This window comes from Nelumbo nucifera, chromosome 2 (genome assembly GCF_055504915.1).
Source record: "Nelumbo nucifera cultivar China Antique chromosome 2, China Antique-T2T, whole genome shotgun sequence".
NCBI classification, from domain to species: domain Eukaryota; kingdom Viridiplantae; phylum Streptophyta; class Magnoliopsida; order Proteales; family Nelumbonaceae; genus Nelumbo; species Nelumbo nucifera.
This window is the reverse complement of record NC_142650.1, coordinates 37,678,281-37,806,610: the sequence shown is the minus strand read 5'-3', so window position 1 is coordinate 37,806,610 and position 128,330 is coordinate 37,678,281. Positions and strand designations below refer to the sequence as shown.

Below are 128,330 nucleotides of genomic sequence, written 5' to 3'. Positions count from 1 at the left end.
ATCATCGTAGCATTGATATTGGTCGTCAGATATTAATCTAGTGAAATAAATAAATAAATAATTAAAATGCATCATAAAACATAAAAAACATAACGAAGCATTAATAGATCCTATATAATTGAAAAAATTTAGCATTAACAGGTTCTAAGAAAATATGCAATAAGACAATAAAACTAGGATATTAAAATAACAAGCAGATCTTGCACCAATATGGCATCTCCATAATCTCCAACCAAAACATCTCATGGAAAACTGGTACGTTATTTTGTAGTTCTACTGATTAGTATGCCAATAAGGATTTTTTTTTTCTCTGATGAACATGAACAAAAAATTGATTTCCGTAAACCTTTCTACTTCTGTGTTTTTATTTATTTAGCTATTGTTTTTGTTGTGGCTTTTTTTAGGTATAAATAACATTGGGTTAATTGCTGAAACCTACCCTGAAGTTTTTGACCTTTTCTTAAACCTCTACTGAAGTTTGGTCATTGCAATCACTTCCCCTGAACTCTGTCATACAGTTGCAAGTAGATCCCCTCTTATGAAAATGTTCAAAATATGCATACAATTACTATTTAGGTTGGTTTCTACAGAAAAAACAATCTAAACTTTATAAACAACAACAAAAGAAAGAGAATTTAAAGTTGAAACTTTAGCTTTGAGCAATTAATATGGAGGGCAATAACATTTCAATTTGATATTTGAATTAAATTTGTTATTTATGTAGGTATGCATATTATTTGGGCTTTCTAATTAAGCTAAGCTCAATAAAATAGCCCAAATTTATTAGAAATCAAACCAAATCGTTATATTATGATTTGGTCTGGTTTGGTTTGATAACTTCTCAAATCGTAATTTACTAGTTTGGTCTGAGATTTTCTCCAAACTGGGACACCTATCTATATCTATACCAAGGATAAAAATATTGATATGGTATGCCTAATACCGCCAAGCTAATTCTACTTTCATGTCAATATATGTAATAAATAACACTTTATTAACATAAATGTTTACATTCAAACTACAAGTTAAAAAGAATAATATTAAAAATTAGCATTTTATAAATCAAAAGAATAAATAATTTATAAATTTACATATATATCAAAAAAATAATTTTAATTTAAAAAATTTTCACAAATTTTTATAAATTATTAATTAATATTTTAATTTGCATTTAATATCAATGTATTTACTATTTATAAAAATAAAAATATTTTTGAAAATATAATATAAGTTGAATCTATCAAATCCAATAATCTACATTTATATAAAAAAATAATTTTTTAAAATTTAGAAAATTTATAAATAAAAATATTAATAATGGAATAATTACTTTAGTAATTAAAATTTATGAATTTTCATATGATATGCATCTTCAAAAATTTACTAGATTTCATATATTTTAAGTTAAGTTTATATATTTTTATAAATTATTAATTGATATTTTAATTTACACTATAATAACATACTTATTATTTATAAAAATAAAAATATTGTTTACCAAACATTTGAGAATTAATTTTTTAGTTGAATTTTTTTTATTAATGTTAAAAAATAAAATAATAAAATAGAAAAAAATAATATAATAATTCAAATATAATATTTTTATATGTATTATGCCTTACACTTTAATGGATAATAAAATAATAATGACTTTTTGCATGTATTAATTAATATGTGCCTTGGACTCTTGCTTGATGCATTATTAATAAAATTTTATAATATCTGTGTATCCTACAATACTAATTATAATATATTTCTTCATATATGTACCATCTAAATATACAATTCCTATGAATTTGTATGCATTTCTTAGCATATTTGAGTGTTTCCATATTTTTCGTTCGTATCCATGCATTTCCCATGCGTATCAGTATCCCAATTATTTGATACAATACCCGATACTGATACTTGAATCATTGATCTATATTGGAAAGAGAAAAGAGGGGAGGTGAAGGGTTATCTTATCACAAAGCTCACACAGACCTCCTCCTCTCTTTTCTTACACATGCGGTTAATTTTTTAAATTAAGTTACTAAGAAGTCAAAATTAAAACACTCCTAGGTCTTAATTGTCCCTATTAATCCATCATTACTCAAATAAAGACCCTTTTAGGTTTTAATTGCTTTTAATAAAATCCATTATTTCTCTCCAATAAGATCAATCTCTCTCTCTCCCCCCCCCCCAAATAGTCAATATTTGTAACCTCTTCCCTCATTAAATCCTCAAATTACTCTTAAATCTCCTTGGTTCTCTTAACCCTTTCTGGCTCTCTCTAAGGGGATGAGGCGAGTAAGAAAACCCTTTTGGTATGGCTTGGAATAGAAGCAATGAGGATAAGTTTATTAAAGATTTTGAGGATGGTTATAATTTTGAAGGTTTGTTTGGGAGAAGAAAGTTGAGAAACCTGGTTGACTTCTCTGTAGATAATGCGTACAGGTGGAAGGGAAGGTGTTAAAAGTATCAAAGGTAGAGGTAGAGGGAGTAAGAGGAGGATTGGAGGAACCTGGTTCGAGTTGGTATTGGACTCTGAGTTTCCTTGGTTGTTTTCTCTAAGCCCTTGCAAAATCAATGGGTTGGGCTGATTCCGGATCTAAGTGTTTGTTGGGTTGATTCTGGGGCAACTTCTTTTTTGGTGTTTTGATGGGCTATTTTTTGGGGTTGGGGCTCCAAGTTTTTTGTGGTGCCTCTTGTAGTTGTAGTACCTTTTTCCATCTCCTCCTTTTCTTTTAATGAATTTTTATCTATTACCAAAAAAATAACAACCATAAGCCATCATAGTGGCCATTAGAAGAAACCCCAAAACTATCTCCAACCCAAGTTTTAAAGAATAGCTTGAATTTTCAATCGCAACATTGGAGTTGTTATTAGTAATGACAACTCTACTAGGTTTTGGCTAGATAATTGGAAGGCCCTTATCAATTCAGTTGATGAAAACTTAGTCTCAAATATTGATCTAAAAGTGAGTGAGGTGATTGACAAAGAATGACTCACTTGGGATGCACCAAAAATTAGAAACATTGTTCCCTCTTCAGTATGAAACAAGATCAAGCCCATCTTTATCCCTTCGGGTGATGTGGAAGATAAATGAATCTGGAGGCCCAATCTGAGTGGGGAATTCTCCATTAAATCTGCATATAATGAGGCATGTTTAATGCATGGTCATGACTTGAGATCTATGGATGAAATAAATAAAATATGGGGCATGAAAACCCCTCCAAAATACAAGTATTTCCTTTACCTGCTTCTCAATAACGAACTTCCCACTAAGAAATTGCTAATCACAAGAGGGATGGATATTGATGGATCTTGTGAGATTTGTGGGGAAGAAGAAGACATGGACCATATCTTTATAAACTACCCGATTGCCAAACAAGTTTGGTTGGGTACTAGAGACTCTGTTAAAGTTCCTAGCGACCTAAATGGTTCTGTCCTCAATTAGTGGAACCTCGTTTCTAATAATGAAGGTGGGGGTTCAATTAGTTGCCCGTATAGAAAGAAAAAACTTATGTTGCTTCTCTGGCAACTTTGGAAAAACCGTAATGATAGGGTTTTTAATAAAAGAAATGTGGCTCCTCTCATTATTATTATGAGAGCACGAAATTCTTGGGCTGAGATCCAAGTTAGTGAGGAAAGGGATGTGATTAATTAGAGGAGAAGAGAAATTGTTCCTATTAGATGGTCAAGTCCTGGATTAGAGGTCATTAAAGTCAATTTTGATGCCTCTTGTATTAATGGTAGCTTTTCGATAGCTTGTATAGTTAGTGACCATATGGGCCGAATATTGGACTTCAAGGCTTGTAAGTTAGGCATTTCTATTGTCAATGTGGTAGAGGCATGGGCTTCGTGGGAAGCCCACAATGTTGCTCTTAATTTTCCTAATAGGTTCATTATCATTGAGGGCGATTCTAAGCTGGTGATCGGCTATCTGAAGAGTGCTACCAACCCCCCATGGAGAGTGAAGCCGATTATTGAAGGTTGCAAAGTGTTGTTTGAGAGACTTGGTGGATGGTGGATTACCGTCATGTCTTCAGAGAGGAGAATATGGTTGCAAATTGGCTTGCTAATAATGCACATTCTAATGAAGTTTGCAATAGTTCCACTCCTAAGGATTTAATTGTTATTTGTTGTGTTAATTTTTTGGGACGTGCTACCCCCGTTCTATGTAGCCCCATCTGGTTCTATCTAAAGAAAAAAAGATAACATCTGCAATCTGAAAATTGTGGCAAGGAATTAGCTGATCCTGTGTGGCTAATGAAAAATGATAGTTGAACAAAGATTGTGGTGTTGTTACCTTCACACCAATTGAGGTAAGGTCATCCACTTCAGAATTTCCTTCCTTCTCTACTTTGAATAGAAATTTGTTTAGGTTTGGACTGGAAAATTTGGATTTTGACATTAGTTTGTGTCTAGACCAGTGCCCATGTTTTAGGGTTGGGCTTAGAATAGCTTTTAACTTGACCCACCCCATCTAATTGATAACCCTTCTTTATTAGAGAGGGTAAAAAAAGGGTTGAAAGTGATCTAAGAGGAAATAGAGGATTTAGGGCATGTTTTATTGGTTCACGGGAATTGGAGTTTAGAATCGGAATTGGAATGGGTCATTCTGATTCCAACTATTTGGTTGAGCAAAATCATAATCAAATTCCCATTCCTGCTATAATGGCATTCCCCCTGTTTGAGGGAATGGCCATTCCCTCCACTTCCCTTGAGAATAAAATCCCATTCTAGTTTATTCCAATTCTGGTTCCAATTCTTATGCGGAACTATAGACTATGGGGTTTTGGTTCTAATTTTGACTCGCGATTGGAGAGAGAGATTTAAGAATGATTTTATTAAATAGAGTAATTAGTGGTAGATTTTATTAAAGAAAATTTAGACTTATGATGGGAGTTTTTGTTGTGACTTTTTGTATTTTCAATAATTAAATATAAAAATAATAAGATTGGAGTTTTGGGAATCATTAGTTGTATCATTAGAATCCTTTAGTAATTGCATGTCATTGATGACCAGACCAAGGGGGTTTCTCATATTCCATTGGTACATCAATATCTTTACCGACTAGGCCAACTGCTTTTAGTAGCATCATCCTATTTGGAGTTTATTGATTGCAATAGTTATTCTAATTAAGATCACGCGTACAAAGGTTTAATCCATGAGAAACTGAAAAACCAAAAAATGAACCGAACCAAGAAAACCGAACTAATCGGTATATACATTTATATGTATAGTTTATATATATTTTAAATATATGTCACATATTTTCTATATATTATATATAAATATATACATATATTATATTTATAAATATATTATATATTTTTATAATATTATAATATATTATATATCATTTATTATTTATAATATAATATTATATATATTTATATAATATATTATAAATAAATATAAAAATAAAAAAACCGAAGAACCGAATAGGTCAAAAACCAAAACCGATGGATTGGTTAAACAGTGGTACCGGTTTAGTTTCGGTTTGGAGAAATTGAAAAACTAATAGGACTAGTTCAGTTTGAAAAAATTGACTGAACTGTCTAGCTAGTTAAAGGATGTGGAGAGAGAATGAGCAGACTTTTTTAAGCGCCAACCAAAGTGGTCATCTAAAAGATTTTGTAATCCTTTCTTTATTTAAAAGGATAAATTGCTGAAACTTCCCATGAAGTTTCTGACTGTTGCTGAAACCTCCCCTAAAGTCTGGTAATTACAATCACCTCCCCCTCAACTTTATGACATAGTTGCAAATAGACCCCTTTTGTTAAAATCCTTTAATAAGAGGCATGAAAATGTCCACAATACCCATACAGTTACTATTGAGGCTGATTTCTATAGAAAAATAATACAAACTTTACTAGCAACAAAAAAGAGAGTTTAAAGTTGTATGAAGGATTGATATGAAAGGCAATTTTGAAAAATAAATCAATTTTGGAAAAATAAGATTGGAGAGGTTTCGGGTGGCGGTTAATATGAAGAAAAAATTGAAAAATAAATATTTTGGGCAAAAGCAACGGCATGAGTATTTTGGGCATTTTTGTGCCCTCTTGTTAGAGGATTCTAATGGAAATACACACTCAGTTTGATCTGCAGAAACTATTGAGAACTAAATATGAGATTATTGCTCTCAGAAAATGGCATTTAACTATTTATCAAACACATTGTTCCTTCGTTCCCCTTACATTGACTAAACCTCTGTATGCATGATCTTAATTAGAATAACTACTGCAATTTTTTGTTTCGAATATTTGCTAACATATGAAAGCTTTCATTAATCCAAAGTAATAAAATACAATTAAATCACAAACGTCTAATTTTGATGACAAATTGTCTTTCAAAGTTATCAAGAGTTCAACTCAATACATGAACATATTTAAAAATCATCTGTAAGCCATCATGGTATAACCTATTGGAATATGATAATTGTTACCCATTTATATCCCAATAAAGAAGGAATTAATTAAAAAAGTAGAATATATATGTCCATAGCCATAATAACTCGTGACGTTAGATCATAGTTCCAATTAAGTATAGAGAAGCAGTTTGTAAGTCATGGGTATATATGTTTTCAAAGTCCAACCCTAGCTAGCAACCCTCAGACCCCAACTAGACCATATTCGAGTTCTCTTGAAATCCTTAATTTTTTATACTCAAAGTCAACTCAATTTAGCCTCAACAACCTGAAATGAAGAATTAACAATAAATAACATATGGTTCCTTGGTGTTAATCAAACATGTGTCCCCATTGATCCTCAGCCAATAACATCTTCCATGGATGGGTCTGTAACCCCTATTATTATTTGGGATATGGGAACATAAAAGTTTAGGTATCTCCTGCTCCATCCACTTAGTTTATATGAAACAAAACATTTCAGCTTTGCACTCTCTTCTTGGCTCATTATGTAAGTGTTATTCCTTTACCTTTTAGTTTGTTGTTATGCAAACAAGCATCTCTCTCTCTCTAAATCTATATATATATATATATACCCATTATACCTACCCTTAATTGTGACATACCCTTGTAATGGTACATCTGTTTAATTGCTTGCAATTGGTTGATTTTATGCCTATTTGCTTTGAAATCTTTGATTCATTTAAGGCTCAGTTTGGAAGGAGTACAAATATAAATATATACAGTGCAAATGCATACAAAATAATATAAAATATAAGGTTTTGCACTCTACATATTTGTATTTATACTCCTTCCAAACTGAGCTTAAATGTTGGGCTCAATTTGAGAAGAGTGCAAATACAAATACAAATTAATATGTATAATGCAAAACGTTATATACGGTATTTACTAAACTTTGTATTTAATTTGCACTCATCCCAAACTAAGGTTTAAAGTATTATAGATCAATTGTACGCTTAACTTCTCACTAGAAAATTGGAGCATTTGGAGAAAGAACAAACTAACATAGCATATACACCGACCACACACAATTACTAAGCATGCAGTCAGCAGTAGTAGTTGTTGCTGATGTAAATCACAGAAGTCAAAAATTATACTATCTCCAATTATGCGATGATGTACGAGTAACAGAATTGTCTCTTGGGAATTTGGGATGGTCAAACAATATCCGCGCGTACAAAATTGGATGATGAACTCAAGTACTTCCATTCCATGTCCCCCAACCCCAGCAAGAAAACCTCATTTTCCTGCAAATAAAAATGAACCAATATGAAGCATTCCTAGCTAGAGATTTGTCGGTTCAGTATGCGTTAAACTTGAAGCTAAACCAATTAACTTATTGATTCTGACCTAATCCTTTCAGTGGTCACAGATGTGCAATCAATGATTTGACAAAATCAAAATATAAGGTAGCTACAAATTAATTAAATCATGGTCCCATGGTTATGAGCACATTAACAACTAAAACAAATTATCTAGACTTGAAATCTATATAAACAGGTATTGTTTGCTCTAATCTGAACCTTTGAATCATGCAATCAATCCACAAAATTCCTAGGGTGGTTAAGGAAAACCTAAAAGAAGATTTATTGAAGAGGCCCCTGTCCAGTGGTTGCAATATATATAATTAAGTTTTTCTTTCAATCTATTGTATGGATCTCCAAATACTGAAAGAAGTGTAAGCAGTTGATCTGGATTTATGGAGAGCTTAACTCTCATCTTTAATTTGGTTGAAGTGACAAACTATAATTATTAAGGGAATACCCTCTTCATCATAGCAATGAAAGTGCCCACTCTGAAAAAATAGTTAGACAAAAAATCAGATTTATTTCCTTTGAAAGTTATATCCTAACAGTGAATAAATGGCAGAAATGGCAGAGTTAGACAAAACATCAGATTTCCAAAAAATAATGGCAGAAATGGGAGGGCACCTTATTCCAGAGTTGCACTTACGTGAGGGTGCCCTCATTCTAGCCTGGATCTTTAATTAATTACATATTGATGACAACTTGTTATTTCTGAAGTTGTATATATTGTAGATATTTTATTCACATCTGGCTAGAAAGGTCTGAGATTCTTTCTACTTAATATTTGTTCCATTAACAAATTCAAAGTTCACCTGCTTAAAAGCAAAAAGTTATGTGGGCAATATCTAATATTGTGTATAGCTAGCCAAGTCAAAGTTTAGGATGCAGATAATCTGCCAAAGAAACTCGGAAAAGTTGCAGAAAAAGAGAATGTAGACCTATTAGAACCTATGTACTCTATCCTGGTTGGAAAGATAGGCAATAACAGAGGAAGTCTACTTAAAAAATCCCTACATAAAAATTCTTTGATTGCTTGATCACTAAGGCTATGTTTGGTTTGAAGGAAAAAGTAAGGAAAGGAAGGAAAAAGTAGGAAAACCTGTACAAAGTTTGTAAAGCTTTCTTTACCTTTCCCTATTCTTTCCTTCAAACCAAACACAGCCTAAAAGTCCATAATGTTCAATCACTTGTTACCAACAAATTAATTTTAACCCCATGTTGTTAATGTAGGGTAGTTGATAAAATTAACCCACCCCATCCAAAACTATGAAAGGTTTGGTGAAGAATTGACAGTCCCTATTTGTCCCATGTTTTTCCATCCTCTTTCACATTTAAAGGATCAATATATACCATTGTGGATAAAATTCTATTTATGTTGAGCCTAAGGGCTACCGAAAAAATAAATAAAATTCAATTTATGTTGAACCTAAGGCTGTGTTTGGTTGAAATGCAATTTTATTTGCACTAGTATACAAATGCATGGGAGTGCAAATGTAAAAAATGCAAATTCTTGTTTAATTTTGTTTTGGATTTACATTATTCTCCTTCATGTATTAAGTTACTTCATTTGTACTGTAATCAAATAAAATAATTTAAAATTTGAAACAAAAATAGGTCAGAATTTACACTCAAATCATTTGCACTGCCATGGTTTTGCATCAATGCAAATTTATTTGCAGACAAAATGATCAATTTGATCATATGTACCACATAATCATATTGTACGACCACTCAATTTCTTTCCAAGTTTTATTTAACTTTTGTTTCCAGTTAGCAATTCCTCGAGACAAGTCAACAAGTTTTGTGATTGCAGATTTACTCTGGAAATCGCATGTTGTTGAAACAGCTTTTGCTTATTCAGAAAAAAAAATTCTGATCTCAGAAATTCACTGAAAAATGCATATACTCATGTTGGCAAGCACCCCTTAATAAGCTAGCCTAATTTCTAGAAATTCAATTTTAAGATTGGGCACACAACTGACAATTTATGCCCATATATCCAAATATTTAATTAATTACCTTAGACAAAGAGAACCAAGAAACATATTAATTATGTCCTGATTTATCAAGGGTAGTTTTGTCCATCCAAATTACTAATATAATAATTCATCTTCTTCAATACTTCTGCTCTCTAGTAAATATTACATTTAACAGAAGAAAAGAAAAAGTAAATACTACATTCTTTATTTGTATACTAGTTAACTATCCTCATATAATCATATTGTTTTGAAAGCCTATTATATATCCTCATATTTTATAATTTTTCCCTTATAATATATATTACATTGCATGCTATTATTTATGGGGAATTTTCTTTCTTTTCTTAAAATTCTGAACTCACCCTTTCGAGCAGATAATCGACTATATTTGGCAGCCAAAACTTTCTGAAAAAAACAAAAAGATGTTTGAGGTTCTCCAAGACATAATAAGGGGCTTAACTAGTATTAGTTAAGTAAACTATCCAGATTTGCAATTGTGCTAAGTTAATTTCAAGGGTGGCTTTTGATCCTTTAGTATTCTAGCAAGTTAAGTTCCGTACACCGCTCTCTCTCTCTCAAATTTCTTCTTCTAAATCTCTAATCAATCCAATGTTCATATTAATAATAAATCAACTTTTACTTAAAGTCAATATATATGTACTCACATGAAACTTAACTCCAGCCTTTTCAGATCTTGACAGAGCATAAATCCGATTGAGATAAATCATTATAGTGAACCGTGTCTATCTCAATCGCACCAAATGAAGGAAAGAAAGCGATTGGTAGGTAGTTGGCACCGGTGGATGGCATTGTCGAAGACTCTAAGTAACAATACTAACTGCTATTTTTAACTTCATTTCAAGAGTCAATATTTTGTCCAAACGCTGCCCACTTAAGAATTAGACCTCAAAAGTCATACCCTTTTTCTCTTGTCTTGCTCCAAATTAAAATTATGAGCGTGTATAATCAATTGTAACAGGGGTAGATCTATGATGAGAGGATTGTTTGCTCGTTCAAACATTGGTTGAGTTATTCCCTTCCCATGAATTTAAACGTCCTATATATGTTTAAAAATTTTATCAATTATCAGTTACTTTTCTTTTCTTTTTTGGGCTAGTTGCATGTATTGTTTTAAATTTCATTGTTATTTGTAAAATTTCAATATGGGTAAGCCACAACACATTAAAACAAACATTTCACTCAAATTTGTGTGGGGTAAAGTTTTGGAAACTTTCTGTGAGGCCCGTAGGCACGGCCCAAGTCCGTGGTAGGTGGTACTATGCATGGTTTTTAAAACCGAACCAGTGACTGAACCGGTCAATGCACCATTTTCTGGTTCGACAGTTCAACCGTTCAGGTCGAGTGGTTCGACCCATGACATCATAAATAAATAAAAAACAAATAATGTTTATATATAATAAAAAATACCATAGAAATTTAAATAAAATACAAAAAATACACAGAAAAATATAAGAAAAAGAACAATATATGAAAAAAATAAAAATAATAAAATACAAAAAAAATATAGAAAATTTTCCAAAAATAAGGATTAATCAAGGCACAGTGAAGGGGCAGCTCTTAATCAGTTAATTGATTGATTCAGTTGAATCAAGAGCTCCCTCATCAATCAGTAAAAATAAGGATTATGGAATTAAGTGACCCCTTTAGAGTCATTTTCTTTCAATCTCAAGTTGTCTCTAGAAATCATACCAAAGAAAAAAATCTCTAGAAAAATTAATTCATGCTTACTAAACAAGCATATATATATATAGGGTTAATGACAACAAATTCCTTGACGACAACAAATTATACCATTCTAGCAGGTCCAAAGAATTTAAAAAATCAATTAAATAAAAAAAATTATACCTTCAAGGATTCGCCGCCGGTGGGCTCAAGCAGTCCGCCATTGCAAGTCAACGCTGCAAGTCGCTCGCCATCCACCGTTGCAAGTGCTTGGGTGACTTTTCGCCGCTACAAGTTCGCCAGTCGCCATCAGATGCCGGAGTTGATGGCTGCCATAGCTGGTAGGGTGTGAAGGTTGAAACTTGAGAGTTGAGAGGACTGAGGAGTGACTGGGTGAGGAGGGAACTCAGGATTCGGGAACCCTAAAGGCTAAATCGAATAAGGGATTGTGATTGGGATTCGAAAATCGTGGGATATAACTGGCATATTATTTTTTTTGTTTTTTTATTTAAAACATTAAAAATAAAAATATTAACACACGAACCACTGCCCGAGTTGAACGGTTTAGCAGTCCGACTGTCCGGATCAACGGTTTTTTTGACTTTTCAACATTTTTTTCAATTTTTTGATTTCTAGTAAAACCGGACCTAGATGGCTGAGCAGTTACCGGTTTTTCCGGTCTGGTCCGGTTTAAAAACCATGGTACTGTGTCCTAGAACGAACCTGAGAGTTTTCGGTGATAAAAACCGGTTTGATCATTGAACCAACCAGCTTGATTAATCTGTGCATGAAGTACCGCTAAACATGGATGAAAGTTATTGAGAACCTCGGGCCAGCCTTGATGGTTTTCTCCCTACAGGATTAGGATTAGGATGCAGGAAACCATTTATATATATATATATATAGGTATGCCTTCCTCGAAAAAAGGTATGTGTAATACAATCCTCTTCCTCTTTTACCTTCTTGCTTTCTTGCGTTCCAACCTCCTCTGCTTAGCCTAGCAACCCATTACCTACCTACTAATTTAAACATTAGAGAGCTCACCCTAGAGACATACCTTAGGACTCTACTTTCTTGTAAGTCTTCAGAAGCAATTCGGTTCATCCACTCACCTCAGTTCATTCTCATCCCTCCTATTTATCTATTCCTTGAATTCAAAATAGAACAGATTGGCATCATTTGTAGGAGCTATGAAAAAAAAAGCCACAGCATCATCCTTTCGAAGACAAGCATCAACACCAACAAGGATTCCTGGAACTAGTCCCTTTGTTAGCAGGTCTCCACAGCCGAAAAGGAACAACATCATAACTTAACACCACAAAATCCCCAACAACCAGCTCAAGAGGTTTGATCCATCACACAGGAACAATTAGAAAACTTCCAACGTCAAGTTGACGACCTCCTTGCCCTTTTGACTTGCAACCATAAAGCACCTCAGCAACAAGGTTGGAACCCTAACCCCCAATAACCTTACAATTAAGTAGAATAGCCGCTCCAAAATAACCATAACCATTGGGCCTCTGGTGATTGAGTCTATCGTTTAGAATCCCAACACGATTAGTAGCAGCACTAACAACCTTTGGACGATGCTTGGAACCCACCAAGGGGGCACCATCCAATCCGAACCCCCTCTAATAGTTAATAGGACCAGATAAAATCAGTTATGGATACGTATATTCAGTCCCCAAAATCGGGATGGATGTCAAACCTCGACGAGGAGCTGAAAGACATGCAACCTTGGCTCCTAGAGATTGACGAAGGAAGAAAATCACGACTCAACCTCGAGCAATAGTTATCCAAGGATCCACCTTTTATAGTGTACATCCCTAATGAATCACTCCCAACAAACTTCAAGAAGCCAAAAAGGTATATAACTGACCCCCTATCATATTATATACATGTTGGAGTAATAAGGCTAATTTTATGTTATGACTGTGAATTTTTCAAGGACTGGTGAAGGCAAATCTACTGCCTCATCTAGAGCACAAGAAGTGTGCAAGGCATGTCTTTGCAAACTAGAAGAGGAAATGTAAAATTAGGGAGTTGCAAAGACAATTTTGGATGTGTGCTAAGACCACTACACTTGTTGTCTTTCAATTAAAATGGAGAAGTTAGGGATGTTGAAGCCTAGTGCTAAAGAAGATTTGTTGAAAGTAGATCCTATGGGTTGGTCAAAGACTTATTTTTAGACATTATCGAAGTGTGACCATGTTGATAAAAATATGTCTAAGGCATTCAATGGAGGCATCATTGAGTTTAGATATAAGGTAATTATTTCAATATTGGAGAATATCAGAGTGAAGATAATGTGAAGGATAGTGGAGAGAAAAAGCTTTGCCTCCAGGTTCAAAGGATGGTTTGGAACCAATATATGGGAAATGATAGAGGAATACAAGGAAGAAAGTGCCCAAACTAAGATTGGTTTGGAATGGGGGGTCAGGGTATGAAGTCCAAGTAGGTGTAGACAAATATATTGTTTGCATGGTAAAGTAGACCTGCACCTGCGGAAGGTGGGACTTGACTAGCATACCTTGTCCTCATGCCATATGTGCCATATTACATAGAAAGAAAAACATAGAGAATTACGTGGCACATTATTATAGTAACGATGCTTTCATGAAGACACATTAGTATGCCATACAACCAATGACAAGGATGAAGTTTTACGCCAAGTCCACTATCGAAGCACCTGAGCCACCAACACATAGGAAGAAGAGGGGAAGGCTTAAGAAAAAGAGGATTCCAAAGGAATGGGAGGCTCCTTAAGGTATAAGGCTTGGTGGGAGAGGCAAGATAATGACATGTCAATATTGCCACAAACATGGACATAATCAGAGAACATGTCATGTTAAGTAGAGTGAGAAGCTGAAGGTATATTATTTAATTATATGGTTATTTTAATTTTGTTTATTTCTTACCATGATTAATCCTCTATTCTGATATAAGTTGTTTCAGGGTCAAGTTCAGGGGTAGGCTAGGTTTTGGTTCAAGCTAGGTCTGGGTTAGGTTCTGGTTCGAATTGGGTTCAGGTCCAGGAAGGGTCAATGGTAGGATGGATTCTAGTTCAAGTTGGGTCAGGGTTATTTTCAGGGGTAGGCTATGTTTAGGTCCATGTAGGGGTCAAGGTCAGGTAGGTGTCAGGGTCAAGGATAGGGTGGGTTCTGGTTCAAGTTGGGTTAGGGTCAGGTTTAGGGGTAGACTGTGTTCAGGTCCAGGTAGGGGTCAAAATTAGGGATAGGGTGGCTTCCGGTTCATGTTGGGTTCAAGGTCAGGTTTGGGGATGGGGTAGGTTCAAGTCCAGGAAAGATTAGGGGTAGGCTAGGTTCTGGTTCAAGTTGGGTTAGGGTCAGGTTCAGGGGTAGTCTAGGTTCAAGTCCATGTAGAGGTAAAGGTTAGGGTGGGTTCTAGTTCAAGCTGGGTCATGGTTAGGTTTAGGGATAGGCTGGGTTTAGGTCCAGGCATGGGTCAAGCTCAGGGGTAGGTTGGGTTCAGGTTCAAGTTGGGTTAGGGTCAAGGGTAGGCTGAGTTTAGGTTTAGGCAAGGGTTAGGGTCAAGGGTAGACTGGGTTCAGGTTCAAGTTGGGTCAGGGTCAGGTTTAGGGGTAGGTTGGGTTCAGGTCTAGGTAAGGATAGGCTGGGTTTTGGTTCAAGTTGGGTCAAGGTCAAGTTCAGGGGTAGGCTGGGTTGTGTGTATGGGTTTGATAAATTATTTATTCCATTGGTTTATAAAATACTAATTTTGAATATTATTCTTTTTAATTTATAGTTGGAGTTGTTGAACATATGTGTATATTGTTTGTTTAGATTGCAAGTAAATATTAATATTAAAAAAATTAATTTATTTCATTTATTTTCATCAAATAGAAGTGGCTTTGGGGTTAAGATGCCTGCACTCTTAGGCACTAGACGACCTGGGCTTTTGAGATTAAATCATGCCAGGTCCCCTTTTTATAGTGAAGCACTCAATCACATTTGTTGTCAAACTTAGGTTCAATATGCTGTTGTGTCAGACTGTATTGGCTGATATGATGGTATATCGGATTGATACGTACAATTGGCACAAAACAATGCCAACCATAATGTATCTCATATCAACCCCTACGGATAGCGATACAATATGCCTCATATTGAACATATCGTATCAATATTTTAATCATTGTCTAATATCTAATCTGATACCTTGTAGTCCCATATTTATTCAATTAAGGTCATAAATGATAGAAATGACTTCAATTGTATTGTTTTTTTGCAACCAATGACTATGACATTAAGGCTTTGTTTGGTTTATTCACAAAAATTCTTAAGAACTTTCTTGAACTTTGGTTTCTTATTTTCTATAATCCAAACATAGCCTAAAGTTTAAAATCTGACAAAAAGTAATAAAAGTAAATAATATCATGAATTAACATGGTTCAGTATGAAATAGTATTTCATAAGAGAAAAAGGGTTTCCCACAAACTCTTAATTGACAAGATGGGGTGTTCTGAGGGAAAATAGTATGAAAATGAAATAGTATTTCATAAGACAACTGGCGTTTAATTTGGCTACCTGGCAGTGTGCCTGCACTAGGAGGCTCATGCTTTCTTCCAAGTGAGAGATATTGGCTTTGTTGGCTTTGTTGCAATAACAAGGTAAACTGCCTTAACTATGTCGGAAGGTTAGCTTGTTTGAAGGAGCGCCCGTCCCGCATTGTCTAAGTCTGATGAGGGTATGAGACCACACTCGGAGGTATATGGTATCATTCTGAGATCAAATTCTCTGACTTGTCGGAGTAGAGATCTGGGATCAAATCCCGCTGCCACCAGGGGTTGGGGAGTTAAGGGAAAGGGGATGGGCTACTTCCTGTTATGTAGTCCCATAAAGCGAAAAAAATAAATAATAAATAAATAAACACCCTATATGCACGTGCATTGAGAACATTTTTCAAAATTATCAGTAGGAGATGTTCCAAATACACAATTAGGATATACTGTGAGGTATTTGTGGGGCGCTGATGTAAACCCCATGCTACGTGTTGACTTCTGATTGACGGTTAACTTTGGTTGTATAAAAAAAAATATGACAGATGTTATGAATGAAGGAAACTTCTGAAACTAAAAATTGCATTCGGAGGTAAAAGTGCAAATAACAACACTAGAAGAAACAAAATGAAGATGGGGAGAAAAGAAAGAAGAAAGAAAATTTCTAGAAATATATATACTAGGAAAGAGTAGATTTGTTATATGGTAGTTAATAAGAAAATTTCTTGGTAGATGAAAACTATATGAGGATTAGATTGATCGGTAGCTATTTTTTGTGCATCCAGGGATTATGTTACATAAGGCTTCTTGGATGCCGTGGAGAATGGTAAAAAGAAGAAGAAACGGTTGACATTGTGGATTACTTAGTGGAGGGATTAGGGTTTTATGATATCACCAACTGCACCTTTTAGTAGAGTCCCTATTGGATATTATTTGTTTAAGGTGAAAAAACAGGATAATTGGTTTGAATATTACTAATATAATATGACCACTTCATTAAAATAATGAATAAACTCTACAAGCGTCTCATCAAGGAATTTTCATATCTTTTTACTTAAGCCTTGAGGTAATAAAATATCACTTATTGGGACTACTTTTGCGCATCTTTGTCAACCATCCTGATGAGGGTGTGTACTGTAGTTTCTCTGTTTCAAAAAATTAAATCAAAGAAATGTAGAGGGGTCACATAGATGGACCAGATTTGTAATTTATACGTAATTAACCTTATGCAATTGATTTACAGCCATTACTGAAACATTAATTTTACTATCAAAAGGATTCTGGATGGCCTGTGCACTTCTCTCTTTCTGTGTTTAATTTGCTACCAAAAAAAATGCAATAGTTGACCTGAAGGAGTTTTAATTAAGAGACCAGCCTTAACCCAGATATGGAATTGATTAATTTACAGCCATTACTGAATCATTAATTTTAGTCTGATTAGTTTTTAATTAGTTGAAGCATGGCTATCTTATCTTCTTATCAAAACCACATTCACTAGCTCTCTTTACAGGCATAAGTTTGGTCTTTCTGATGATGAAATGCAGCATGAAAGGAGAGATTCTAGGGGTTAGAGAAAGACAAGCAGAAGCAGGTTGTCTTTTAATTCCTCCGAAAGATATGAGTCTACTTGCCAATTAAGATATTAGTATTTGTGCAAGTGAGGTCTCTTGATATTTATATTGTTTGTGGGTGCGGGCATGGTCCTCCGTCTTCCTTCCCCCTTGAATTTGAAAATGATTTGATGTTATATTAAGAATCCGAGGTCAATGTGTGGTTCCCTCCTTTCAAAAAGCTTTGAAATCTTTATCTCTTCCTCTTGGTTTTTCTTCCTTATTCATTAAATATAGTTTCAACTTTTTATTTCTTTAATAGAAAAAACCTAGCCAACTTGTAACAACAGGATTGCAGTATCCCGTTGTTGTTTGGACCAAATATTTTTTCCTTTTCCAATTTAATGACTATATTACCCTTTTTATAAACCATTTTCATACTGGAAATCTTGTGTACCCATATATATATGTTCCATATACCATATATAAAATGGTCTATAAATGGGTTCATGCATGCATGGGTTGGCACCAACCGTTCAACTGGTCCAACCAGCTGAGAGGATTTCTCTTCTAAGGCTCAGTTTGGAAGAAGTACAAATGTAAATATGTAGAGTGCAAAACCTTATATTTTGTATTATTTGTATGTATTTGTACTGTACATATTTACATTTGTACTCCTTCCAAACCAAACTGAACCCAAGTAACAAACCCGATGCACATTCTTTAATATGGGTTATGGGTACGTAATCACTAATACATTGTTTTCTGGTATTAGTAATCAATGGTACATTTTTTGTGGGTTCCCTTAGTCAAAAATTTGAGAAAATTAATGGATTTGTATGTCGGTAAGAATGTGAAAGGTAGAGGAAGAGAGGGAGTGAACAAGGAGACACTGTTCGATGAGGATCTTTAACCAGTCAGGGCAATGTTTTTGGGATTTAGGTTTTTTGTTGGCCTTCGGCTCGGTTGATTTTCTGGTCCCTAGGGTTGTGGTTCTGATCTGGGAATGGTTAATAATGCCTTCAGTTTTCTTTTTTCTTTTTTTTTTTTTGGATTGAACTATGATATATATTGAAAAGACACGATACCGGAAAAAATTCTAACCAATCAATCAGCATTACAAAAGTAGAAACCAATCAGGTGGATTTTCACCAAAATTCATGGAGAGTTGTAATTTGTTAAAGTCTTTTTGATATGTATTTTTCTGGCACCATAGATTTTTCTTTTTTGTTTTTTTGTTTTTTTTTCTTTTGAGTGTGTTGCTTGAGCCAAGTTCTTTGTGTGTATTCACTCTAGGAGAGTCACAACTCTGTCATGTAATTTTGTTGATTGGAATGAATTTTGTCTTCGGTCTTTATTTTTTACTACAAAAATATAGTACATGGATACCTATGACGATCATCAAGATGTTGGTCTCCTCGGTGCTCCAAAGATGTAGAACTGTTCCATTTATAGACTGCTTCTATGGTTTAGGAGAATAGGGTACATTCTAGGAAGGTTCAGAGCAAGTCAAAAGAAACTGCAGGTTTTTTTATTCATTATCTTGTAGCATAGCGCAGCTGAATTGCTAAATAGATCCGGGCTGTATTTGCTTGCACAAAAAAGTAAATAGTAAAGGACCATGATTAGTTTCTTTGGAAAATTACATTCGACAGGAAAACAACTTATCCACATTTCTACTTCTAGTGTTTATCTTTGGCTGCTTTTGGTTAATCCAAAAATTTCTTAAAATTTTTTCCTTTCTGACTTATTTCCTTAAGGCTTGGAAGGAGTACAAATGTATATATGTAGAGTGCAAAACCTTATGTTTTGTATTATTTGTACTCTTTCCAAGCTGAGCTTTAGGAAACAAAAGCAACTTTAACTTAGAAAATAAACCTGAATGGTTGAAAACAAATGAATAATTTGAATGGAGATGATCAACCTCCATTGATAAAATAACAAACAGAAAATTGTAAGTAATGGTATTTCCCTACAATTCATACTCACTTTTTGAAAATGGTGGGGTTTTCCACAGCCATGCATTTTGTATTTAATTCAACACTATAAAATAATAATTTTCGGGAATTATTGGTTTCCTTCAGTGTACATGCAACAAAATTAACCAAATTAAAGGGAGCCTCGATGAAAAATCAAAAGCATATATAAAGAAAGCAATTCTAGAGAGAGAGAGAAGACCTTTAGATAATAGGCTTGCAAAAACCCTAAAAAGAAGCAGTAGCGTTGAATAGTAAGACAGGAGAAGGTGAGGTGTGAGACTTTTGTCCCCCTAAGCATCACATCATCCCTCACGTCCTATAAAGCTTGGTCTCCCTTCCCTCTTTCCCTCCAACCATCCTAGGGCACCTCTTCATATCTAACCAGACGATTGCACACAGACAGAGGGTTGGAGAGAAAAGGGAAGAAAGAGAGATGGGTAGAGCTCCTTGCTGCGACAAAGCTAACGTGAAAAAGGGACCTTGGTCTCCCGAAGAAGACGCGATGCTTAAGGCCTATATCGAAAAGTATGGAACCGGAGGCAATTGGATTGCTCTTCCTCAGAAGATCGGTATGCCTTCTTCTTCTTCTTCTTCTCTCGCTCGCTCTTGCTTTCTCTTTCTCACACACTTGTACACATATTCTCCTGTTTGTAATCTTGCTCGTGTTTGTATCCTCTAATTAAATAAAGAAACGTTCAGTTGATCAGCAGTGTTTTCTTTATTCATAAATTCTGCAGGTCTTAAGAGGTGTGGGAAGAGTTGTAGACTGAGATGGTTGAATTATTTGAGACCCAACATTAAACATGGTGGATTTTCCGAAGAAGAAGATAACATCATCTGCAGCCTCTATATTAGTATTGGAAGCAGGTACAATCTCTCTGTGTGTGTGTGTTTGTGTAGATCATGATTTCGTTAGGGTAGCATTTTTCTACAGTAAGAAATGAAAAAGAAAGAGAAGATAGGGGACAAAACTCAAGTTATAGAAATCTAATCTCTCTCTCTCTCTGTTTGTGTGGATCATGATTTCCTTAGGGTAGCATTTTCTACAGTAAGAAATGAAAAAGAAAGAGAAGATAGGGGAGAGAAGAACGAAATTAAAGAAAACTCAAGTTATAGAAATTCAATCTCTCTCTCTCTCTCTGTTTGTGTGGATCATGATTTCGTTAGGGTAGAATTTTCTAACAGTCAGAAATGAAAAAGATAGAGAAGATAGGGGAGAGAAGAACGAAGTTAAAAAAAACTCAAGCTATAGAAATCCAATCTCTCTCTCTCTCTCTCTCTCATGATCGAGTCTAAACGTTTGTTAAAATTTCTTCTGTTTTAGGTGGTCAATAATTGCAGCCCAATTACCTGGCAGAACTGATAATGACATCAAAAACTACTGGAATACCAGACTGAAGAAAAAGCTGCTAGGAAGGCGTAAAGAGACTCAGACTCGCCGTCTATCTTCTGCACTAAATCTAGATCCCAAAGTCACAAACGGAATGGAAGATAATCCAGCCCTAAGCAACTCCGCGCTCGAAAGATTGCAACTGCACATGCAGCTCCAAAGTCTCCAAAGCCCATTCTCTTTCTATAACAATGCTGCACTGTGGCCCAAACTGCATCCCTTTGGAGGTAGGATCTTCCCAAACAACCACGTCGCGAACGATGATCCCACCTCTCTGATGCAAGAAGGGGCTACTACTCAAGCTGGAACCAGTCAGAAGGTTGCCTTGGATGAGCTACCCACAGCTCCAATTGGTGTTCAACAAGACAATTTGGCGAGTAGTCTCAGTAAACAAGCCAAACTGGAGAACTCTTTGAATGGGTTCTCATCGTCAGAGAGCTCCATTGCTTTTAGCAATGGTTCTGTTCCAATTGACACAACTATCATGTCACAACTAAACAGCGTCGACAAATCTAACAGAAACCTCCAATCCGTATCTGCAGGTCTATATGCTGAATTAAATGAGTTACTTTATGGCAAAAACTGTGGGTACGTACCAAATGAAGATCAGATTACTGAATTCGATGGTTTCAAAGAAACGGAAGCGGTCAAGGACAGCATGCCATGGTGGGCTAATGATTTTGATACAAAGTCATCTTCATCAAATTCTTGGGACTCAGCTTCTGTTCTTCAGCCTGATGGTTTGTTTCCAGATTATGTATTAGGATATGACCTATAATAAGTTAATACATATGTACGTAGTAATTAAAGAATTTTTAAGTATAATTACAGACTCAACGGGAGAGGGATTAGGGAATAGACATATGGAGTCTGATGTCTAATGGTGTAAATCGTGTGAATAATACTGTTGCTTTGCCATGTCTCTTTATATCTATTTTTAATGCTTTGCCTTGTTTATTTCCTATTTTTATGTGAATTGAACCACCATGAGTATCGCATACATTGATGATAAAATTAATAGAATTAATAATCTTTTTTGAATAATTTGAAAATAAATCTGATCCCGGGGAGATGCCGTGAAATTCAAAGGCCTATCAGCTTCACAACCAGGTGTTAAGAATTTCAGATCGATGGTTCATCAATATTACCTACCACTTTGTTTCTTCTCCATTCCTTCCACCCCTCCACATGGAAAAAGAAGAAACTAAATAAAAGCAGAAGTCTTTAATATAGGCATTTAAACAGTAGGAAGCAGGTTTGAGAGTTTAAAATCTCAGGAACTGTTCTAGTGTGACTGTTTCTGTATTTATATATGTTAAGGCCATTTTAATTATCAAACAAATTAGCAAAGCTGACAAATTACAGGAAGGCAAGCCAAGCTCCTCAATAGGAGATTGCAGTACTAGATCATGAAATCACCATGAATTTGTTTATTTGCAGACCATGAGACAAGATCGGTTAAATGAGTTTCCATTGTCAACAGACTTGGCCACCCAATCCGCATTGGTATAGAGATGTAGTTGAGGAGATGAGACATGAGAAAATGAAGGCTATGATTAATAATGATATACTACAGGTATTGAAGCATAAGTTTAGCTATGCTCCAATATGTTTAAGGAATGTGCATGCATGAATTTCATAGTGAATGTAACATTCAGGCATTGTGACATTACAAAAAAGGCATTTAGGCATGTGAGGGTTTAGGTGTAAGGGCACCAATAGTGCTCCAATATTTGGTGGGATTAGAGAAGGTTCCATATCTGATAAGCATATGCCATGGGATGTTCCTGAAGGCTGAACGGTTTACCTCCAGGTCGTGGGTCACTGGTTCGACCATCTGGGTCGAATGGGTCAGTCCATGCCAAAATTGCAATATCAGTGTGTGTATAGGAATGTATAAACATGCATTGAGATATAATATATGTATAATACAAATATTATTTTATGTTTAACTTATATTTTTTAATTTATTTTTTATTTTTTATTTTTTATTTATAAAAATGCTAAAATTGCAATTTCAGACCCAAAAGAGGTTTTTTTGGCAAAAATAGTTGGGCAAGGTGTCTTTGGCACGTTGAGACATGTAGATCTTGAAAAGTTAGTCAAAATAAAAATAATAATAAAAAAAAGACCATCCCAATTGGACAACGAAGTGCAAAGTTATGGCCTTCAAAAGTGTGCACATACATTGAGTGTACAACTCACAATCTGGTGACCGGGTCAAATGCGTCAACTGTTGAACTGCCCGAGTCAAATGATTTTTGACTAATTCTACATTTTTTGACAATGTAATGAGTTTCAAAAGAACCAGACCCAAAATCAATGCCAAATACAATTCAAATGATTCAACCAACCAACTGGATCAACGACAAGTTGAAAACATTATTACAATCATGCATGGTGTTATGTAGAGTGGTAGTTTTTCAACCCAATCCACGAACTCGCCCAACCCAACCATTAATTGACGGGTTGGGTTGTAACCATTTAATCTCGGGTCACTATGGATTGGATAACCGAATAATGGGATATTTAATGGGTTGGGTGGGTTGGGTCATGGTTATCCAACGGGTAACCCAATAGTTTTTGATATTTAGACTTCCCTTTTTGAATAATCCTAATTCGAACCCTAAACAACCAAATTCAGCAGCAGAGAGTACTGAAGCTTTTGGTGAAGGGATCAGATGAAGAACTCTGCAACTCCTAATAATATTATAAGGTGGGTGTTTTTGAAAAAGATCCTTCGATGTTTTCACTACTTCTCGACATTCATGGTCTCTGCTCTTTTCTCTCACTCACATTCTCTTAGGTGGCAACGCCACCGAATTTGCCCAGGGATTAGAGCTTTCATTGCCTATTTCATCAATGTTGTAGTAGAAGCAATATCCAGAGTTTCCACTCCTTGAAGCTAAATCATGTCATCTTTGCCATATTGTGTTGGTTGGGCTCCCTTCCCACGTGGAGGGCCCACAAAAAAAAGACATTAATGAGCAACAAAACAAACTCAGCAAGTTGAGTGAATACGAATGGTTCGGTGAAGCCTTCCACCGAAGATTGTTTTAGAGAGAAAAACAGAGAGAGAGAGAAGGGAAAGGAGAAGAGAGTTTTTGTGGGTTTTCATGGGCGAAGAACACAAAACTTGCGTGGCATCCCTTTCTACGATCACCTTGAGATTTTAGTATGCAGTTGATGGCGCCTCAAGCTGCATATCTACTGGTTTGATTTTCTATTCCTCTTCTCTATTATCATTTTGGTGAGATTTATTTTTTGTCTCTGAGTTATTTGGTGATATGTGATGAAATCCACCTTTGGGTGAGTAGTTGATACTGATAGCCTCTAGATTTACTGCTAGAGAAGAACTTTGTTGTATCCCATTGATTTATTAGTGAAAGTTTTTAAGTGGCTAGTTGCCCGTGGTTTTTCCCTTCACTTTGGAGGGTTTTCCATGTTAAAATCTTGTGTCTTCTACTTGTGGATTGTGTTCTTATTATTGCATATAATTTCTCTACTTTGTTGATATTGTTTGGCTTGCATGCCCATTTAAATTGCACAAAGAGGAAAACAAAATTATTTTGTTTTCTTTCAAACATATATATTTTTTGCTATTTGGCTATTATGAGATAGCGGGTTTTTCTCAACAAGTGGTATCAGAGCTACGGTTATTTTGAGGAATTTCTTGTGCTAATTAAATGGAGGACTCGACCAGTAACAACAGTGGCATTATGATTAGGCTCACTGATTCAAACTATTCAATATGGAAGTCTAGAATGATGGATTTGCTCTGTTGTTATGACTATGAAGACACCATATTGGGTGATGAAGGCAAGCCATAAGGTATGTCCGGTAAAGACTGGGAGAAACTAAATAGAAAGGCAGTTGGAAAGATCAGACAATTGGTGGATAATACAGTGTATCAACATGTTGCCAATGAGACTAACGCCCATAAGGTGTAGACTATTCTGTAGGAGTTATATGAGAAAAGAAATTATCAGAATTAAGTTTTTCTTTTCAAGAAGCTTATGTGTTTGTGATATCAGGATGGAACTTCTGTTTCTGAGCACTTGAATGTCCTTCAAGGTATATTGAACCAGTTGGCTGCTATGGAGGTAAAGTTAGATGAAGAGATTCATGCTATGTGTTTGATTAGCTCTTTGCCTGAGATGTATGCCTGAACACAAATTGTCTGAACACAAATACTACTTGCAAAATTATCGGTATAGGAGATGTATGCCTGAACACTAATACTGCTTGCAAATTGCTCTTGAATAATGCGAGGCATGTTCCTGAGATTCGCCTTAATTTGATTTCCACTGGGATGCTTGATGATGATGGCTATCAAAAGTACTTTGGTGAAGGAAAATGGAAGCTCACTAAAGGGTCTTTGGTGGTAGCTCGGGGAAACAAGTGCAGTTCTCTCTATGTGACAGAGGCTAAATCTTGTGGGGGAGAGGTAAATGCAGTTGAAGACTCTTCCATTGAACTTTGGCATACACGGTTGGGTCACTTGAGTCAGAATGGTTTGCGGGTTCTTTCAAAGAAGCATAATGTTCTAGGTTTGAATTTTTCTGACTTGAAAACATGCTCTCACTGCTTGGTAGGTAAACAGCACAAAGTTGCATTTAAAATTTTCTCTCATTCTAGAAGAGCAAATGTTCTAGATTTGGTCCATACTGATGTTTGCTCTATGGACTTTTTGAGTCTTGGTGGTGCTCACTATTATATTACCTTTATTGATGATCATTCCAAAAAGGTCTGGGCTTATTGTTTGAAAACTAAAGATCAAGCTTTAGAGGTTTTCAAGTATTTTCATGCTATAGTTAAGAGGGAAACTGGAAGGAAGTTGAAATGTGTTCGTGCAGATAATGGTGATGAATATAGAGGGCCATTTACAGAGTATTGCAGAACTCATGGGATCAAGTTTGAGAAGACAGTGCCAAAAACACCTCAACACAACGGTGTTGCAGAGAGAATGAACCGTACCATTAATGACAGAATTAGATGTATGCTCTCTCGTGCAAAGCTGCCTAAGTCCTTTCGGGGGGAGGCAATGAGAACAACAGTTGACTTGATATATCTTTCTCCTTCGGTTCCTTTGGATGGTGATGTTCCTGAGAAGGTTTGGAAAGGAAGAGATGTATCTTATGATTATTTGAAAGTTTTTTGTTGCAGGGCATTTGTGCATGTTCCTAGAGATGAGAGATCCAAACTTGACAGTAGAACGAAGCAATGTATCTTTCTTGGGTATGGTCATGAGGAATTTGGGTACAGGTTTTGGGATCCAATTAACAAGAAACTCATTAGAAGCAGAGATGCAATGTTCCTCGAGGATTAGACTATTACAGACTTTGAAAAGCCAGATAAGCCAAAGTCTACAGATCATGAATCAGTTGACCCAAATATGATTGGTCCACCAACTACAAATACTGGAAATATAAGAGATGTACAAAAAGATCAAGACGAAAATACCCCTCCAGTTGATAATGAGCCAGTAAATGAAGAAGACCAAGCAGATGAACAGAATAATTTAGAGCCACCAGAAGAGCTTTAGTTGAGAAGATCCACTAGAGTGCGTCAACCTTCTGTAAGATACTCCCCTACTGAGTATGTAATGATTACTGATGGGGGAGAACCAGAGAATTATCAGGAGGTTTTGTCTCATGAGAAGAAACAAGAATGGTTAAAAGCCATGAGAACCATACTATGATCTGGTAAAGCTACCAAAGGGTAAGAGGGCCTTGAAGAATAAATGGGTTTTCAGATTGATGAGTGAAGAAAATTGCTCACAACCACGGTACAAGGCAAGATTGGTTGTGATGGGATTTAATCAGAAAAAAGGGTGTTGACTTTGAAGAAATTTTCTCACCTGTTGTGAAGATGTCGTCTATCAGAGTTGTTTTGGGATTGGCTGCCAGCTTAAACTTGGAAATTGAACAACTTGATGTGAAGACCGCTTTTCTCCATGGTAACTTAGAGGAGGAGATTTACATGGAGCAACCTAAAGGCTTTGTGAGACAAGGTAAAGAAGATCTTGTTTGTAGGTTGAGAAAGAGCTTATATGGGCTCAAACAGGCACCCAGATAGTGGTACAAAAAGTTTGATTCCGTTATGGAAGCTAATGAGTATAGTAAGACTACTTCTGATCACTGTGTGTTTGTAAAGAAATTCTCTAATGGTGATTTTGTTATTCTCCTGCTTTATGTGGATGATATGTTGATTGTTGGTCATGATGCTGTTAAAATCAACAAGTTGAAGAAAGAACTCAGTAAAGTTTTTGCTATGAAGGATTTGGGTCCAGCTTAACAGATCATTGGCATGAAAATCATCCGTGACAGGAAGAACAAGAAGCTTTGGTTATCCCAAGAAAAATACATTGAGAAGGTTTTAGAGAGATTCAATATGAGCAAAGCAAAACCGGTTGTATCTCCACTTGCAGGTCATTTCAAGCTTAGCTCAAAGCAATTTCCTACAAGTGAGAAAGAGAAGGAAGAAATGAAGAATGTGCATTATGCATCTGTAGTTGGTAGTTTGATGTATGCTATGGTATGTACAAGGCCAGATATAGCTCATGTTGTTGGTGTTGTTAGTCGCTTTCTCTCTAATCCAAGAAAAGAACATTGGGCAGCTGTGAAATGGATTCTCAAATATCCCAGAGGTACCTCAAGAGTTTGTTTGTGCTTTGGAAGTAACAAACCAATGCTAGATGGTTATACAGATGCAGACATGGCTGGTGACATTGACTCTAGAAAGTCTACATCAGGGTTCTTGATTACATTTGCAGGGGGAGCTGTTTTGTGGCAATCAAAACTGCAAAAGTGTGTTGCTTTGTCTACTACTAAGGCTGAGTATATTGCTATTACTGAGGGCTGCAAAGAAGTCTTCTGGATGAAGAAGTTCCTACAAGAGTTGGGTCATAAGCAAGAAAAGTTTGCTCTATACTGTGACAACCAGAGTGCAATCCACTTTAGTAAGAACTCTACTCTCCACTCATGTTCTAAGCATATAGATGTGAGGTATCATTGGATTCGAGATGTGCTAGAGTTGAAGCTGCTACAACTTGAGAAAGTTCATACTGATGATAATGGCTCAAATATGATGACCAAGACTTTGTCAAAGGATAAACTTGTTATTTGCAGAAGGCCGCTGGCACCCTCCATGTGAGAAGTGAGGGGGAGATTGTTGGTTGGGCTCCCTTTCCACGTGGAGGGCCCACAAAAAAAAAGACATTAATTTGCAACAAAACAAACTCGGCAAGTTGAGTGAATACGAATGGTTCGGTGAAGCCTTCCACCGAAGACTGTTTTAGAGAGAAAAATAGAGAGAGAGAGAGAGAGAAGGGAAAGGAGAAGAGAGTTTTTGTGGGTTCTCATGGGCGAAGAACACAAAACTTGCATGGCATCCCTTTCTGCGATCACCTTGAGATTTTAGTATGCAATTGATGGCGCCTCAAGCTGCATATCTACTGGTTTGATTTGCTATTCCTCTTCTCTATTATCATTTTGGTGAGTAGTTGATGCTGATAGCCTCTAGATTTACTACTAGAAAAGAACTTTGCTGTATCCCATTGATTTATTAGTGGAAGTTTTTAAGTGGCTAGTTGCCCGTGGTTTTTCCCTTCGCTTTGGAGGGTTTTTCATGTTAAAATCTTGTGTCTTCTACTTGTAGATTGTGTTCTTATTATTGCATATAATTTCCCATTTAAATTACACAAAGAGGAAAACAAAATTATTTTATTTTCGTTTAGACATATATTTTTTGCTATTTGGCTATTGTGAGATAGTAGGTTTTGAAACTTCATTGTGGTTGTCGTCCACCAAGCCTGTAATTGGCATCAAGCAATTCATCTTGCTCTAGTATTGGCATCAAGATTGTAATCGGTAGTCAATCTGTGAAAGGGATTGGTTCCAAGTTCATTTAGGAGTGTAATAGGCACCAAGATTGCAATCGACGTTGAGTCTAACTGGTGATAAACCTCAAGGCCAAGGCTGCATAGAACTAACATCGAGTTTAATGACTGATCGCTTGGTGGAACAAAGCAAAGTCTGCATGCTAAGTGTTGGATAAAAGACTTAACTTCAAGGCTAGAGATCAGCTGATTGTATGAGGTATGGGTGAGTCAACTCACCTACCTAACTCAAGTAGCGGAGAAAAATGATTTTGGTCTTGTCCAATGGTATTTCACGTTTCAGTCCTTTTTTTGAATTTCTTCATTTGTATTTAAGCAAATTAGCTACTAGTGCAGTAGGAAGCTTGATGTATGTTATGCTTTGTACCAGACTTGATATTGCTTTTGTAGTAAGTAAACTCAGTCGGTTTACAAGTAATCCTAGTGCAGAGCATTGAAAGGCAATTGGGAGTGTTCTTGAGTATCTCAAGAGAACCTTGGAACTTGGCTTGTCTTACTGTGATTATCCACCTGTACTAGAAGAGTACACTGATGCAAGTTGGATTACCAGTAATGGAGATAACAAATCCACCTCTGGATGGATTTTCGTCCTTGGTGGGGGTGCGATTTCTTAGGCATCCAAGAGACAAACTTGTATATTTCACTCGACCATGAAATCCGAATTCATAGCCTTAGTGGCTGCTGGAAAAGAGGCTGAATGGATTAGGAATTTATTATTGGATATAAAACTCTGGCCTAGTCCTATGCTTCCAATTTCCAATTATTGTGATAGTTAGGCAACTCTGTCAAGAGCCTACAGTGGTACCTACAATGGTAAGTTCAAACATATAAGTCTGAGACATGAATTTGTTAGGCAACTGATTCAAGATGGAGTCATCACTATAACCTATGTGAGGTCAAGTAAAAACTTGGTTGATCCTCTTAGCAAGGGCTTGGCGAGAGAATTGGTAAGAATGACAACCAAAGAGATGGGATTAAAATGCTTTACTTAGTCACCTGTAATGGTAACCCAACTTGAACTGAAAAACCATCAGTATTGGGTTTAATGGGTAACAACAAGTTACAGCAATGTGACTCTTAGCACTGACATTGAGAAATTTCCCATCATAACATAAACAGTGTTGTCCGTTATGATGAGAGGTTGAGTTAAACTCTTAATGAAGTTCTGAAATGTGTCAAATAACGGAACACATAGTGGAACTTCACCTATATGAATATAGAAGTGGTGCCGCTTCTCATGAGAGTTTGGGTTTGCTCTCGGGATTGTTCATGAAAGCAGGAAAGAAGCACATGGTCATAACAGTGTTGAGCAAAACTTGAAACTCTTGTAGAGACTGAACATTTTTGTGTGTATGGATGTTTCCAGTCTGTTTTGAGAGTAATTGATTTAAGGCCTTACCACCAATAACTTTGACAAGGCTCTGAGATATCTATACTAACAAAAGGTTTAAGTTGATAAACACCTTTTGTATGCATAACTGTGTCATAGTAGTTTGGATTGAAAGAGAACTATGTAATTGATCAATCAATGTGGGGATTTTTGGATTTTAATCTCATAAGACATTAAATTCAATGGGTTTGATAGGTCAATTACATGAGAAATTGCACCTGCACATTTGATTGAAGAATTAGCTTTTCTCTTACAAAACCCAGTTTTGAACTTATCCCACATTGGAAAATTATAAGTTTTGTTTCCTATATTTTAATAGGAGCTGATTTATACTCCTTAGAAATAGTAGAGGAGAGTATGGGGGTTTGATACCGTGCAACGTGCGCGCACACGGCGCAATGAGGCGCTTTAGAGGCGCACTTTGCTTGTACTTCGCATGGCTCGCGAAGGGCGGTTTTGGTTTTGGTGCGATGCTGACTGTTGATCTCACGATTCGATCGAGTGTGATCAAGAGACACAATTCAAAGTTAACAGTCATTAATTGTTAACTACTTTTTAAACAGTCACAATTTTCAAAGTGCCTTCTCTAAACCAGAACCTACATTTTCTTCATACCTCTTCATAAACTATTTAAGGAGTTTCTTCATAAACCAGAACACACATTTGCTTGCCTTCTTCATAAACCTACCTTTGTTTGCCTTCTTCATAAACCAGAACACACATTTTCGAAATCCACTTTCTCTCTCTTTCAATCCGGTCTGTTACAGTCTCACAGAAGGTTTCTCCGGAGATTCTTCAACTTTTCTGGTTGTCGATTCTCGCCCAAAGCTCTGTTGTATCCTAGGAATGGATTTATCTGTAACCCAACAGCAAACTCAGTAAAACTGAGTGGGGACAAATAACGTTCTAAAGACAATACCTTCAGACGCAGTTCAAAACTTTTCCTCCAAAATTACTGTTACCCCATTTTACCAAAATAAGATTCCAACCATGTCTTCGGTGACTCCCACAAGGACACGACGAAAAAGAAGAGAAAGGGTCCGCGTCTAGTGAATATTATGACATTAGTGGGGTGGATTAATGGGGGGAGAGGAGGGTGTTAGATAGAGGGTGGGAGTGTTGGAGGTGAACAAGGTGGAGGCAATGGAGCTAACTGCACAAGTGGCGGAAAAGTGCGTGAGCTTCGAGGGAAGGGATTCCTTCTCTGTAAACCTTTATTCGAGGAAAAGTGCGTCGCAGAACCCTGTAAACCCTTAGCTATAAAAACAAAGACGGAATTCAGAGCGCTCTCTCTCTCCCTGGAAAAACAAAGACGGAATTCAGTTCCTAGGAACCATCGCCGCAGGATAGACCTTTGTAGTTGCGGCGGTTCTGGAGAAGAGAACAAGAGGGGCGCCATTGTTTCTTCATCTGACCTCTGCATCTGGTGATTGGATTTGTGGCGTTTGTTGTGAAAATCTATCTAGGGTTTCTTGAAGGGGTTATGGGTTGTGAAGTTGGGATTTTCACCTGTTGACCGATTTACAATGTTACAACGTGTCACCCGTACAGGACAATGCTGCAATCGAGCTTCTGCTTGCAGCCCCTAGCGATCGACCTTCGATGGGATACTTGTCGGGTGCATAGTGACAAAATCGCAAACGATAGCTACTGTAGTTACCTCTGCTACACCGGCGAAGGAACACAGGGCAGGGGGTCGATGAAGAAGAAGAGGGACAAATCCGCCGATCCTCTTTTTTTTTCATCATTTGCAAGCTCTCGCCCCAGCGGCAACACGACAGTACCCCTCCTCTAACCACCCTTCTCCTTCTACTCTAATCCCTTCCTCTCTTATTACATTTTTTTCCTCTTTCCCCTTCATCTCGCCAACGACCATTTCCAAACTGCTCTTATCCAGTTATCCCTTGTTCCCTGGCTATGAAGGCAGTCCTATTATCACCGCATCTTCTCATATTTGTTTTCTCTGTTTTTGGTTTCGTTTTTAGTCATTTTTCTGTGAAGTAATGAGCGTCTAGGTGTTCATCGGAGTGGGCAATAGAGCCTCTGCCGAAATGGCTTCTTCGTAGTCTTCGGAGCCCACCCATACAAGCTGTGTTTTTCCTTTGTTTTTCAGTTAGGATTTTCAACCTGATTTATTGCCCATAATAATAGTCTTCGAAGGCAGTGGAGCTAACTGCACAAGTGGCGGAAAAGTGCGCGAGCTTCGAGGGAAGGGATTCCTTCTCTGCTCCAATCTTCTTCTCTGACGAGAAGCCGTCAGTGGCCACTGCACGCTCCGATAGGGCAAATTCCTCGGCCCTGTCAGAAACCTCTCACGCACTCACTCTCAAAAACCGAATTCAATGGACCACTCGTTCTCAAAAACATCTCATGCACTCACTCACAAAAATCGAATTCAATCACACCCACCACCTTCTCAAGGCCTCTTTTGTTCGCTCCACCACCAGGTTCCGTCACCATCACCACCATCCCACAAGCTGTTTCAATATTGTTCGGTTTCTGGAAAGAGGCACTAGACCACTACTCACTCGTCCAGAACTGAGGCAAATTCGTATATTTGCGTGGCTTCAGAGAAACTGGTGATGCCACCACCGGGGAGACGAAGCCACCCCGAAACTGCTCCTGGGTTCTTCTTCATATACAACCTGCACAAAAACAGGGCTCCGCATGTGAATGCCACCACCTCCTGGCTCTGGCTGCTAGTCAAAGCCCATCCATCGTTGATGGAGTTGGAATCCAAAAGCCAACAAATAGATCACCTGGGCGACCGAACTCAGTCTTAGCTAGTTCAGTATTTGGCTCGTCGGTGGATACTTTGGCGTTGAACTGAGGGGTTATCCCTGATGGGAGCAGAGCAGAGGCCGCCAATGTTTTCTCAATCCGAGCCCTAGTAGAAGAAGTTGGAGCACTCAAAGACGAGGGGTCATCGGACTCTTACAGAAATGTACTTGGCTACCAGCACCGGTGGCGATTCATCCTCTCCTCCAAAGAGGTAATTTACCAATCAATAAACCCTTGGGTTAAGTCAAGTATACCTTTTTCATTGAGAATGTCACAACTGAAGTGTTTTGGGAGTTCACGTAATCAGCTGCCGCAGTCGCTCTAAATTTGGAGTGACACCCAACGAGGTAAGAATACACCATCATTTCAATAAAAAAAAAATGGAGAACTATGAGTACACCCAATACAATACAGATTTCTGATTCCCATTGCACAATCATAAATATCCAAAACGTGAGGTGATATTTTGTCTTTCCTTTCAAACACTGGTACACTCTTATTTTATCGGACGTCGCTCCAAATTTAATGAAATGGGGTCAAAGTAAAATGTGAACTAGTGTTTTGAAGCGAGGCATCAAGGCATACATACACCTCAATAATGAGAGGTAGAGCCAAAACACCTAGCTTCTCATCAGCAGGTTGAGAAGTTATCACCTCAGTTTTTTATGAGGTCACCCTCAAATCGGTAAGGCGTATGCCTCGTATATATAACATTATTAAATTTGAAAAGAAAATTTTAAGTTTTAAAATATATTAACTTTTATTTGGTCAGCTATAAATTCAGGAAACCTTGATTATTTGGTCAGCTATAAATAAAACAAAACAATTTGCAACTCAAATTCACTCATTAATTCTCTTCCAAAATCTCTTTAATTTTATCTTACTTAATGCATAATACTCAGAGTACACGAGAGCTCTTTATAAAAATTTACAAATGAAGTGATTCAAACGTGGGTCAACTCACACATAATAGAATTCACAACGTTTCAAAATCAATAAGCCACACTACATTTTATGATATAAAGTAAAATACAATAAATTTTATTAACTTTTTCTATTTACATGCAATTTAAACAAAACAATTAAAAATTAAAAAAATAATATTTAAAATAGTATTTTCTAAACTAATAGAATAAATAATGTATCAAATCCACATTTATATAAAAAAGATGATTTTTTATATCAAGAAATTTATACAAATAGAATATTAATAATAGAATAATTATTTTAATACTTAAAATTTATAAATTTGCACATGATATAAATCTTAAAAGTTTTATATACTTTTATTAGCTATTAACTAATATTTTAATTTACATTAATAAGTAATAACAACATATTTATTATTTATAAAAAAATAAAAATATTATATACAAAACATTGAAGAATATAATATTAAATCGAATATATCAAATCCACTAATCTACATTTATTTCAAATAATGATTTTTTATTTCATAAAAATTATATAAATCAAAATATTAATAATAGAATAATGATTTTAGTAATTAAAAACTATGAATTTGTATATGATATGCATCTTAGAAATTTTAACAAATTTGATATACTTTATGTTAAGATTACATTTTTATAAATTATTAATTGATATTTTAATTTGCACTTGAAAAGTTAATAATAGTTGACTTTTTCTTAATGTTAAAAAATAAAATAGTAAAATAAAAAATAGTTGATATAATAATTAAAATATAATAGGTGCATATGTTTACTGTCTTGGACCCTTAATTGATGCACTATAAATAAAATTATGCATCCCGGTTCATTAATCGTAATATATTTCTTCATATATATCCTTAATATTTACATTTTTATGTATTTATATACTATTTTGTGATCATTTTGATCTTAAATTTAGTGCGATTAATATATTTATGAAATTCATATGCATTTACCTAGCGCATCCATACGTTTCCATCTTTTTCGTCTGTATCCATGTGTTTCCAAAGCGTAATTGTATTTGTATCCGAGTTGTTCGATATGATACCCGATACCGAGACTTTAATCCTTGCATGTTAGAATATCATTTACACTACATTTCTCAATGTAAAACATGTGAGAAAACATTTGTATTCACACATGTACACCCATGACATATGATACTTGGACCTATCAATTTACAAAGCAAAAAAGAAATGTTATGATTTAATTAATAGAAATAAATAAATTAAATATTAATATAATAAAAAAATTATCAAATTGTGAAATAATTTCTCCACTCTAGTAGGGGCACATGCTATGCATATGTGCAATTAAATGGTAAAGATATAAATTGACACTAAATAATTAAATTCAATTTTTATTACTTGCACCAAAACCGAGGCAAATATATACTTTATAATACTATGTTATTTGAAAGAGGAGATTGTGGAAAAATTTTAACACCTAAAACATAAAACATCCTTATTCATAGTAGATTGAATAGATTGAGAGGGTGGGAATCCATGTACAGCTTTCCTTTACACTTAGGAAAGTTGATATTTTAAAAACAAAAAAAAAATCAAAAAAGAAACAAAAATAGTGGAAAAGGGATGCTGAGATGGACAATCGCATTTTAGAATACGGTATAGATATGTGACCCAAGTATGTTAATGCATTAGAAGTAGAATGGTGATCATATAATGTTACTCTCATTGAGTAAACACATGAACACCATTGGGTTAGGCCTACATATTCTAAAATCAGCCAGTTTGAGTCACGGTCGGATTTATTGGGTTGATAGTTGGATTGGCGTTGGGGTACCCCTACCTCAGGTTGGGCTTGGGTTAACCCCTGTTGGACTCAACCCAGCCTATTTCCACGCCTTAGTACATATTGATCCTACTCTTCATATGAATTTTATTTTATATAATACTAGCGGGAACCCGTGCGGTGTACAGGCTTTGTTAAGCAAAAGTTAAACAATAAAAATAAATAAGAGTATATATATTGTTTTGTATTTTAACTTTTTAATAATCAATCCAACCAAACTCAATCCAAAGTGGCCGGTTTTCTATTATTTTTGATTGGCTTTGGTTTACCAATTTTCCAAGCCAATCAAATTAGGTCAATTTCGGTTTTACCATTTGTAAACGACCAAAACTGAACTGACCTGACCATATATATAAGACTGATCCTATTCAATCCAAAGTTGTCTTTGAATCCGACAAACTAATCCTATTCAAGAATGGGATGTTTGTTGGAAAGGAATATGGTTGTAATGGTATGTTCAAATTAAGTATTAATGAAGGAAAAGTTTCTGCTTATATTGTTGATTCTTTCTTTTTATGGCATGATAGATTATCACACTTGAATTTTAAATCCGTAAAGAACATGAGCAAACTTGGTATAATTGCTTACAGTAATGAATCAACTGAAAAATGTGAAATATGTGTAAAATCAAAAATGACTAAGAAACTTTTCCCTAGTGTTGAGAGAAATTCTCAACTTCTAGAACTAATCCATTCTGACATCTGTGAACTCAATGGTGTATTAATTAGATGAGGTAAGAGATATTTCATAACATTTATAGATGACTTTTCTAGGTACACCTATGTCTACCTTATGAGAACTAAGGATGAAGCCTTTGACATATTTAAACTATATAAGACTGAAGTTGAAAATCAACTAGAAAAGAAAATTAAAATCCTTAGAAGTGATAGGGGTGCTGAATACTTTAAAAATGAGTTTAATTCTTTCTGTGAATAATTTGGAATAATACATCAATATTCTGCTCCCTATACCCCTCAACAAAATGGTCTAACTGAAAGGAAAAATAGAACACTTACAGAAATGATAAACTGCATGCTGTTAAAAGCTAATGTACCCTTAAACCTGTGGGGGGAAGCACTCCTAACAGCCTGCCATTTACATAATAGAATTGTTTCTAGAGTTAATAACAAATGCCCATATGAATTATGAACAGGAAGAAAGCCTAATTTAACATATCTAAAAGTGTGGGGGTGCTTAGCATATTATAGAGTTCCAGATCCTAAAAAAACCAAGTTAGGACTCAGAGCTAAGAGAAGTATGTTTGTCGGATATGCAGAACATAGCAAGGCCTATAGGCTTCTAGACTTAGAGTTTAACATAATAATTGAAACTAGAGATGTTGAATTCTTTGAAAATAAACTGTGTTATGAACCTACAGAAAATGAATCCATAGAAAATGATAGAGAAACTCAGATCCCAATACCTGCTGATAATAATGAGACTGAAAAAAGAAATGACACAACTGTAACACCTACAATAGGACTTAAAAGAAGTCAAAGACAAAGAACAGAGAAACACTTAGGTTCAGATTTTATCTCTACTCAGTCAATTGTATTTTTGGTTGAGGCTGATAGAGAGAATATTTTAAATAAAATACCTATTGTCCTAAACATTGAAAATGATCCAAAAACCTATAGTGAGGCCATGACCTCTAGAGATGTTGTCTTTTGGAAGGAAGTTATAAATGATGAAATGGATTCAATAATGTCAAATAACACATGGGTACTAGTAAATCTGCCTCTAGGATAAAAACCAATAAAATTTAATGGATGTTTAGAAGAAAATACAACACTGATGGAATTGTACAAACTTTTAAGGCTAGATTGGTAGCCAAAGGATTTAGTCAAAAGGAAGGGATTGATTACTTTGACACCTATGCACCAGTGGTTAGAACAACTTCTATTAGAACACTCATAGCATTAGCATCCATTTATCACTTATCTGTTCACCAAATGGATGTTAAAACCGCTTTCTTAAATGGTGATTTAAATGAAGAGGTTTATATGGAACAACCAGAAGGATTTGTTCTTCCTGGAAACGAGAAGAAAGTCTGTAAACTAGTTAAATCACTATATGAATTAAAACAATCACCTAAATAGTGGCATGAGAAATTTGATTCTGGCATCTTAGCTTTTGGTTTTAAACATAATAGTGTTGATAAATGCATCTACTCAAAATTTACTGAAAATTATAGAGTAATTGTATGTCTTTATGTTGATGATATGCTTATTGTGGGTACAAATATGGTTAGCATAAATGAAACTAAAAACTACTTATCCTCTGTCTTCAAGATGAAAGATTTAGGAGAAGTAGATACCATCTTGGGAATAAAAGTTAAAAAACATAGTAAGGGCTATGCATTAAGCCAATCACATTATATTGAGAAAGTATTTGAGAAATTAAGCATTTAGGGTTTAAAGAATATAACACACCATATGATTCTAGTATAAAGCTAGTAGAAAATTCTGGTAGAGCAATTGCACAACTTGAGTATGCTAGAGCAGTAGGAAGCTTGATGTATGCTATGCTTTGTACCAGACCTGATATTGCATTTGCAGTAAGTAAATTCAGTCGGTTTACAAATAATCCCGGTGCAGAGCACTAGAAGGCAATTGGGAGAATTCTTGGGTATCTCAAGAGAACCTTGGAACTTGGCTTGTTTTATTGTGATTATCCAACTGTACTAGAAGGGTACACTGATGCAAGTTGGATTACCGGTAATGGAGATAACAAGTCTACATCTGGATGGATTTTCGTCCTTGGTGGGGGTGCAATATCTTGGGCATCCAAGAGACAAGCTTGTATATCTCACTCGACCATGGAATCTGAATTCATAGCCTTAGCGGCTGCTGGAAAAGAGGTTGAATGGATAAGGAATTTATTATTGGATATAAAACTTTGGCCTAGTCCTATGCCTCTAATTTCCATTTACTGTGATAGTGAGACAACTCTGTCAAGGGCCTACAGTGGTACCTACAATGGTAAGTCCAGACATATAAGTCTGAGACATGAATTTGTTAGGCAACTGATTCAAGATGGAGTCATCACTATAACCCATGTGAGGTCAAGTAAAAACTTGGTCGATCCTCTTAGCAAGGGCTTGGCGAGAGAATTGGTAAGAATGACAACCAAAGAGATGGGACTAAAACCTTTTACTTAGTCACCTGTAATGGTAACCCAACCTGGACTGAAAAACCATCAGTATTGGGTTTAATGGGTAACAACAAGTTACAGCAATGTGACTCTTAGCACTGACATTGAGAAATTTCCCATAGTGGAACTTCACCTATGTGAATATAGAAGTGGTGCCGCTTCTCATGAGAGTTTGGGTTTGCTCTCGGGATTGTTCATGAAACCAGGAAAGAAGCACATGGCCATAACAGTGCTGAGCAAAACTTGAAACTCTTGTAGAGACTGGACATTTTTGTGTGTATGGATGTCTCCAGTTTATCTTGAGAGTAATTGGTTTAAGGTCTTACCACCAATAACTTTGACAAGGCTTTGAGATATCTATACTAACAAAAGGATTAAGTTGATAAACACCTTTTGTATGCATAACTGTGTCATAGTAGTTTGGATTGAGAGAGAACTATGTAATTGATTAATCAATGTGGGGATTTTTAGATTTTAATCTCATAAAAGATTAAATCCAATGGGTTTGATAGGTCAATTACATGAGAAATTGCACGTGCACACTTGATTGAAAAATTAGCTTTTCTCTTACAAAACCCAGTTTTGAACTTGTCCCACATTGGAAAATTATAAGCTTTGTTTCCAATACTTTAGTAGGAGTTGATTCACACTCCTTAGAAATAGTAGAGGAGAGTATGGGGGTTTTGATACCGCGCAACGTGTGCACACGTGTGTGCGGCGCAATGAGGCACTTTAGAGGCGCACTTTGCTCATACTTCGCATGGCTCGCGAATGGCGGCTTTGGTTTTGGTGCGATGCTGACTGTTGATCACCGTTGATGAGATCAACGGTCACAATTCGATCGGGTGTGATCAAGAGGCACAATTCAAAGTTAACAGTCACTAACTGTTAACAACTTTTTAAACAGTCACAATGTTTGAAATTGTGACTGTTCAAGCTGCCTTCTCTAAACTAGCACCTACCTTTTCTTCATACCTCTTCACAAATTATTTAAGGAGCATGAATCAGATTCCAAAACACACAATTTCGAAATTCACTCTCTCTCTCTCTCTCTCAGTTCAGTCTGCTACAGTCTCACAGAAGGTTTCTTTGGAGACTCTTCAACTTTGCTGGTTGCAGATTCTCGCTCAAGGCTCTATTGTATCCTGGGAACGAATTTGCCTGTAACCCAACAGCAAACTCAGTAAAACTGAGTGGGGGCAAATAACGTTCTAAAGACAGTGTCTTCAGACGCGCCTCAGAGCTTCTCCTCCAAAGTTACAACGACCCCATTTTTCCCCAACAATGCCCATGTCTACCCACAAGATACTATCCCCCGTGAATTTGGAATATCTCCCCCTACATAATACTATGCAGAGGATGAGATGTTCTCCATTTATGGCTACGATAAACGTGAGCAGGAGATTCGGACTCACTGTTTACATCGTCTTCTCTACCCAACAAATAACCATCATAGAACAACTGCTAGCATTCACAGTAAAAAAGAAAAAAAAAACAAAGGATGAAAATTGATGTAGGTGCACATGGCCCGAACCAATGGCGCACACACATGCGGCAGATGGCGGCACCCAAGGTGGATCCAATGAGGGTGTGTTTAGAACAGAGGTCGGAGTGCAATGCGGAGCCAATGACACAGCCGCACGCAGAAGCCTCGGATGACCACGCCCCTCAGGACTGGGCCGCATCCTGGCCGTCCAAGCCCACCTACCTCTAGGCAGCTTCAAGTATAAATAGAGGGCAACCCTTTCAAGGTAAGCATCTAGACTCTTGACTATTAAGAACTCCCTTATCTCTCCTGTGGCCTCATCTGAGCATCCTCGCCTCAGTCCTCGTCCACCTGGTGTTGCACTTGTACTAACTTGACCATCGGAGTCCCCACCTCGGATTAGCACCTAGGGCCTCTAATTTCTTCTCTCTTCGCAAGTCTGACCTATCAGCCCTCGACCTTGGTAGACCTCGGACCCGTCAATCAACCCTCAGCTCGGGAGCAGAATTATAGTGTTGTTCTCAGCCTATTTTGACCAATAACAAAAATATACCTCTTTCTAATGTTAAGAACTCTGTAGACATATTTTGAAGAATGATAGAACTGCTAGTATTCTTCCCAAAATTTACAACCAATACACTTGTTGCTACACAAATACTATGACAAAAAACAAATCGTTGTCTGTTGAGAAATGAAAACAGAGCAAGAAAAGATAAATAGAAAAGTGGATAAAAGAATACCTGTTTCAAACGTCGAGAGAAAGAATAAATCTCCTAGAGGCTAGAAGTATTTTTTGAATGATCATAGAACTACTAGTATGCTTCCCAAAATTTAGAACCAAACCATGATTCGATATACATTAGTGTGACAAAAAACAGAGCATTAGAAAGTGAAAATGGATCGAGAAAGATGAGCAATCTCCATTTTGCTTAAATGGTTAATCAGAGAAAACCTTGGGAGATGGTTCGTCGTTGTTGATGAGGGCGGATTTGGCCCTCCAATGACATTGTGACACATGGCATCTTAGAACACTAGGTGACACCCAGAACAACTTAGCCAAGATGATAGTGTCCCGAACTGGCGACCAGGCACAGGCACTGACCTGATGACCTGGCACTGACGCCGACCTGGCGACCAGTCTTTATGCCGAACTAATGACCTAACTAGCAGGCTGACAGCTCACTTTGAGACGCCAAGTCCGCAACGGATCGAGCTCGGATAACCAGACCACCTCAGGACAAGTCTACCTCGGGACGCATATACCTCAATGCAAGGTCACATTTGGACCAACTCGGTCCCAAAGCACTTTGGCATTTATATCAGGTTGGATCTAAAGAGTACGAATTCAAGCAATGCTGACCGACCACCGCATGACAACCCTGGGAATCTCATCACCGTACTCCGCGTCTTACGGGATCATACCTTGTAATGGCTAAATATTATATCCCCACTCCCCGATTCAGGCGGAAATGGTCAGCCTTACCAGTTGGTAGCGTTATCCCAACTAACACGGAAATGGAACCTGTCGTAGTGAGAATTCCGGACCGACTCCACCAAACCCACAAGGACTCCACTATATAAAGGCTCCACCCCCCGGGGGTGAAAGGGACACGTAATCTTTGCTCTCTAGCTCTCTTACAATCTAATATCATTTTCAGCTCGCAACCAAGTGCTAACTTAAGCATCGGAGCGACCCCACCGGATAAATAACCTTGGGTTCTCTGGTTCATCTCTTACAGGTTCATCAAGCCTGACGTTGCTGGTATCCAGATCATCTCCTACAGGGAGCAGCCAGATTGTGCTACATCAGTTGTAGATGTTTTTTACTCACTCCAATGATGCTAAAATATAGAAAAAAAAATCACTGGTTTGAATAGATGGGCAATTCAGAATTAGCTCAAGATCTCCTTTCCACATACATCTTGGCTAAACCCTACAGAACAAAATTAGTTGCTTGACTCTCTCTACGTAGATGGAATATGAACGGAAAAACAGAGGGGTGAAATTCAAAGTTATTTCCAAGAACTCCTTTCCATCTACGTTACTTCAATCAAGGCTATTGATTTTATGTTTTCCATGTATAGCATTATGGAGTTGAGAATTAGTGACTGGATGATCGGTGATGACATGGTAGTTTAAGAGTGGTGAAAAGGGAAGAGGAGAGAGAATCAAAGAGAATGAAGAGTGAGAGTAATAAAGCAAGGAGAGGCATGGTGATGTGGGTATTTTACTATATAGAAAGATAAATAATAGATTTCAAGGTTCTTTTTCTTCCCTTTTATATATTTTCATTTATTTAGATTAGATAAGATTGCCAAAGGAGTAAAGTCCAAACCAACCCAAGGTTAAGTGAGGTTCATATATAATTTTCAACCTTAACCCAAATTTGAGCTTCAATCCAACCCAAAGTTCCAGGTGATTTTGGGCTAACCTACCTTATGTGGAAACTTGACTAGCTGGTCAGAAGAAATGAGTAAGGGCTGGTCATCGGATCAGCTATTATCCGTTGGAATAGGACCCAACTGTATGAATCAGTGACAATATAGTGAGGCATGTTTGATATATTATTTGATATATTCTATAGTTTATAGCATAGTAATTGATGGAGGGTGATTTGGCCCGACCTCGTAGCACGGGGACACGTGGACACAACCTAGCATAAGTGACGATTCAGCGTGACAGCCTGGCCATAACTTGGCGTAACGAATTCGCCAGAGCCCGGCCGGACAACTCGGTGGATGTGGCAACTCGCCGGGAAGTAACATCCAGCTTACCCCGAATTCTCTCTAAGGGAGGAGTGCCCTGAGCTCCCTCCAAGCAAGGAGTCCCGAGCTCCTCCCAATGAGCCCCAAACTCTTCCTTCCTGAGAAGGGAACACCTCGATCTGCGGCTAAGTATCCCAAAGTGGAAACACTTCAGATCAGCACCATTAACACTCCTGTCCATACTTGCCTAAGGTTCACCTCAAGCATAAGCACCTCGGTGCACCCCCAACACCTTGGTGTAAGGTAGCTCGACCCAAGGTAGCTTGGTGCAAAGTAGCTTGGCAACCTGCAGGAAAGATCTGCCTGACAGCAATACCTATCGAATCTGGAGGTTACGCCCACGTCCCTCGTTAGGCGGTGTCGTGCCTACCATTTCTGCAGGATGTGGCACGCCTGTCAGGTCCATACCCTGCAACAGTTGCCTGCATCCGCCACCTTGGCTCTAGCAGTAACGGCTGCGGCAGAGGCGGTTACGCTTGGCTTGATAGAGGTGGTTACGCCTGATTTGACAGATCTCCAATATAAAAGGACCCCGATCCCCAAGGAGCAAAGGTACTGAACTTGTGCCATCTGCACTCTTAACTCTCTCTTTGCATTCTCTACAGTTCTCTCAGAGTTCTAACTTAAGCATTGGAGTGTTCCCATCGGGCGAGCTCCCCGGGAATTCTTCACTTTCCTATTCGTCTCAGGTACCGTCTGTCACCAGCTAGGAGCCAGGTTTCCGCCAGCTAGGAGTGTCCGGATCGTGCAGCATCATTTGGCGTCGTCTGTGGGAACGCTTCAAAAAGCCTTCCTCCAACCTCTGCAACTCTCAGAACTCAGCATCCATGGCTTCCTCCAGCAATGCCGGACGTGGTGCCGACCAAAACGCCTCTGAGGAGCGAACCCAGCTTCCCACTATCTGCATTGGACAGTTCACCGTCCCCCTCTCTACGGACGGAGTTCCTAGCCTGAATGTGCCTCAGACAGTGGCACCTGTGAACGTTTCACTTCCTTCCACGATTGGAACAACCTTCACTGAACCCTCCATCGCTCCTCCGGTGGCCAGCCAAAACCAGCTTGAAGACCTGATGCAATGCATGCGAGCTATGCAAGCTCAAATGCAACAGTTCCAGTAGTTTCAACTCTATCAATAGTAAGTGTTGCATCAAGTTTCCCAGTATCAGTATTAACAGTAGTTTCCTCCATTGCCTCAGGCCCAACAGCCACTCCCTCCTCGGCATCTGGCCACGCAGCAAGCCAAGCCTCGTCGTCGGAACGAACGTCCTTCTCGCCGAGGAGAGACCTCGGCATCGTCTCACGGCAGGAAAGAGAGACTAGCTACCCCTACCTCGTAGCTTGCAGTCAGGTCGGGGGCCTCTCAGCCAGTTAGGCCCGTGTCGCCTTAGCATTCGCAATTCGAGCTCCCGCTTGCCGAAAACTAGTTTGAGGTACTGGCCACAGATTTGAGGCAAGGCCCCTCAGTTTGCAGCTACCAGCAGCAGTCTGGGCCCCTCCCTGGGCCCATCGAGCTCGACAATACAGAGGCCAGTAGTACTAACATCGAGCCAACAAAGAAGCAGCGAAGGCGTCGCCGAGCTCACCAAGCTTCCACTCACGACCTGCCCGAGCTCAAGGGTAAGGAAGAGGTAAGCTCGGGTGAAGTAAAAGCTACTCCACTTCTCTCAGTTCCATCCCCCCTATCTCCAGAACTCCTTGTTGTTCCTATGCCCAAGGACTCGAAAGTTCCCCCGTTTGATAAGTATGATGAATCCTTCGATCCGAATGACCATGTTGACGCCGTCCAGTCCCAGATGCACTTGGCGAGGGCCCTGCCCCCCAAGTGTCCACACAGGCCCTCATGAGTATCGTGGAGGATGAGCTTGGCTTCAGAGGGTCACAAGCAGCGTAGATAGGGGAGCGTGTAGGATCTTCGGTACAGCCATTCGTCTATGATGACATATTTGGCTGCCTGATGCTCTACCCTTCTGGCGGCATTACGATCTGCAGGGAGTGTTCCGTGTAGTAGGAAGCTCGCGAACGGATCAATCTAGCTCGGCTCTGCTTGAACGATGGGGTATCTAGAGATAGAAAAGTCGGCCTACGCACTAGTCATTGTAGCCCGAAAGCTTCGTCCATACTTCTAAGCTCACACTGTCATTGTCCTTACCAACAAACCTCTGAGGCAAGTCCTGCTCAAGCCCAAGGTCTCCGGAAGGTTGACGAAGTGGGCCATTGAGCTCAGTGAGTACGATCTCTAGTACAAGCTATGAATTTCTATCAAGGCCCAAGCCTTAGCAGATTTTGTCGCAGAGTGCACCTTTAGCTCCGAAGTCTCCAAGTCGGTCGAACACGAGGCCCCCAGCTCGGGCGAGCCTGAGGTTCCCAGGCCAGTTGAGCTTGAGCACCGTGAAGTAGCAACCAGTGCAGCATCTCTCCTAGTTAGACCAAGCACGAATTGGGATAAGGAGCCTTGGATCCTTCACGTAGATTGCTCGTCAAATCAGTAGGGCAGCAGACCTGGGATCGTTCTGTACGGGCCAAGCGGTGTGAAACTGGAGTGTGCACTATGCTTCGAGTTCGCGGCATCCAACAACGAAGCGGAGTATGAGGCGTTACTAGCCAGGCTGGCTCTAGCAAACGAATTGAAAGCCAAGCACATTGTCATCTGTAGTGATTCTCAGCTCGTGGTCAATCAGGTTACGAGTGAGTACAAAGCTCACGATCCAACCATGATCACTTACTTAGCCAAAGTAAGAGGGGCTCTGCTCAACTTTCAGTCACACTTCATCCAGCAGATCCCGAGATTAGAGAACGCTGAGGTCGATGCCCTATCTCGGTTAGCCAGCACCAATGGTAACACCATGAGAACTGTGTATATAGAGAACTTACCTCGGCCTAGCATTCTCGAGGGGGCAGAGGAGGTCGCTCCCGTCATTCAAGCAGAGCCGAGTTGGATCGATCCGCTCGCGAGCTTCCTGCTACACAGAACCCTCCCCGTAGATCGTAATGCCGCCAAAAGGGTAGAGCGCCAGGCAGCAAAATACGTCATGATAGACGAACAGCTGTACCGAATATCCTACACGCTCCCCTATCTGCGCTACTTGCGGCCCTCTGAGGCCAAGCTCGTCCTCCGCGATACTCATGAGGGCATATGCGGCGGACACTTTGGGGGCAGGGCCCTCGCCTAAAAAGCACTGCGGCAGGGGTATTACTGGCCAACGATGAAGGCAGACGCAACCATGCTCGTCAAAAAGTGCGACAAGTGTTAGAAGCACGCCAACATCCACCACCAGCCTACCGCTGACCTAAAATATCTTACTAGCCCATGGCTATTCGCATAGTGGGGGATCAACATACTCGGGCCATTCCCACCAGCAACAGGGCAAAGAAGGTGCCTAGTGGTGGTAGTCATTTATTTTACTAAGTGGGTTTAGGCTGAACCCCTCACAACAATCACAGCCCAGAATGTGCAGAACTTCTTCTAGAAGAGTATAGTATGCCACTTCAGACTACCTCGAGTACTGATCTCCGATAATGGTAAACAGTTCGAGGACATCAAATTCCAGAACTGGTGCAAGGACATGGGGATACAACAAAACTTTACCTCGGTAGTGCACCCTCAAGCAAACGGCTAAGCGGAAGTCACAAACAGAGCCATTCTCCGCGGACTGAAGGCACGACTAGACCGAACTAAAGGACTATGGGCGGATGAGCTACCCAATGTTTTATGGGCTTATCGGACCACGGTAAAGACCACTACAAGAAAGACTCCCTTCAACCTCACCTATGGCACCGAGGCAGTTATCCCAACAGAAATTGAGGTTCCCACGCTACGTCTAGAAACGCACGATGACAAAGCAAATGAAGACGAGCTACGCACCAACCTCGACCTACTTGACGAGGTACGGGACCTCGCGTATTGCGGCCTACCAGTAGAGAGTAGCTCGGTACGATAACGCCAGGGTCAACAAGTAGAACTTTCACGTTGGGGACTTGGTCCTTCAAAAAGTTATGGTGCCTGAGCCCAGTGTTGGTAAGCTTGGGCCAAATTGGGAAGGACCCTATCGAGTAAAGCGGTTGCTCGGGAAAGGTACATATGAGCTCAAAACCCTAGGAGGGAAACAAGTACCTCGAGCATGAAATATTGTCAACTTAAGGCATTATTACCTATAATTTACTAAACTGAGTGAACCGTAGTCGCCCTCTGAGCCTAAGGGCCAAAATGCCGAGCTAACAAAAAGACCTCGACACTATAAGACCCAATCGCTTCTTCGACATGAGCAAACTCTAGGAGGGTGTGACTAAGTCACTCTCCCAGCTTAAGGGCCAAAACATCGAGCTAACGATGACCTCGGCGCTATAAGACCCAATCGCCTCTTCGGCATAGGCAAACTCTAGGAGGGTGTGACTAAGTCACTCCCCCAGCCTAAGGGCCAAAATGCCGAGCTAACGATGACCTCGGCACTATAAGACCCAGCCGCCTCTTCGGCATGGGCAGACTCTAGGAGGGTGTGACTAAGTCACTCCCCCAGCCAAAGGGCTAAAAACGCCAAGCTAACTAAGGGCCTCGACACTACATATGACCTAACTGCCTTACCAGCGTAGGCTGAGTATGCCAAGGACGAAAGTAGCTCGGGTGTGAACCGTATGGTGCATAGCCCACCTCGGTATACAACAGGTTGGACCCGCTAGGGACAACCAGCAAATCAAGTAACCTAGGAGTAGAAAGGTCAAGCATATGCCTTACTATGTCGCTCACCTCGGTGTACGTTATAAAAACCACCCCTACAAAGTACTGGGAGATAGTTCGGGGTGATGACAGTTGAGAAACCCTACTTTGTGCACTTAACTTTGATAGCTCGGATAAAACAATCATTTCAGCAAAAGAATAAAGTGACAACACTTGGCAAGAAACAAATTTCATTGATGGAGAGTTCTATACAATGAGTTCGATTAAAAAAAAAAGAAGAAGAAATTAAAGCTGAGCTCGCAGGCTCATAGTACATGGACAACTATTTTGGGGGATCATCGTTTCTACTCGAGACCTCCTTGGGAGCTTTGGCCAGGTCGGTGACTTCTACCTCTTCATCGCCACCCTCCTCTTCGGAATCTGGATCCTCTATAGCTTGTCGGGCTATGTCATTCGTGATCCATGAAGTGGTGATGGCACTTGTGTCGAGCTCGAGGTACGTGTGCTTTATCAACCACCTGCCAAGCTTGAAGCCCTTACGATAGGCCTCCCCCAGCACGGTGTCGAACCTATCCGACTTGACATAGTCCATAACGGCCTTGACCTTAGTCTCCTTTATGGCCTGGGTGAAGATCTCGGTTTTCTCCTCAATATCAGCCTTGGAGAACTCCACCTCGTGCTCCAGGGCTCCCTTATCCTCCTTAAGGCCTTTCACCTCGAGCTCTAAGGCCCCCTTGCCTGCCTTGAGGGCATTCACCTCGCTCTTCAGTCCGTCCCTCTCGCGTGCCAACTCTTCTTTCTGTGCCATCAGTGCTTCGATGACGTTCTTCTAAGCTGAAGCATTGCTCTCCAGTCGATGGATTTGGTCATGAGCTGCCCTCAGATCGGTGTGGGCTGCGCGAGCCGAGTCCTCGGCAGCCAGAACTCGCTTCAGGTGCCTCTTGCATTGAAGGGTCAAGGCGTGCACTACGGAGTTCACCTGACAAGAGAAGATCGGTTAGCACCAAAGAGATAATGATAAAAAAAAGAAAGAGAAAAAAGAGAGGTCTTTAGAACTTACCACCATAGAGTGGGTGGCAGCCCGGGCCCTGTGCTAATCAGGAGTGAGGTCGGCCCATTCGGAAACCTCTTCGGTGTAGACAACCCCCTTGCTCTTTCGAAGGCTGTAGTGTGGGATCAGGATACTCTGGGCTCCCTCTTGACTCCCCGAGCTGGTAATTGCTGTCTCGGCTATGCGAATGGGCTCGGCGGAAGCTTCAGTTGCTGCATCAGCAGCCTCAGTGGTGACCTTGGGCTCCACAACTGCCTTTGGAATAGGCTTTATCGATGTCTTGGGCTCCCGAGGTGGTAAGTTCTCCTCCAAATCGATGATTGGAGGTACATCAGGGAGCTCAGGCTCAGAGGTAGGGGCCTGTGGAAGCTCGGGCTCAGAGGTGGGGGCCTGCAGGGACTCGACATGAGCTCTCTTGGCAGCTCACTTCTTCCCCCCCTTCATATGGCTGAAAAGCCTCTCCCCCTTGAGCTTCTCTTCCTCCATGGGTCCTGCAACAATGCTCGGCGTCAACAACTCAAAGGTACAAGCTACTAAGGTAAAATGTTTAACTCTAGGTAAGACGACCTACCCGGGCTCAAGCCAGCCTGTATGATCTTGCTCTCGGTGATATAATCCTTGTAATTAAACCCGAGCTCAGCCCATGACTGGAGTGTCTCCCTTGTCTTCTTGTCTAGTATCATGCCGGGGTCTTGAACAACCGCCCTCCAATGAGTGGGGAAGGGCCACCCCACGGTGTTCCGGACTACAAAGTAGTCCTGCTTCCAAGCCGGGACTTTGCTGGGAAGCTTGTGCAGTAACTTGAAACATGGGCGAGGGGACAGGTAGTGTGCCCGCCTGTGCTCGGGGAGAACGCTAGAAGCACTCTTCTTTATTGAGAGAATTGAACAAAAAATATCTAAGTCTAAAGGGAGGACGTACTCAAAGTAGAGGGAAATGGTCCCGACTACATTACGAATGGAGTTCGGGTGAAACTGGTCTATTGTGACATTGAAGTGGTTCAGAACCTCTATGACAAGGGGGTGGAAAGGAAGATGAAGCCTGGCTATGAGCTGCTCCTGGAAGATCACGATCTTGTCAAGACTGTGCTCCCATGGGAATTTACCCGCAAGCAGACTGTAGGTATACTCCCTAGGTAAGTTGTATTGTCAGATAAGGTGTCGGAGTCTCTCCAGGGTCATGGTGGAATGACCGAACCTATCCAGCATCCGACCTCGGTGAGAGGTAGACGTTAGATTACCCAAGGCCTCCCACGCCTTGTGAGACTGGACTTCGGTAGGGTTACCCTGAGCCGAGGTACCCACCTCGGGCTCATCCAGTTGACTATCGAAATTAGACATAGTGAAAGAAAGAAACGAATTGGAAGAAATAAGGAAACTGAAGAAAAAACTAAGGGGACTCACTAAGGAAAGCAACCGAACTGGGGAGAATTGACCCGAGCTGGAGACCTTAGACGCGAGCTCAAGACGAATGTTGAGAACTTATGGCGAGGGAAAAATGACCAAGACCCCCACTATTTATATCCATTGTACTCGGGCATCAGCGGTTAAGATCAAGACGATCTGACGACTCTCAAGAAAACTGGCTGCGCGACCCCCGAGGCGAAATCGGTTTAGCGCATTTTTTGACGTCTGTGGAGTCCATAGATTGTGTGACGTCCGCACATGGACTATACGCGACCCGGGTTGCCCTTGATCGAGCCGAGCAGTTAACTGGTCCGACCAATGAGCTGCCTGACAAGAAGGCATGAGCTCCGAGCCAAATCCACCCAGCACACCGCAGACTCCCCGCGTTGGGTCAGAACTACCTAGCACGGGGAGTCGGGGGCAATTGATGGAGGGTGATTTGGCCCGACCTCATAGCATGGGGACACGTGGACACAACCTTGCATAAGTGACAACTCAGCCTGACAGCCAAGCCATAACTCGGTGTAACGAACTCGCCGGAGCCCGGCCAGACAACTCGGTGGATGTGGCAACTCACCGGGAAGTAACATCCAGCTTACCCCGAATTCTCTCTAAGGGAGGAGCGCCCCGAGCTCCCTCCAAGTGAGGAGTCCCGAGCTCCTCCCAGTGAGCCCCGAACTCTTCCTTCTTGAGAAGGGAACACCCCGATCTGCGACTAGGTATCCTGAAGTGGAAACACTTCGGATCAGCACCATTAACACTCCTGTCCATACTTGCCTAAGGCTCGCCTCAAGCATAAGCACCTCGGCACACCCCCAACACCTCGGTGTAAGGTAGCTCGGCCCAAGGTAGCTCGGTGCAAAGTAGCTTGACAACCTGCAGGAAAGATCTGCCTGACAGCACTACCTGCCGAATTTGGTGGTTGCACCCACGTCCCTTGTCAGGCGGCGGCGTGCTTGCCATTTCTGCAAGATGTGGCACGCCTAACAATTCCGTACCCTGCAATTAGACCTGTTCATGGGCCAGGTGGCCCGACGGGCCGGCCCAGCCCCCGGACGGGCTTGAACAGGTATATAGGCGCACGGGCTTAACCTCGGGCAAAAAATCCCGATCCGCAATAAATTCAAGTCGGGCTTGAGATTTGCCAAAATAGCTTGGCCCGAGCCCGGCCCAACCCAATCTATAAATAAACCTAAAAACCCTAGTTGAATACCCCTCTTTTTTTCACCTCTTTCCCTTCTTTTTCCAACCAAATTCTTCTTCTCCACATCCTCTTTCCCTTCTTTATATATATTTTTTAATATAAATAAATTTTGAATTTATATATTTTTTTAATGTAAATAAATTCTGATTTATATTGATTAATGAATAGGGAAATTTTCTAATTTTTTTTATTAGGTCGGGCTTTGGGCTCGGGCTCGTGCTTCGGGCTTTTTATTAGGGCCGGGCTCAGGCCCAAGTTGTAGGCCCATTGGTCGGGCCGGGCTCGGGCTCGGGCCTAACATATTTCTATTAATGAAGAGTAAAAGTCCGGCCCGGCCCGACCCATGAACAAGTCTACCTGCAATGGCTGCTTGCATCTGCCACCTCGGCTTTGGCAGTAACGACTGCGGCAGAGGCGGTTACGCCTGGCTTGACAGAGGCGGTTACACTTGATTTGATAGATCTCCAATATAAAAGGACCCCGATCCCCAAGGAGCAAAGGTATTGAACTTGCGCCATCTGCACTCTTATCTCTCTCTTTGCATTCTTTACAGTTCTCTCAGAGTTCTAACTTAAGCATCGGAGTATTCCCGTCAGATGAACTCCTCGGGAATTCTTCACTTTCTTCTTCGTCTCAAGTACCGTCCGTCATCAGATAGAAACCAGATTTCCGCTAGCTAGAAGTGTCCAGATCGCACAGCATCAGTAATTAACATGGGCCTTTTTGCTATTGCAATCCTTGTTTTTTAAGATAAATAAAATCTCAGTTTAAGCCTATCTATGTCATAAAAATAGCTTTAGCTTGAGTACAATTGTATTTTACTTAAAAGCTGCAACAATGGACTCAACATTGGGTGAAATGTTGAGTTGGCCTAAGTTCCATCCCTAGGATATGGTGGTTATGTTCTTTATGCATGAATTTTATTTTAAGCAATATTCTCAATTTTATTCAATGTGGCTCTGAATTCCGTGATGGATTTGAAAGTTCTAGGACCGGATGGATGGAATGTGATTTTTTTTTTCTTTTTCAATAGAAAAGGGGAATTATTGGGTCATCAGTCAAAAGTGCAATCAAGGATTTCTTTCATTCGGGAAGGATGATATCAGATTAAAATAAAAGATTTTTAATCCCTGTCCCGAAAGTAAAGAGCTCAAAAAGAACTAGTTCAAACCTATAATTGTTATTTATAAAATAATGGAAAAAATTCTAGTAAATAGGTTAAAGCCTATCTAATATCTCGTTGCCATGAAATTTTTACTCCTTGAGGATAAAAAAAAAGGGAAATCTGAACTTGTTGCCTATAAAACATATATGGAAAATGCTTACTATAAAATTGAATAGGAGCATATAAAAGTGGTGTTAAAAATTGGAATCTCATAAAAAATAGATAAATTGGATTATATACAGCATGTTTCTTGTTAATGAATCTTTTGCAAACTTGTTTAATTTAAGCTTAGTAGAGGATTAAGACAAGGTCACCGCTATCATTGTATTTATTTGTATTATGTTGTTAAGCTCTATCAAGACAAGTTAAAAACTTATCATCAGGTACAAAGGCAAACCTAGAAATGGTCAATGGCCATTTCACTCTTAGGGTTCGTTTGGTTTCTTAGAATAGGTGTCTGGCAGGAATTGGGTTTTGATTCCCAGAATAGGTCTCTGGCCATAAGAAGGAATAGCCATTCCAAGCCCCTTAGGGAATGGGATTCCCATTCCAAAGTATATCAACAAGTAAAGAATTCATGATAAAAAACCCCCAAAACACTAATATTAATAAATTATTAACAAAAATATTGTAAAATAGTAATAAAATAAAATAATAGTATTATAATAAAATACTAATAAATTAATAATAATAAACACAGATATTAATTATTAAATATAATAATAAAGTATAAATAAACTATTAATACAATATAATTAAAGTAGTAGTAATAGCAGTAGTAACAATAATTAAGTATAAATAAAATATTTATATAATATAACTAAAGTCCAAACATATAAATTATTAAATAATAATAGATTAATTTTAAAATAATAAAAAAGTAATAGAATATTAATAAAATAATAAGAAAATGATATAAAGTATAATAAAATATTCATAAATTAATGATAAAGAATAAGATATTAATTATTAAATACTAATAAAATAGTAATAGAAACAAAAGATATTATTTATTAAATAGTAATAATAATTAAGTACAAATAAAATATTAATATTATGTAATTAAAGTAATATAAGATATTAAAATATTAATTATTAAATAAAAACAAAGTAATTCAAAATAATAGAAGAAAATAATAATAACATGTAATATAATATAATAATAGAAATATTATTAGTAATAATAACATAGTAATACCTTAATAACATTTTCATAAATTAATGATAAATACTAGGATAATAATGATTAAATACTAATATAATAATAATAATAATTATTATTATTATTATTATTATTATATATTCATAAAATATTAATAAAGTAATAATAAAATAATAAAAAGACTATAACAGAATAAAAAATTTTCAATTCATTCCAATTCCAACTCATATGTACCAAACAACATGTCAACAACAATTGGAATTTGATTTCGATTCCCGACCAAACCAAATAAGTGTCAAGAATAAGTGATTCCAATTCTAATTCTTGGGGATTCTGATTCAAATCCTTTTTGCGAACCAAAAGGACCCTTAGATTGTTAATTAATATAGGCTTTTCTTTATCTAAATTCTTTTGAAGTAAAAATTGCCATGTTTTATAATACTTAGGGATGATCACTAGCCGAGCGAGGCTGGGCATAGTACCTATGATAGGGCTTATAGTCTAGGCCCAGACCTGAAATATAAGTTCGGGCCTAGGTCTGTAAGGCCCGGATTGGGTTGGGCTTTGGGCCCATTACATTGACAACTCGATTGATTTTGATGAGAACGAATCTAGTGAACACGTAGGTTCACAGTGAGCGTGTACTCTCCAATAGGAGGCATGCATGTCACCTATTCAAATCAAGTCATTTCCGTCAACGTTGTCTTTCCGTTAAGTGGGTGTATACGATTTACTTAGTCACCAATTAGAAAAAAGACAAAAATAATCCAAAGCTCTCATTATGAATCATTCAAACATCCCTTCCTCCCATTTTTTTCAACCAAGCCTTAGCCCTGGAGCAAGAGACCATTGGCGATTTCTAAGCACAACTGAATTCCAATAGCAGTAAGAAATACCGGATGATAAGTATTTGTTCGTTGCTTACCGCTCTTGCAAAGGGGAGATACATCAGAGGAGATGATGAGGTGGCGAGCTTGCATGAGCAAGGGAAGCTTCGACCACTCTTGCAAGGAGTCCTAGACTCCCAGCCAATCACTCTAGTGGTCCATGTGACGGCTGCACAGGGATATACTTCATGTTGTGCTTCAGTTGTAATGGCAATTGCAAAGTCAATCCTAATGAAGGGACTGATGACGGATGGCCCAATCGTTGCCTAGAATGCAACGAGAATGGATTGACCATTTACCCAATGTATTGATTTTCTTATTATTTTGATTTCACGATGCTTTGAGTTGAGAAATTAATTAACTGGAGTCACCGATGTTTTGTGTACAATGGGATCACTATTAATTTGATGATTTAAATTCAACTTTCAGTAGAATAAAATTAATCCCTCTTTGTACACAGTTTTTTATGAAGAATGAACATTCTTTATTTCTTTTTAATGGAATCAGATAAATCATTTTCTTGTTGAAAGAATGGATTGTCAGTTTGTTACAATTTGAAGATTCAAATAGATGCTTACTGTCGGTTATTTCTTGCTGTAGTCGGAGTTTGGTTGTGCTCAAAAATCGTCGGTGGTCTCGGTTCGGTTGAGAAAATAAGGGGTTCTTGCCGATAAGGGCAACTTTTGGCCCAAAATATCAATAAAAATAAAATTTTTAATATAATCACCAAAATAGGTCACGTTTTTTTAAAAAATATCAAATCAGGGCAAAAATCCTATTCACCTTCTTCTTGCTTCGAACGATTCACGCGAGTAGGACCTTATAGATCTCATTGCGCGGGTCCTGACACAATACCAACGATACTTGGAGGAGAAATCCAGAGCGGCTCACAGGGACGTGTTCCTCGCGTTGTTGCCCCCCTGGTTCAGCTCCTTAGAGCGAGCCTTGTTCTGGATTAGCGGATTCAGACTCGGACTGGTGTTCCGGCTCGTTGCCAATTCTGTTGGGGACCTATCGCAAGACCAAGTGCAGAGAGAGGAAGGATGGAAATGTTGAGGGCTGAGACAAGTGCGGAGGAGCGGCAACTGAAGGAGGAACTGGTGAGGCTACAGGAGAGCTTGGTGGCACCACCCGTGTCTGAACTTCTGAGGCGGGGAGGGATGGCGGTGAATGGGGAGGAGGGTAATGTCAATTCCGAGTGGCAACTGGAAGAGGAACCAGTGAGGCTACGGGTGAGCGTGGTGGCGCCATGAACAAAAAGCAAGAAAACCAGAGAAAATATTGAAGAAGAAGAAGAAATTCTTCATTACTTGTAACTGATTGAATACAACAGCTAAAGCTACATTATATACACGTAAGAGTAGGAAAGAGAGAAGAGAGAGAAGAGTAACAAACTAATCCAACTTAGCAAAGTTTGTTATGAGTTGTTTAACAACCTAACTAACTCAACTAATGCAGACTATTAATACTAAATAATTCTCTACATCCTCCCCTCAAGTTGGAGCTTGATGAAGATCGATCAAGCCCAACTTGGAAAGCAAGGAATGAAACTGAGGACCTGCCAGTGGCTTTGTAAAGATGTCTGCGATTTGAGCATGTGTAGAAATGTATTGAGGCTTAACAAAACCTTGCTTGAACTTGTCCCTCACCAAATGGTAGTCGATTTCCAGATGTTTTGTGCGCTCATGGAAGACTAGGTTTGCTGTGATGTGTAATGCAACTTGGTTATCACACCAAAGAGGGATGGGAAGCTGAAGAGGGATTCGAAAATCTGCAAGAATGTAGGATATCCACTGCACTTCACAGACTGTAGTGGCAAGACTTCTGTATTCAGCTTCGGTTGAGGACATGGATACAGTTGTCTACTTCTTAGTCTTCCAAGAAATAAGTGAAGAGCCCAGGTACACGTAGTAACCTATATGTGTCTTTTTGGTTTGTGGACAAGATGCCCAGTCTGCATCATAGTAAGCTTGGAGATCAAACGTGCTGGAAGAGGAGAAAAACAAGCCTTTGCTGGGACAACCCTTAAGGTATTTGAGCAGGTGAAGAGCTACATTCTAGTGATCTTGAGTTGAGGAACTGACAAATTGACTCAAATGTTGGGTGGCATAAGAAAGATCAGGCTTGGTGAGATTTAAATACAGCAATCTGCCAATTAATCTCCTATACCTATCAGGATCAGGTAGTGCAGGACTGTTATCAGAAAACTTCAGTCCTTTAGGAAGAGGAGTTTGAGCAGGTTTAACCACTAATAAACCTGCATCTTTGAGTATATCCAAGGCATACTTCCATTGGTTAATATAAGTACCAGCAGTGCTCCTTGCAATTTCAAGCCCGAGGAAGTATTTTGCATAGCCAAGGTCTTTGATTGTGAAGGTAGAATCAAGAAATTGTTTTACTAAGATAATTTCACTCTCACTTGTACCTGTCACAAGCGCATTATCAACATATATACAAGGAGAGCTAAAAATGAGTTAGGGGTATGCTTGACAAAGAGACAGTGGTCATGTTTGGATTGCAAAAAACCAAACTGTTGAAGCTTATTGCAAAAGTGATCTTTTTAGCTTACAAAACTTTGTGCCTTCTGATAGCCTTCTGGTGGAAGCATATAAACTTTCTCATCCAAATAACCATGGAGAAAGGCATTGTTTATATCAAGCTGATGTATTGGCCAATTCTTAACAGTAGCAACTACTAGAAAATTTCTAACAGTAACAAGCTTTGTAATAGGACTAAAACTATCAAAATAATCAATGGCAGCTACTTGATGATAACCTTTAGCCACAAGCCATGCTTTGTACCTTTCAATGGTACCATCAGGATTCAACTTGACCTTAAAAACCCATTTTGAGCCTATAGCTTTCTTCCCTTTAGGCAAACCAGTCAGTTCCCAAGTCTGATTTTGCTCTAGAGCTTCTAGCTCTTTGTTCATAGCTTTAACCCACTCTGGATGAGTACTAGCTTGAGTGTAAGACTTAGGTTCTGGAATAGTTGATACATTTGCTAAAAAACTCAAATATACACTATCAAAAAATGGAGATTGGGTATAGGGAAAAGTAGGAGGTGTGTAATTGGAACTAGTAGGGGGTAATGAGACCATATTAGTAGTAGGTAAATGATCAGAAATTGATCAATTTGTAACAAAGTCCTTGAACCAAACAGGTTTGTTTTTTATTCTTGTGCTTTGTCTCAGATGAGGTAATGTAGGAAGTGTAAGTGAAGAAGGATTAGTTGAATGAGTAGAAGGAGGAAACAAAACAGGAGTTGGAGAAGTATCAACAGGAGTAGACAAAACAGGATCAGATTCAATTTGGGGAACATAATCAACAGTAGTAGTTGAATTGGGAGTAGGAATTGTAGATGAAACAGGAAAATCATAATCAGAAATTGGATCTACAATTGGTAAGGGACAAGTAGAAGGTTTAGCTGAAAAAGAACGATATGGGAAAATATCTTCATGAAATATAACATCTCTGGAGGTAAAAAGTTTTCTGTCATTGAGGTCATAGAGGCTATAAGCTTTCTGTCCTAAGCTATAACCCAGAAAAATGCATTTAAGAGCTCTTGGTGCAAACTTGTCCTTATGGGGCTGAATGTTTGTAGCAAAACAAAGACAGCCAAACGTCCTTAGATATTTATAATCTGGTTTCCTTTTATACAATACTTCAAAAGGTGTTTTCCAATGTAAAACAACAGTAGGCAAAACATTTATAATATGTGTGGCCATTAGTAAAGCAAGTCCCCAAAATATTTTTGGTAAGTTTGCTTGAAACATCAAAGACCTTGCAATTTGAAGAAGGTGTTTGTGTTTTCTCTTCACAACACCATTCTATTGTGGAGAATAAACACAACTTTTCTGGTGCAAAATACCTTGGTCAGAAAGAAAACTTTGAAAATCTTTATTGAGAAATTCAGTGCCATTATCAGAATGGGTACATTTAATTTTCTTATGAAATTGAGTTTCAATCATTTTGAAAAATGTAATGAATGAAGATACAGTCATGCTTTTATGGTTAAGCAAAAATATCCAAGTACTTCTATTGAAATCATCAACAAGTGTAAACACATAATGCGCACTAGTAATTGAAGGATGTTTATAAGGGCCCCATAAGTCCAAGTGCATCAAATCAATAATGCTCTTTGAACGAATTTTACTAACTGGAAAAGGCAATCTCTGTTGTTTAGCCAAATGATAGATTTCACAAATAGGTAATGATGCATTGGTAGGACAAAAATCAAGGTGTTGTAAGGCTGTAACAGATGCATGTCCTAATCCGTTATGCCAAAGAACTAATCCAGGAATAGAAGTTTTATTGAAGAAATGAGACTTATTACATGTAGCAGCTTGAAAGGTTCTATTACAAGCATTCTGTGCAAACTCTTTATTACAAACAAATGATTGAATTCTATCAGCAGAAAAAGAGGACTTGTCCAAAATGTACAAGTTCTTTATCATTTTACCAACTGCTAATATCTTCTCATTCTGCAGGTCCTGCTGCAAGCAATAGGTAGGGTAAAAAGTGCATTTAATGTTGTTTATAATGACTAATTTACTAACAGATAACAAATTGAATTTAAAAGAGGGAATGTGTAAAGTATTTGTCAAAATCAGATCAGGACTAAGTTTCACATGGCCAATATGTTGAACAAATTTTATGGTTCCATCAGGTAAATGTATAGGTATGATTTGAGTTATTGGTTTAGGTTGAGAAAGCAATTTTAAATCAGTGCACATGTGGTTTGAAGCACCAGTATCAACTATCCAGGTTCCTACATCTAACACAGCAAGTGTACTATCCTTAGAGTTAAAAGCATATTGAACTTTCATACCTGCATAAGTATCCAGGTATGACCATCTTGTACCAATTGGGGTAGTCATAAATCTTCCTGAAAAGCCTTCTCTACCTCTTCCTTGAGTGTTTCCCTTTTGTTCTCTCAGATCCTTGTACCAATCGGGGTAGTCATAAATCTTGAAACAAGATTCCTTTGTATGACCATCTCTATTGCAATGATCACAGTGTCTATATTCTGTTTTGTCATAATCTTGCTTCTGTAATTCAGATCTACCATAACCTGGTGGTTTTCTAGTAGCACATCTTCCTGTTCCATCTTTCCTGTAATTCTGTGATCTAGCAAGCATAGCATTTCCATCAACAGTTTCAGCAAAAGCAATATGAACATCTCTTTGTTTTTTCACCCTAAGCACCAATGAATATGCCTTGTTAACAGTAGGCAGTGGATCCATTAGTAGGATCTGATTCTTAATATGATCAAAAGAATCATTTAGTCCCATTAAGAACTGCATCAGCCTATTGGAAGAAGTAATGTCACACATTCTCTTAGCTGCACCACAAGTACATTGACAAGTATTGAGGAAGTGGCATGATACATGCCAATTCATCCCAAAGTTTCTTCAGTTTGGTATAATATTGTGCCATAGTTAGATTTCCTTGACTAATTGTACTAATATCTCGTTGCAAATGATACTGTAAAGGTCCATTTGAATCTCCAAACCTTTCTTCCAATTCTAGCCAAAGATCTCTAGCAGATGTAGAGTATAGAAAAGCATCAACAATGTCCTTAGAAATAGAGTTTAGTATCCAAGAAGTTACCATACAATCCACTCTTGTCCATTGTTCAAAAGTAGGTGAATCAGGTTCTGGTGCTTTGCAACTTCCATTGATGAAACCTAATTTCACCTTAGCTCCAAACGCGACCTTCATTGATCTGCTCCATGTCAAATAGTTGTTTTCAGTTAGTGGACTAGACACCAATATCATGCTTGGATGATCCGAATTTTGTAAAAATAGAGGATCTCCATTATTGCTTCCAGCATTAGCTTCTTTTCCGGTACCAATGCCATTGATAACATTTCCATCATTATTGTTTGGTGTTTCTCCTGCTCTTGTCACCGAAACATCAAGATCATCCTCCATCGTTCTTCAAATATCAACTTGATAAAAAAGAGAGCTCAAGATCTAGTTTGGATCTTGGCTCTGATACCATGAACAAAAAGCAAGAAAACCAGAGAAAATATTGAAGAAGAAGAAGAAATTCTTCATTACTTGTAACTGATTGAATACAATAGCTAAAGCTACATTATATACACGTAAGAGTAGGAAAGAGAAAGAAGCTGTTTAAGCTGATGTAGATTATTAATACTGAATAATTCTCTACACGCCACCCCTGTCTGAACTTTGAATACACTGTTCATGTGAGAGGCGGAGCAAGGCACAAGCGGCATTGTCCTTTGCGGTTCTGTTCCGGTCTTGAGAGCTCTCACTAGGGGCTTAATTGCTCCCGAGGAGGCCGCCAGAGCAGGGCACAGGCGGCGTTCTCCCGGTGACGTCTTTTATGTGCTCAGCTTCCGATGCTCGATTGTTGTTCCGCCCATCTTAGTGAGCTGGTGGCCTCTGTAACAGTTGCTGCCTCGCTCCCATCCGGAATGACGACAGAACATTTCGGGCATCTTGGCTTGTATCGCAGCTGCACTGGCTTGTCACTCTAATCATCGTCACATCTTGGCTTGTATCGCACTAGCTTCGCGTCGCATCCTGGCTTGTCACCGGTTTATCACGTACTAGCTCCGCACCTGGCAATGTGTATTGTCCAACTACCTATTAAAAACAATCACAGAGGCAAAGGAAGAGGAAGACGATGAATAGTATCATTGCCCTTCGTTGATATTTTTCAAAAAAAAATTAATTTATTTTAGTTATTTTATAAAAATACTATTTTTTATTGACATTTAGGACAAAAAGTTGCCCTTATATGCTAAAACCCCAAAAAATAAAAGGAAAAAACGAGAGTTACTTACTAAAAAACGAGAATTCTGAATTATTTATTTATTTTTATCTTTTTCTCACCGGGTGAATCATATTCACCTGTTTAACGGGAAGACAAGAATAACGGAGTGGCTTCAGACCTATTCGAATAGATGACGTGCACGCCTCCTATTGGAGGGCACACGTTCACCGTGACCCTACGGGTTCACTGAATTCGTTCTCGGTTTTGATTGCAGCATCATGGTGAGTCTGGTGACGAACCCAAGCTTTATTTCAGCGTCAATAGGAGGGTTTTACAGATGAAGTGATTGAAGTGGTAGTTCAAGAGCAAACGAGAGTTTACAGGTTTGAATTCAGTTGGACGTTAAAACTATATTGAGGCCATTCTTCCATTAATTCACCCCTATCAACAACCGAACCAGACTCCATTGTCAGAGATTCTGTGAGTTCTCTTGTTAACAGCCAAATAAGACCCTGTGTTTCCCCTTTCAGTTTTTTCTATTGGAAGAACCCTAACTTTCTTCATTTTCTATTTCTGCAGCCGCTCGGCGTCACTTAACTCGTAAGCGTAATCTTTCTCTCTCCTTATTGCATGCAATTTGTGATTGTCTTCGATGTTTCTTCGGTCAATCACTTCCAACAATAAAATCTTCTTAAAATTGACCAACTTATCAACTTTCTCATCTCTATTTTTAAACCTTCTCGCTAACTCCATTTTTGCATCAAATTTTGGTTCCTCATCCTCATCTTCTCTTCAGACATTTACAGATTCGAAGTCCATCTCTAATCCTCTATACTATTTACTCCCGAGCCCTTATAATCCATATAATATTGTTAACTTCATCTGCTCAAAGCTGAAAGATGATAACGGGAATCTCACATCTGTTCAAAAAGACATTGAATGGATTCGTGCGTATTTGGGTATCCACGAGATTTCTAGGGTATTATTGAGATGCCAATCTGACCCCTTCACTGCTCTCAATTTCTTTAATTGGGTAAAAAGTGACCTGGACCTCAAACCAACCGCTCAAAACTACTGTATCATCATTCATATATTGGTCTGGTCCCGGAAATTCATTCAAGCAATGCATTTTATCTCTGAACTGATAAAATTAGCTAACCCAAGTGAAGATGCCTTCCGAAATTTGGTTTTGTCCAGTGAAGTTTGCAATTGGGATCCGCTTGTTTTTGACATGCTCATCAAGGCTTATGTCAAGGCCAGTAGGGTTGAAGAAGGCTTCAAAACTTTCAAGGAGACTCTAAAGATTGGATTTGCTCCTGATGTCACTGCTTGCAATTGTCTTTTGAATGGTTTGCTGAAGTCAAATTATCTTGATCAATGTTGGGAAATCTACCAAGAAATGGAAACGATTGGAATATTTCCCAATGCGTATACATTTAACATATTGACCCATGTGTTGTGTAGGGATGGGGATCTGGGTAAGGTGAATGAGTTCTTGGATAAGATGGAGGAAAAAGGGTTTATTCCTGATGTTGTGACGTATAACACGCTTATTGATAGCTTTTGCCAGAAGGGAATGTTGGAAGATGCTTTCTATTTGTATAAGATCATGTATAGGAGGGGCGTGCCACCGAATTTGGTGTCATATACTTCCTTGATGAATGGTCTTTGTAAGAAAGGAAAAGTGAGGGAGGCTCATCAACTCTTCCATCGTATGCTTCACAGAGGGTTGAGTCCAGATGTTGTTACATATAATTCTCTTATTTCTGGTTATTGTAAGGAAGGGAATATGAAAGAATCAAGGTCTTTGTTGTATGAAATGATTCAGAATGGTTTGTTGCCTGATAGTTTCACTTGCCAGGTACTGGTACAAGGATATGCAAATATGGGTAGATTGCTTTCTTCTTTGAATTTGGTTGCTGAAATTCAGAGACTGGGAGTTTCAATCCCTCATGATATGTATAGCTACCTTATAGTTGCTTTATGTTTGGATAACCGGCCCAATGCGGCAAAGTCTCTCTTGCGAAGAACTTTTTCAGATGGTTATGAACCAAATTTGGGGGTTTACAATTTGCTTATTGGATCCTATTGCAACTGTGATAATTTTGACGAAGCATTGTTGTTGAAGGGTGAGATGGTCCAGAAGGCTATAAAACCTGATTTGGATACATACAGGGCTCTTATAGGTTGCTTGTGTAGATTATGCAAGATTACCGAGGGAGAGTCCTTGTTGGGGGAGATGGTTGAAATTGGTCTTTTTCCTGACTCTGTTATTTGCAGGGCCTTAATAATGGGATATTGCAAGGAAGGGGATCTTGAGAAAGCAGAGTCACTACTAAGCTACTTTGCTCAGGAATTTCAGTTTTGTGATGTAAAAAGTTGTAATACACTCATCCAAGAATATTGTGAGAAAGGTGATGTAACAAAATCATTGGAATTGCAGGATAGGTTCTTGAAGTTGGGTTTTGTGCCAAATAGTTTGACATTCAAGTGTTTGATACATGGCTTAGCAAGAACTAGAAAGGATTGCTAGGAAGCCTCCAGAATTTGTTGATGGTGTTGATGCATTGGTATATGAAGTCTCATCTTGGCTATTTTAAATGAAGGTTAGTGTCTTATGAAAATTGAAGATGTGAAATGCTTGCTGAAATTTTTAGGAAATTCTACACTGTTCTGTACCCTATTACCATTTGTCTGGGATACTTCATGCTTGGAAATGTTAATACATTGGGTGCATATGCAGGGATTCCAACTGTTGTATATTCTTTCCCCGTCTTTTTATAAGCTGCTTATGAGCAAAAGGTGATTAGACTTAGCCTTGATGCTATTCCCTAGTTCATTGGCACATCTATTTATATCTAGTTTTGTTTTGCAGGAGCCATCCCATGTTAGAACTTAGAAGACCTATTATTTCTTGTCTTTTTTTTTTTTTTTGTGAGCCATAATTAACATCCTCAATGCAAGAGTTGTTTCTAGTTGCACAAGATCCAAAGAACAAGTAGGTAGATATGATGCCTTAGCTGTTTCATTTTCTAAATATCAGTGGTGGTCCATTGAATACCAAGCTGTGAAGAATCTCAAAAGTAACTTAAATGATTATATTGCCTGTTTTGCCAAGTTTTTGCTGTTATGTGTTTTTTCTTTGGTATGTTCTTTTCCTGTTTTGCAAAGTTTTTACTTTTTTTTTGTTTGAATGTAGGGTAATCAAAGAGATTGTGTAAGTCACTATGGAGTGAACAATGTCCTCTTAAAGTAACGTTATGGTTGCATGTGTTTAGACATGCACACACACAAACAGTAATATTTAGAAGGTAACCTGGTCTCTAGGCACTGTTTAGTTTGTGGGATGAGAAGGGAAACAATGGAATATTCTTCCTTTCCCATGGTTTGGTTTGTGGGATGTCATGAGATGGGATGAGAAAAAGGTGGAATTATGATCCCAATTCTTGCGATATGGAATCCCACCATTTTGGTGGGAACGGAGGAGGAAACTTGTTTAACAATAAAAAGTACCTTCCTTGTTGTATTTCTAAGAGTTAATATTAGATCTATGACCCATTAATAAATTATTAATTATTTAATAACATATTAATAAAATAATTTAATTAAAAATAATTAATTAATAAATTAAAAGAAATAATTAATCATTGAAAAATAGTTTAATAATTTATTAATAATTAATACTAAAAATATTAAAACAATTAATTAATTAATAGAATAAAGTATTAATAATATAAACTAATAAAATTGAAAATATTAATTAATCTTAATAATTAATTAGCTAACTATTAATTTGAAATAATTAATAGTTAATAGTAAAATGCTAAATAATAAAAAAGTTTTATTAATTAATCTATAATTAACAACAAAACAATTAATAATGAATTAACTATGTAATTAATGAATAATTAAATAATTATTTTATTATTAATTTAGTTAATGATTAAATAAAATAAATAGATAATATAGATGTTAAATTATAATTATACAAAATAAAAGTGATTAATTAATTCTCATTAAATATTAATAAAGTAAAATTTCAAATAAAAATTAAAATAGTAGTTCTTAATTAATAATTAATTAACTAATTAAGTAAATAGTTATAAAATTTATTGATAAAATATTAGTAGTAAATAATTTATTATTGGTAAAATATGAAATAATAAAAATATTACTAATTACCTAATTAATTAATTAATAATTGTTATTAGGGTTGATTTTCCCACTATTTTCCCTTTTGCAACCAAACAATGGAACGTGAAAATTTTCCATCCATTTTCCCTTTCTCATCCCGTCAAAACCTTCCCTCCAACCAAACGCAGCCTTAGGGCTTGTGGAAAAAGTAAGAAATCAAGAAAATAAAGACTAGAAGGTCAATTTTGGATAGTTATGCTAGGTTATTTTGTTCTAAATCTATGGTACTCTAGAAATTTCAGAATCTCCTTAATTTTACTATTGGTGTGTATTTGATATTTTTTAAACCATTATAGTGTCAAGTGGAAAAAAAAATCATATTTACTTTTCTTAATGAGATAATGAGTTTATTTTGAATAAATGAGTTTTTAAGTCATGTGAGAGTGACTTTGTTATTTACGTATCATGTAATCTTAGTTCAAACTTGCTTTATAGGTGCTAAGACCTTCAAAACCTCTGAATGCTGGTTCTTAGAGAACTCATTGTTGTGATTCTGTTGTGACATTTAAAACCCATTGATTGGTATATTTTAAATAACCATTGTTTTGAGAGGAGGTAGGTGTAGGAGGTGAGGCGGAAGTGAGGTCTCTGTGGAAGGTTTGGTTAGGGTCTCGTGTGTACACTTCTACTCTTGGGGATGGCAGTGGTGCAAAGAGAGGGGTTCAGGGGTGGTAGGAGATGGGGGGTGGATTCTTGGTATAATCCCAAAAGAAATGGACTAGGGGTGAGGCAAAACTTCTCTCTTCCATTTTTGCCTCTCTTCCATTTTTCTCACTTCTCTCCTCTTCTTCCTTTTACTTTTCTGCACCAAGACAAGATGGTATCAGAGTAGGACGTTGGAATCTAATCTCCATTATTGATTATGTCCTGTTTCTCGCCCTTTTTTTTCCTTTTCTGGTATTAAACTAAGAGAGACAGCAATCACACAGCTGTACAGGTCAGAATATTCTACTTTTGATTTCTCTCTCTTAAATCTTATGTAAAACTCATTCCATCACCATTGGCTACAAGCACTTGCTCTGGAGTGACCAAAAGTGACTGAATGAATTTCTCTGTTCTATCTTACCTTTTCGGACTGTGAAAGTATTTTTTTCTCAAATTGGACTGGGCTAGAACAGTTTTTTGTGGTTCTTTAAACTTGGTTCTTTGTAGAAACTAGAAACACCAATAGCAGTTCAGTTGTGTGGTGGCTGAATGGTGTAAAGGAGGTTTTAGACTCCCAGGGATCCAGATTGAAGTGGGGTGTGTACCCCTGTAGGTCATGAGTGACCTCACTGTGTTAGGAGATCAAACTGTGGTAACTCCTTGGTAATCATGCAGCTTAAACAAGCTGGTGAGTGGTCTGTATGACCTGTATGTGGTCTGCAAATACAACAAAACTGATTGTGCATGGGTTTCTTGTACATCTGATTGCTTACAGGGCTGATTCCAGGACCATGGTTGTTTTTGTTTGCCTGTTCTTTGTGTCTACTGTAGAAATAAGATCTGTTAAGTGTGTTAGGAGTTGTTCCTTATAGCCTCCGAAGATTTTGCAACATCTGGAACTACTTCCAGTCATGGTTGATTAAGTACCAATCATGATTCCATGAATTTTCTTATGATCATCACTCCTTTAGATGGTCTAAGGAGATGCGACTATATATCACTGCTAGAGGCAAGGTCGAGCACATTAATGGGAAAGTGAAGGAACCAAAGTTAGGGATGACTGAGCATGATGAGTGGGATCAGGAGAATTGCATGATTATGTCATGGCTGTTTCCATCCATGTTACCATTAATGAAGCAAAATTTTATGTGGGCAGAAACAACCTGTGAAATATGGGAACATGCAAAGTTGACATATTCAGAGTAGAGACATTATGCTAGGATCTATCAGTTGCAAGCAGAGTCCTCCACATGTAAACATAGGGAGAGAAGCTTATCTTCATATTATTTAGCACTAACCTTAGTTTGTAAAGAATTAGACTATTATCAAAATGTTGAGTGGGAAAGTGACAAAGATGCCAAGGCCTACAAGCAATTGGTTTCTCAATAGTGTGTGTTTGCTTTTCTGTTAGGCCTTAATTCCATATATAAACCCAGTCCAAGGAAAGTAGATAGTTGGCTATGACTGCTTCTGCGGGGGAGTTAGTTGCTTTGGCAATAAGGGGTGGCACTAGCTCTAGAAAGAAAGGGGATGGTTAAAAAAGGGTAGATGATAAAGACAAGTTGTGGTGTACACATTGCCAAAAATCTAGGCTCACCCGGAAGACCTGTTGGGATTTGATTGGGAAACCAAAATGGGCACAAGACTTAGTGAAGAAGTCAGCACAAGAACAGAACAGAAAGCCTAGTTAGAAGTACACATCGACAACCGCAAACTTGGCCTCACAAGAGTCCTCCCAAGATCGTCCTATTAGTTTTGATCTCAAGGAAGATATTCTCAATTTCTCTCGTGACCATTTGGAGTAGTATGGTAGGTCACTACAACAAACACATTCAAGACTTAGCCCCTTAATTTCTTTTGCATCTATATTAGGTAACACAACCTCTGCTTTCCATGTGCCCTGTAGTGCTCTAGAATATCCTTGCATCATTTATTCCGATGCTTTAAAGCATATGATTAGCAAGTCAAATTTGTTTTGGTCTTATGCCCTTCTCTCTAGTAGAGATAAAGTGAGACTAGTTGATTGGTCCTTCTCTTCCATAGCTGATCAAGGAACAATATCTCTTCCTTTGGGCCTCCCCCTCTCCAATGTACTTTATGTTCCAAATTTGTCTATCAATTTGCTATCTATTAGTAGTATTACTCATTTTTTAAGTTGCTCTATAACCTTTCTTCCCCATTCTTGTGTTTTTCAAGATCTGGCCTCTAGGAAGATGATTGGTAGAGAGAGCATGGTTGATGGTGTCTATGTGCTAGAGAATGCAACTGGTCTTACGGCTTTAGGGTTTTTGAGTAAACAAATAAGAGTCAAGTTGTTTTGTGGCACAATCGTTTATGTCATGTGTCTTTTGAGTCTTTAAAACATTTGTTTCCAGAGTTGTTTGTGTTTGTGTCTGCTGATGAGTTTTAGTGTCAAACTTGCTAATTGAATAAGAATTGTAGAACTTCTTTTCCATTACATAATAAAAGAGCTGATTTTCCTTACCATATTGTGTATTTTGATATTTGGGGCCCCGTTACTAGTCCAACTGAGAGTGGCTATAAATATTTTATCACCTTCATTGATGATTTCTCCAGATACACTTGAGTCTATCCTATGCATTCCAGGGAAGAAGTTCCTAAACTTGTTCATGATTTCCAGTGCATGATTTCTAGATACAATTGCTCATATTTGAAAACAATTATTTTTTTGGCTAGTCATAGCTCATATTTGAGAACTATGTTACGTCATGATTGATTAGGGCGAATTGCTTGGCGCACTGCAAATAAATTATAAATATATGAAAACAATTGGAAAAAAAAATCAAAAGATTTGAAAGTGTCATATTGAGAGCTATTACCATGTTTAATTGTTTCTTAGTGAATGCTTTGACCCTATCAACTGTTTAGAGATTTACCCAAAAAGAATAAAAAAAAAAACTGTTTAGAGAGCTCTTTTAGAACCCGGGCCGGTTAGTTTTTTGGGTAAGGATTAGAATCCGGTTTTGGAACAGGGTAACTTTCATCATTAGAGTAGTAGTGAACCTATCTGATCGAACCAGTCTGAGTCTAAGAATAGTAATGATATGACACATAATTAATAATAGGGTCTCTACTAAATATCTTCTAATTTCTTTGTTTTGTTTTTCATTATAAAGCATGGCATTTTTCTTCTTAACCATTCTAGTGCTAAATTGCTTATAAGACCATATCCTAATTATATATGAACACCCTCTGAATACAACTTTATTCCCCACAGATAAAAGTTTCATATCATATGTTTACAACATTTTATATGTTGAAAGAATAAAGAACCCTTGTGTTAATCTCCAAAGCAAATTTAGGAATCACATCTTGTCACCTATGGTGCTTCCTCTGTAGTGCTTCATATATTACACTGAAGTACGTGATTGGTTAATAATAAATTCTTCACAATTAAGTTACATGGCCAACAACAGGTACGTGAGAGTGGATTCTAATTAATTTGCATTTGCATTTGTTTTTTACGTACATTTGTGGCAGCTGGTAAAAACATCAATGGATTTTGCATTGGAGAAATTGTCTGGCCCTCTCAAGTGTAGATCCGATGAGGCGGTCAACCTTGAAGAAAACTATCAAAAACTCAAGATGGAAGAACGTCTCTTAAACAAGAAGAGTCGTGTTGAAAATGTGATAGAGGAATATATGCCGTTTCAGAATCACTGAAGAGTGAAGTTAAAAAATGGATTGAAGATGTCAATCTTTTTGAAAACAAGCAAGGGATGTTACGTGTTGATATCCAAGAATACAATGGAGAGCCTATTAGACGGTTTGATATTTTGCAACGTGTGCAGCTTGGAAGCTAAGGCGTGTAGTAACTCAGTTGAAAGAGATTGCTAGGCTTCAAGAGGAAGGCAAGTTTGAAGAAAGGATGGCAATCAATGCACTCCCAGTCCCACGTAGAATATAATTGAGCCAATGTACGGTTTGATATTTTGCAACGTGTGCAGCTTGGAAGCTAAGGCGAGTAGTAACTCAGTTAAAAGAGATTGCTAGGCTTCAAGAGGAAGGCAAGTTTGAAGAAAGGATGGCAATCAATGCACTCCCATTCCCACGTAGAATATAATTGAGCCAATGTTTGCACCATTAGTGAAAAGTGGGACTGGGACTAGGACTACTTCAACAGAGTGTACTGTACAGAAGATATTGGGATGCCTCAAAGATGATAAATTCTGGAAGGTTGGAGTATGGGGAATGGGTGGGGTGGGTAAGACTACTACAGTCAAGATGTTACACAATTTACCAGTAATAAATTGAAAGACATGTTCGAAATTACTATCTGGGTAACAGTGTCCAAAGATGGGGATGTGAGAAAGGTACAAGATCGAATTGCTCAACGATTGAATTTGAATTTGAGTCTGGGTAAGGGTGAACAATCTCATGATGGTGAAGTTACGTTGCAAGAAGATGGATACTACAAACATTGTTAAGCAAGAAGTGGTTGCTGATTTTGGATGATATGTGGGACAAAGTTGACTTGGAAGATGTAGGAGTACGTCCCTACACAGAGCAGAAGAAATGGATCCAAGATAGTATTAACAACTCGATCCCGAAAAGTCTGTAACAATAAAATGGAGACTGATGGAGATATCAAAGTGGATGTTTTGCCCGAGGAAGAAGCATGGGATCTGTTTCGAGAAATAGTTTCGGAAGTTGTGGATGCTCCAGAGGTACGAAGCATTTCCCAGAAAATAGTTGAGAAGTGCAAAGGTTTATCACTTGCCATTAAGCTAATCGGTGGGTCATTGAGAAAGCAAGGGATATGGAATACTCACGTGTGGAAGAATGCACTTAATGAACAAGTATGAGATTATTGATGATATGGAGGAGTCCGTCTTCAAGATTTTGAAGTTCAGTTTTGATCGGTTAAGGAGTGCAAACCTGAAGAATTGCTTCTTATATTGTGCATTATCTCCAGAAGATCATTTTATCTTAATTGAGGAATTGATATATTATTGGTTTGGGGAGGGTTTTATTAATGATGATGGAATGCAAAGCTTGGACGATGCAATTAATAGAGGGTATGCTATAGTGGATGAGCTCTGCAATGCCTCTTTGTTGGAGTTAATGGAGGATTGGGACAAGAATAAATGTGTGAAGATGCATGTTGTACATGATTAGAGACGATCTAGCATTGAAAATCACATCATCATTTTCCTCGGATAATTCTGATAGTGATAAGGGAGAAAGTGGTGATAGGTTCTTGGTATGCTATAGTGGTAAGAGCAAGATTGGTTATTAAGGAACACCTCCTTATGTGGAGGAATGGAAACAGAAACAAAGAATCTCATTGATGCACAATTACAACCTTGGTAATTGTCTACCCGACACTCTTGACATTGTTGCTCCAACGAAATGAAATGCTGAAGCAAATCCCAGAGTCATTCTTTGAACACATGCATGCATAAGTTTCGAGTTCTAGACATATCAGGTACTGATATAGATGATTTACCGCCCTCTGTTTCATTCCTTCGAGGGTTATATGCAATGTGTACAAGGTTGCGTACATGTCCATCCCAAATAGGGTATCTCAACAGACTTGAAGTGCTTCATCTTGGAGATAGGATCGACCATTTGCCGACAGAATTCACTAATTATAAATCTTTTTATATTCATTTAATAAATTGTTAATTAGTTAAACAAACTCTCATATTCATGGTAAAAATGGTTAATTGTCATTTTTTAGAACTCAACATTCAGATTTCACAACATTCTCTATGTTCGGACTAGAACTTAAAAAAGTTCACCAACATCAATACACATCTAAGGCCCCGTTCACTTGTTGGTAAGTTATTTATCCAGGTAAATACGATTACATGGGTAAGTTTTCCTTGGGAAACACTTACCCAGGGAAGTGCATTTACCCATGTTTTTTTATTTCCCAAGTAAAAAAGAAAATGACTATTTTAACCATAAAAATCCATTATTAAAATGGGCATTTTTGTCCCATTCAAGTGTTGGAATTTCCCCCATGTGGGAAAGTTATTTACCCACCAAGAAGATGGGTATCACCTAGGAAAATAAACTTTCCCCTGATCCCCACATTAATTTGAAAAAAAAAAAAAGAAAAACACATGGGATTCTTGATCAATGGGAACCAAAATCCCATTTACTTACTTTCCCCCTCTCAAAATCCAAAAAAAGAACACCTCCTAAAAATAATTAACAAGCCAACAGACCCTTATTTGTTTCTCTTATTATGATTACAACCAAAACGGACAATTATAATTGACACAACGCAGACCCTGACCCCCTATAATTGGGTTGGATTCACTTCATGACTAATCCATTCAACTATGCTAAGAAAAAGACAAATTACCCTTACAATGATAGTATGGAGAAAATCAGGAATTATAAACTGAGTGAAAAAAGTAAAACAAGGAAAAGACATAAGAGTTATGCATAAGAGTTATGCAGGGGCATAATTAATTGAACATGAAGTAAGGTGAGACATAAGAGTTATGCATAATTAAACTTGATAATCCTACTTCAGCTCCAATGTAAGCTATTTGCATAATTAAATCAATAGCGATCACCGGCATTGAACATGCATTTATTAATGACTGGGCTATGTAGCTCATCGTAGTAAGCCTTGTTTGTAGCAGATCTCATGAGAAATTAGTTCTAGATATGCTACAAACAAAAACATATACAACGAACCATGCAATCCATTCACAAGTAAACATATCAGTTCACATAATAACATCTGGTAACTGTCCAAATAGCTAATGTGTTTACTGATGAGACGACATTTGGGCTCGGTAGCCTATTGTACATGCCTTTGTTTATAGCAGATCCCGTGCATCAGCAGATCTTTCTTCATGTTCGGTTTCCAGGGTCTTCTCTACAACACCTACACCTACCCTTTGATCGACCAAATGTTCAGTTCTCCATCCGTATTCATTAACCCTTTATCCACAGCCATTGATGGCTGATGACCTAATGCCTTGCTAGTCAGTATCCCTTTTACACATTATATTACAGGAGAATTAAGGGGTGTGAGGATCGACTAAAGTGCATAAGTGCGCTGATGGAAGGGATGCTGAGTGACCAATCTTAGTCATTTGGGCTTAGTACGGTGGTCGTTTATTTTAATAAATTTTTGGTTTTTTTTTTCTTTAAAAAAACAGAAAGAAAGGAGATGACTAATGTTTACTTAGTATTATTTGAGTTGATAGCTAGCTAAGCATCGTTAGACGTTATTTAGTGTCATTAGGCATCATATAAGCTCAACAATGGATAAACTGCTGGGTATTAGAGAAAACATTAAATTAAAGTGATATTTACTCTAACAATCGACCTTTACATAAATCTAAAAACCATTTATTTAGCGTATGTTTGAAATCGATGCCATTGTTCAGTGATACATTAGCGTTACGTCGGAAAAAACAGTGCTCTAAGAAACGTCTGTTTATTTGGAATTGTTTTTTCTTAAAAAACGATGCTCCAAATCATACCTTAGAAATCAAGAAGGCATGGCTTGGAGCAACGTCGAATTTATCGTTTTTTGGAGTTGCATGAAGTGATGTGGCACTGAATAATAGGTACCACTGAACTACCCCAGAGCTGACATGCTGCCGTTTATTTCTACATTTCTACACAGTATCACTTATCTAATCGGGTTCAGTTGAGCTATGCGCGTTCAATAAGTACTTGAAAATTTTTTAAACCTGTCATTTAAAATACCCTCACCCTACCTTGTAAAGATTAATACCCACTTTTTACAGATGTCAAAATATTTATCAGTGTTTACTTTGATGTGCCTAAACATGACAATACATTCAAGCCAATCCAACCCATCTAAGAATTCATGAATTAATAATTGGAACCAGAAGCAACTAAAACCCTACACATCATCCTCTCAATATGGCCGTTCTCCCACATAATTACCAGGCGGATCGTAGTTACAAGCGATGAACACATCTCCATCATCGCAAACCACACGAGCACATCCAATCCTCCGAGTGGTCTTCCATACAATCTGAGTATAGTGACCGCACATCTGGCCCTCTTGGCAACTATTAGTCACGTAATTGTAGTACTTCTCCTCGGCCGCCCATGCAATCACGGCGTCGGTCGGAGTCCATCTCGCGCCGCTGCCCCAGTATATGTTCTCCCCCAGCTTGAAGCCCCCCTCCGGGAACGAATGCTGCAGCGCGCAGTCCGCTTTCCGTTGTCCCGCCCACCATTTCGCGTAGTTCTCGAGCTGGAAGTCCCACATCAGAGGTAGCTCCCACTTCGCTGCTCTCTTCAGGTTGTGAACAAACAAGAACTGTAGGGCTTCGCCTATGCAACCCCAGCACAGCTGCTTTGAGATGTTGTAGATTGTTTCGTTGTCCGGCAGCTTCAGCTGACCGCTTCTAGTTGTTGGAAATGTCGCATAAGGCTGAGCTGATGCATGGCGATGGTTGCTTGTGAGGGAGATCAGAACAAGGAGGAGAACCAGATGGGCTTGCATTGCCTGATTGCCTCCTTTCTGATGCAGTGAGCTTGCTTCAAGTTTGCTTAGACTAGACAGTAGAATTGGAGAATCCAATTATACAAGGATCCTCGGGAGGAGGGCAGTGAACTGTGAACACCCGTGAGTCCGTGACCTTTGCCTTGTTTGTTCTTGGTACGAATGGGACCCACCTCTGAATTCATCGTATGGGGAGTGGTGAAATCTAGACCACGGTCCACGGATGAAAGGACAGGAATTCGGGGTTGTTTGGTAATGAATGATTTTGCTTTATCTATCTCTATTGGCAGCAATAAGTCATTCTGATTATTAGGCAATTAAGCAGCAAGTGATTGGGGCAGACAATGAATTGCTTTTTTTTTTTTAATACAGGTTTCAAAAACGAATTTAAATGACCTACTTATCGCTTCTTGTTTTCAAGAATATGTTTAATTCAACTTTTTTTTTTTGTTTTCAAAGTTTACATCTCGTTATCTAATGCCATGCTCCATTAATCATATAACTAGCGGAGGGGGGAGGGGCTTGATTATTGTATAGAAAAAAAAAAAAAAAAAAGTTGAAAAGGTATTTTTTAGTGAAAGTATCTTAGAAAAAAATTATTTAAAATAAATTAAAATTTATATCTAATAATAGTGGTTGCAGAAACAGATTTTTAATTATTTTTTGGGTAAATTATTTCTGAAATTAAGGTAAAGAGAGTAGGTTATAAAAAAATAAGTCTGTATTTCTGGAAATTAAGGTAAGTTATTTTTTCCGAAAATTAAGGTAGAGAGAGAGTAGATTGTAAAAGGGATAAGTAGACTGTACTGCTCCTCACAAATCTGAATTTATAGCCCCCTCCTAGTCTACTAGTAGCCCCCTATAAACCGCATCCTGCCCGTAGATTTGGCATCGATCCATGGTCAGGATTCGTTCCACCTGTACGGTAGGAATTTGATTACCGATTATGGGGATTAAGAACAAAACATACCCATGTGACAATAGTGGTATTGAGCTGGTGCCATCTTTTCCATAGGCTTTCTTCCCATTAGGAGATCCATAAGTACAACTCTAAAAGCATAGACATCTCTTCACACTAATTACTAATTAATGACCACACTGTAGTATAGAGTAACTATACCTATGAATTTTGTTGGGACCCACCATTTGAAAGCCATTAACTTAGCAGTTAACTGTTAACTGTCAAAGTGCTATGAGTTGGGCAATACTTTGAGCACAACATAGAAATAAAATTATTGCCTACAATAGCACAGAAGAACAATCTTAAAAAAATTATATGATCTTAACATTCAATGCTAACAGAATACAAGTTACCGACGAAGACAATAAAAAAGCCATCATAATCAGATTAAAGACAGGAAGCTTTAAAATCTCATGGAAAAACAACAATAAAGAGGAGAAAAAATGAAAGAACTTTGATTAGACCTACCGGTGCATTTGAAAGGGAACATAAAAATATATATATAATAGAAAACATAACAAAGAAAGAAAATAACAGAACAAAATGAAAAATAATTGACCTTTGAAGTACATGTAGACACCGTCCTTTCGGCACCATGGCTTCTATTGTCGAATAATGACAGCAAGCATGACCTTTTTCTTGAGATCAAGCTTCCCCTTCTTCATGGTGGCCATACCGTGTCACCAACATAGGCCAACGACAATCTGTTGAGATGACCCTTGATCCCTTTCACAAAGATGATGTATAGGTTCTTCACACCTGTGTTGTCAGCGCAGTTCACCATCCCACCGAAGAATAGGCGCTACCATGGCTTCCTTGTACCAAGTGGTATGGTGTTGGATCTAGAAATCAAAGCTCGATTGCCTAAACCACCACCTCCCCATCCCCTTGAGCGGAAGTTCCCCCCCTAAACCTGTCAAAACACATGAATAAACTATACATGAAAATCATTTCAAGTCAACCGAATACCCACCCATCTCTTAAACATGTAATAGAGAAAATGGTTAGAAACATACCTCCACCATGTGAACCACTTGACCTGGCCATTGTAGCCAATGCTAGACTAACGACCTGTCCACCATCTTGTAGGATCTTAATAAGATCTCTGGCAAACTTTGCATTTGCATGAGTAAGTTCGTCTGATCCTGTGAACATAATCTTCAAGGCTTGATGGGAAATCACAATTGATTACACATTTTATATCTTTTACATCTGCAGGGATTAGAGATAATGTTAGTTCACAAAGAGCAACATATACCTTCTGAAGCAAATTTCCTAAAAAAGGACAAAATTGCTACTGCCCCCTTATCCCTGCACCCCCTAGCTCCTGATCATATATAAGATTACACATTCAACAAGTAAATGTGCCCACCTTTGACCTGCAAGGATAAGGACCAGAACCACCATCCAGTTCCATTGAAGGAATAAGCTTGTCTGAGTCAACTGGGCTGCCACAACAACCAGCTACATAACCGTGGATAGGCGGTGATAACTTCCAACCATGTTACTTAGACACTTAAATTGTAAGTGCAATGCATTTATTGGACTTTGGACACGTCCAGTAAATATGGATATGGACGAAAGATTTTCAATGTTTCCCTTGGACATGCATAAATAGATATGTATACTGACATCCCCATGAATGAGATACATGCATGCGAAACCTATACTTCCCAAAAATCTATAAACCATGATAGTCATATCAGTGAGCCTTGGCTCTGTGTCCATGTAACATGAGCTGAAACTATGAGGTACCCAAGAAGAGGCATTTTTATGGGACATTAATCAGAACTCTTTGAATCCAATAGGTAAAAATTCCTCAGTGAAACCAACTATGATGCTTCTAGATGGAAATTGTAAGAACATCTTTACAATCTTATAGAATGGCTGCACCTCCTCAACCCCGCCAAACCACGAATTATTCTTGGGAAGCTGGACAGCAACCTACCGACCCACCAAAGTGGTGAAACCACAAATTATTCAAGGTGGTGAAACCCTGAGATACCAAAGGATATTTCTATTGTTATTCAAGGTGGTGAAACCCGGATGGCTACCTTCATTCTGCAACAATGCAACATCGTGTTGCGGAGTAATACAACTTTGGTAACATATTAAATACATTACAACACCATTGTCACTATAGAAACAAAAAAAAGTTAAAAAAGAAAAAGAAAAATATGGACTTGCCTCCTTGTTTGTGCTGAAGGAAACAGGAAGCCCCAAATCATTCATCTACCTGATGAGTTCTACATCCTCTAACGGAGTGTAATATGAGCAGATCACAAAGACAACAGAACCACTAAAATGTAACTAATTGATTTATGGCATTGATCATTAACAAATTCTTTGCAATGGTGCAAAGTAAGACCCGAAAAACAAATCATGTGGTCTCAGTACATGATTTATTAGCAAAAAGTGTGACGCAAGAAAAAATAAATAAATGAGGTGAAGGAGAATTCAACAAGGAACACTTGCCATTAACAGTAGATTCAACCTCCAAAATAAAAGCAGCTTGGCAAGACAAAAACTAAATGTAAGAATAAGGGTTTCAAAGGGTCTAAAAATAAGTGCATGCATACATCAATCACTATAGCTACTAAATCAGAAGGAAACCCAAAATTAGTATCGTAACTCATAAGAGAACAACAAATTGATTCAGAAACAAACTAAACTAAGTTAAACTTACAGCAGTTTCTGCCAAATTACCCTGACGAACAAATGAAGCGGACACCTCTATTTCGTATATGGGAGCATTGTCGGTCCTGTTAAATAAGAGAAATTTTAATAGCAAAACCGGGAATGAGAAAGTAGAGACATGAAACTCTAGAACTTGAGGGGAAGGTGGACAAAGCGAGTCTTCTAGAAACAACTTACTACCCGAATTCCAAATCACACAAAATCTAGCTAGAAAAATGTGCTTTTTGCCCTAATCTGGAACTACATAAACAAAAAGCAAAAGAACAGATATACCATAGATAGACAGAAAGCATTATACCACAAAAAGACTTCAATGAGCTTGAAGAGAGAACCCAGGGCTCTGATGGCAAACGCCTTGACTTCGGCCTCGGCTTCCATGAATCCTCAAGGTTTCGAACTAGAAGATGAACAGTATTCGGCAACCTGAAAATGAGTGGAGGAGGCCAAACCGCCGCTGCTTGTCCCTGTTGCTTCAAGAACTCAATAGCTCAAGAGGGACAAGCAGTTTGTGAAGCCTTTGGGCAGGCCTCCTTCGTTCTCCCTTCGCAATGACAGGGAAAATCGAAAAGCCAAGGAGTTCTCTCGAAGAGAGAGACTCAAATGGAACTTGGAAGAAGCATCTCGAATAGGAAGAAGCATCTCGAACAGAAGAAATGAGAAAGAAGTCAAGACACGCGTCTACCATGCAAAACATTTGCACATGAGACTCGTGCAAATAGAGTCCGTTTCCTGCAAGGAAAAACCACCCATTCCAGATATATATATATATATATATATACATTTCTGGGCATTAATCATATAATTTCTGATACAGTTCATAGATTACAAAGTTTATTTTTGCTTTTCAGAAATAATGCGCATCTCCTTTGTTCTTTTTTCTGATTATGTGGCAATTTAGAAAACATGAATGTTTTTTTTTTTTTTTAAAAAAAAAGCAGAAGGCTTAACATTCATTAAAGTAATGTCGTTACAGCAGCATTTGTTAGGTTGCTTAAGTTTTCTACTATCATATTATATTTACATGCATTGTAAGTTAGTTTTTGAACAACCCTATTCATATCTCTATTTACATGGGATACACAAACTATATCAAAAAAAGATAGAAGGTCTATGATTATGATTCTGCGCTTTATCGGTTTGATGAACTATTCCTCCTACCCATCTATATAGAAGTTCTTAACTAAGCCTTCTAAGTCAGAAAAACAGACCAACGTCTTGAGTTTTAGGTAGTGGGCATATTGGAGACCATGCAGGAGGGCCCACCATTCTGCTTGGAGCGGATTTGTTGCATTAAGATTTCTACTTGAGACCATTGGAGAATCATCAGCTGACTGAATTTGTATTTCGATTCCTGCCATTCCAGATGCAGATACAAAGGAGCCATGAATGAACTCTGTATATGCGCATGCATGAAGATTGATTTGGAGATGTGTGGTTCTATTCTCTGTGAAATGTAACTTTGTATAACACCCTTTTTGTCCCCAAAATCCGACAGAAAGAATATTTGATTTTTCCCTTGTTTCTGTGAAAAACTGAAAACACCTGCAAGCAACTATTAAGAATGTGCTCTTAATATTAGTAACGAAGATCAGACGGTTAAAAACACTACCTCCTATACCTCTACTAACTTGAGTGGTTGAGCAGAAAGTAGTAAGTTTTGGGTCGCAAATGAATTAGACTTCTATAAGAAATCTTGATGTCCAAATAGATTCGAATCCATGAATCTACGGACTTCATATACAAATTCAATTGGAACAAATAACAGGATATACAGTTTGATTCATATTCTCAATACATTCAGATACTTGATCAGAAATTTGGAATTGTGTAATAGAGGTTGTTATTTGTTAAACAACTTAAACTAGTCAAATAACCAAGGTTGCGTTTGGAAAAGCGTGACGTGTGCTTTTAAACTGTGGAAGTACAAAGCCCACAATTTTGGGCTTGAAGGTGTTTTGGTTTTAGATTGTAATGTTTAGAAGTTGGACTATAATGCCTGATGCTTGAAATGAAAGACATGATATCGAAAATACTTATAATCAATTAACCAGTATTATAAAAGTGGATTATCAATCAAATGGGTTTTTATCAAAATTTATCCAAAGGGTTGGGTTGGTTGGTCAAAGTTTTTGCAATATCATGTCTTTCCACCAGCATCATAGGTGTTTTCTATGTTTTAAGTGGATTCATTGGTCAAAATCTTTTTAATATCATGAATGCTTTTTTTATGCGAACTTGGGGTAAGACAGGCTATATCCTCCCTTGCTCTTATCTCTTTTCCTTTTGGTTATAGTTTGGAATAAATTCAGGGGTGAAACAAAATTAATATAATATTTACAATTAAGAATACCATGACATAAGGTTGTTTTGTGGTTTTATGATAAGATGAGGGAGCGAGATAAGATTTGTGAGTCAAATAAAACAATGTACGTAGTATTCAGAGAATAAGGTTGATTGTGCTCGATAGTCGTCTTTGTCGGAACCGGATTCAGTCAGAGTAAAGTCCATTCGAACAGTCATCATAGCTTTGCATTGGGAAATCTCTCCATAAAATAAAGCACAGAAGTAGGGAGATATTCCCAATGAAAGATTGTAAAAGCCTAGCTCTGACTGAAGCCGATCTTGTCTTTGTCGTGCTCCTGTACTTCTACTGGGTGGCCAGAATTTAGCTACTCACAGGGTCTGGCCTTTTGTTATATGTTATTTTCCTGTTTAGGTTTTTTATTCTTTTTATTTTTGCAACAGTAGCTTTCAACTTTCGAAAACAGCCATCAATCCTAAGAAAATAAAGACCATTTCTCCTTCTTGACCGAAATATATCTCTTGTAGTTCCCATCACTTTAACAGTTTAATCTGAACCTGTTGTAGTACATCAGTGTTAGCCTTATCCTTTACATAATAAGATTGGCTGTTGTAATAAGTGAACAATCCCACTTCTCAAATATGTGAGATTGGAGTCAGACTCGATACAGGAGCAGGCACAACCGATTAGAAGTGCAATGTGGGTCGTGTAATCGTGTTGCGATGGCACGATCTACTTCTGTGGGTTGTTGATATTGTAGTGGGTCATGCCATGCTGGCACATGGGCTTTAGTGGGCCACACCTACCTGGCACAAATCTTCCAAGAGGGAAGTCCAACATGGCCCAAAGCACGGGCCCAATATGGCCGTCATCTGACATGATTTTTTAAGAAAATTTAAAATGAATAAATAAGATAAACAATAAAGTAAAAAAATATTAAAATTTTATTTTCATATGAATTTTGATGGATACAATTATTTATATATGAAATAATAAATTAAAATTGAAAAAAATTACAATAAATTTAATTTGAATAAAAATTATATACATATATAATTAGTAATATATATACTTCATTTACTTAAATTAGCCTAATTTAAAAATAATTAATTTTTTAATACTTTGGTTTAAGTTTTTGTCACTTTAAACACAATAAAATAGATGAATCGATCTGAAATCCAATATATTCGATTTAGATCCAAGATTTAATAATTGGATGCAGATGTAGATTTAACTGATCCCCCTTACAGCCCTACCCTATAGTCACTTATGTAATGAAATATCTTTAATGCCTTATGTTATCATATTGAGTATTGGGTTTTTCCATGGCAACAGACAGGTATTATATCTAGTTCTAGCTATTTTTATATTGTGTTTTATTTATGAAATTTACCTTGTGAAACATAAAATATAACAAAAATTAGAAGAAGATCAAGAACTTGTATATTACAAACTATATGAATTCAGGTCTTAATCCGTTTGAAATATTTATACTAATCCTAACTTAATTATTAATTGAGAAAAAACCACGAAAACAGAACCGACATAATCAGTTTGATCGATTGGGTTTTATGAGATAGACTGAACCCATTAATAGTTCTAATGGAGACTTGGAGAGAGTTTTATCTTCACCCATTCCACGAAGGATTGTTGTGCCCTTCCAAGCATTTCACTTGTGAACTGTAGCGCCAATCTAAAGAAGAAATTTCCAGCTTTAATTCAATGTCTCAATTAATAGGGTGTACGGGAGGAGGAATCAGAATGGAGGAAAGCGATTTTGAGAAATCCGAAGGCAATTTCATTGAGTTAAATCTTTCAACAGTACAGGTAAAAGAAAAGGTGGATATACAGACCAGGTACTTGGCTTAGAAATAATACAAGTATGTTTCGCCATACAGTGAGCTACAGAATTGCCTATATGATGAATGAAGGAGATATGGTACTGATCAACTCAAGCGACAAATTCCTGCAATCGGCCAAAACGTGATGCAGCCTCCAAGGGACCTCTAGAGAATCGTCCAACAGGAACTTAACAATTTGCTGAGCATCTCCCTCAATCCAGATTGATCTGATTCCTTCTTCAATGGCCAGCATTAAACCCTCCCTAACTGCCATAGTTTCTACAACTTTTGGGTGATTACGGGGTACATTCATTAACAGCCCGGCCCAAGCAAAATTCTCCTTTATGATTGCGAAAGACAATACCCATGCCTGATTGAAAATCACTGGATGCTCCGTCAAAATTAATTTTAATTTGGGATGCCGAAGAGGTGGGCAGATTTGAGACCGGACCCACAATCTTTGAATGTTCAGTTTCCTCGGGATTGGCAAGTTCAGTGTACTGGGCCTAAGCTCTATTAATATGAATTTTTCACTATTTTTTCAGAGCATAGACAACCACACTCCTAAATCCCTGACTTGCCCAGAGTCCATCTTTTTTAAACCCAAAACAGAACCGAACCACACCGGCCTCATGGCGGAACAGAGGAGAAAACGGTGATTTATTGTTGGAGAGGTGTGGCGTCTTGAAATGAAATGATGGATGGTCATATATATGCCGGCGTGGACAACTTAAGAGACCTAGGATTAGTATTCAAGTAATAATATATAGAAAAGATAGTGGTTCCAACTTCCAACCAGGCCCGACCAGAACTTGGCCCACAGCCTAGGCTTGAAACATAGGCCCAAGCCCATCCTAATTCCTGGGTAGCCCAAGTTATGCTAAGAGTGATGCCCTCATGCCCCCCTCTTGCTTGTGAATGTAAGGGTTTAAGGTCATTATTGTTAATAAAACTTACATATTTTCTTTGGAAAATTGTTTTGTGTGGTTATTTGGTCTGTAAGGTTAAAAACCATATATTGTAGTCATCTAGTTGCCTCTTAGGCTGTGTTTGTTTTGAAAGAAAAGGTAAGGAAAGGGAAAAGTAGGAAAACCTGTAAAAGGTTTGTATAGGTTTCCCTACCTTTCTTTCAAACCAAATACAGCCTTAAGGAAACTTCCTATGTTGATTTGGTGTTATGCATTCCCATTGCTCGTGACCATCTTAGCCTCTTAGGACTCAATTTTCATCAAAGAATTGAAAGCTTCACCTTTTTCAGTCTATTAAGAAGCCTCAATAATATGTTTTGTAATCTTCTGGTTGCGTCAACAAAAACACTTCAATAAAATGAGACACTAGATCGAAAGGGGTGGTCAAATTTGTGGTTAGTACCAGCATTTTCATTTTATACCATAAGGTTAAAAAAAAAAAAAGAGTCAGTATTTGTTAAACTTGTTTAATAGACTTAGCTTAGAAGGAGTTATAACTACATTAATAAATTAGTTAACACGGAGATTGAGATAGCAACCTTGTTTTGGCTTAAAAAAAAAAAAAAAGAGATAGCAATGAAACTAGACTTCCTTCGCTTAAAAGTATTGCATTGGTATTAAAAACACCTTGAAAATTGTTGACAGAATGTAAGAGAATATTTGAGCATTTAATAATTAATATGGGCTTCCTTTTGAAGAAAAGTGTTGGTCGTCTCCATCTATAAAAATAGATGGAAGATAGATCATGTAGAATAACTTAAGTAAACTTAAAAGTTATAAGGTTGCCTTAGCTCTGTAATTATTCTACTCGTCTTTGCTCTTTGTTCTTGACATAACCATTGCCTTAAGTAGACTCGTTGTATCTTGCTACTTGATTATTTTGTTTTGCTCTACTTGCATTATCTCCTTGCATGTGTTTTTCATCACCTATTTTGAAATAGACCTGTTCATGGGAGACCGAATCAGCCCCCCACAATGTCCTACAGCACATCTTCGCCGTGTATTGGGAACACCTCCCAATGATGACATCATCATTCTTAGTTTATCATCGGAAGATGTTTTCAATACACGGCGGCGATGTGCTGTGGGACATTGTGGGGGGCTGATTTGAACTCTGTTTACCGGCTCGGCTGGGCTTTGCCTCTTTATCATCAGAAAATGACTACACCCAAGTTTGAGCCCGGCTCTTATATAAAGCCCGAAGCCCTATTCTACACATAAAATGCCCTATTTATGATGTAATTTAATAAAATAATATTGTATTTTCTTTATAGTAAATTAGCATTTGATAATAATTTAATATATATATATATATATATATTACAAATTTATTATATACAATTAATGTATGTTTTTATTATATGTAATAGTATCGGGCTAGGCTTATTTGAGAAAGCATGAACCTGGCCTGAAAAATAATTGGGACTAGTATTTAAAGCCCAAGCTTGAAACCGTGGGCCTGGAGTCTTGTCCAAGCCCAAAAAATGGCGAGCCAGGCTGTCAGGCTACCCAGCCCATGAACAAGTCTATTTTGAAAGGATTTTATAGTCTTTAAAAAATTGATTCTCAACATGACACTTAAAGGGAAACAATATGAAAGTAAAGAGGAAAGACAAATGTATGTATCAAACTGGCTTTTGTACCATATGAAAGTAGTTAACAAGGTTTGTTAGGCCCTGTTCGTTTACTCAAAATTTCGAGGGGAAAAAATGACCAATTTTCTCATGTTTTTTATTAATACTAGCAGAAGAGCACATGTTTTGCATGTGTATATAACATTAAAAATATATTGATATTTTATGCATTCTGGGCTTGACTAGTTTGTCATGTAAAAAAATTAAACAAATTTATTTTCTTCATCAAAAGAAAATGCGAAAAAGATTCTCATATTTAGAAAGTAGATTGATTATTAAACATTGAACCAATAATCAATCCCAATGTGAGGATTGTTAAAGTCCATAACTTAGGTAAATTCTAATTTAAATTCGAATTCCAGGTTCTTTAAATCCAATTGGATTTTGCAAAGTTGAAAAGTAGTTAACTTTTTAATTTTTCATATTTTAAAAAGTTGAAGTGGGGTCGGATTAAATTTGAATCCAATATAAATCGAATTCGAATCTGAAGTCTTCAAATCTAATTGGATTCAAATGCATAGCCTGATCCTACATCCATTTCAATTATCATGGATTCGAATGATGTCTTTATGTAATTGAATGAGATTTGGATTCAACTCCATCCAATCTAATTAAAATTTATATAGTTAAGTTTAAACTAATAAAAAAATATATTTGTATATATTATATTATATATGAATTTATATAGTAGATAGATATATGAATTTATATATATAATAAATTCAATATGTTATATTTGCATTAATTTATTACATATAAAAGTTGAAAAGTAATTAACATTTTTTTGTGTTTTAAAAACTAAAGCAGAGTTGAATTAAATCCGAATATGACCCAAGTCCATCAGGATTTAAATTAACTTTTAAATTTTCGTGCACTCTAAAAAAATAAAGAAAAATTGGATTAAATGGAAATCCAATCTGAGTCTGTTAGGATTCGAATTTGAATTTTATATCTTCAAATCCAATTGGATTTCAGAAAGCTGAAAAATAATTAACTAACTTTCTAATTTTGTTGTATTTTAAAAAAATTGAAGTAGAGTCAGATTAAATATGAATCCAATTCAAATCAAATCCAATAATCGAATCAAATTCAGATTTTGCTAAATATGATCCAAGTCAAACCCATTTCCAGCTTAAGAGAAAAGAAATAACAAAGTGGGGTATTAACAGATTCAAAAGGGCACTTTAAGGAAATAAAAAGCAAATCATTGATAAAAAAAACTTTTTAACTTTTGTATATATTTTAAAAAAATTAAAGTAGAATTGGATTAAATCACAATCCGATCCAAATACATTAAGATTTGAATTCAATTCTAAGGTCTTCATATCTAATTGGATGTCGAAAAAATTGAAATTTTCTTTTTGTGTTTTTAAAAATTAAAGTGAAATTGAATTAAATCTGAATCCAATCCAAATCCGTTGGTATTCAAATTCAAATCAAATAGTTGAGTCAAATTTAGATTTTACTAAATCAGATCCATTTACAATCTTAAAAGGGAAGAGATAACGAAGTGAGGTATAAGTTGAACATTGACTAAAGGTAAAAGAGCACGAAACTGTTATTTTTATTATGGGTATATGAAAACGCGGGATTATTTAGGTAAAGCAACTTTCCTCGAAGTAAGTTTTTGGGCAACTTACTTAGGAAAGTCGTTCCCTTCTCCTCAGTTGATAAATTACTTTGGAAGGAAGAGACAAATTGTTAGACATTAAAAACAATAAAAGTTCCAACTGAGGGGTAGCTTAGGCATTAAAAACAAGGGGCTACCAGTTGGTATACTGGATGATTAATTTGTCATAGCGGTAGCGATGATGTGTAAATAGTGGAGTGATTATTATTATGATATTGCACCGTTCATAATGTTTCAGGCATGATAATTCCTGCCCATTCTGTATTAATTTAAATGGAGTACAGAAAAAGGAAAAGGATTTGTCATACACGACACAATTACAGACGACATAGATGATAGAATTAAGACTTGGGTGAAGAGATTTTAATGCCTAGCAAGGACTCTTTTCTCTTCGAGGTTTATCCTCATCTGCTGAGCTGAGATATATCCTTAACACCAAACAACTATTATTTATCGTCTTCTTTTTCCCTTTGATTAAAATCTGTTACATGCATTAACTTCCAAATGTAGCATTGGTCCAAAAATTTTCCTCTGAAATGCATTTAATATTAGGAATTATTTTATTTTTGAAAAGCCCTAGGTTGAATCATCTCATTACATCTTTCAATAGTATTGGTAGTAGAAAATCAGGTGGGGTAGAACCGTACAATAGACAAATGAGATAGAAAAAAAGACAGAACATTCGCAAGAGACTTCTGCACTCGGCTATCAAGTGGTGAATGCGCCAAGGAACCACTAAGGAGGGGTTCAATAGTAGAGAGAGACTATCTTTTGCGCATCTCCTTCTAGGGCAATTGAAGAGATCTGTAATTCAATGGCTAGCTTGATGCCCTCAAAGAAAGCTAGAGCTCCGATCTGTTCTGAGGTACTACGTTCAATGTTCATGGCTCTAGCCATGTAAAAATTTCCTCCTAAGTCTCTGATAATAATTCCAATACCAGAGTAAAGCGGACCCATGTCTCCATCAACATTCACTTTTAATACATTGGGGGGAGGGGGGGAGCCATGACCTTGGGTGGGACATGGCCAGAGAAGGGGACCCTTCTTGGTCCATGCACTGTAAGTTCCAGATTTCTTCATAGTGTGTGATAGCTTCTTGTAAGACTAAAGTGGGGTTAAACTTTTTACCCTCAAACACCATTTTATTGTGAGCTTTCCAGGCATACCATAATACCAAAGACCCCAAAAGAAAATTTTCAACCCCTGGAAGTGGGTGATTGTTGTTTGCAGTCCACCAAGTTGCTAACCAATCATTGACTTCATGCTGGGAATTAACATCAATCAACTGGACTTGGAGACCAAACCAAACTGCTCTCATGGCAGAGCAGTGAAAGAATCTATGTCACATTATTTCATTAGCCTCCATACACACACAACAAGTCGATTTTACTCCCTGACAGTACTTTGCAAGGGTTGCCCCAAGAGGTAAGGTGTTCTTAATACAACACCACAAAAAAACATGAACCCGGGGTGGGAGCTTCTTGTACTTCCAAAATACTTTCCAGCTTACCTCAGGGAAGGCTTCGGTTTGGGAAGAAGTGTCTGGATCCTCTGAGGATATAAGCTTATAAGCCAAAGTTGTAATCCCAGAAGGCGTACAAGTCCAAACCAGTCTATCCGAGATGAGCTCATGACCTTGTGATAATGGAGTTTGAAGAAATGAATGTATAACTTCATTTTTCAGCAAGGTTGAAACGCCATGTGCCAGTAAGAGAATTGATAAGCTCAGCAACCTTTAAACTTTCAGCCTCAACATTGTTCACCATGTGGCCACAATTCAATGGGGGAAAAGTCCAAGGGTCCAAAAGGACATGAGTATCCCACCCTGAGTTGATTAAAATCCTAACTGCTTTCAACAGCAGAGGTCGACATCTAAGAAGAGTGTTCCAAATAATTGATTTGCTTGGACTATTCTTTGTGCCTCAGAAGGATCCTTGTGATAGATATTTTGCTCATAGGACCTTACTCCCTAGACTTTCTATTTCCTTATGGAATCGCTATCCAAGTTTCATTAGCAAACATTTGTTTGTAATCTCCAGCCTTTTAAAGCCCAACCCCCCAATGCATTTAGCTTGTGTAAATTCACTCCATGCTTTCAGGTAGACATGATTCCTATTTTGATCAAAGCCCCAAGAGAAGTCACAAATCATTTTGGTGATTTTCTCCAAAGTAGCATGCGATACCTTATGGATTGCCATGAAAAAATTGGGAATTGCAAAGAGTGTTGATTTAATCATGATTTCTCTTCCCACGTGTGAGAAGCAACGAATCTTCCACCCTTTTAATTTTGCACTTATTTTGTCAATAAGAAAATGCTAGGACTCTACCTTTCTCGTTGCATTGCATGTGTGCCACACCAATCTGATCTGCCAACATCTCTCTTTCACGGCAGTGAACATTTTTACTAAAGTGGATTGAGGACTTCTCAAAATTGACCTCCTCTCCAGACCAACTGCAGTATTTCTCAAGCGTCTCTTTAACTTTGTTTAGCTCTAAGGGCTACTACGTCCAAAGATGAGAAGGCCATTAGCAAATAGCAGGTGATTGATCTTGATATTGCTTCTTCCAAATTTAATTCCATGAAGATCCCCCACCTGAAGTTGTTTATCAAGCATTCTCGACAAAACATTAGTACATAAAATGAAGAGGTACGGGGAGAGGGGACAGCTCTCTGGGGTAAACCTCTCACTCTTTTCACCATTTAGTAAAATGCTAAAACTTGATGAAGCAATACAACACATAATTAGCTTACAGAAATGGGCAGAGAAGCCTCTTCTCTTCAAACACCACTCCAGGAAAGACAACTCGATCTTGTCATAGGCTTTGGCTAGGTCAAGCTTTAAAATGAATCCCCCATGCTTCCCTTGCATATGACTGAGAGTGTGAACCACATCTGAAGCAATAATTCTATTATCATAAATTTGACGTCTTGGCGTGAAGGCACTTTGGTAAGGGGTTAACATTGTGTCCAAGTATTGCTTTAAACGATTAACTATAATCTTGACCACCACTTTGTAAATTACATTAGTGAGTCTGATGGGACACAAATCCTTCACTGTTTGGAGGCTATCTTTCTTCGGGATCAGGACAATAAGAGTGACATTGGCTTCTGTAACAGTCTCTGGAGTGATGAAAATTTGTTGAACAAACTTCACAAGATCACTACCTATCTCATTCCAACTCCTTTGAAAGAAAATAGCTGGTAATAATCCATCCGACCCCAAGGCCTTAAGAGGTCCAATACTGAAAAGTGCATCCTTAACTTCCTCAAAGGAGGGTACCTTGCACAAAGATTCATTGTCTTCACTACTTATCGTACTAGGTATGACATCATCTCCAATATGCGGGAGAGTTGGGTGGGAAGATTGTAGAGATGCTCATAGAACTCCTTCACAGTGGCAGCAATTTCCTCTCTATCTATTGTCCATGACCATGTACTATTTTGTAGCCATTGAATGCTATTTCTTCTCCTATTGGAGGCAGAGATGTGAAAAAAAAGAAGTATTTCTTTCCCCTTCTCGGAGCTAGGTGACCCGGGATCTTTGCTTCCAATACAATTCCTCTGCTTCTAACAAGTGGTTAAGTTCAGCTCTCAAAGACAACTCTTTCATCTTTGTAGGAGCATCAACACTTCTATTTTGAATTGCCCGTAACTTTCTCTTCAATGTCATGGATTCGTTGGCGAAAGTTGCCTAGAATTTGCCTCCCCCATTTTGTTATGTAGATTTTACAAGCCATACACTTTTGTAAGAAGGAACCCCTCTCTTGCTTCCAAGCTGAATCAACTTCGCTATTAAAACCGGGTTCCCAAGTCCAGATTGCTTCAAATCTTGGGCTGCTCATGTAATTGGTCCTATTTGAACTTGTGTATAGAACAATTAGCAGATGATCACTTCTGGTTGATGTCCAATGTTGCACATAGGAATTTGGGTATTTTTCCAACCATTGGAAGCAACATAATGCATGGTCCAACCTTTCCATTATCAAGTCTGAACTATCACGGCCATTTGACCAGGTAAAGGGAGGGCCATGGAAACCAATATCAATTAGTCCACAGGTATGAATAAAATCTTTAAAGAGTTGCATTTGATTTCTATGAGCTCTCTGCCCCTCCAAAATTTTCACCTTCATGGGCTTTGGCATTTAGATCTCCAATTACGAACCAGGGATTGTGGATAGACCCGCTAAGCTCTTGTAAATGGTTCCAAACAGAGCATCTAAGTTCCTTAGTAGAACTCCCATAAACTCCAAGCATCTCCTAGTTGAAGTGAGGTGGGCAATTTGAGATTGAAGCATGAACATAATTTGAGTTGCCTTAGTTAATAGAAAGAGTAATATGTCGTTTCCAACCTAACCATAGTCCTCCTGATTGACCCTCAGATGCCACATAAAAGTATTTATAATCATATAGAGTGCTTAAGATTTTGTAAGAGTTACTTTCATTACATCTAGTTTCACTCAAAAAGAATAAATCTGGTTTAGCTCTGCGGAGGAAATATTTAAAATAACGAACTGGCGATCTCCGGATCTGTTACTCACAAAATGTTTTCACATCTATACCTAGTGAACACCACGATATTTCTAATGTGTAACTCTAATGTCCTATGGGTAGAGATGTGAAAATAACTTGTGGGTAGTAGATTCAAGTCCAATGAGGAAAGGGGAGCAAGAGAGTTAGGATTCAGTCGTCAAAAAATCATTCTTACACTGTCTTCACAGTCTTTTACACCCGTTCATTAGAAATATCTCTGTAGTTATATGTTTATTTTCATGGGGGAGATATTTTCAACGTATGATTGCAAGGGACTGTGCCCACGGTGTGAATACGGTCTTGTGATGACCAAATCCGAGTAGGGAGCAAGTGGGGGAGGCAACAGGATCTGTTGCTCAGACAGGGGTGTGTGACGCCTCACATGCACATCCACCATGCATTGGGAATATCTCCCCCGAATAATAATTTATAAATAGGGGAGATGTTCCTAAATGCATGGTAGGATATGCGTATGAGGCGCGTGAGGCGCCCTGTGTAAGGAGTAGATCCTGAGAACGTACAACGTGCCTTTTGCTTTTATATATTTGATTCAAAACTAGTAGTATTAAAGCAAGCTGATTTGAATTTTAATTTATGTATAATAATCCCATATGTTTGGTTAATAAAAATAAGATCATATCAATATGGGTAAGTAAGTCTTCTCCAACCTCTTAATAGTTAATACATAACAATAAATCAAAGCTCAAGAATGAAATTTAACTACAGACTCTATACACGTATGCATACTATATATACTGGGGCCACCAGTGAATGAATGGATTGCTACAATGAAGAAAGCCGATCTGCAAAAGAAAACAGAGACCCACTAACACTAAGATCCATCTTTGCTCACCAGATGCTCGCTGTCTACCTCTGTCTGTCAATTACCTCAATTTTCAGTAGGATCAAGAAGGGTGGCTTGCACCAATCACCACTTTCACTCCCACCATCAAAGGCACCCACAGAGGCTATTAGAAGGGCTTCTGGCCTATAACATTGCCATGCGGATCATAATTACAAGTGATGAATGTGTCTCCACTCGCACAAGTCACCCTAGCACAACCAACATACAAGCTCTGCCTCCAGATGATCTGTGTGTAGTGCAAACAGTCCTGGTGCTGAACACATGTATTCATCTTGTAGTCGTAGTATTGTTTCTCAGCGGCCCATTCATCAACAGCATCAGCAGGTTTCCAATCCTTCCCACTGCCCCAGAAGATGTTCTCCCCGTAGTTGGTGTTGGAATGGATGAGAGCACAGTCTCCCTTCCTCTGGTTCGCCCACCAGCTAGCATAGCTAGCAAGCTTCTCACTCCATTGCAGAGGCGGGAGTCCCAGCTTGGTACGTTCCCTGTTATGGGGCATCAGAAACTGCTGAACTACGTCTGCTGGAGTGCTTATCAATGCACGCCGAGACGACCGAGCTGTCATTGAGGCCTCGAGGGTCGTCGAATCCGCTGATGCCAGTGCTGCAAGGGAGAAGGAAAGCACAAGGAAGGTTCCTAAGAGCCTGCTGCATGACTGTAACTGTTTGATCTCCATGGATGTTTGAGCTTGACTAATTAATCTTGTAGATCGATCGAGAGAATAAGATTATATGCTAGCGCTGTGGGAATAGATGGAGTTGCGTTGTGATGTTTATAAACTGATCAGTTATGTAGAAGAGTTAATGTGTTTGTTTATTAAAATTGGAATCGTTTCACATGATCAGCTCAGGAGTCGAGGTGGATGACAGATTAAAGAATAAGAGAAAGGGTCGGTTTGACTCAACTTCCAAAACGACTCCCAATCATTTGCCCAACTGATGAATGAGATGATTTGCATAAATTTATTAGAAAATAATGCAAGTTAGAGAGAATCTTGACTTCATTTATGGGGATTGATCAAATAACCGTGAGCTTTTAATTGCATACTCCACGTAGTGCAACTTTGGGTGTTGATCGGGTAATGGGTAGGGATGAAAGTCGGGCGGGTTGGGCCTGGTTCATGGTCAATTCAGGCCCAACCCTAAAATTAAGGTTTAATGCCGGAGCTTGAGGTTAAATTCAGTCTTTCTAATCTGAGCCCAATTCACATTGTATATGTATGTATGTATCTATGTATATATGTTTATAATCGAATTAGGTTTGGACTGTGAGGATTAGACCCGAACCCAGCTCGGAAAAGAAAATCTCAAATTCTTGGGTCTAAGCCCAGTCCAAAGACCAAAAATCCAAGCCCATTTAAATTCCAGGCTGAATCGATTTGGTCAGAAAAGATCAAACCAAAACTTGAACTGGGTTGAGAACTTTGAGGCAGTGCAGCTCAATCTGGACGTCCTTCGATAGACCAATGGAATTAAAATCGAATCAGGTCCATGGACTTAAAGTTCAGGTGAAGCTGGCCTCAGTAGCATAAAGTGGAACCCCATCAAGATTGAAGTAAATAAGGATTTAGAATCCAAGGTTACAAACATGAAATGGTTGCAGAGTTGCAGTTAGCTTCCGAATTTAGCGTTATCAAACACATGGCCATATACTCACATACACTGATATTTTATAGCAAGTAAATCACATGCTCCCATGTTAGAATCACCACCCACTTGTAATTCATTCATCACAAACTCTAAAGTTTTGGTACAATAAACTCATTATAATGTTAATTAATTATAATTATTTAACTAATATATGTTTTTTTTTTTTTAATTTCTGGTATCTTCACCTTAGGGAGTTTGTTGTTGCCAACTTGAATCTAATTAATGATGACGGAAGCAAATGAAAACGCCATATATTTTAAAGATCAAAACATGGAATTTAGAAACCTACCCAAAAAAAAGCTTGGCATTTAGAAGGATTTGGGGTCCAAAAGCAAGCTATGATCTAGATTGTAGATGGTTGGCTACCAAGGCATATTTTGGATTTTTTTTTCTTCACATGGGAAGTGATTCAGACTTTCAGAGGGAACTAGCTTACACGTGAAGGAGTTGTCATCCTTTGGCCATTGAATCTAAAGAAACTCATGACCCAATACACAGTACACTGCAGGCAAAATGTGGGTATCAAGGGGCTGAAGAAAGCATTCACGATTCATCCCATTTTATGGGTCTTATTAAGATTAGAGTCAGAAGATTGACAGCATGGAAAGCAACTAAACAGAAAGCAAGTTATTTAACGTTTAATGACTAAGTTAGCATTCTATATTGTGAATTGCTTCTGAATTGGAACATCTGTTACTCTATTTCTACATTGAAAAGTTCTCCAATTATAGATTTTCTTGTTATGTTTATACTTATTTTCAGTGATTTCTTTTTGGATCGTTATATAGTAGCTAGGGCCAAATACATGCAGAAAGTAGTAGGCTCCACATTCTCGAATCATGCTTAAAATATCAAAGGTTCCAAGTAAAAAAAAAATCAGACATTAAAATGTAGTCATATAGTGGCTTAACTATTAAGTGGATGTTGAAAAACTTTTGAATTGGCTGAACTGAATTCTTACCTTCGAGTGAATAAGTTAATTAGAGGAAAAACACTGGATAATGCTGCAAATGGATTGGGAAAGAATTGGATATACCTAGATCCAAATTTGATAATATTCAGATTTGAATCAAATCCTATCCATCAGATTTAGATTTGATTTGGATAAAATTCAGATTGATATTGAATATACCATAAATAAGTCAAACTAAGCAAATTGGCTTAAACTTATGAATTTAGTAAACATAAAAATGACTTAAACTAAGACAGTTGGCCGCAGAAAAACCGCCACCTTTGCCCATATATCATAGCTTCCAGAACATCTCTACCCATTTAACTTAACTAGCACCTCTTTATTATGAAAATGACGCCTTAAGACTAATTCAAATATGAATGGATTGATAAATAAGACTACAAATGGTATCCATTTGTTCGATTTTGAATTTAAATTCAACCCCATAAGGGTTATTCAAATTCGATTGATGCACCTTCAAAACTCTACTTTCCCCTTATCTTATTCTTAAACTTTCTCTCTCTCTCTCAATCAATCAACTAAATCATCACCTCACCTAAAAGTTCTCCTAAACTATCTCCCTCACCTAAAACTTCATCCTAAAACATCTCCTAACCTATTTCAAAATAAACAATTAATTCCCTAATTCTAACGTTTTTTTTCCAATCCTCTATCTCTCTTTCTTCATCTAAAATACAAATAAGATGAGTAAAAAATATCTAAGAGATTAATAAGAATGAAAAAAATAATACAATAGGACAAATGATAAAAATAATAATATTTCATAATTAGAAAATTATTACAATTACACATAATATTTTTTCATATCATCAATAAAAATTTAATAATTAATTATAATTATTGTATATTATACTATAATAAAATTTAATTTTAATTTTAAAATGTTTAACATGATAGAAAATTCAAAATAAATTACTATTTTTGAAGTTTAACAATAATAATTGTTAAAATTAATTATATTAATATTATACTTAATTTATAATAACAAATTATAATAATATTTAAAATTTTAGATATATAGTAATAAACTTAGCATAATATCATAACTTAAAGTGTGCACCAATAACAATTTACTAAATAAATTAAAATTTAATAAAAGTAAACATTTTTAATTTAAACTCTATTTAAATTTAATTTTAAAATAATAAAATAAATAAATACAATAAGCCAAGTTCAATATGAGTTTACCTTCACCCTACCCAAGCTCTGCATTTTGCCACATCATCTAACTATTAGCCCTTGGTTATGTCACCCTACCTCCCATTTGAACACTGTAACAAAGTTGGAAACTTCTCAAACATTAAATGTAAAGATAATTAAAATAATTATAATATCAATTAATTTTGATATTTAGTAATTAATTATTCATAAAATACATAAACAATTGAAAATTAATTTATTCATGTCAATAATTATTGAGTAATCAAATTTTGATATTTAAGTATTAATTTATTATTATATATTAGTAATATTTGAAATTAATAATTATTACATGAAAATTATAGTAATGTTTTCATCAATCCATTATTGTCTAGTCCGCTTAGGATACATGGCTTTCACCCAAGCGACTCGGGTTCAAATCCTGGCAATGGAATAAGATTTTTTATTTTATTTACAACTTAAATTGGGTAGGTTCCCATATCTTAAAATATTTTATTATTTAATTACCATTACAATTTATTTTTCTATTGAAAACATTACGATTCAGATTCAACAAAAAAAAAAAGTTTAGTATTTAAGGGTAATTTGAGTTTAGAATTAACTATATGAATATTATACTTAATCTATAACAACAAATTGTAACAAGATTAACAATTTTAAATAGTAATAAACTGAGCATAATATCATAACTTAAATTACACATCAATAACAATTTACTAAATAAATTAAAATTTAATAAAAGTAAAGTAATTAATTTAAACTCTATTTAAATTTAATTTTAAAATAATAAAAAATAAATACAACAAGCCAAGTTCAATATGGGTTTACTTCCACCCTACCCAAGCTCCGCATTTTGCCACATCATCCAACTATTAGACTCTAGCCATGTCACCGTGTCTCCCACTTCAACACCGTAACAAAGTTGGAAACTTCTCAAACATTAAATGTATAAGATAATTAAAATAATTAAAATATTAAATTATTTTGATATTTTAGTAATTAGTTATTCATAAAATACATAAATGTTTGAAAATTAATTTATTCATATCAATAATTATTGAATAATTATATTTAAATATTTAAATATTAATTTATTATTATATAAAATTAACTATATATTAGTAATATCTAAGATAGATAATTATTCAATGAAATTTTCATTAGTGTCTTCATCAATCCATTGTCATCTAATCCAGTTAGGATACTTGGCTTTTACCCATGCGACCTGAATTTAAATCCCGATAATGGAATAAGTTCTTTTATTTATGACTTAAATTGAGTAGATTCTCATATCTTTTAAAATATTTCATTATTTAATTATCATTAATTTTTTTGTGGTATTGAAACCATTACTATAGAGTATTCACCAAAAACATTGTTTAATATTTAATTATTTTTCTTAACAGAGCAATAAGTTATACAATTCAAATAAAATAATTGCTTTCATTGAGATTTTAACTCAAGACCTCCCGCTTACTAAACGGGTGCTCTAACCAACTGAACTATGAAAGCAAATACAAAAATTAATATATGCAAATAAAGAAAAAAAATTAGGATAAGCATATCACTCCATCCATTATTAGTGACTAGCTTACTAGTTGTAGGCCTGTAGCATGTGGGTCATATATAAAATATTTTATTACTTAATTGTATTACTATTTTTTTGGTATTGAAACCATTATGATGAAATATTCACAAAAATAAATAGCAGTTCTTTAAAAACTGACCTGGAGGCCGAATTGTTTTGCCTCTGGATTGCGAGTCACTAGTTCGACCGGCTGGGTCAAACGGTTCACATATGTATTTATGTGTATAAATATATATATTTTATCAATAAATAATGTATATATATGCTTTAGATGTGATGTATGTATTTTTATATTTAATTTATATTTTTTTAACTTAGTTTTTAATTTTTTTTATTTATCAAAATATTAAAAAATGCAATTTGAGGCCAAAAAAGAGGTTTTTTGCGAAAATAGTGAGGCAAGGCTACTATGGCCCCTTAGGACACATAGATCTCGAAAAGTTAAACAAAAAAAAAAATCACCCCAATCGGACATCGGAGTGCAATGTTATAGCCTTCGAAATTTTGCATACATTGAGTGTGCAACTTGCAACCCAGTGACCGGGTCGACAGGGTTAATGGTTGAATCGGCTAGGTCGAGCAATTTTTGACCAAGTCAACAGTTTTTGACCGTTTGATGGGTCTTGATTGAACCAGACCCAAAATCTTAACCGGGTGATGGTTTGAACGATTTGATTGGCCGGGTCAACGATGGGTTGAAAACACCAATAAATAGTTTAGTTTTTAGGGATAATTTATAATGTGATTGTACAATTCGGGTTGATGTCAAAGGGGGAAAGATTCCCAATTCACAGGATTGGGATAAATACATTTTGGCAAATAAATTTATGAATTTTGAGGGGAAATAGACTATAAAAATGCCTACTATTAAATTATTTTCTTGACCAATCAATAAATTAAACAATTCAGCAAAAACCACATATAAAACAATTGTTTTCATTGAGATTCGAATCCAAAACCTTCCACTTACTAAACGGATGCTCTAACTAATTGAACCATGAAAGCAACTACAAAAATCAATATATGCAAATAAAGGAAAATATTTAAGGAAAAAGAATCACTCCATCTATGCATTCGGTGTGATTTGCGCATGGTTGACTGGTTGTAATAAGTTTATAACCTATTAGGAGTGAGCAAAAAAAAAAAAAAACCGAAAAATTGAACTGATCGAAAAAATCAACTGAAACCGAATCAAAAAATCGGTTAATTGAATCAGTCGATTCAGTTTCGGTTAACTAGTATAAAAAACCAACAGTTAATCGAACCGACTGGTATACATATATTTCTATATATTTTATATATATTTATGTATATTATATATATTTTATATATTATAAATTAATAAATATGCATTATATATAAATATATATTTATAATATATTATATATTATTTAAAATATAATATTTTATATATATTTATATCATTTTATAATATATTATAAAAATTAGAAAACCAAAAAACCGATGAACCGAACTGGTCAATCAGTTAACCGACTAACTTCGGTTCAGTTCCAAGAATGCCCCTCAGTTAACTGAATTGTGAGCACCCCTATAACTTATGGGTATATATATAAACTAAAGTAGAGATTGCGGTCCTCTCCTTGCTCCATTACCTAAATCGAATAATTCTAGAGGGGTGCAAACTTCCCTCTAGAAGCCCATAAAGTTGCCACATGGCAAGACAATCTCCTTTAATTTATTAGAGCCCCAGTTCCCACCTATTTACACTCGCATTTCTAAATTATTTCCAACTCCCCTTTTTTCTCTCCTCCACATTCCCATAAAAAAGCATTACTTTTATAAATTTATCTAATCCTTGTGCACTGTGCAGAAGAGAGCAAAACCGACTTTTTATACTCCCTTGTACTCCACTGTTACTTCTACTCTTCATGGTGCTGCTATTCTTCTCCGCTTCCTTTCTGACTGGGATCGATTCGTTAACCTCTCTACTGCTGATCATCCCTTTGTCACACAAGATTGTGTGTGCTTTTGAAGGAATTTCTGATTACTGATTGATTTTGATCTATGGGAAGATTAATGTTTATTTATTTTATTGAGTTTAAAATCATTTATCTGGTCTGGGTTTTGTAGATCTTTTATACATATTTTACTGCCAAAGGATCTCAATTTTCCAAATCATACTAATCACATTGGGTGGAGAGAGTAAGCTAGTCAAGCATCTGAAAGCTTTATCTTATGTTTCTGGTGTAGTTCCGGTAATGGAACTATTGAAATACCACCCACCGACCATGCACATCCAAAATGGTCGATTTTACAAGAACTATTGTTTCTGGTGTAGTTACGGTGATGGAAGACTTTTCTGTCGTCCAAAACGACCGGCGAATACAATTTGACTTGAATAATCTCTGCCAGGCGTCAAACACTGAAACAGGGGAGCCTGTTCCCCTCCAATGAAAATCCAAAATTGACGAAATCTATTTGTTCACCGGCGTGAATACTATCTTCCAGTGTTATTCCAGCTTGAATTCGATTTGGAGGAATGAAAAAATGTGGATGTTGGCCCCCTTGTTTGCGCTACTGTGGTCGCTGCGTCGAGCGACCACTGTAGCTGTATGCGGGCGAAAAAGATAAGACTTTCGGGTCGGGTCATGCATATCCTCCAACCCAGACCCAATGGGTCGGGGAACATTGGGTCTGTTAATTAATTATTTACTCTGACAATAACTATTAAATTATTTTTATATCATTTCATTACAATAATTGTTAATTATTTTTATATTGTTTTTTGGGAAATAAATTAATTAATAAATTTTGTAACTTTACAATAACTAATTTTCTTCTTGACAATAAATGTGAATTATTTATAATGTCAAAAATTATTCCACATAATTATCAAAAGATACTGAAATTTATCAATTATTTTTGAAAATTATAGTTAATAATTACCAATGATTATTCGGAAATAATTATTCAATAACTAATAAGAATAACAATAATATCCAATATAAATAAAGTTATTAATTATAAAAATAATTACAGTTAATAATATAGATTAACTAAAATTATTAATTACCAAAAGTTAACTATATTGAAATCACCAAATTTAAAAAAATATTCCACATAATTATAAAAATTATTGGAAACTATCAATAACTATTCAAAATTATAATTAATAATTACCAATGATTATTCATAAATAATTATTCAATAATTATCAAACAATAATTATTCAATATAAATACAGTTATTAATTATCAAAAATAATTATAGTTAATAATATAGATTATCTGAAGTTATTAAATTTACCAAAAATTAACGATAATTCTCAAAAAATTTGAAATTACCAAATGTCAAAAATTATTCCACATAATTATTAAAAACTATTGAAATTAATCAATAATTATTGAAAATTATAATTACTAATTATCAATGATTATTCAGAATTAGTTGTTCAATAACGACCAAAAATAACAATAATTATTCAATATAAATATAGTTATTAATTATAAAAATTAATAATATAGATTATCTAAAATTATTAAATTTACCAAAATTAACGAATAATTATCAAAAAAATATTGGAATTACTAAATGTCAAAAATTATTCCACCTAATTATCAAAAAAATACTGAAATTAATCAATAATTATTGAAAATTACAGTTAATAATTACCAATGATTGTTCAGAATTAACTATTCAATAATTGCCAAAAATAAAAATAATTATGAAAAACATTCAATAACTACAAAAATCCAAGTTCATAAAATTAATTTTTGGGATATTTACTAAATTAGAATAAATTATTCAAATACTTTTTCAGAAATTAAATGAACTCATTTTTTAGAAAGTTCAAAAATATATTCATGATTTAATGGAATTATTTATATTAAATTTTAAGTTATCAAATTAGAATAAATTGTTAAATTATTAAATTATTTATTTTTATCAATTATTTGCTCTCTAATAATTTCCACTATCTCAAATTATATTTATATTATAAAATTTTAATTTCTTTGAGGAAATTATTACTTTCCCATGACAAATCCCGTGCATCGCACGGGTCCCCACTAGTATATACTAAAGTAGAATGATGCCACATCATAGCCTGAGCTTTCTCCATTACCCCAAGCAGCCCTCACATTTTAGCCTTCCTTGCTCCCTCATGAAGCGACCTCGTCACTCCCTTCTCCCTCTCTCATTTTGATGACTCCGGATCTCCTACCCACGAGAATCCTATCCATGCCTACCCACAATACACCACCCCCCGTGAAATGGGAACATCTCCCCCTGCATAATGCTATGCAGAGGATGAGATGTTCTCCATGTGTGGCTACGATAAACGTGAGCAGGAGATCCGAGCTCCATTTTGACATCTCAGCATGCCTAGCCCATCCTTCTTTCCTCTATGTTTATCCCTTTGGATATCCTTTCCTAAAAATATTCCTAAAATCTGTCTACCAAAATTTAATCTAATACAGCCAAGTGGCACCACTATCCCCAACTTTTTCCTAAATTATCTATAATTCCTATTTTTCTCTTAAGTTATATATAATTACTAATTATCTCCTAAATTATATTTAATTCCTATTTATCCTATCCCCCAACTTTTCATCTATGTCTATCAGAAGAAAGTTCGAATTAAAAACTTTAAGAATTATTTAAATATTATAATGAAATTATGTAATAACTTTAAACTATTTATTATAAACACACAAAATTATCATATATTTTATACTTCTATTATTAATTTTATACTTTTATTAACAATTTTATACTTTATGAAATTCATAAAGAAATTATGTACTAACAATAATATTACCAATTATTCAATTTCAATAGTAAAATTAAAAATATTATTTAAAATTTTTAATAACTAAATATTATAAATAAAAAATATTAAAAATAGATAAACATTATATAACAAAATATTTAATATTATGTAATCATTTTAAAATGAATAAAAAAAAATTAAATATTTTACATTTTACTTATATAATTAAATAACTAAATATTTTAAATATTTAAAATAACGAAATTATGTAATGCACTTAAAAATTTTATTAAAAGTAGAAAATTGTTATAATAGATTTCACAATAATTAAATTAACAATAATTTTAATAATGAAATTATCTAATAATAGTATAACTTATAATTTTATGGATTATCAAATTCAATAAATAAGTAATATTAAAATAACTAAATAATGATATTATTTAAATAGATAAATAATGTTATAAATAACTAATTTTAAATATTAAAAAAAGTTAATAACTAAATCATATCTTAAATATTATTTAAAAACAAATAAAATATATTAATAAAGAAATTATCTAATAACCTTAAAAATTTTATCAAAAACACATAAATAATTATAATAGATTTAATAATATTTGGTAATAAGATTATAAAATATAAATAATTTAATTTTTTAAATATTATTGAAATAATGAAAAATAGATTAAATAATTTAGAGGTATTGAAGCTTTCAAATAACAATAATAGGTAATAACTTTCAAAATGTTTTAAATAGATATTAAAAAATATAATAATTGCAATTATTAATGTAATAATAATAAAAACACTATTTCACTTATATGAATTAATAATTCTAGAAAAATAAATTTCAGAAAATTGATATTTATTAATAATTTTAAAATGTTAATCTATTTTTATTATATATGAAAAATTTTCAATAATTATTGGAGATTAAACAATTGTTATTTATTAGAGATTAAATTATGAGTTTAGTTAAAATTAGGCGTGTTCATGGGTTGGTTCAGTTCAATTGTAGGTTGTTTGGCCAATCAAATTGACCTGGTTGGGTTGTGTAGTTGGATACCCAAAACCATCCAACCATTAGTGAAAACCAACCAAGTTGGGTTATATTGGTTTGGGTCAATTTTCGATTTGATTAGTTGGTTCAATACATTTAAACTTAAAAAATAAAATTTAAATTACGACGGAATTATTAAAAATTTAAATTTACAATATAAAATATTTTAGACTAAGGAAATAAGGAAATAATGTAGGCTTAACCATTTCTAACTCAACCTTCGTTATTTATTTTTAATCTAATCTGAATATCTAACTCTTTTTCTTGGTATGTATCCATCAAACCATTGCCTTTCTCTAGAATGCACAAGGGAAGAACCAGATATGAAATTTTTTGCCATGTATTTATCTTCGCCCTTTTCTATTTTTTTGGATGTCAAAACAGCCAAACAGGGGCTCCGCCCTTATCTTATGCCCTTCTCTCCCATATGTCTATTTTAAACAACTCTTTTAATGCAAGTAACTTTGGTTTTACATGTTACCTTTGGAAATTGATTCCAAATAAACTCCTCTAAAAGCACTCCCATCAAACATTCGCTGCCCAGTTTTCTTAGGTAAATCTCTTTGCTATATGTTCTTTTAAGGCTTAATTTGGAAAGAATACAAACACAAATATGTACTTGTATTTTTTATTATTTTGAATATATTTGTATTTGTATTATTTCCAAACTGAGCATAAAGAACAAACACTAGATCAATGTATTATTTATCTACAATCAAGAAGAGAAACAAAGTGTATATGTATGCCCACAATATATATTAAAGAATAATCAATCTCCTCCATCTGTCTACAATAAGTATGTCATTTATTGCTTCAAGAGAGAGAGAGAAGCAGACGATGTGCTGGAAATTCAAATTATCAATTAATAAAATTAATCAACTTTCTGATTTTTCTGTGGCCCTATTAGTATATATTTAAAATTTAAATTGTGTCTATTAATATATATGATTTAAATGTAGTATTTTTAATAGGTTGTCATAATTTCAAGTTCCATACAAGTTATTTTTAATTCATTTTGTTAATGAAATATAATATTAAAGTCAATTTTATTGACAATGTATAGTGTATTGGTCATTTTTAATACTATTCAATATCCTATTATAATCTGAATTCGATTTGAATGGGCATAAATCCGATGGATATGATCCGATTGAATTCACATATACATTAATCAAATTTGAATTTACCTATATCGATTCCATTGGATCCATTTGCAGCCTAACTGATAAGCCAACTATATTAAAAGATACAAATTTGAACATGAGTTCATGTTGACATGTGGGCTCCATGTGGGTCAGCTAGTGTATAATACACATGGGCCCATGTGTATGGAACAGTAACATGTTCATTGTCTCACTGATGATTGATTACGTAGCTGTGACTTCTAACATCAAAAAAACTTTAACTGTTCTTTTTTTTTTTCTTTTTTATAAGACATGTTTGACAATAGACAGCCTTTGCTATCCGCCGGGCGTGCCATATGAGACGTTAGTCCATAGGAACTCATCCAACAGTAACGTTGTTGGAGGCATGGCTATGTGATTAATGTGTAACATGATGCAATGAAATGATTGATTAATTTATTAATCATTTTACTATTTTATTAGTTTATTAATTTTTATTTTTATCTAAACAATTTGTTAAATGTTTTATTATTTTTATATTTATTTATTTATATGACATATGTTAATGTTTTCTTAATTATTTAAGTATTTCACTTCATTTATTTAATTATCTCATTAATTAAATAAACTTCTATTAATGCTAAAAGGGAGTTATGTGATCTCCATGTGTCATGTGATCAATTGATTGTTTTTAGGGCCATTTATTGAAACGCTCCTGTATCACGCATTGATTAGATACTAAAAACTACCTATAGTTTGTGTTTCACTAAAAGGCCCCCTAAAATTTGCAATTAATTTACTTAAACGACTTTTTCTTAGAAGGAAGTAGAAAATGACAATTCTAAATTTAACATCTATTTATTAGGGGTGTCAACGGTATTCGAAAATTCGATTTTAAATTTGATATTCAATATAATCGAATCAAATTTAAATATGACTTTATTAGATTCGATAAATATTCAAATTCGATTGATTATTTAATTCTTATATATAATATAAAATATTTTATATAATATATATAATAATTAAGTTATATAAATAATTTATATATTTTATATCAATAATATATTTATTTTATATATTTATTAATTATCTAAAATAATTAATTAATCGAATTCGAATTGAATTGAAAATTTGAATACTTAATCGGATTCGAATTTGGATATTAATTTTTAATATTCGTTGGATATCGAATTGAATTTGGATATTGCTTGATCCGATTTGAATTCGATCCGTTTACACCCCTACTATTCATCCATTCATCATCATCATCATCATCCATGCCTCTAAACTATATGAGATTAGCTACACAAGTTATGTTTCCGTTTTTATTTAAAGTTATATCCACTATTAAATTATTATTGCTTAAATAATTTTTTACTACGTCTAATCATGGCCTTTGTGGTGTAATCCTAGCCCTTCTAGTTCCAACTTGTTACGAATCACTTCTAATTAGTGTTGTAGATGGTTTTGTTTACCCCAAGCAGCCAAGCCATCTTAGCGTACTTTCTCTCATTTTATCACCTATTGGGGCTAGTCCTAAGTTCATATGGGTGAATTCATGATCCTATCATTTCTAGTTTTTTCATTTATCCATCTTAGTATTCACATTTCTGCCATACTCATTTTCTGGACATATTGTTTCTTGACTGCCCAACACTTAACATAACCAACCTTATAATAACTTTATAAAATTTTCTTTCTAGTATAAGTAGTATTTGCGCTACACCAGGGAGCTCCACCATCCCCTGAGTTACAGGCCGCCTTGGAGCAGGTCAAATGACGAGTCCACCCAGGTAGCTCACCACTAGGGAGCTCATCACCAAGTAGCTCACCACCAGGGAGCTCGCCACTAGGGAGCTTGCCACCAGGGAGCTCGTCACCAGGTAGCTCACCGCCAGGGAGCTCGTCACCAGGTAGCTCACCGCTAGGGAGCTTGTCACCAAGTAGGTCACTGCCAGGGAGCTCGTCACCAGATAGCTCACCACTAGGGAACTCGTCACCAAGTAGCTCACCACCAGGGAGCTCGTCACCAAGTAGCTCACCACCAAGGAGCTCCACCATCCTCTCTTGGGAGCAGGTCAAATGGCAAGGCACTTAGCCCAAAAAGAAATGATACATCACAAAAAATTGGTACGTGACCAGAAATGGTTACTTCAAAATCCATTAACAAAAGATGCGTAATCAAAGCATGATATGCTAGTAGATTTAAAGTTTGTATTTTTATAAAAATACATCTTGTTTTTCATATCTATTTTTGTTTAATATGATAAATATATAATAGTAGAGTTGTACAAATTTTTTGTGTTTTATAGATTTTTTATTTCTTTCTATTTTTTGCATTTTAAAATATAATTATGAAATCATGTGTTGACCTGTTTAAGTTGAAAGACAAAAGAAAGATCTAATTTTTTGGCATGTTTAAAATTTTTATTCCATTTTCATAATTAATTCTACAAATAATCTTGTTTATCACATTTATTTTGTTTAATATGATAAATTTATAATATTTTACATATGTCAAAAGTTTCTATACTTTTATTTATTTTGTATTTATTTTTATTATTTAATCATTGGTTTACCCATTTTATCCAAATGATTGGACCATTATGCATTGGATTTGTACTTGGTTTTGTCTATCAACTCCATTGACGAAATTTGTGATAAATATATATATTTAAGACATTAGGATAGAAACTCCAATCCCTAATATTATGTTTGGTTTAAAGGAAAAGATAGGGAAAAGAAGGGAAGGATAAGGAAACCTATACAAGTTTTGTAAAGATTTCCTTACCTTCCTTTACCTACTTTTTTCTTCAAACCAAACACAACCTTTCTAAGTATAACCAGTTAGGTTATATCCTGACCCATTGACAGCTCCTGTGAAATCAGATTGTTAAAAAACCATCTGATGATAAGGGCTCGTTTGGCTATGGGAGAGGTAATTGGGTGGCTGGTAGACCTATTCATGGGTCGGGTGGTCTGATGGGCCGGCCCGGCCCTTGGATGGGCTTGAATACTCAAATGAACCAGTGGGCTTAACCCCGGGCCAAAAAGCCCGACCCACAATAAATTCGAGCCGGGCTCGGGATTTGCCAAAATAGCCCGACCCGGCCCGACCTATAGACTAAACTTAAAAAACCCTAACTCCCTAAGCCGAACCTCTCTTCTCTTTCACCTCTTTCACCTGTTTCCCCTTAGTCGAACCTCTCTTCTCTTCAGTCTTCACATCTTCCTCAGTCCTCACACTCTCAGGTAGCCACACAACCGGCGAGGCGACGAACATTCACCGGCGCAACAACTCTGACGGTGAGTCCTCTCTCTCTCTCTCTCTCTCTTTCTCTCTCTTTCTTTCTCTCTCTCGTTTTTCTTCTCACTTCTCTTTCAAATCTTAGACACCGGCGAGGCGGCGAATATAGGCACCGGCAGCGGCGGCGAGTTCTCTCTCTCTCTCTCTCTTTCTTAGACGCGAACTGACACACTTTTCACTGTTAAAATCGCAACTCACAGTCACCACAAAACTTAGCTCCGGCGAACACAATCACCATCGGGCTTCGGGCTCGGGCCCAAGTTGTAGGTCCGTTGGTCGGGCCGGGCTCAGGCTCGGGCCTAACAAATTTCTATTCATGAAGAGTATAAGCCCGGCCCGACCCGACACGGCCCGGCCCGGCCCATGAACAGGTCTAGTGACCAGTTCCCGGTTGGCAATCATACGTTGCTTTACACACAAAGCTGCCGTTAAAAGTCATTTTTTACTCTCATCCGATTTCTGGAAGTAACACGGGATGGTGGAAGAATTGGAGCATTCGAACTGAGGCCAAACGGAGGCAAGAGCCGAAACCCCAATTCCAGCATTCAGCTAGAGCTTGATTAATGGCGTTCGAAATTCCAACTTCTCTAATCCGCGAAGTGCAAATCGCACTGCGTAACCAGGCTGGTCTCTCCTCTTACGATCCAGACGATCCGTCGCTTCCTGGAATACCTTCGCTCGAAGACTTAATTGCTGAGTTCGATCCCTCACCTCCATATCTCCAATGCAAGCAATGCCGAGGAAGACTCCTCAGGGGTCTTGAATCAATGGTTTGCGTCTTCTGTGGCGCCCAACAGAGAAGGGACCTCCCTCCTGAGCCCATCTCCTTCAAAAATACCTTTGCGTGCAGATGGCTACTCGAATCTCTGGACTTGGATGGATCTGTGAGTGATTTTTCTCTTCTTGTTCGCTTCAATGGCAACGAAACTTCATTGATTTGAAGAAATCTGTAACCATTATTCTTTTATGTTTTTCGTTTTCTTGTTTGGAACTGTTATTGTGTGAATTTGTTTATCTCTAACCACTCATGGCAACACTGTCGCTATCATCACTGATTCAACTCCACTACGCTCGTCAAAAGGTCAGCTATGGTCTTCTCAGTGTAATCGTCTGTCAGATGCTCAAGTTAAATACTTGTATCATTTAGTGAGAGCCCATTTTGGAACTCCAGTTAGGGTTTTATTCCATTTCTCACTAATTCGCGAGGATCGGGGAATAGTTGTACATTGCCATAAATAAAATCCGAGGAAAATTAGGTTCAAGTGGAAATTCTGTGTTCTGTTTCCTTTGGTCTATTTGGCACCAATTGCAGTTTTTTTTTTCTTTCCCTAGTCAGTTTTTTTCCTTATTTTTTCTTTTTCTTCCTTTCCTTTTGATTTCTTCTTTCCCCCCTTCTGGAGTGGGGGATGGGTGCTAGGAGTAGGAATTTTCATTTACTAATTGATGTTTTTTTTCATCCCATCCCCCTTATTTTTTAGAGCTTTCTGTTCTTACGTTACATTTACCCTTTTGCTAACAAACTAATGATTTTAAATGCATGTAGCTGGGATTGGCTTTAATAGTCGATGCTCAAGAAGCATATTTATGTTTGTTTTGTTAGGTTACAAGCACTTATTGAAGATCATAAATTTTGAAAATCTAGAGTTCTAAATTTTGAGAATAATAGGCATAACTATTTTTCAGGAGGCTGTCAATTTAGCATCTGGAGAAAATGATTCAAATAAAGGCCAGAATGCACAATCAGACGAGTTGGTTTTATCTGACCTGTTAGATATTGAACTAAATTGGCCTTCTGAGCCTCAGAGAACTGAGAGTGGCCTTACAGGCAAGTCACCAAGTGAGAATAAAGTCTTTTTGAACTTGGCAGGAGTGGACCTGGATAATTTTTTCTCTGGAGCAAAGGAAGGGACTGATCTTAGTAGATTAAGGGAACCAGTAGTAGCCAACAAACAGATAGAAAGTACAGAAGGTCAGGCATTCACTGGTCAGGGAGATCTTAATTTGTTCAAGAATGTCGGAAATTCCAGTATATCAGTGAATTCAGTTATTACTGAAGGTGATACAGGAGATCAATTTTCAGATTGGGAAGCCGAGTTTCAATCTGCTAGTTCTGGTACTCTTCCAGTGGACACCAAATCATTTGACCCTTTTCCAGTATCATCTGCAATTGATTTTTCTAGCTCTATGGAGGTTTCCTTTGGCATGGCGACAGATTTGAAGAGTAAAGTTAACAGAACAGACAATGATGTAAAACCAAATGAAGGTCCAGTTCCTCTACCTTCCATAGATAATAACTGGATTCAAGATGATCTATGGAGTACTCCCAATGTTAGAGTATCTAGCAACAATGAGCAGTTTGAAGTAAACAATAAACCTTGTGATGCTGAACAAAAGGTTGTGTCAAATGGTCTTTCATTTATGAGTGATAATTGGATACAAGATGATCTATGGAAAGGCAGCCACATTGAAGCACCTAAGAATGAGAAAATGAATGAAGATGATGATTGGCAAGATTTTACAGGCTCAGGAAATATGACTTATTCTTTTCCGAATTCTTCGAAACAGACTGCTAGTATAACAGTGCAATCTGATGAGCAGGCTTCGCAAACGAACTTAATGGGCTTAAGTAATAGCTTTCATGAAATGGATTTAAGGGGTTTTCCACCAAATTTATTTTCAGGAGTGTCAAGCACTGGAAATAGTTCTATGCATGTGAATAATGTGCAGTTAGAAGCTTCCATTTCAGACAGGTATTTATATTCATGCTGCCTATTACTTTTTAGCAATGTAACTTTATGGTTTTAATCTTTCACTTTGTTTCTGATGTAATGTTTTGCATTTTCATGAAAAACGTCTCAATGAAGAACATTTATTTTCACCTAATTGATTAAAATAAAGTCTAGTTGATTAATTCGGTCCTTCTTTTAACGTGTTACTTTAATTGGCCTTTTCTGTTTCTTTAATTAACCATTGTGAGCTGAAATAAACTTTTCTTTTTTTTATGCTTCACGATATTACCCAAATTAACTAGTTTATAATATGCTTAAAAAAAACTTCATGCAAGTTGGGTATAGAATTCCCGTACATGGTGGTTTTCAATAGTAGGATGTCATGCCTTTCTTTGAAATTGATTAATATGTTTTCCATTTGCTGTTGTTAAGTGTCTTAGGCAGTCACACTACCTTTGATTGTTTCAATTGACAAGAACTTGTTAATATCTAAGTTGTAGGTGTTACTTCTTGGCTATTGGAGTAAGCTGGATTTAGCATGGGCTATTTTTGGTTTCTTATGAATTTTTTTTTTTTTGATCAATAACACTTTCATTAATTCATCATTAGAAAATTTACAAGTGGAAGACAAACACACTTATCTTCCAAGAGCCACTGAGAGATTCAAGAAAGGAAAAAAGAAAAAAGACAAAAGACACTAATGTTACACCTTAGCCCAAAACAGTGAATCCCTTTCTGCCCCTTGTTTAGCTAAACTGCCAGCTAGGGAATTAGCCGATCTTTTAATCCAACATGTCTTAACTTCCATCTCCCGCACCAGCCACTTGAATTTCCTCCTCTCATTATTGTACTTCCATAAACCATTTTGATCTTTAGTCAGCCACCCTATCACCACCTCTGAATCCCCTTCAATTATGAGTTTCTTGATGTTCAATTCCTTAGCTTTCCGGACTCCTTCGACTCCTTCCATAACTGCAAAGATCTCAGCTCTAAGGGAGTCACTCACTCTAATTAGGCCTGAGAACATAGCATAGATGACCCCATTTTCATCCCTAAAAACACCCCCAATCCCCGATTGTCCCGGGTTTCCCCTACTACACCCATCAAAGTTTAATTTCAAGAATCCACTAGGTGGGGGGGTCCAAGCCACACTCATTATTGACTTGGTCTGCGTGCAATTTGCAATTTCACCCCACTTCCTCAACATGTCATCCACAGTGTAATCTGTGAATAGTTCCAAAGATTTCAGCCACTGTACCACCCTAATATGTATGATAGCCCTCAGATCTGCTGCTCCTCTCTGAGTTTTTGAGAGTATCCTGGAGTTTTTTTCTTCCCATAGTTCCAACATACTGCAGCCCTTATTCCTCTCCACATTGTCCTTCTCCTTTTTATCCGCCACCTGAAAAAGGAAGGGGAGAAAAGGCCCTACAAGTCTGATGGGGGATTCTAGCTGCATCCAAATAAGGAGAAAGCCCAACCCCAAATTGACCTCGCAAAGTGGCAAGACGCCAGTAGGTGAAAACCAGTCTCCCCATCCGCTTTACACAGAACACACCACTGAGGTGACAAGCAAGTATTGGGTCTCTTCTTTTATAGTAGATCACTAGTGTTGATTCTTTCTAGATAGGCTTCCCAACAAAAACTACCAACCCTAGGGGGTATTGCTCTGCACCAAACCTCACCAACAGGGAAAGGGGTAAAGGTAGGAATGGTGGACTGACTTAAGACTTTGAAGAACGAAGCACAAGAGAAAGTGCCATTGGGGGTAGGTGTCCAAATTCTAGAATCCGCCCTAGTGGGGTCTAAGACAACGTTATCAAGAAGTACAATAAGGCTCGAAATACTGTTGAAGTTTGAGTCCCTCAAATCCCTTCTTAGACCCAAGTTCCACCCAATCTCAGAAGTGGAAGAGGACGGGGTGGTGAAAGACGAGATCGACTCAATTTTCAAATCAGAAAGAGCATACAAAGACGGAAACTGATCCTTTAGAGGGGCGCTCCCCACCCAGGTTTGTTCCCAAAATTTTATGGAGTTACCGGAATTCAAGTCATACCTGATATTAGGGAAGAAAACTGGTAGCAGGTCATGAATGGCTTTCCAAGGAGAATTGCTTGTGGTCTTAGCTCTGATTCCAACGTCCCATCCATTGTGCTCCAGCCCATGTATACTTGCCACTATTCTAGCCCATAGCTTCTCCTTCTCCATAGGAAATCTCCACAACCACTTCCCCAATAGAGTCATATTCCTTCTCCTAATACTCCCAAGCCCCAAACCACCACACGACTTACTCCTACACACTATCTCCCAGCTAACTTTATGATTCATCTTCTCCTCTCCCGGCTCCCATAGGAAATCTCTCATTAGCTTCTCTAATCTGTTGGCAATTTTCATTGGGATTTTAAATACCGACATGAGAAAGATGGGTAAGTTAGCCAGCGTGGCCTTAATTAGTGTAATTCTCCCACCAAGAGAGAGGTAGTTCTTTTTCCAGGATACCAATCTTTTTCCAAACCTTTCCATCACCGGGTTCCAAAAACTCTCTCTCATGGGATTATCACCTAATGGCATCCCTAAGTAGTTCAAAGGCCACCCCGAAACTTCACACCCCAGCACTTCAGCACGCTCCCTGATCTCTCCCTCCTCCAAATTCACCCCCACTACACAGCTTTTCCCAAGGTTAACCTTCAAATTGGACATTTGCTCAAACAGTTGTATCACCGACTTCAAGTTCTTGATATACCTCACATTACTGCCTTCACAAAACAGAATCGTGTCATCAGCAAACTGTAAGTGAGTGAGGAGGGTTTCCACCCTCCCAACTCTCCAGCCTCTAATGAGCCCCCTAGAATCTGCTCTGTGAATCAGTTTCCCCAAAATCTCCGCAATTAAAATGAACAAGAAAGGAGAAAGGGGGTCTCCTTGTCTTATACCCCTACTGGCTTGAAAGAAATCTACCACTGTCCCATTCACTAGCATTGAATAATGACAATTCCGGACACAACCCATTATCCACTTACACCATCTAGCCCCAAACCCAAATTTAGTCAAAACTTTCCTCAAGAAATCCTAGTCCACCAAGTCATAAGCCTTTTCCAAGTCCAGCTTACAGACCACTCCCTTCTTCTTATCCCTCTTAAAGTTCTCCACACTCTCATTAGCAATTAAAATCAGATCTGTAATTTGTCTTCCACTCACAAAAGCTCCTTGATAGTGTGCAATGATATCTGGCAGTACCTTTTTTAGCCTCAAAGACAACACTTTTACAATGATCTTATACAAGCTATTAACCAAGTTAATTGGCCTAAAATCCTTCGGGTGTGATGCATCTTTCTTTTTTGGAATTAAGGCTATAAATGTAGAGTTCACACCTGGATTGACAATTCTTCTCTTGAAAAACTCCTCAAACACCCGCAAGAGATCATCTTTCAAGATATCCCAACAGTCCTAATAAAAAGCCATTGTGAATCCATCCGACCCTGGAGCTTTTGTTCTATCCATAGAAAACACAGCCTCCTTAATCTCTTCTAGATTAGAGCTTCTTTCCAACCTTCTCCTGTTCTCCACCCCTACATCTGGCCAATCCAAACCTTTTACTCACACCCTTCTACTCACAGGCCTTCTTAGAATAGATTTGAAGTGCTCCACACAGGCCCTGGCAATCTTTTCTTGTTGCACTAACTCAACTCCATCTACTACCAATTTGGAAATAAAGTTCTTCCTTCTCCTGCCATATGCTAGAGAGTGGAAATACCTAGTGTTTCTGTCTCCCTCTTGCAACCATTTACACCGAGATTTTTGCCTCCAGCTAATTTCCTCCTTGTGCAGGCAGTCCTCTAACTGTCTTCTCAAGTCTCTCCTGAGATCATTGTCTTCCTCTCCAAATTCTCCCCTTTCCTCTTTAGAGTCAAGGCTTTCAATCTTATCCATCATGTCTCCCTTTCTTTATTCTATCCTCCCAAACTCCATCAAATTCCACTCCTTGATTCTTGCTTTCAAGAATTGTAGTTTCTTATGGAATCTCATCCCCTCCCATTCCACCAGCGAGTTACACTCATGCCACCACTCCCTCACTTTGTTAGTAAACCCTGGATGAAGTAACCACATATTTTCAAATCTAAAGGGGGTAGGACCTCCACATCTTCTTTCCTCCTTACATAACACTATGGGCCAGTGATCTGAGGTCACCCTCGGGAGAGCTCCAGAAGCCAAGGTTCCCCAATGTTCTTCCCAATCCAAAGAGAACAGGAATCTATCTAGCTTAGAGCAAATGGGTCTAGATTGGAGATTTGACCATGTAAATGTCTTATGTGCTAGGGGAATCTCTTTAAGCTCAAAGGCATCCACAAAACTGTTAAACTTCCTCATGCTTATTGTCACCCTCTGGTTAACCTTATTGGACTCCTCCGAGAATCTGATCACATTGAAATCCCCACCCATGCACCAAGGCCCATCCCACAACCCTCTAACATCAGCCAGTTCCTCTCACAACTCCTTTCTCTCTCTGTAGTCATTCGGTCCGTAAACATTTGTGAGCACTCACATGTAATCATCCTCTTGTTGCTTAAACTTTATGGACACCGAGTACTTTCCGATCAACTCCTCCAGACCTTCAACCCCATCCCTCTTCCACGTTGTTACAATCCCCCCGGAAGCACCCCATGATGGAGCAGCCACCTAGCTAATCCCCCTGGCTTTTCATACACTCCTTGCCCACTTGTCATTAAACTCCATTCTCTTAGACTCTTGCAACAGCACAATGTCTGGGTCATACCGTCTTATTACCTCTTTTATTGTTGCTCTCTTCTTTGCACTCCCAATTCCCTTCACATTCCAACTAAGAATCTCCATTCCGCTTCTTTTTTTTTAAAACCCCTTGCCACCTACCCACTACTTTCCCCCTTTCCTTCTATCACCTTTTACCCCGAGCTTCTTGTCTTCTTCTACATCTCTCTTCAATCTCTCTACTTCACTCAATTTCCTCTTCTTTGTTATGATCTGCTTCTTCCTCTTCTGTAAGCTTTCTTTCAACTCATTCAAATCTTCCAGCCTACAACCCAACTTCCCTACAAATTCTGCTATCGTGTCTTCTCTCACCGAGTCCTCCACCCCTACCCTTCCTACAGAATCCTCTCCATCTCTGTCCACCTGCCCTTCCTTCCTCTCCTCTGGTCCCACCTCTGATCTTTTCTCTCCATCCTTCCTCCCTCCTTCCTTGCTCTCTCCCCGAAATCCTCTTCATCTCTACCCTCATTCCTTTCCCTCCTCTCCACTAGCCCCTCCCCTCTTCCTTCCTCCCCTTCCCTTCTCCAGATCAATTTCCTTTCCACTTCCTTAAACACTCTTTCAATGATTTCCCACACTTTTTCACTCCTATACCTTTCTTCCCGCACCTTCCCACATTCCTTCCTTCCCCTCTCCCCCTCCTCGGAGAGCCCACTTGCTACCTCGGCTGCATATTCATGGGCTATAAGACACAGAACAGAAACGGAATCTGGAACCAAAGACATAGGAGACACATTAATAGCACAAAACGAAATCACATGGTTACCTGGGACTGATGGACAAGCTAGAAAAGGACTGCTCCCGGCCTCCCTCTCTTGTTCTAGAGGTTGGTAAACATTTATCTCCCTGAGTTGGTTGGGAAGTACTTCTGTCCTTTGGTCAACCTGGTGATCTTTCCACTCTACCCCTGGTTCACCCCTAGATGGCATGTTCCTGCTTTGCTTCCGGTTCTCCCGGTTTGCCCCTTCTGATAATCCTTGCACACTCTGTGGTCTTGGGGATGAGTTAAGCCGATTGCAATCTTCACCCTGAAATAAGCTTGCAATATTCCACCCATCCATGTCACCTCCAGCACAACTACCTTCGTCGTTTACACTGCCCACGCTAGTGCCATCAACCGAAAGGTCCTCCAATTCATCATCGCCTTCACTGCACTGCACCTAGCCTTCAATCTTCTCTTCCTTCTCTTCAGTTCTTCCCCTAGCGAAACTTGGCTTCGGCCTCTCTAAGGAGCGTCGCAGGGGGCTAAGCTCCTTCAGACTTCGCCGTGAGACCCACTGTAAAGCCCGCTTCTTCTCTGGTTTCTGGCGCTGCGCGCATTCCCCCCCTGTCTCGCGACTGGGGACGATGATAGACCGTTAACGTTGTCTATCTTAGTCGAAACCTCAGTTACGTGATTCATTAAAGGCTCACACGCCTTTTTAACATACTGGGTCGGGCCCGCTGACCTGTTTGGGCCTTTAATAACACCACTAACAGTCCGCATGGGCTTTGGCTTTGGCCCGAACTTAAACACCCGCGAGCTCACGTGACTTTTAAGAAGGTCATGCACGTCTAACCCCGGGCTCGGTTTGGTTTTATCAGGTCTAGGTTCGGTTCTTCCTTGAACCAACCCCTTTTCCTTGTTCAAAAAGGTCAAATTGGCACTGATTACAACCTGTGCAAAGGACTTGCCACCCTCCAGACTGTTCACTGCTTCCACACGTGAAAATTCCACCCTTTGAATGCTACCCTTTTGTTTCTCCAGCATTTGTTTTTCCATTTTAGTGAAAGTGCTTTTCTTGTTTGAATCCTCCGACCCTTTCTTGCCACACATTTCTTCTTCTTCAACCTTCTCATCTCCCTCCCTACGAGCCTCTTTCTAGAGCACCGATTCAATGGATGAAGCCAGCCACACTGAGTAACATTGTCCTTCAACTAGCACCTCTATTTTCCGAGGAATCTCCTCAGGTTTTACTCCATTCAATAAAATGGAAGCTGAACAAAGGTCTCCCCAAAAGGCACCTCCTAGTGATTCTCCACACATCAAAGCAATGGCTTCAGCAGTTTCTTGCTTCCACAAGTGAAAGGGAAGACCTAAGAGACATACCAGCACTCCATCTTCAACAAAGAAATCTTTGGAGTTTGATCCTGGACACCATCTTGATACTGTGAAATTTCCAAGTTTAGCTTGGATATTTAATGCCTCAACTTCTACTCTATTCTCAAGCAGATCCAGCAAAGGCTTGTCCTTCTCAAAAGGTGTTAAAATAAACGTGCTCTTCAACTTTAAACTTGCTGTTAACAGATCTGCAACTTTCCTCCAATCTAGAATGTGAGCTGAAGCTTTAACTATCAGTTTACTTTCTCAATCACCTCTCTGTATGTTTACTCTCATTCTGTATTTACCTGCCCCAGCTATCACTAAAAGAGTCTCTTGCTTATTATTATTGCTCACCAAACTATTAGAACTGCTTATCCTCCTTTTTACTGTTACTTCTCTTTTAGCACCCAAGCGTTGCAGCAGTTCACATAAGGCACCATGAACTGCCTTCCAGTCCTGACTCTTCCTTCCTTCTGGGAAGCAGACCATCTGCTTTCTACCCTTGCCAAAAAATTCTGTCAAAGAGATAAAATAACCTTTAAGGTTTCTCTTACACTCTACAACAAACCTTCTTCCAGTTTCTGAGAGAAGCTCTTTCCAACTATTTTGTTTGCCTTTGTTACTTGCACCTTCCACAAACTCCTTGAACCCTTCAATTACCCCCAAACCTTCTAACAGCACCATCCCTCTCTTTGCTTCCCTGATTTTCAAGCTCAACTGACCATTTAATCTCAGTTCCTCAAATAGGAGCTCCTTGGATTCAATCTTCAAAGCTTTTTTCCAACGGCCTACCTCCACAAATTCTCCCATCTTCAATCTTCAAAGCTGTTAACAGATCTCCAGTCCCAGAACATTCTCTCCCTCACAGTCCCTCACATCACGCCTCCACAAACCTATGCTGATTTCCTCCTTTCTTGTACTTTTATATTCTTTCAAACACGTCTTACCTTACATCTCTTGATCTTTTTTCTTAATTCAATTCTTTGAACTCCTTGCGGACAGCATGCCAGGAAGAAATGTTTCCTTTTATTCAACAGATAAGGAACTGAAGCTCTGGACTTATCAAAAACCCTAGCATTCTTCTCCTTCCATATACACCAGGATACTGCCACTGGAATCAAAACCTGTAGAACTCTCCCCTCCCCTACTTTGCCAAATTGTCAACCACAGAATTGGCTGATCTCCTTTGGTTTCTTATGAATTAATAATAAGAAATGATTGTAGTTGATATGAAATCTAATAATACATTTTGTATCTGGAAATACATTTTGGAGTTATTCTTAAGACTCAAAGTTGCACCCTTTTTTTATCAAGTTGTAATGCTACTAGTGAAACAAAGAAACCAAAGCCAGGATCTTAGAAAGAGTCTGAAAAAGTAGAGAAACAACATAGAAAAGCTTGGAAAAAGCAGAAGGCAACCATGATACCATGCTTATGCCTGTAAAGAAGTGTCCTGGTACAACAAAAGTCTTCTTTTTTTTCATTTTTTTTTGGCTCCATAGAGCTACAAAACAGGGGGTAGCCCATAATCCCCCTAACCCTGGTGCAAGTGGGATTTGATCCCAAGTCTCTGCTACAACCAGCCAAAGACCTTACTAACCGGCTAGTTGGCACCTTACAACAAAAGTCTTCTCACACCTCCCTGGCTAGCCTATTAACAGCTGAGTTGGAAAATCTCATGGTTCAGTGGAGCGAGGAATTCAACTTCAAAGACAGGGTTTTTGCTTTTCCAGTAAATAAAATTTCTTTACAACAAGTTACAATTTGGGATTCATTCTCTATTATTAGCATCATCTAAGCCATGGTCAAATACAATATAAGACCCTGGAGGAGGGGTGCAATCTCTGTTCTATCTGAATTACCCTCTCAAATAGGACTGGAATGTGCAAGTTCACTTTGACTTTGCATAGATCACTTTCTCAAAGTTACATTTACTACTACCTTGCCTATTTATTCAATCGTTGTACATTTGCAAGGAACAAAATAGAATAATTTTTTATGGGGTGCTCCAGCAATCTCATAGTCATATATGTTGCAAGGGATGTACATGGACCATCTAGCTATTGCTAGGGATTGGGGTGGCTGGGAGGGTGGGGGAGAGGTATAAAATGAACAAGCAATGAGTTTGTTATATGGGTGAGATTTTTTTTTTTTTTTTTTAATTAGTGTTGTAGAAAAGGGTTTGCCTTTTGCCATAACCTATACAGTTTTGTTTTTTTTTTCGATCCGCCCCTCCTTGAATCTTACAAGTAAACTAGGAAAGAAAAGCCTGAATCACAACTGTGCCCGAAACAATTCTTCCCTATTTACCCCTTGCTTGGCTAACACATCTGACAAAGTATTTGCTGATCTCCCCACCCACTGTACAGTTTTGTTACGTATTATCTATAACACATTTCTCATTTTATTACTTAAAATAATGAAAGCTGGTCAGGTCTTATGATGCCTGTCTAGTTCCCATTCAGAGTGAATTATACTTGTTTTGATGAATTAATTTGACAGGGCCGGATTGGATTTCTTGATGGTTCCCTTAGTGCCTGTCCCTTTCCTCTTTATTCTATTTTTTGGTGATTATGTTGACTGCAAAACGATGTTCAATCAATATTTCAATTTTACTCCCTGATATATAAAACTCAAGCTCATTATAATATTTACAGATGGCAGAAACTTGTCTGTGGGCTACAGGACCCATAGGGTCATCTAGAGCTTCATAGCTTGCCACCTCTCACATTTGAGATCTAGACAACCATCTAATGGATCTCATAATGGAGATCTACTGAGAATCTGAGATGAATATCAAATTGAAGTATGATTTGGATCATCTTCTATTCACACTGATTTTTGTAGACACCATCAGGTGAGATACATCATGAAGTAGACCTATTTCCTCTGCATACATGATGTGGCAAGTTATGATAGCACAAAACTCAACTCAACTATGAGTCCCCTTTCCCCAAAATGAGAGAACCCCTTATGATAAACCTCTGTCATATGCTCTGCAAAAGAAACCTCTCTGATATCTTCTGCTATGTAATTACAGGTTTGCAGATGTGGGTGGCCAAACTGAATGGAATCCCAACAAAGCAGCTAATGGAGATGAAAGTCATGAGACAAACATACAGTCAGAGACAGCTGACCCTGATGTAGAGATGTTAATTTCACAGATGCATGATCTCTCCTTTATGCTTGAAAGCAATCTTTCAATTCCCAAAAATGTGCATGGTTTTGATTCAGTTTTGTGAAACTAGACCTGGTTTGTTGAGTGATATTGGTGCAATTTCTGTTGTCCATCTGCAAAGTAACCATTATCTATTCTGTATACGCCAATGTTTAAATAGCAGTACAGGTTATAGCATTCTGTTATAGTCACTGCTACTAATGTTTTGGTCACATGGCAAAAAGAATTTTCTAAAAGTTGAAAAAGCAGGCTCATACCATCATATGAATCATGTTAGTTAATGGATGATTATCTAATGCTTTTGAATGAACAGAAGATATTGCCAAACTGCAGCTATTGCAAGCATCATTCTTTGCTACTGGAGGAGATAAATCAGTTGGTTTTTCTGAACCAAGAGATGGGATCAGTTTTCTATTATAATTAAACAGAACTTCATGCATATCAAGAGACTATTTCCAGCTGCATGAGGTGTTCTTGCAGTAGTTTGGTTGCCCTCCATGGATTTTGGATCTCAAATCTCTACAGAATTAGCATCCTTTGCGTCCTGATCTTCGGTTAAATCCATAGGGTTCAATGAGGGTAAATATAACTACAAAAGGCACCCTCTGATTGTTTAATGGCTAGCAGGGATAACATTGTGAAAGCCCATCCCTTGGTATTAACGATAAAAAAAAATTTGGTATTTGGTAATAGGTCCAACTGATAACGTGTTTGACTTAATTATGTTTAAATTTCTGATCTCTACTTTATCCTCAAGATATCACCATTATTAATCTTCCTGGGTTATATAATCATCTCAATCTATGGTTCGACTTGGTTGTCTGTTATATATGATCCATTAAAATCCAAAAACTAATAAAAAATAAAAATAGTAGCTTACTGGAAACCTCTAGATGTGATTGATGCATCCTTTAATAAAAAACTCATAGGTGACGTTTGATAAATCTGAAATTTCAAATCTAAAAAGTTAAAAAGATGTTTTTTTGTGTCTCAAATCTGAAAAGAAGCATAGGTGTTTTTCTATTTTTAGAGGCTCTAAATCTATAAGTTTGTTTGCACCGGATCAACCCTTTACCATATGAAATTATTAATTTGTGTTGAATCAATTTGCATTATCTCATAAAAATAATTTTCAACCTCAAAATAATATTGAAACAATACAAATAATAAATAATAAATTAATAATTAATAATTAATAAATGAAGCAATTAAAATTAAAAAAATAATTAATGACTATAAAAACATTAAAATAATTAATAATTAATAATAATAATAATATAATTAACAATAATAATAATAATTAAAAATATAATTAACAATAATAATAATAATATAATTAATGACTATAAAAACATTAAAATAATTATTATTATTGTTATTATTATATACCGAACCGCCGCTGCTACAAGTTGTAGTGCCGGTGGTGGGAAGAGAGGGGAGAGAGAGAGAGAGAGAGAGAGAGAGAGAGAGAGAGAGGTATTTTTTACTTTAGGCCACATCTGAAATGCGTCTGAGCACGTTAAGTGACGAGCTTGAGTCTTAAAATTTCAGATCTAAAAAAGCTTTTCAGATCAAATTTCAGATGCAACATCAAACAAAAGTGGCATCTGAAAAGCAACATTTTCAGATTCAGACGTCTGAAAAGTGCAAATGTGCAATCAAACGCCACCTTAGTAATGAAATCTAAGGTGGCCTAGGAAGACTATTTTACAAATGATTTTAGACATCATTATCGTCCAAGCCTTATCCCAACTGGGTTGGTTACATTTTAGTACTTCATCACCTTTTTCATCGTTTTAGTAGTTTTTGGATGTCAATAAATATATGTGAAAGTCTTCCCTACTAATCATAAATAGAGGTGCTTTGTTTTTGTTTCATGGTCTTCCTATATTTGGAAGGGTCTTTAAGAAAAAATGCCATCTAGTGTAAAATAGATATGGAAAAAGCATATGACTGAATGTAATCAAGATTCAAAGTTCGGAAATGCAAAGTGTATCGGAAAGATAATTTTAAGAGATGTATTGAGATATGCTTTAGAAACATAGATATGGACGAAAAATCAAGATATGCTAGAAAATCCAAAAAAAAAATCCTTAAAAAAATATGAACAACAATAAAAATGAGTTTTATGTGATTATAACTAATCTATTTAAACATAAAAGCCATTCCTTAATGATTTATATAAATATCGGGATATAATTAGTAACTGTTGAAAAATAATAGAACTAAAATGTATGTGTGTATATATACTAATATTTATTAGTTAATATTTTTTGAAGCCATTTATTAGTTAGTATTTACTATATATAGATTTAGATAATATTTATCATGTATACAAGTTAATATATACCTTAATTTTTAATAAATAAATATAATTTGTATTCATCTTATTATTATATAAATTTTAATAATCAAATTTTAGCTTTTGTTGGAAACATTCACCAAAGCAAGAAATATTACTTTAAAAATAAAAAATATGTTGTTATAATAACCAATTAAAGTTGATATAGTGATCAATTAATTATTGTTATAAGCAAATGACTAGGGTTCGAAAGAGTCCACATTCTGTGCACCCATGGGTGCACTAGATGCGTGAACCTGCAAAGGAAAGACAACCACGTTGTCTGGGTTAAAATAGGCTAACGCTAACGGGCCTTTGACCGTTAACTGGAGTGTATGGATGAACCGGACACAAAACGACAAAAAGCTTATTAAAACTCCTCTCAGTTCTAACCCTCCCATTTTCTCTTTTTTCCTCCACTGAACCCCTACCCCCACACACCGGCAAGCACACCACACTGGCCATCGTCCATCGGCGGCAAGAGCTCCGATGACACGTTCTCTGGCATCTTCTTCTTGTTCTTTTTCTTCTTACAAAAGTCTTCCTCGCTTTTTGTTTTCATAAAAGGTGACCCGAACCTCAGCTCACACCGGCGTACCCTAGCCAGTGAGAAACCCCTCTGTAACCGTCGTTCAACAGCATGAAGTTACCCCTCTGTAACCGACATTCAACAGATAGAAGCTTACTTGTCTTTTTTGCTTTTAAGTTATAATTATAAGATGGATCTATGTTTTGACATCTCTGAGCACGGACTTCTTGTACATACATTGTGCTATCTTTACTGAAAAAGGTTGATATTTACAAAAAAAAAAAAAGAAAAAAGAAAAAGAATTGTTCCCTAATTGGTGTAGGTGCAAAGATATTCATGAGCCCAGAATCAGCTTGTGGAACGAACGGATGCTGATTTCCACATGCTGAGTTTCATTTTTTTCATTTAACTTAGATTGCCAATTTGAATAAATGCTCAAAATTTGTGAAAAATATATTAAGTTGGATTCCAAACAAAAGCTAAACCAATCAAATGGCTACAAATAATTAACAAGAGATCGGAAATAAAGCTACTTCTAGGTGTTTGATACCTAGGTTAATCAAGGTGTCCAATTGTCCATTAACACTAACTTTTATGAACATCAATTGGGGTGTTTTGAGTTAACCGGTTAATCCATCAAAATATTCAAGTTTAATTTAATTGGTGAAGGCAGAAAGTTCTGAAACTCTTATTTGGGGTCCAAGGATACATCCATTTAGGAAAAGTTCAGTCATTCCATAATTTCCATTCCCATTAATGTGTCCATTACTATTTACTAACACGCTAGGGAAAGATATTTCCTCGTTCAAACATTCGTTCAGGTGAACTCTAGCATCTGTTGAAAATAGAAAGGAAAAAACGTTAGGTTTGTAAGAAGAAGAGAAGAGGAGGAAGAGGAAGAATACGTACAGACTAGAAGTCAGACGATTTGTCCCTTGTCATCGATGGCTAAGTTGTTTATGAGAATGCCGGTATGGAGTGAAAGCAACGGTGAGCTTCTCACTGTTGGAGATGCTAGGGTTCGAAATGACAAATGAGTATAGGGAGGGGGAGTTCAAACTCGTGTGAAGAAAAAATGAAAAATTGTCTTTTTGAGTTTGATTGAATCGGATGGAATCATTGACAGCCAAACCCATGTTACCATTGCACATTCTGCGCTCGTTCGACATGGCCGAATGTGATTGGTGGGTGCACTCATTCGTTCGACACGGGTGCACAGAACGCGGATTTCTCAAATTTAAAGGCTTAATTAAAATTGATATTAAAGAGAGAAGAGATGAATTAAATTTAAATTTGAATTTAAAAAGAGAGAGGGGAATTAAATTCGACTGATACATAATGTGTACTGGCCCATATTGGGATCGTATCAACCGATACATACCTGAAACAGTTCGATACAAGACCGATACGAACTCATATCGGTCCAATACAGACAAAAAATTATAAAACTATCTAATTGTATATGTTTCGTGCATTGGAATTCTTTTGAAACGATACGTATCAGCCGATAATACGTTGCAAAATTTAAAACCTTGACTGGAATGAAATTTTATCTATAAAGTTCTAATAAAATATGGTTTCAACCAAAAATTGATCCATTGGGTTAATTGTCATAAATGGTACATCAACCTATACTTTTGATCTTTTAAGAGGAATAGAGTAAGGATATCCACTTTCTTATACATTTTATCTTAGTAGTAAACGTGTACGTGCAAATGCACGTGGCAGTATCTCTAAGACAACTATTTATAATTCATAGGCAGTTTTTGAACAGTTATAAGTGGGTAGTTTTTGAAGTGAGAGTAAATAACATACATGCCCATTGTATACTTAGACAAAAAGAATAGAAAACGTCAAACAAAAATTCCAAAAAGAAGGGACATTCGCTCTTTTATAGATAGTATAGATGTATAAATATTAAATCATGGAATGACAAAAATGGTCTTAGCACTAAAGCATTGTGCATTATCCAGCCTTTTTGTCTATAGTTATCAAGTCGGATTGCTCTGTTGCAGTGAATGCTTTGAATGCTCATCATACGGATCTTCCTTGGGATACTCTTGATATGGTGGACAAAATTTTATATTTAAAAATGTCTTTTAATTATATTAGTTTTTTTATGTAAATAAAACTTTTTCAATGCCTACCCATGTGATGGAAAGGGAGGCCAAGTCTTTTAGTAGGGATTTATGTTGTGAGGATGTTCCTCCTTTCTTTTGTAGGATTTCTGTAATTTTTATGGTATGGTATTACTTAATATTAAGTGTTTTTTAACGAAAAAAAAAATAAACTCTTTATTGAAAATGCTCACAAGTCACATCACAACAAATATATAGACAAAGCTTAATGAACCAAATACTCAAAACCATCAAGACCAACCAAAATATATCAAAACCAACTAGACACCACCATCAAGAAAGAAGCAACAACCTAGGTAAATTAGCATTAAGAGTGTCATCAAGCAAGGCCTTTGCAATTGGCATCCTTCAATAGAAACCACAAATCCACCAAGGACTTCCGCAACAATGAAGGACACAACCCAAAACTAAATCACCTATTAACATGCACAATGAAAGAACACAAAAAGAAACTAAATCACCTATCGACAAGTATAATGAAAGAATACAGAAAGAAACTAAACCTTAATGCACTAAAGCTCGCCTGCGGGATATTAATGGACTCAAGTCAGATTGAAAGCAATGCAAAGACAGTAATTCAGTATATTGCTTCTCTCAAAGATCCCCCCTTAGCGAATTCATACAATAATTGTTGACTACTGTAACTTGTGCTCCTCCTCCTTTTCTCTTTGCACCACACTTATTACATCTCGCTCTTGTAATCGAGTAGCTCACAGGCTAGCTCAATAAGCCATTAAGCATAACAGAGCCATGACTTGGTCCATTTTATCAGACTTCCTACAGTCTATGGTCTCTCTTGATATGTGATTTTCTTGTTGATTGATGAATGGAGTTTGCCTTTCGGGCTTCAAAAAAAAACAAACACATACACACACATCAAAACCCTTGAAAAGCAAGAAACTTCAGCTGAATGGGCTTGGGCCCATACCCATGTGCTATAGAGGAAAGGCTGAGATTAGAGGATGACTCAACTTTGGAGTTCAAAGGAAAGGCTTGAAGAGACGAAGAACAAGGATTTCATGCCAATATTACAAATAGTAGATGACTGCCTCATTTCTTCAAAATCTACACCATTAATTTGTTTTAAAATCAGAGAGTTCGAACAACTTTGTAAAAGCATTGATAATATCCCACATGTAATGATAGCAAGGCCTAGTCATTCAAAATATTTTATTTTAAAATTCAACATTATTCAAATCGTCAACCAAAAACATGCATAGATTATTCAAACCTACATAACCAACCAGATTTTGTTGGTTGATGCCTGGATGGTTGTAACTTTTTCCTCCTCTGGATAAGTCTTCCTAAGAGATTTGAGTCCATTGATAATATCTATAAATTGAGTAAACATGTTGGTAATATATTGATGTGGCCTCATTTTGAACAACTCATGCAATGTACTAATATTCTTATTTTGGACTCCTTTACTTGGTTTTCTCATGGGAAACTTTTAGAGTTGTCTAAATTTCTTAGGTTGTGTAATAGGCAAAGACCTTGTTGAACTCAATCTTTTCTAGTGCATAATAGAGATAATTGATTGCTCTAGAATTCAAGGAGATTTTCCTTTTTTTTTCATCCTTAGACCATTAATTCTTTTACATCCTTTTTGGTTGCCCTATATTGTCCTTTGTTGAGTACTTGTCAAAGCTCATAGTCAAGAAAGATGAGATAGACTCTCATCCTTTTTTTTCCAGTAGTTGTAATTTGAGCCATTGAAGAATGGGGTCTAGAGATGGATTACTCCTTAGTGCAGGAAGTATTTACTTGGGTGGCAGTTATATTTCACCTAGTAATTAAGCTTCTAAGTCTAGTGAAGCTATTTTGATACCACTTGTTAGCCCAGGTAGCCTAACGTAGGGGGGGGGGGGGGGGGTAAATTGGTTTCTACTAATTTCTCCCAATTTAAATTTTTTTAAAACTTAAGAGCTATACATAAAATCAAAGAGAACAATAATGTGAAGTACTTGTGTGACAAAGTATAGCAGTATATATAATAAATATCAACAACAATGAAGAGCAACTACAAGAAAATGGAAAGCATACACAAGAATCATAGAGGTTTATCCAACCTATGCCTACGTCCTCTCCTTAGGCACACCACCTAAGAATTAAAACAACTTAGTTGGATTTCCGTAGTGCTAGTAAAACCTTTACAACTAGTTAGACTTCTTAGGTGCCAACAAGACCTTTAAAACAATTGGACTTTATAGGTGCAAATAAGACCTTTAATTGGATATTCTTATTGGTGTTATTCCAACCTTTCTAATGTTCAATTTTTGAGCACTTAGCAATTATCAACTAGAAATCACTACCAAAGCACAGTAATAATGCCTTTATCTATGTTGATATACAAATACAACACAAATTATTCACATACAAGAATGAGCATAAAAAATGGATTGAATGCACTTGAATAGATTAAAGATTCTTAGAGAGAATCAATAAAGCACAAATAGCTTTTTTAAGCCTTTTTCTCCAAGGATAAAAACTCTTTTTAGCTCATAATCTCTTCAAACAAGGTTTCTTTCTTGCTAATGCTTTCTTTTCACTTTTCACAATATAGCTTAATGCAATTCCTTGAGATTTTCATCTCAAATTCATGTATTTATAGAACGAAACATTTTTAGAGAGGAGAAAACCATTACTATAAATGTTTAGAGCTTGTTCCAAACAAAATCGAAGGCTTACTAGAAAAAGAAAGAACCATTGAGCTTTTAAACAATAAAAAAGATTTTTTTCTTTTGTAAAGTAGTTGGCTGCTTCAATCTTATTAGGAGTAAGTAGTTGACTCATTGTCTTAGGTAGTCAACTGCTTCTATCAATGTTTTGTATTTTAAGGCAAAAAGA

At 37.0% G+C, this 128,330-nt stretch overlaps 4 protein-coding genes, 1 non-coding gene and 1 pseudogene across 14 annotated transcripts; 3 read left to right on the top strand and 3 right to left on the bottom strand.

The window, feature by feature from the left end:
• Positions 1-19,800: 19,800 nt before the first annotated feature.
• MYB36 (myb domain protein 36) lies at positions 19,801-21,744 on the top strand. Its single transcript, XM_010261474.2, has 3 exons — positions 19,801-20,001; positions 20,170-20,299; positions 20,757-21,744. The coding sequence occupies exons 1-3, from the start codon at positions 19,866-19,868 to the stop codon at positions 21,598-21,600; spliced, it is 1,110 nt and encodes a 369-aa protein (XP_010259776.1). The 5' UTR covers positions 19,801-19,865; the 3' UTR covers positions 21,601-21,744.
• Positions 21,745-61,567: 39,823 nt separating this feature from the next.
• LOC104599100 (Pentatricopeptide repeat (PPR) superfamily protein) lies at positions 61,568-69,901 on the top strand. Of its 3 annotated transcripts, XR_016082586.1 has the most exons (4): positions 61,568-61,836; positions 61,936-63,962; positions 64,100-64,158; positions 69,697-69,901. XR_016082586.1 is itself a non-coding variant. In XM_010261472.3 (2 exons), the coding sequence occupies exon 2, from the start codon at positions 62,009-62,011 to the stop codon at positions 63,887-63,889; it is 1,881 nt and encodes a 626-aa protein (XP_010259774.1). In that variant the 5' UTR covers positions 61,569-61,836; positions 61,936-62,008; the 3' UTR covers positions 63,890-64,096. The 3 variants fall into 3 exon arrangements, 1 of the variants encoding a protein (XP_010259774.1); XR_735467.3 differs by lacking the exon at positions 64,100-64,158 and having other exon boundaries at positions 61,570-61,836; XM_010261472.3 differs by lacking the exons at positions 64,100-64,158; positions 69,697-69,901 and having other exon boundaries at positions 61,569-61,836; positions 61,936-64,096.
• Positions 69,902-73,993: 4,092 nt separating this feature from the next.
• LOC104599099 (pathogenesis-related protein PR-1-like) lies at positions 73,994-78,968 on the bottom strand. Of its 8 annotated transcripts, none has more exons than XM_088898321.1 (5): positions 78,628-78,968; positions 78,319-78,394; positions 77,005-77,080; positions 76,649-76,844; positions 73,994-76,545 (listed from the first exon to the last, which is right to left on the bottom strand). In XM_088898321.1, exon 5 carries the CDS (start codon positions 74,669-74,671, stop codon positions 74,075-74,077), a length of 597 nt encoding a protein of 198 aa, XP_088754447.1. In that variant the 5' UTR covers positions 74,672-76,545; positions 76,649-76,844; positions 77,005-77,080; positions 78,319-78,394; positions 78,628-78,968; the 3' UTR covers positions 73,994-74,074. The 8 variants fall into 8 exon arrangements, with proteins under 8 accessions (XP_088754447.1, XP_088754448.1, XP_088754449.1 ...); XM_088898322.1 differs by having other exon boundaries at positions 77,005-77,075; XM_088898323.1 differs by having other exon boundaries at positions 78,339-78,394.
• Positions 78,969-91,864: 12,896 nt separating this feature from the next.
• On the bottom strand, positions 91,865-92,882 carry LOC104599358 (pathogenesis-related protein 1 pseudogene; annotated as a pseudogene).
• Positions 92,883-97,321: 4,439 nt separating this feature from the next.
• On the bottom strand, positions 97,322-97,395 carry TRNAT-AGU (transfer RNA threonine (anticodon AGU)). Its single transcript has one exon. It is a non-coding gene; the product is annotated as a tRNA-Thr (tRNA).
• Positions 97,396-108,145: 10,750 nt separating this feature from the next.
• Positions 108,146-120,720, top strand: LOC104599096 (uncharacterized). The gene is made up of 3 exons (XM_010261470.3): positions 108,146-108,584; positions 109,384-110,450; positions 120,338-120,720. Exons 1-3 carry the CDS (start codon positions 108,264-108,266, stop codon positions 120,537-120,539), a joined length of 1,590 nt encoding a protein of 529 aa, XP_010259772.1. The 5' UTR covers positions 108,146-108,263; the 3' UTR covers positions 120,540-120,720.
• The last annotated feature ends 7,610 nt before the right edge of the window (positions 120,721-128,330 follow it).

What these genes read in the sequence shown, in the direction of transcription:
- LOC104599099 (XM_088898321.1), bottom strand. Translation starts at nt 74,671, where the DNA reads ATGCAAGCCCATCTGGTTCTCCTCCTTGTTCTGATCTCCCTCACAAGC.
- MYB36 (XM_010261474.2), top strand. Translation starts at nt 19,866, where the DNA reads ATGGGTAGAGCTCCTTGCTGCGACAAAGCTAACGTGAAAAAGGGACCT. An exon ending in TGCTCTTCCTCAGAAGATCG is followed by an intron (nt 20,002 to 20,169) that starts GTATGCCTTCTT and finishes TAAATTCTGCAG; the next exon opens with GTCTTAAGAGGTGTGGGAAG. An exon ending in TATATTAGTATTGGAAGCAG is followed by an intron (nt 20,300 to 20,756) that starts GTACAATCTCTC and finishes CTTCTGTTTTAG; the next exon opens with GTGGTCAATAATTGCAGCCC.
- LOC104599096 (XM_010261470.3), top strand. Translation starts at nt 108,264, where the DNA reads ATGGCGTTCGAAATTCCAACTTCTCTAATCCGCGAAGTGCAAATCGCA. An exon ending in CTCTGGACTTGGATGGATCT is followed by an intron (nt 108,585 to 109,383) that starts GTGAGTGATTTT and finishes ACTATTTTTCAG; the next exon opens with GAGGCTGTCAATTTAGCATC. An exon ending in GAAGCTTCCATTTCAGACAG is followed by an intron (nt 110,451 to 120,337) that starts GTATTTATATTC and finishes ATGTAATTACAG; the next exon opens with GTTTGCAGATGTGGGTGGCC.
- LOC104599100 (XM_010261472.3), top strand. Translation starts at nt 62,009, where the DNA reads ATGTTTCTTCGGTCAATCACTTCCAACAATAAAATCTTCTTAAAATTG.